This window comes from Saimiri boliviensis, chromosome 17, assembly GCF_048565385.1.
Source record: "Saimiri boliviensis isolate mSaiBol1 chromosome 17, mSaiBol1.pri, whole genome shotgun sequence".
Lineage (NCBI taxonomy): Eukaryota > Metazoa > Chordata > Mammalia > Primates > Cebidae > Saimiri > Saimiri boliviensis.
In genome coordinates, this window is record NC_133465.1 from 46,376,627 (window position 1) to 46,519,587 (window position 142,961).

At 40.8% G+C, this 142,961-nt stretch overlaps 6 protein-coding genes, 1 long non-coding RNA gene and 1 pseudogene across 9 annotated transcripts in view; 2 read left to right on the plus strand and 6 right to left on the minus strand.

The window, feature by feature from the left end:
• The window catches only part of KRT26 (keratin 26), a 5,958-nt gene extending 2,238 nt beyond the window's left edge, over positions 1–3,720 (minus strand). Inside the window, exons 1-6 of the mRNA XM_003942809.3 lie at positions 3,192–3,720; positions 2,671–2,753; positions 1,763–1,919; positions 1,470–1,631; positions 1,263–1,388; positions 403–620 (exon numbers count right to left, since the gene is read on the minus strand). Coding sequence (XP_003942858.1) covers positions 403–620; positions 1,263–1,388; positions 1,470–1,631; positions 1,763–1,919; positions 2,671–2,753; positions 3,192–3,632 — 1,187 coding nt within the window. The 5' untranslated portion in view covers positions 3,633–3,720. The remainder of the gene's footprint in view (positions 1–402; positions 621–1,262; positions 1,389–1,469; positions 1,632–1,762; positions 1,920–2,670; positions 2,754–3,191) is intronic.
• Positions 3,721–8,839: 5,119 nt separating this feature from the next.
• KRT27 (keratin 27) lies at positions 8,840–14,613 on the minus strand. The gene is made up of 8 exons (XM_003942807.4): positions 14,121–14,613; positions 13,247–13,329; positions 12,702–12,858; positions 12,102–12,263; positions 11,890–12,015; positions 9,909–10,126; positions 9,280–9,329; positions 8,840–9,166 (listed from the first exon to the last, which is right to left on the minus strand). The coding sequence occupies exons 1-8, from the start codon at positions 14,562–14,564 to the stop codon at positions 9,030–9,032; spliced, it is 1,377 nt and encodes a 458-aa protein (XP_003942856.1). The 5' UTR covers positions 14,565–14,613; the 3' UTR covers positions 8,840–9,029.
• Positions 14,614–19,902: 5,289 nt separating this feature from the next.
• KRT28 (keratin 28) lies at positions 19,903–28,452 on the minus strand. The gene is made up of 8 exons (XM_003942808.4): positions 27,937–28,452; positions 27,409–27,491; positions 26,719–26,875; positions 24,736–24,897; positions 24,531–24,656; positions 21,500–21,717; positions 20,826–20,881; positions 19,903–20,228 (listed from the first exon to the last, which is right to left on the minus strand). Exons 1-8 carry the CDS (start codon positions 28,450–28,452, stop codon positions 20,086–20,088), a joined length of 1,461 nt encoding a protein of 486 aa, XP_003942857.1. The 3' UTR covers positions 19,903–20,085.
• Positions 28,453–42,853: 14,401 nt separating this feature from the next.
• Positions 42,854–47,291, minus strand: KRT10 (keratin 10). Of its 3 annotated transcripts, none has more exons than XM_039476502.2 (8): positions 46,656–47,291; positions 45,744–45,826; positions 45,227–45,383; positions 44,978–45,139; positions 44,763–44,888; positions 44,221–44,438; positions 43,520–43,860; positions 42,854–43,240 (listed from the first exon to the last, which is right to left on the minus strand). In XM_039476502.2, the coding sequence occupies exons 1-8, from the start codon at positions 47,247–47,249 to the stop codon at positions 43,134–43,136; spliced, it is 1,788 nt and encodes a 595-aa protein (XP_039332436.2). In that variant the 5' UTR covers positions 47,250–47,291; the 3' UTR covers positions 42,854–43,133. The 3 variants fall into 3 exon arrangements, with proteins under 3 accessions (XP_039332436.2, XP_074244808.1, XP_039332437.2); XM_074388707.1 differs by having other exon boundaries at positions 43,067–43,240; positions 43,573–43,860; XM_039476503.2 differs by having other exon boundaries at positions 43,067–43,240; positions 43,540–43,860; positions 46,656–47,290.
• On the plus strand, positions 43,821–70,576 carry LOC120366822 (uncharacterized protein KRT10-AS1-like; annotated as a pseudogene).
• A 15,645-nt stretch (positions 70,577–86,221) lies between these two features.
• Positions 86,222–91,994, minus strand: KRT12 (keratin 12). The gene is made up of 8 exons (XM_003942785.4): positions 91,403–91,994; positions 90,938–91,020; positions 89,799–89,955; positions 88,351–88,512; positions 88,133–88,258; positions 87,769–87,989; positions 87,110–87,180; positions 86,222–86,319 (listed from the first exon to the last, which is right to left on the minus strand). The coding sequence occupies exons 1-8, from the start codon at positions 91,970–91,972 to the stop codon at positions 86,222–86,224; spliced, it is 1,488 nt and encodes a 495-aa protein (XP_003942834.2). The 5' UTR covers positions 91,973–91,994.
• Positions 91,995–101,578: 9,584 nt separating this feature from the next.
• KRT20 (keratin 20) lies at positions 101,579–111,436 on the minus strand. Its single transcript, XM_003942797.3, has 8 exons — positions 110,991–111,436; positions 108,435–108,517; positions 106,528–106,684; positions 106,031–106,192; positions 105,730–105,855; positions 104,071–104,291; positions 103,322–103,359; positions 101,579–102,407 (listed from the first exon to the last, which is right to left on the minus strand). The coding sequence occupies exons 1-8, from the start codon at positions 111,396–111,398 to the stop codon at positions 102,310–102,312; spliced, it is 1,293 nt and encodes a 430-aa protein (XP_003942846.1). The 5' UTR covers positions 111,399–111,436; the 3' UTR covers positions 101,579–102,309.
• A 21,400-nt stretch (positions 111,437–132,836) lies between these two features.
• Positions 132,837–142,961, plus strand: part of LOC120366851 (uncharacterized) — a 24,214-nt gene continuing 14,089 nt past the window's right edge. The window contains exon 1 of the long non-coding RNA XR_012514667.1: positions 132,837–142,961. This exon is cut by the window's right edge and continues 266 nt beyond it. This is a non-coding gene — a long non-coding RNA (uncharacterized LOC120366851).

A 142,961-nucleotide genomic window follows, 5' to 3' on the forward strand; every position in this document is an offset into this window, starting at 1 on the left:
AACTATGGAACCTCTCCAGTTAATTCTTCCTGTATCTTCATTGCTTATCTTTAATACGAGGTACATGTGGGGTAACTAGTGATGTGATAATAAAAGAGAGTGAGTTATTTATAAGAAATGTGCTTACACACTAAATCACAGAAAACAATTTTCTTTTTGAATTGGAGTACTGGAATTGTTAAATATTCTATACTTAAATGTCCTTTATATTATCATACATATAAATATTTTACATACATGTTTTAACTTCACTTGGCTGCAATAATATACATTCCTGACGTTAAATATCTATGATGTCTAGAGTGGGAAATTCTAGGATGCAATATTGGTATACCTATACAGTGAGAAAACCTAGTTGATGCGAGTTTGTTTTTTTTTTTTTTTCACAAGTTAAATATTTACCTTTCTTCTCCATCTAGTAAGTTGCAATAAATTTCAATTTCTTTTTCTAAAAATATTTTTACATCAAGAAGCTGTTCATACTCCAGCTTCTGGCCCTCTGTTTCTGTTCGAATCTGTTGCAGCTGTTCCTCCATTGCCCCGATCTGATCCTGAATTTGCTGGAGTTGATTGCAGTAATTTCCTTCAGTCTCAGCCAATGAGCATTCATAGGAATATTTCTGAAAGAAAAACGAAGTGAGGCTTGAACGTGTGAAAGAGAAATGGCATGGTCATATTTTATATTATTTTATTGATTTTTTTTTTAAGATAGTGTCTTGCTCTGTCACCCAGGCTGGGGTGCAGTGGCACAATCTCAGCTCACTGCAACCTCCTGTCCTAGGTTCAAGTGATTCTCCTGCCTCAGCCTCCTGAGTAGGTGGGATTACAGGTGTGTGCCACCATACCCAGATAATTGTTGTATTTTTAGTAGAGATGAGGTTTCACCATGTTGGCTAGGCTGGTCTTGAACTCCTGACCTCAAGTGATCCACCTGCCTCGGCCTCCCAAAGTGCTGGGATTACAGGTGTGAGCCACCACGCTTGGGTGGCATGGTCATATTTTAAAAATTCTCAAGGTAGAAAGAAATATTCATATAAAGTCTGAATATTTTCAATTGAAAATCAACATTTGCAAGATTAAAAAAAAATTGTATATTGCAAAAAGGCAGTGAGTTTAGGGACAGAATTCTTGATACTTAATACATTTTATACTTTCAGTCATATGTAAATAGTTATATGTACTTGGTGTTATATTATTTTTCTATCTGTATTGACTTATACATATTCACACACATATTCAATTCAATGGCAATTCCTACGTACCATAGCCATGAGGGACTGAAGTTCTATTTCCAGGGTTTGCAGATTGCGTTTCAATTCGGTCAGCTCATTTCTGGCTGCTGTGGCTGCTCCCTCATGATCAGAAATCTGTTGTTGCAGCGTTGCACTCTGAAGTGTAATTGTCGAAAGGATTAGTGACCAGCCTGATGGTCTACTGAGCAGGCCCCTCGTAATTTGGCATAGACCTACCCTCTCGTTGAACCAGGCTTCCGCGTCTTTGCGGTTCTGCTCAGCCAAGTCCTCATACTCAGCCCTCATGTTGTTCAACAGGACAGTTAGGTCCACTCCCGGGGCTGCATTCATCTCCACATTCACATTCCCCCCAGCTGTACATTGCAGGACTGTCATTTCCTAGAAAAAGGGATCAGTATTAATTCTCAGTAGAGGATTTTGACTGATATTCATGCCCTGCTATGAAACGAACAGTGGACTTGAAGAAGGAAATCAGATGCCATATGAGGCCAATCTGCAGGCTTCCTTACCTCCTCGTGATTTTTTTTGAGGTAAGTCAGTTCCTCACTGAGGGTCTCACACTGTATCTCCAGGTCGGTTGTACAAAGGGTCAGCTCATCCAACACTCTGCGAAGACCATTGGTGTCGGCTTCAACGCTGTGGTGCAAAGCCAGCTCATTTTCATACCTGAAAGATAGTAAGGCACCTGAGAGTTGTAATCGTAGGCAGGTGCAAAGCACAACTTTTAAAGACATTTCATATGCTGAAAGATATGATGTTGTGTACATACTTCTGAAGCTTCTTGCAATGACAAACTTCTAAAATGGCTTGAGATACCTAGCAATTCATGAATTGTATTTTGGAAATGTTATTTCTTCAGAGTTGATTTTTGTCATCCAATGGGCTTAATAATTAAATAAGATATTGCTAGATTTTAGATTTTAAAAAATGTGTAATAGCTCTTTTTTTTTTTTTTTTTTTTTTTTTAGAGACAGTCTCACTCTGTCACCCAGGCTAAAGTGCTATGGCCCCATCTCAGCTCACTGCAACCTCAGCCTTCCAGGTTCAAGTGATTCTGGTGTCTCACCCTCCAGAGTAGCTGGGATCACAGGAGTGTGCCACCATGCCTGACTATTCTTGTGTGTGTGTATTTGTAGTAGAGATGGGGTTTTGCCATGTTGGCCAGGCTGGTCTCAAACTACTGACCTCAAGTGATCTGCTTGCCTCGGCCTCCCAAGGCGCTGGGATTACAGGCATGAGCTACTGCATTCAACCATGATAGCTCTTTTTATAGGGGTGTATTTAATTCAATTTCTTCATTGATCTATATATATGTTTATAAAAACATTTTGGTTTTCAAAGCAAAAGATATGCTGTTTAATCCAACTGTAATATTTTAACTTTTATTAATATAATTAATCAATTCGTTTTCACCTACTTCAGCCTGAAGTCATCAGCGGTAAGTCTGGCATTGTCATTTTGTAGAACAATGCTGGTGTTGCAGGTGGTCGCAGAAATAATCTAAATAGGAAAGATTGTGCAAAATATTAAGTACCAAAATTCAAAGGAGACCCCAGACTTCAGTGTGATTTTATGTCTTCTTAACCTGTCAAACATCTGTTTTAGTATCTTTTTTTCTATGTTAAAGAAATCTGGATTTTTTTCAGATAATAAACATTCACAGCTTAAGGGCCACGTGGATAGTTTTATTACTTTTGATCAAATGGTGTGAGCTAAATATATGGAAAATGAAGTGAATATATCATTTTGAAATGATTTCTTTTTCATTCTTTAATTCTACAAGTTTTTATTGCCAGGCACTGCCCTTAGTACTGGAAATACAGAGTGAACAAATCCTACATCACATAAAAATTTGTTAAGCACATTTTATATGTTCTCTTCTTTAAATCATGCACACCCAAAGTCTGTAGCAAAAGCATGCAAATCCCTATTTCTTACCTGCCTTTCAAGATCTTCGATGACTGAGAAGTATCTGCTATGGTCATGATCATGTCTCCGGGAAGAGCCAGGCTCACATTTCTGGTACCAACCGTTGATCTTCTGCTCCAGGTCTGCATTGGCCTCCTCCAGGGCACGCACGTGGTCCAGGTAGGATGCAAGGCGGTCGTTGAGATTCTGCATGGTCACCTTTTCATTCCCAGAGAGGAGGCTGTGCTCAATGCCAAGAAAACCAGCACAGGCACCACTTCCTAACCCTCCACCACTATTGCAGAAGCTTCCTGCAGAAGAAATGCCCCCAAGAGTACAAGAAAAGCTGCTCCCTGCTCCCGACCCAACACACGCATTCCCAGCCACAAAGCCAGTTCCTCCACCAGACAGCCTAGCAGACCCAGTTCGTGAGCAGATCCGCCTGGATCCACCAGAAAGTCGAAAAGACATCGCGACAGCACAGCCGAGCAACCCCTTCCCAGAGACAGGAGCAAAGCCAGAGTACAGCTTCCACACTCGTTAGCTCCCTTGGCCTTTTATAGGATTCACTGGGTCATGTCAGTCTTGACTACGCCAGTTTGTAATAAAATTTACCTGCATCCTAATTGTTGTTTTTCACGATTGGGTGACTTTTAACAGTGTCCAGTCTGTAGGTGGAAAGGTTGCCCAAGGATATTTTTTTATATATGAAAACGATGCCAGGTGAAGTAAAACTAAATCACAGCCTCGAAGGCCAAAATTAAATATGAGTAAACGTGCATCTTTTTGACCACTGGAATATTAATAGAATCTAGATTCTCCCCCTACCACATATAACAAAGAATTAATAATTCCAATGAGAAGCCGGGAGCGGTGGCTCACGCCTGTAATCCTAGCACTTTGGAGGCCGAGGTGGATGGATCACCTGAGGTCAGGAGTTCAAGACCAGCCTGGCCATCATGGTGAAACCCCATCTTTTTTTCTTTTTTTTTTCTTTTTTTTGAGACCGAGTTTCGCTCTTTTTACCCAGGCTGGAGTGCAATGGTGCGATCTCGGCTCACCGCAACCTCCGCCTCCTGGGTTCAGGCAATTCTCCTGTCTCAGCTTCCTGAGTAGCTGGGATTACAGGCACGCGCCACCATGCCCAGCTAATTTTTTGTATTTTTAGTAGAGACGGGGTTTCACCATGTTGACCAGGATGGTCTCGATCTCTTGACCTCGTGATCCACCCGCCTCGGCCTCCCAAAGTGCTGGGATTACAAGCTGGAGCAACCGCGCCCGGCCAGAAACCCCATCTTTAAAAAAAAAAAAAAAATTCCAATGAGAGAATGTCTCCCACTTTCATCCTGTTAATGCTTATAGAGTATTTCTAATATTTTCACTTCATCGAGTGCTTCCTTTCTTCCTTTCTTTATTTCTTTCCTTTTTTAAAGAGATGTGGTCTCACTATATTTTTCAGGCTGGTCTCGAACTCTTGGCCTCCAGTGATCTTCAGCCTCCTCACCCAGCTCAGCCTCCTGTAGCCACATTACAGGTGTAAACCACTGCACTGCGTGTGTGTTTTCCCTCTTATTGAAACCAGAGAATTTCAGCATCTATTGATCTTTTGGTAGTGGGAGATTTTAAAAGAAATCTATCATTTCTTTAATTGAAAACTGAAATAATAGAAATCCTGCAGTCCTGCGTATTATTAATTTCACTATAATTCATGAATATTCGATGGTGATGGAGAATTACTTTGATTGAGATTTCTTGGTTTGGTCCAGGAGCAGAACATCCGTTCAACTGACAGTCTCCAAATTGTTCACTTCCCTATCCCCAAATAGTGTTTACTGCCTTTTAGTATAAATTTATATATTTAAGACATTAGGAATTACTTTGAGAAGAGAGCATCATATTGATTAGCAGGGAGTAAAATACATAAAGGAGGGAGGTGTTTTCAGCATTACCTAGAAAACCAGTACTTACGGTACCCTAGATTGAAGACAAGTTGTCACAAAGAAGTTGACTCTTTATTCTCTTGCCTTGATTCCCTTGGGAAGTTATCCAGGCTTGGATCATTTCCCTACTGGGCAAATGAAAATAGTAGCATCAAACAGTCTCATATGAATGTTGAGCGGTTCCAATCATGAATGACTTATAAGACAGTCTGAAAGGCACAAACATTTTAAAATGCTAATTATTTAAATTATTATAATAAAGTGGACATGTCAGACAGGGTCAGGTCTCTATCACTTATAATGGTACAAATTGATTGGTTAACTAATTATGGGTTTAGTTTAGAAACAGTAATTTTTTTTGGAATGATGTTTTTTAATGTTGTGGATAGTGAATACTTTGAAAACACCCAACATTATTGTCACTAAAATGTATGGAATATTTAGTGGACTGCATGGATTTTTCAAATAAAAAATATTTAAAAATAAAGAATAAATACAAAACTATAATGGGACCATCAGTTTATGTTCAGAACAGTTCATGATAAGGTAGATACAATTCCTATTTAGAGACTTTTTACTGATTTTTGTTGTGACCTGGTCAAATTTTTAATCTTTTGCTCATTTTTCCCCCAGGAATAAAAGAAGAAAAACAGAGAATATTGTCAGTTTAATAGTTTTTAAAACTTGAGTTCCTGAGGTGAGTTATTATGAGATTTCAAAGTATTATTAACATAATCTATTTATCTCTAGAGACTTTACAAATACAAATTATCTTTTGTGAAATAAGTTAAGCACATATTATTAGGACCATTTGGAGATGAGTCGTCTCTGAAGCTAAGTGGCCATAGAGATCACAAAGCATTTCTATATCAAAGCAGGACTGGAATGTACGATGCTTACTCAACTCCTTCTTGAAACATTGTCATCTATTTACTCATGTGGGCAGGTCTCTTGAATTTTTTAAATCACAGATTTGCTCTAAAGCTTTTTTTAAAAAACTTAGGTATGCTCTAGTTCTTTCTCTTTCTGGAAGTGGAGGATAGATTTTTTTTTTTTTTTTTTTTTTTTTTTTTTGAGGCAGAATTTTGCTCTTGTTGCCCAGACTAGAGTGCAGTGGTACAATCTTGGTTCACTGCAACCTCCAACTTCTGGTTTCAAGCGATTCTCCTGCCTTAGCCTTCTGGAGTAGCTAGGATTACAGGTGCCCGCCACCACACCTGGCTAATTTTTTTTTTTTTTTTTTTTCGTATTTTCAGTAGAGACGGTTTCACCATATTGGCCAGGCTGGTCTTGAACTCCTGACCTCGTAATCTGCCTGCCTCAGGTTCCCGAAGTGTTAGGATTACAGGTGTGAGCCACCACACCCGGCCCAAAATGGATGATAAATTTCACAAATTCTCTGGGCCACTTCAGTCTTTACATTTTTTCCCTGCAATGATTTTATTCATGGCAAGAAACTGGTATTTGGATGTATATAATTGATCATTTCTTGGTAATCTACTAGGTAGTAGAACATTACATGATGTGCATACATATTTTAGGCATTCAAAATGAATTAAGCTTCATGGAGTGTTGCTGTCTCCTTATTTCAGGATAAAGTTTTTCATTACATTATCTTATTCTAATGATTGTATGCTAATTTCCCCCATACATGTATTGTTCAGTTTCAAGTATGCTGTTGTTTAAAATTCACATTCTATATTTCTGTTAAATAACCATTTTTTCTTGAACTCGAATGAGGTTTGTTTTGTTACTAGATTTCTAGTTTTTTGTTTTGTTTTGTTTTTGTTTTTGTTTCTGAGAATCAGATTCTGGTATACTAAGTCCTTCCACAAAATGGCTTCCCTGGTTTGGTTTGGGAAGGAGGTGCTGATGTCTCTGGTAATCTTAGGTCGATTGGAGTGAGCTTGCATGTAGTTTCTTTATCCCTTCTCTTGTTAGAAGGAAGGTGGAGTCATAAGGTTCTCACTAGCATGGTATTATTTCATGGCAAAGCACACAGACTCTGAGTCATTCTGTGTGGGTTACACATTTCAGCACTTTCAGTTATTAGCTGTGTGATCTTGGGCAAATTACTCAACCAGTCTCTGCCTCAATTTCCTTATCTGTAAAACGAGGATGATAACAGTACCTATCTCATATGGTTGTTGTGAGGCTTAAATCATGCTTAGAACAGAGTCTAGCACCTAGTAAGTGCTGGTTATCAATTATTGGCTCTCCTGGCAGTCATGTTTAAAGGTCTTGAATATTGGCCTGGTTTTAGCAGAAATAATTTATTCCCTGAGTTACGGTGAGTTAGTGGTCAGACATCTCAAATACTATGAAATCTGAGCTAAGTGTTCAAAAATTTATAAAAGACAAACTTTAAAGACCTTTTAGTATTAGCATTTACTCTTAGCATTGTACATTCTATGGATTTGGAAAATGTATAATGACACGTATCCATTCTTATGGTATTATCCAGAGTATTTTCACAGCCTTAAGAAACCTCTGCATTCTGCCTATGCATCCCTGCCCTCTAATTCCTGGCAGCCACTGGCCTTTTTACTACCTCCATAGTTTTGCCTTGTACAGAATGCCCTGGAGTTGGAGTCATACAGTATGTAACCTTCTCAGATTGTCTTCTTTCACTTAGTAATATACATTTAAGGTTCCTCTGTGTCTTTTCATGGCCTAATAGCTCATAGCTTTTTAGCACTAAATAATATTCTGTCATCTGGATGTACCACACTTTATTTATCCATTCACCTACTCAAGGACATCTGGGTTGCTTCCAAGTTTTGGCAATTATGAATAAATCTGTGCACGAAAACCTCTGTGTAAATGTAAGCTTTCAACTCTTATGTGGTAGGTTGTTTCCTTCTCCTAATTTTGATATGAGGATGTATGATGAGACGACTAGTTAATTAAAAAGTTAGGTGAGAGGGTGTCTGCCTTACATTCACCTAGGTATTATTACATGCATGTGGGAAAGAGATGGGGAAAGACAGTTTGAAAGTGATTGTGCTTCAACTGTATTGAACCTGTTCTGCAGAGTTCAGTAATAGGGTACTGGTTTCAGAGAAAAACGGGCTGTTTCTGTTATGGGATTGGTGTAGGGGCGTCAAGTCTCTCACCCACAAATAAACCTCTGGAGGGTTTTCTGCTGAGTTTAACCTCCTCCCACTCCCAGGCTTGAAATTGATTCATTAATGGTAAGTGCTGAAATCAGTGCACTGAAAGTTACCTTTGACTTAGGAGCCACATGGCTCTGCAGTCTTGGATGGCAAAAACGACCTAGAGAACTTGTGAATCCCTACTCTTAGGATGGAGTGCTCAAGATTGTGAATTGGACACCCGCTGGAACTCTCCACTTAGCCCTGTCCTCACAGCTCTCTTTTCCCCTTGCTACCTTCAAATATCACCATTTATAACCTTTCCTTTATTTTTAAGGATGTTTCTGATTCTTCAGTTTCTTATTTCGACTTCTATGAGCATATTGACCTTAGGGACTGGATCTTATTAACTGTTTTATCCTCATTACCTGGCCCACAGCGTGTGCTCAGTAAGTGCTTTTTGTACTGAGACAAGGGAGACAAAATTTTACGGAGAAGTGAACAAGACTCCAACTGGTTTACATGTTAAACTTACTCCCAACTTGTGACGACCATTGAATTAAACAGAAGAAATTAAAGACAAATTTCAGCTCCCATTGGAGGGTATATTTAAGATGCAAGGATTGACCAGGACCAGGGAAGATGACTTGCAACAGGAAGAACCTTTATTGAAACACCACCATAGAGAAAAATTCCAAGAAATGGTCCTACTCTAAAAATAACTTTTCCTAATTCATTGAAAGAAAAGCAGAAAAATAAGGGAGATCTTCTTTAGGAAACTAGTTTCATTTTGGTATTTTAACTTGGGGGCATTCTTTCTCAGAGGCTGGAGTTCAGGAAGGCACCCTCTGATCATTCTTGTTGACTTTGGTGGATTTCTCTTCCACAGTGTGAACTCTGGATGAGAGAACTTTGCCACGAGGATCTATTTCTTCCACAACTGTTTTGACAATGGTGGTTTTAGGTGAATCTAAAATGCCACATATAAACTGTTAGAATTTATCAAATTCATAAATAGGAAATACCTCATCATTTGAAACACATACGAATACACACTGAAGGCCTGACACAGCTTTTGCTTACCTTTTGTCTGATTTCCTGGGCCTCTGTAGCCTTTTGATTTAGAACAGGAACTGTAAAAGTATAGAGCGCTTATATTAATTATTTCATTCTGTTTTACTGAGGAAACTGAAAAACAATGATTTAAGGTGGGAATTCACTGAATTCTGAAATAACACTAAAAGAGTTTTTATCTACACATGGTCTAGATCATAGATATTTTGTACTTGATTTCAAATAATCTCTAGTAACCTTAAAAATAAATTGTTTTCTCGGCCAGGCGCGGTGGCTCAAGCCTGTAATCCCAGCACTTTGGGAGGCCGAGGCGGGTGGATCACGAGGTCGAGAGATCGAGACCGTCCTGGTCAACATAGTGAAACCCCGTCTCTACTAAAAATACTAAAAAAAAATTAGCTGGGCATGGTGGCGCGTGCCTGTAATCCCACCCACTCAGGAGGCTGAGGCAGGAGAATTGCCTGAGCCCAGGAGGCGGAGGTTGTGGTGAGCCGAGATTGCGCCATTGCACTCCAGCCTGGGTAACAAGAGCGAAACTCCGTCTCAAAAAACAAAACAAAACAAAAAACAAAAATAAATAAATAAATAAATAAATAAATAAATAAATAAATTGTTTTCTCAATGGCAGCAATACTGACCCATCTTCTCCATCTATCAGCAGGCAGTAGGTCTCAATTTCTTTTTCCAGGTGGACCTTCACATCGAGGAGCTGCTCATACTCGAGCTTCTGGCCCTCGGTCTCGGTTCTGACCTGGTGCAGCTGCTCCTCCAGGGCCCCGATCTGAGCCTGGATCTGCGCCAGCTGCGCGCAGTAGTTACTCTCGGTCTCTGTCAAGGAGCACTCCAGGGAGTGTTTCTGTAGTTTGGTAACACACGGTTTAATAGAAAAGGTCACAGTATTTTAGAATAAGCCAAAGCATTTAAGAGGTAATTAAGACAATTATCCTTACATTATGCAAATAATTATACTTACCCCAAAGATTCCGTTTATTCAATATTAATCATTGCTTTTACTAAATGTCATCCTACTTTTCTATTTGAGAATGACACAGCTGGTGCTGAATGTTCCTCAGATGCCCAGGTGTGCTAAAAAAGATGCAATTGTCTCTTCATAGGGCACAGACTAAAAGATCCCTCCCCTGCACCAGTATAGCCTGTGCTTGCAGAGTTCGGCACAATTTGCTACTTTCTCCACGACTGGAAGTCCACCTACATTTTGCCACCCATTTCTATTCGTGTGACAGTCTTGTCATATGAGGACGGCAGCTCTTCTATTAAAAAGTCATCCTGCAGTGAACTGCATAAACTTTCCATGCGTAGAATAAACCACAGAAAAGAATGACCTTCGTAGGCTTTAAATGCAGTAGCTCAATTGATTGGCCTGTGAATCTGAATGGGATTACGGAGCTACACAGAGGGCACTCCCACCGCGATTTTACACGGAATGAAGATGAGAGCGTCTTATCCTTTCATCAGCAAGTATTTTTTATATAAAGCCTTGATTTTACACACATTCATAGCCTCATCTATGGATAAACTCTGGTGGTTTACTAGCCATAGAGGGAAAAGTATAGATCTGGTAGTGAGAAAATTTGGAGAGAACTTCCGGTTCCTTCCTATCCAACTGTGGGACTGTGGGAATTGCTCGACTTCTTCGAATCTCAGATTCCTCTTTTGGAAATAATGACATGAGTTATAATGTCTGCCTGCCTGTGCCCTGGGGTGGTTGTAGACTCACATGTGGGCGGAAGTGCTGGGCAAACCCTTAATGAAAGCAGTTAGGATTATCATTACACGTTTAGCTTTACAGTCAGCCTTCATGCCTCTACCTTGCCTCTTGTTTATGCTATTTACAAAGGAACTTGTAAGTGCTCTTAATTAAGTGGCCAAAGGGAATGCTAGATGAAGCTAGGAGTGGTGCAAATGTATTTTTGCTCTCTTTAAGCAGTAGGATTTTTTTCTTTTTCAAAAAATGGACACATAAGAATTGTACGTATTTATGGGGTTCATAATTCTATTTCAAAACACGAAATGTGTGATGATAGAATCAGGTCAATTAGCATATCCGTGGCCCCAAACACTTACCTTTTTTTCTTGTGTTGGGAACATTCAAAACTCTCTTTTTGAACTATTTGAAAATATAGAATAAATTATTCTTAACCGTAGTCATTCCACAGTGCTATGGAACACTTGAACGGATTATTCCTATTCTGCTGTAATTTTGTATCCTTTAACCAACCTCTTCCTATTCCCCATCCCCTTCCCAGTCTCCAGTAACCATTATCCCACTCTCTCCTTCTATGAGACCAACTTTTTAAGTTTCCACATATGAGTGGTTTTAGATATTTTGATTTAGGATAGAAGATTCAAAGTCAAAACTACTTTCTTTTTCCAATATCTCTATTGTATTTACTAATTTCTAATGTTTCATCATTATTAGCATCTAGGTATACCTTGTAGGCAAAGAGGATTGTCATGTGTGAAATGCAAATATGTCTTGGGTCAAGCACTATAATTCATGGCTAAAAACTAAAATATGTAATATTATGTTGGAAGAAAATACTCTCGGATTTTTTTTCTCAAGTTCTAAGCAAATCTGTTGCCTAACTTTTCGCTTACCGTTGCTAAGAGGGACTGAAGTTCAATCTCCAGGGTTTGAAGAGTGCGTTTCATCTCGGTAAGTTCACTCCGGGCTGAGCTGGTGGCGCCAGCGTCGTCGGAGATCTGCTGCTGCAGCGAGGCGCTCTGGAACAGGAGAGGCCGTGTTCGGGCGCCGCGGTGGGCTGCGTCCGTGCGCGGAGCCCCCGGAGCGCACCTAAGGGTGGTTTTACCTTCTCGTTGAACCAGGCCTCCGCGTCCCTGCGGTTCTGCTCTGCGAGGGCCTCGTACTCGGCTCGCATGTTGTTCAGCAGAACCGTGAGGTCCACCCCGGGGGCCGCGTTCATCTCCACGTTCACGTTGCCTCCAGCCGCGCACTGCAGAGCTTTCATCTCCTGAAAGATATTTGTTTAATGGAATTAGGATCTGAATATTTTATTTGTTTCATTTTTTGAGTTAGGGTGTCACTCTGATGCCTAGTATGGAATGCAGTGGTGCGATTACGGCTCACTGCAGCTTCGAACTCCTGGCCTCGAGCGATCCTCCAGTCTGGGTCTCCCACAGCGTTGGGATTATAGGTGTGAGCCTCCGCGTCTGGCCTGAATATTTTTAAAGGAGCCAGGTGGACAAGATTTACAGGATTAGAAACTTTTTGGGAGGTTTGTTTCTTTTAAGCAGGATGAATAGAAGCACCTCAAACAATCTAAGCCATATGGAGAAACTGACAGGTTCCTTCTTGACTGTTAATTTAAGATATTATATTTATCATCTGAAATTAATTTTAAAATTTGGGAGAGAGGCGACTGTGAGAGCCAGCCGGGTAGAGCCTCTACCTCTGCATGATTCTTCTTGAGGTAAGCCAGCTCCTCACTGAGAGTTTCCAGCTGGATCTCCAGGTCTGTTCTGCACAAGGTCAGCTCATCCAGGACTCTGCGCAAACCGTTGATATCCGCCTCAACACTCTGATGAAGCGCCAGCTCATTTTCAAACCTTAGAAAAGTATTCGAAAGTTTCATCACTAGTTATCAGGCACAGCATCACTTTTTGGATCATCATACAACTCAGACTAAGCTTTGAGGTAAAACTACTAAATAATACTTAAAACTTCAGTCAGGTCACTCATCATGCAATAACTACATTTCTTTGAAGCAAGAGAATGGGAATAGCCAAAATTCTTTCTCATATGACTTTGACATTCATTCGTGTTAGCCCACAAATTTCCCAAGTAAAATAGGTTGCTCAGCTAGTGACTCCTAATACGCATTTCATTTAAAACAAATACATGAATAAACAAGAACAAAGAATGAGCCAACCTCAAATAACTCAGAAAAAAATGCTTAGACAACTTTTTTTCCTGTTTATCTTCAGCTCTGCTTACTTGAGTCTGAAGTCATCAGCTGTGAGTCTTGCATTATCATTTTGCAGGACAACATGGGCGTTACTTGTAGTTGCAGAAATTATCTGACAAATAGAGAGTTAAGATTGAGGAAATATTTAAGATACATTTCAAAGTTCCTTGAAATAAAATTACATATGAAATTATAGTAATATTTCTGGCATCTGTTTCTCATAATCAGACGAGTCTTTTGAAGATGGGAAATTTAAGTATGGTCTCTCTCTCTCTCTCTCTTTCTTTCTCTCTCTCTGAAATGGAATCTTGCTCTGTTTCACAGGCTGTAGTGTATGGCACAATCTCGGCCACTGCAACCTCTACCTCCCAGGTTCAAGTGATTCTCCTGCCTCAGCCTCCCAAGTAGCTGGGATTATAAGTACATGCCACCACACCTGGCTAATTTTTGTAGTTTTAGGAGAGGCGGGGTTTTACTATGTTGGCCAGGATGGTCTTGAACTCTTAACCTCAAGTGATCCGCCGGCCTTGGCCTCCCAAAGTGCTGGGATTACAGGCATGAGCCACTGTGCCCGGCCAAGTATGGTCTCTTTTATTCCCCACCCCAATCATAAAAAAAGCTCTTTCTATGAGAAAGCCTATAAATATATAGCTAGAGACATTGGGCAGTTTTTGATATTTTAATATTACCAAAATCACAGACACATACCCAATACCACATGATGGGCATGCCATGTTCAAATATTAGAATTTATTGGAAATTATTTTTAATATTGAAAATGAACTCCTAAAATTTAGAAGCTGAGGGCAAAGCCCTGCTATTGTGACAACTTATACATTTATGCATCTGTGAGTGGCTAAATACCCTCGGGAGTGCTAAGACTCACGCCACAGTGTTTCTTACCTGGTTCTTAAGGTCGTCAATAATTGGGAAGTATCTGCTGTAATCATGATCAAGGCCGCGGCAAGAACCAGGTCCAAATTTCTCATACCACCCCTTGATCTTCTGCTCCAAGTCGGCATTGGCCTCCTCTAGGGCTCGAACATTCTCCAGGTAGGAGGCCAAGCGGTCGTTGAGGTTCTGCATGGTCACCTTCTCATTGCCAGAGAGGAGGCCATGCTCATTCCCTGTGAAGCCAGCACAGGAAACACTTCCCCCTCCCAGACCTCCACCATAGCCTCCTACAGATGAGCTGCCCCCAAAAGCACAAGAGAAGCCACTTCCAAAGGCTGGCATACCACAGGTGTTTCCGGCCCCAAAGCCTGCTCCCCCACTAGAGAGCCTCACAGAGCCAGCGCCCCCACAAGAGCCAAGCCTTCTGGATGTGGAAGAAAAGCGCACAGACATGGTGTCCAGGCTGGAGCGTTTGTTTCTGCCGTGATGTTCTGATGGTGAATCTCCTACTCGAGTATCTTGGTTTGCCTTTATATACACATGATTACGGTGTTCCTTGATGAGCTTTGCTCACAGCAAAATGGTGTTTGCCAGCTCATTGTGAATTACCCATAATGGGGTGTTTTTTAATGAATGGCTTTACTATACTTTGTCCATTTCTGTAGGTGGATAGTTATCATGGGGTTATTTGTTATCTCTGGAGTTGGACAGGGTGGAGTATTATCAGAATTATTATAGTGATGCATTTCAAATTTAGTATGAGTAACCTTCCTGTCTTCCAGGCCTCAGGAATGTACAATACCTATAAGAATAAAAAAGTATGATAGACAGATTTCTCTTTCCCTTGCCCAAATCAGCATTGTATTTTCTTTGGCAATGAAGTATCACAGTCATAATTTTCTATCAGATGTATTGAAAATAATTTCAAGACTGTGTGTCCATGGTACCAGAAGGAGAAGCGGAGGTCCTCAAGGAGAACTGAGGCATTAAAAGGAATCTTCTTTGGAGACAGAAAGTGTTCCTTTGATCCTTATCCTTCCTGAATTTCCATTTCATCTGTACTGGTTTTCCATCTAAGTTCTGTTGCTAACCAGGTTAAGTAAAGGAATTGGTTACCTCCTTGGGCCTCAGTTTCCACATCTGTAAAGTGAAGGGTCTAGGCTGTGGCCTCTGTATTCCCTTTCTATCTCTGGATTGCTCGTATTTCTGTACTCCTGCTCGCTGTCCATTTCCATAGCCCTTTTCTCATGCCATGGTTTTTCATGAGTAAAGCAGAGCAATACTTCCTCTGCTTTTCACCTTCTACTTATTCCTGAATTGCGGTCCCACCATTTTACCAAAAGTAACGTCTCAGACATCACTGCACATCTCTAATCATCATTTCTTTTATTTATTCTCCTATACCCTCTTGGTTATGTTCAGTACTGACTACCTCAGTCTGATCCGTCTGATCGAGTTTGCGACAGTTGCTTCGTGAGAATTTTTCTATATCACGTGCTGCTCCCCCTTTCCCTTCTTCTTATAGCTTCTGTGCCCTACATTTGTCATTTCTTACAGTTTTGTGCTTGTTATTCATGATTCTTTTTTTTTTTTTTTTTAGACAGGGTCTCACTTTATCACCCCAGGATGGAATGCAGTGGTGTGATCATGGCTCACTTCAGCCTCAACCTCCTAGGCTTAAGTGATCCTCCCACTTCAGCCTACCAAGTATCTGGTAATACAGGCACACGCCATCATGCCCTTCTAATTTGTGTGTATGTGTGGGTTTTTTTTGTAGAGATGGGGTTTGCCATGTTGTCTGGGCTGGTCTTGAATGCCTGGGCTTGAGAGATTCTCCTACCTCGGCCTCCCAAAGTGCTGGGATTACAGGCGTGAGCCACCGCGCCCGGCCCCACCTCACCATGTCAATGTAGGTTTTTCCTCACCGCCTTGTGCATTCTTTTTTACTACTTTCCTCTTTCCCATCTCTTTGCCTTTGCTCATGTTGTTCTTTCCACCTGGTTTGCTTTTTCAGACTAAAATTTAACAAATCATTTGAGATTGTGTATTTGCCGAGAATAATTGACATCCCTTTCAAGTACCTAGATTGAAAAGGAAGTTGGCAAAAATGTAAATTGTTATGACTTAACAAATGAGTTTGCAGAAAAAAAAAAAGCCAGAAAGATTTGTCAATCAATTGAATACATTATTGAAGTATTATGGTTTATTGTGTTACATAAAAATAGGACACCAAAACATTATTTATTTGCCATTTATAGTTTATGTTGTTATATATGTGTCCTATTACCTCATTACCTGTTATAAATAATAAGATGTTTTTAAAAGAAAAAGATCTATGTTTTAGTATTTCTTTATTTTTTGAGACAGAGTCTTGCTCTGTTGCCCAGGCTGGAGTGCAGTCGTGTGATCTCTGCTCACCGCAACCTCCGCCTCCTGGGTTCAAGTGATTCTCCTGACTCAGCCTCCCAAGTAGCTGGGACTACAGGTGGCGCCATCACACCTGGCTAACTCTTGTATTTGTAGTAGAGATGGGATTTCACCATGTTGGCCAGGCTGGTCTCAAACTCCTGACATCAGACCGCCCAGCTTGGTCTCCAAAAGTGTTGGCGTTATGAATGTGAGCCAATGCGCTGGGCTTATTTCTAACTGAACTTTTTTTCTTACTGTTCAACAAGAGATCTCACATTTTCAGTTCGCACTGGGCTTTGTGAATTATGTAGCCATCCCGGATTGTTGGGTCTCTCTGAGGAAGCTGAAGAATCTTAGAGCAAAGACCTCTAGACACAAATGTTTGAGTGTTCTCCACAAAAGGGAAGCTCACCATACAACCACTCTGGAAGGAACTACAGACACTTATACACAAAGCTTCCACATGTTTAAGGCCTTACTTGTTCAAAATGAACAGAATTTAAAATATCACCATATTTTAAATTAATTTAAATTATAAATTAATTTCGATATTTTAAATTAACTTAAAATATCACCATACATTGAGAAACACTCAAACAAGAAAGACAGAGACTCAAACAAACAAAAAATAATACTCAGGGGAAACAGAGGTAATAAAGAACCTTGAAGAAAACTTTAAAAAAAGAAACTACCTATAATTATTACTTTCAGAAGTAGCAAAAATACTGTATATTTAAAACATGGATAAAATATCATTCAAATTGAACAGGATGCACATAGAAGTCGTCTTTTTTATTTATTTATCTTTTTTTGAGACGGAGTTTCGCTCTTGTTACCCAGGCTGGAGTGCAATGGCGCGATCTCGGCTCACCGCAACCTCCGCCTCCTGGGTTCAGGCAATTCTCCTGCCTCAGCCTCCTGAGGAGCTGGGATTACAGGCACGTGCCACCATGCCCAGCTAATTTTTTGTATTTTTAGTAGAGACGGGGTTTCACCATGTTGACCAGGATGGTCTCAATCCCTTGACCTCGTGATCCACCCGCCTCGGCCTCCCAAAGTGCTGGGATTACAGGCTTGAGCCACCGCACCCGGCTAGAAGGCCTCTTAGAATTAAAAACAAACTCCCAAAATAAAACTTCAATAGATGAGTTGGAAAATAAATTTCTAAAAAGCTCCCCAAAGTTTGAACAAAAAGATAAAAAGATAAATATGTGAGCCTTGAAAGAGCCAATCTCTCTTTCTCATTTTTTTTTTTTTTTTTTTTTTTTTTTTTTTGATATTGAGTCTCACTGTGTCACCCAGGCTGGAGTGCAGTGGCACGATCTCAGCTCACTGACTGCAACCTCTGCCTCCTGGGTTCAAGCGATTCTCCTGTCTCAACCTCCCAAGTAGCTGGGATTGTAGCCATGCGCTACCACGTCTGGCTAATTTTTTTTATTTTTAGTAGAGACAAGGTTTCACCACATTGGCTAGGCTGGTCTCAAATGCCTGACCTCAAGGCGGTGCCTGTAATCCCAGTTTCTTTTTAAAAAGTTTTCTTCAAGGTTCTTTATTACCTCTGTTTCCCCTGAGGCAGGAGAATCTCTTGAACCGGGGAGGCAGAGTTTGCAGTAAGCTGTGATCACACCACTACACTCCAGCCTGGTTGACAGAGTAAAACTCCGTCTCCTAAAAAAAAAAAATGAACCCCAAATGATATTCAACCTTTTATTCTAATCCTTTCCTAAGGTTTATCTCCTCATTTCTAAGTTTTTTTCTAATTGTGACTTACGTAGAGAACCAAAACTTTCTACTTTAACAACCACAAGTAAAGGTGGAATAAAAATCTTTTCAGACATGAAAGGTATCAAAACATTGATCTCCTTTGCACATTTTGTTGGGAAGCCACTAGAGAGAAAAACATGAAAAAGAAAACACAGGATCCTGGAAATGGAGTTCCAATGTGAGTGCACCGAGTGAATTTTCCCACACGACAGCTGGGTAGCAGGCTTAAAAAACAGAAGCCGGTCCGGCGTCGTGGCTCACGTCTGTCATCCCAGCACTTTGGGAGGCCAAGGTGGGTGGATCATGAGGTCAAGAGATCAAGACCACCCTGGCCAACAGGGTGAAATCCTGTCTCTACTAAAAATACAAAAATCAGATAGGCTTGGTGGCCCTTGCCTGTAATGCCAGCTACTCAGGAGGCTGAGGCAGGGGAATTGCTTGAACTTGGGAGGCGGAGGTTGCAGTGAGCTGAGATTGCGCCACTGCACTCCAGCCTGGGTGACAGAGCGAGATTCCATTTTCCTGATTGTTGAACAAGGAACCCCATGTTTTCATTTGGCACTGGGTCCTGCAAATTACGTAGCTGGCCCTGTATATTGTACATTTGGAAATTATTTCCCTGTGAATTTCTAGTATTTGCTTCATTTGACGGCTCTTGGCTGAAGATTTTGTAAATACCCCACTCTTCACTACCTTTTTGAATCCCATGTGACTGGAGGGTAGTGAGATAGAATTCCTTCTCTCACTGAAGCTTTTCCCTGGAATCGGGCCATATATCAGAGAAATAAAGGAGCTGCTTTCCTTTTAAGCAATTTAATATTTGTTGGGAATTCCTACTGTACATTTTGATCCAGAAAGATAGAAATAATCATAAACACAAGAATCATGATGTTCAACCTCATGAGGTTTCAAGTTGAAGAACAGGTGTTGGTGAGTTAAATTTGGCTGGCCACGTGTTTTTGTACAGACAGTGAGCTAGGAATGGTTTTACATTTTTAAATGGTTGAAGACATTTAAAAGAAGAATAATATTCCATGACAGGTAAACGTATTTACAATTCAAATTTCAGCCTTCATAAATAAAGTTTTATTAGAACACAATCAAGTTCACTTTTTCATCTATTGTCTATGGCCAAGGTTTCTAGTTGAAATAGAGACCTTATGGCCTGCCATGCCTAAAATATTTGCTCTCTGTGTCTTCACGGCAAAAACTCCTGACTCCTGTTCTAGGAAATGTGTCCCTAACACAAGCCATATCGCTGTGGATTTTTCCGGAGATTATCTCTGTTAGACGAGGAGTGGTATCCTGGGTAATGTGGATAGAAGAGTTTGAGAGAGGCTCTTGGTAAAATACCAGGAATGCGTCATCTAGTGGTGAGACTTCTCAGTCACAGGAGAATTTCTGAATTTTTCTATTATTTGTCCATGTATATATGGTGTGATTTAAAGATTATGCCTGGTGAATGTTTAATATTCAAATGCCATTTGGTGGTATTGACTAGTACTTAAATCAACAATGAAAGGCAGTTAAAACATATTCCACAAATGTTTCCCTATGAATTAAACATAGAAAAAAATCACAAGTAATTATTTATTAGTCATCACTGAATGGAAATGGATGCATATCAACTTTTTTGTTTATTTGAAACCAACACCCAACATCCTGTAAAACTAAGAAAACAGATATTTTTGCTAAGTAACTTATCTTTAAAAGTAAAAAGTGTTTATATTCTCCCTGATATTTAGAATAATGCAGTTGTACAAGATCCCTTCCCAAATTATTCTTTTCTCTAAAACGACAGCTAGAAAGGAACCCTTTTTTCTGTCTTGCCATTGGTAATCTTAGATGTCTTTTCTTCAATGGAGTGAATCCTTGATGAAAGAACTTTACCACGCTGATCTATCTCTTCAACCACTGTCTTTACCAGTGTAGTTTTGGATAAATCTAGAAACAAAACATATGAATATATATATTCAACCAAAAAGGTTACATGACAATTCTATGGCTAGTTCAATATAATATATTATGCATATTTTTGGTTGAGGGAGTAAGTATATATTTGTAATAATAGTTTGGGATAGTTTTAGCCACTTAAAGTAATATTTCCTCTCCAGAACATTTTACCTAAAATTACTTAAATATTAACTATTGTCATAGTGTATGACTGTCATTAATGTAAAAGTATTACTCCGATAGAACTAGAGGGTCAGAGTGCTGGCTCACACCCATCATCTCAGAACTTTGGTAGGTCAAGGTGGGCAGATCACCTGAGGTCAGGAGTTTGAGACCAGCCTGGCCAACAAGGTGAAACTCCGTCTCTATTAAAAATACAAAAACTAGCCAGGTGTGGTCGTGGGTGCCTGTAATCCCAGTTACTTGGGAGGCTGAAGCAGGAGAATCACTTGAACCCAGGAGGTAGAGTTTGCCGTTAGCTGAGATTGTGCCATTGCACTGCAGCCTGGGGAACAGAGTGAGACTCTGTCTAAAACAAAAAAAAAAAAAAAAAAGAAAGAAAGAAGAAATGGAACTAGATTTTACTACCTTTAGGTAAATTCCCAGAGCTTCCTGATCCAAAGCCCTTTGATTTGGAGCAAGAACTGTAAAAGAAATATGGTTTATTCTTTTATATGCTTACTATCACTTAAGAAACATTCATTGACTCAATGAACTCAAGTGAACTTTGTATGCCAAAAACCGGTCTTACTTTTCTATAGAGGAAACTCTTAAGATTTTTACTTGCAGGAGCCGGAAGTAATTAAATGTTATCTAAAGAGAGAATATACATAAATCTTGTTTCCATTTGATTTTTCACACCCAAGAATTTAAAACCGAAGGACATGCATCCATACATATGGATCCCAGTAGTTTGTACAGAGCACATTGATTTCAGGGCAGCAGTGATATTAGGTACGCACTGAAAGAAGGATAAAGCCTGCTTGTGGGAGGTGGAGAGAATCTTGAAATCCACAGTGATTAACATGGACAATGGATAGGAATGGCTGCAGGAACGGTTCGAGTCATCTAAGGCAGAGGAGAACACTGTGATGTACCAGATTTGGAAGAGATGACTCTCTTCCAAAAAAGGCAAGAGACGGACCTGCTTTTCTGCAGTGGGATTGAAAAAGAAAAGGCTTGGAAGTATGGAAGGCTAATGGGAAGCCTACATTTGTAGCTTAAAAGAGGCAAAAACTGGATTTTCAAATGGTTTTACTTACTTTCCATCTCCATCTATCAGGCGGCAGTAGGTCTCAATTTCTTTTTCCAGGTGGACCTTCACATCGAGGAGATGCTCGTACTCGAGCTTCTGGCCCTCGGTCTCGGTTCTGACCTGGTGCAGCTGCTCCTCCAGGGCCCCGATCTGAGCCTGAATTTGTGCCAGCTGCGCACAGTAGTTACTCTCGGTCTCTGTCAAGGAGCACTCCAGGGAGTGTTTCTGAGGACATCAAGCCATGGCAAGGGATGAAAACACTCTGAGGACCAGTAGAACAGTGTTTCTCAGTAACCAGCAGTATTGCTCCCAGTATTGTCCCAGGCAACTGTGGACATTTGTGAGGCTTGTCGCAATCAAATGTGAAAGACAGGAGGCTGGCATTTATGAAGTGAGGGCCAGGCATGATGAACGTGGGATCCTGACATGGGATAAATGGCCCTTTTCCCACAAGACTTTTGATGATTCACTGGACGTTGGTGATATTTAGGTTATATTTCTATTAAAAGCAAATGATACATTAAAGAACCCTATTAAAGGTAGCAGAATAAAAAATCGATATGGGAAAACTTATATTTTGAAATTATATATTTATGTCTGGGTTACCTGTTGTTTTAGCCTTACTCTGCTACGGTCCCTGCCAGTGTTCCAAGGCCTTTTATGCCACTGCTTTTTTTTTTTTTTTCCAAATCCATCCTTGATTTTCTGGCTTCTATCAAAGATCTTTTATTAAGGTACCTGAGATTGAATGAGTGCCTTAACAGATGTGCGATTTCAAGACAAGAGCTATATCTCATAACACAATACAGGTCATTATTTCGACACTCCTCTTACGAATATCATACTTCCTCTCTTCTACTTCCACAGTGTGTAATTTGTCTTGGCACCTGATCCCTGCTTTAATTAAGGTAATTTTCCTCTTTCCCTTATTATAGATAAATATGTCTGGGCAATTATTACTTCTTTTGATATTAGTTATTATCCAAGTGTCCACCCCAACTTCCACTCTTTCATTTTCCTTTTCTTATGTGGAGGAACTTCTGTTCTTATGTGGTTGAAAATGAGAGATTTATTACGAGAAGATGCAAGGCTCTGTCTCTTTCATTACATTTTCTAGGGTAGTTGGGCCCAAGTATTTACCTAGTAAATAATTTTATCTTACTTTTCTTTTTATTGCATTTATGGCATTATACTTTAAAAAATAATTTTGTATATTTCTAAATATATTACCTAGTAACTTCATTCTAGCATTGCAAAGAGGGAGTTATACAATGTTTGTCATAACAGGCAGCCATTGGGTCCAATGGGGCTGAGAAGCTAAGACTGACTTAGCGCTACTGATTTAGGCAAACAGGTGTGTTACATGGAGGGTGCCGGGCTGTCCAGGAGCACCTAAGTAGAAGGAGATCAAGATGGTAATGGGGAGAGTAAGGCAACAGGTAGCAAGACGCCAGCGAGGTGTGTGCGTGGCAGCTCAAAACTTTAATTTCCCTGGTAATGTGTCCTCCTAGGGTATTCCCTTTTATGACTGCTAATACACTCATAAGTCAGAGGGGACAGCATCTCTGCTTCACAGCCTTCCATTGTGAGGGCTGGCTTGTCCGAGAGGGAGGAGAACAGGATGGACTTGGAAGTTTGTACATGACAGGAAGCAAACACGTGAATGTGTATGTATTTAGACAATTCTCAACTTACAAATGACTTGTGTTCTAACTCTAAGAGTTGGAGCTTAGAATTCATTATAAGACAACAGGGTCTCAGGCATGTAAGTTAGGTTCTATGCTCCTAGTATTCTATAATTCAGTTATGTTCTGTGTTAAGCGGGCTTTTTTCGTGTGTGTGGATTATCCTATGAGTCCAAATTATAGTACCACTGGCTGCACAGACTCTAACTACTTTATAACATTCTTGTTTCTATGTGAAAATGCTCACAATGCTGGTCTGGGGACTCGAAAATGTACTTCCATCAATGTAGCTCAGAAACAGAGGGAGGATTCACTCATATAGCTCCTGCAGCAGGAAGAGAGTCCTCGGGGCTCTAGTTCAGGTAAGAAGGGGAATGGGGAAGAGAGGAGGGTTCCAGGAGCCCGCAGTGGCGGGGTGATGGGGTCTTGAGTACCCACTAGCAGCCATGATGAGGGAGAGGAGAAGAGGGCTATGCTGGTTAAGTTGGGGTCAGTCAGTGTAAAAATGTCTTCCATCTAAATCCAACATAGGGAGAAAGCACACACATTTAGAGGGCAGCAAAATCAAAAGAATCTCCCTATTGCTTTGAATCGTCTATTCCTTCTTGGCTCACTGCACTCACTTGGATAATAGCTGCTCTCTTCTTTGTGTTACAATCTGGTGTCCTCTTTGTAATTCTCAAAGTCAAGCCTTTGGGCAGTGCAGCTCACACTCTAGAAGGGAAGTCATTTTTAGCCCTGGGTTGACTCCATGCTGATTTTTTAAGTAAGCCAGGAGCTGGTGGTATGTGCCCAAGTGGCTGAAGGCCTGGCTCCTAGGTGTGCCCTCTGGGACTCGACCTCCACCCTGGACTCTGGTGATGAAGAGCCTGACAGTGCCCATGTGGCATTCAGGTGTGGTGTGTACCCTCGCTTTCTCTGCCTGCTGAAACCACATGTGACTTCTAATATGTCTTCATCAGTATTTGGAGATGCTGGTGTCATGCTAGCTCCCCGCCCTGTGTGACACTAGCCCCACACCCCTGATCAGAGACCTGTGGCTAATTTTCAGGTGGAGCGTTACTGCTGCTGTTTGCTCTGCGGGCCTGAGCTGAATGACCATAAGAAAGGACTTATGTGAAACGTCAATTTTTATGAAATGAGCACTGAGCAGCAGCCAGGAAGGAAACCCCCCGTGATGTCAAGGAGGAAGAAAAAACTCTCTTTTGAGTGTCTACCGGTCTGTTTTTCCTACTCTCCCCCACTCTCTCTGCTAAGTATTTGCCGGCAAAGGTATAATAGGAAAAAAGGGGAAGGGCTTCTCGGAGACTTTCTAGAATCACAGGAGCCAGGCTGACCTTCACTGTCACCTACCGTGGCCAGCTGGGACTGCAGCTGGATCTCCAGGGTCTGCAGGGTGCGCCTCATCTCGGTCAGCTGGCTCCGGGCAGAGGTGGCTGCGCCTGCGTCGTGGGAGATCTGCTGCTGCAGCGAGGCGCTCTGCAGGGCCGGGCAAAAGGGTCACTCGGAGTCCTCACCCGCCCCGGAGGCGTGGGCAGTGGGACGGGGCTCACCTCACCTTCTCGTTGAACCAGGCCTCCGCGTCCCTGCGGTTCTGCTCTGCGAGGGCCTCGTACTCCGCCCGCATGTTGTTCAGCAGAACCGTGAGGTCCACCCCGGGGGCTGCGTTCATCTCCACGTTCACGTTGCCTCCAGCCGCGCACTGCAGAGCTTTCATCTCCTGGAGGGAAGCACCAGTGTGGCTTTAAGGCATTGCAGATTCTCACTGAGTCTGAGAAGTTTGCAAAGGTGTTACTTTATGTCTCAGTTTGTGGTTGGGTGTAAAATTTATGGCACACAGTTTTTCAATGGACATATTCTGTCTGTATTTATACCAATCATCTATGTAATTAGTGACCTGTTGGCCGGGCGCGGTGGCTCACTCCTGTAATCCCAGCACTTTGGGAGGCTGAGACGGGCGGATCATGTGAGGCCAAGAGTTCAAGACCAGCCTGGCCAACGTGGTGAAAAACTGTCTCTGCTAAAAATACAAAAATTAGGAATGGTGGTGTATGCCTATAATCCCAGCTACTCCAGAGGCTAAGGCAGGAGAATTGCTTGAATCCCGGAGGTGGAATTTGCAGTGAGCCCAGATCGGGCCACTGCAGTCCAGCCTGGGAGACAGAGCAAGGCTCTTGTCTAAAAAAAGAAAAAAAAAAAAAAAAATTAGGGACCTGTTGATTCAAATCACCACAACCAACAAAAACAGTCATAGCACTCCAAGAGAAGTTATTTATTCTTTAAAATGAGAAAGGGATTTAAAGACCAGAGAGTTACTCAACATATAGTTATTGACTAAATATCAGATTGATGGGAATGGAACAGTGAAAAAAATCCTGAAACTTTGGGGTTTTGTATAAGATTCCATGGCAAGAAAACCTCTTGTTGCTATAACAGTTTGAAAATAAAATTGCTGGAAGTTATCCTAAGGTATCATGGTCACAGAGGATATGGTAACTATGGTACTCTTCGGTGATGTTGAGATGTGACTGGCTTTTTAAAACAAAAGTTTTTTTTTTTTTTTTTTTTCATTCTGATTCCCGAGTAGTAATGAGAGACTTTTCCTGTCTACCCTCAGTGCAAGCAAAAGGTACCCTCTTTCAGGTGGTGTGTCATTGCAGAGGACAATGCATCCTGCTGTGATCCCTACCCTACTCCAAATGCCCTCCGCAGGCTTGGCTGCAGTGGCTGCCATTTCTTCTCTTCCTTCCCTGGGACTTTCTTTTCTTGCTGTCACTCTCTACAATGCCTGGTGTACCTTTCACTCTCCTGCTGACACTTGCTGGTAGTCTGACTTCCAGTGCTCTGCTCTGGGACTCTTCCCTCTCCTTGTTTCTTTTTCATTTTTTTTTTTTTTTTCCTTTCTAGTTTCCCTTCTCTTTCCCTTTCCCATAATTTTCTCACTTGGAACAAGGGAGATGTGGTGTTTCAGCCTTTTCAAGTGACTAATGGGACACTCCTGTCATAGCCATTTTCTGAAAATTTGTCGTCCATTGCTTTGGAGACTTTTGCAGTTACTTCAGGAACAATCTTTTATTGATTTATTAATTTTCAGTGGATCGAAGCTTCTTGATATTATATGTGAAACAATGAGTTTATTATTGTACAGGGTTCAACATTAAGGCAAACCCACACTCATTCAGTGGAGAAAAACACTGATACCTCTTCCTGTTTTGAGAGGTCTTTTGTTAGAAGAGAGGCCCCTATGAACTAAAGAAATAATGTAGTGGAAAGTAAGATGGTTGTATAGATACGAAAGCAATGTATTCTTTTTAAATGGATAGAATATTGTATCAGCCTAAAAAAATAAAAGGGTACAGATCAAATTGTTAATATTTATTATCTTGGGGGATGGGAGCATAAGGGCAGAGTGGGAAAAATGAAATTGTCTTTCTATCTCTTGGCATGAATAAATTACAGTGAATAGGAACTACTATTGAACTCCACCCAGTATTTAAAATTTCCAGAATTGTGACTGGACTGTAAGTAAAGCCTCTCCTACCTCTTCATGGTTCTTCTTGAGATACGTCATCTCCTCACTCAGGGACTCATACTGCAGCTCCTGGTCAGTCTTGCAGAGTGTCAGCTCATCCAGGACTCGCCGTAATCCATTGATGTCGGCTTCTACATTTTGGTGAAATGTGAGCTCATTTTCATACCTTGGGGGGCATTTAAGTGAATTTCAGTGCCAGTAAGACTACCTCAAGAAACAGAAACATTCAATCCCAATCGATTTAAACTTAAAATCAGAAATTGAATTAGGGCTCTAAATAGTGTAAAAATATACAAAGAAAGCCCTCTTCCATTACCCCCACCTAATTCTGTACAGGATAATCAGCAGTTATTTAATCACACAAATTCCAGTGACATGACCTAATTAAATAAAAATACACCATTTTGAAATGTTATTTTAATTAAAAGTTTTCCTTAGTTTACTAATGATTTACTGAGCATCTGCTTTGTGGGTGGCAGTATTCTAGGCAGGCAGAGAAATACATCGATATTTTGTCCTGGGGTTATAATAAGTGTGTTAAAGTTGTGAGTGTGGTTGATTGTTATAATATAAATTCTTTGCTTCCTTTAATCTTTTAGGTGATAGTTCATTCTACTTGGGATGAAATTGAAATTTTATTTAACAAATTAAATAGATGGAAAATTTTTTTCTAGAGCCTGATTATTTTTTGCCACTTACTTGAGCCTGAAATCATCAGCAGCCAGTCTGGCATTATCAATCTGCAGAATGACGTTAGCATTAGCAGTAGTGGAGGAGATAATCTAGAATAAACCAAAACAGAGAACGCAACAAATAAGCGTGCTTTTATGTAAGTCATTATTTTAGGAAATGAAAAATGTTACTCAGGTTTTTGAATAAAATCTCACTTCCTTTTGTGATAATCAAAATGTTTAAAATTTAACTTTTAAAAATTAAATCATGGTTTTATTTATTCTCATACACTCACCTAACTTTAGAACTACAATACTTTTTTATTCATAGGTCTATGGATGTACTTCAGCATAAACAATGGAACTAATAACACTCTAACTATGTTAAAATTCATGAAGGGCCCATTTTTGGATAATAGGAAGAATTATTTATCTAAATAAATAAATAAATACAAATTACAGATAACAGCCATGAAACATTTCTTATTGTATGGTTTTTGCTAGGTATTTCTTAGTTTTAAATACTTGGAATAGTTCCAAATCTGTAATTTCTCACCTTATTCTTAAGATCCTCAATTGTAAGGTGATATCTGCTATAGTCATGATCAAGTCCACGGCAAGATCCAGGTCCATATTTTTCGTACCAGCCCTTGATTTTTCTCTCTAATTCAGCATTTGCCTCCTCCAGAGCTCGCACGTTATCCAGGTAGGATGCCAAGCGGTCATTAAGGTTTTGCATGGTCACCTTCTCATTTCCAGAGAGGAGTCCCCCTTCACTTCCAGCAAAGCCAACACAAGCAGCATTTCCAAAGGCACCACCAGCATGGCTCCCACCAGGAACACTGCCCAAGCCTCCTCCCAAGGCACAGGAAAATTCACTTCCAGTGACAGAGCTACTACATGCACTGCTGCCTGCAAAGCCTGTACCTCCGTTGGGTGGTCTGACAGAGCCAGCTCCAGACCTTAAGCAAACATGTCGGGATCCATTAGAAAATCGGAGAGGCATGGTGTTTTGAGAAATGTTCACCTTGTCTATGTGTAACTGCAACGTCCCAGGGGAACAGAATATCATGCACTGGTGACTTCCTTGGGCTTTTATATACAATTACTGGAGCATTCCTATTTGAGTTATATATGCCAAAAGAAAAATGGCATCCTTTAGATTAGCATAAAATTATGTGTAATTGGGTGATTTAAAAAATAATTAATGTCTAACATCCCTTGTTATTGCTTTGGGCTATTTGTTATCTTAAACATAATAGGGTTTGTTCTATATTAAGTTTACTAATGTCACTTCTACTTTTGAGTGAGTAATCCTTTACTTTCATCTAGACTCTAGGTATGTACCATCATTATCTGGCGCCAGGTATTATCACATTTTTAATAAAGTTAAGTAAGATTATTATAGAGGTCTGTGAGATACAGTAGGGTCTCAATTACCACTGAGGGATGTAAAGTACTGCTAACTACAGAAACAGATATTTTATCCCACCAGAACAGAAAAAAAAAATGTGTTGTTTAGAAAACATAGGCTAGTGATGTCTCTGTTCTTACCATGACTGCAACATCTATTTATGATCTTGGACAATGACACAAATATTGACCCATTATTTTATTTAAAATAGCATGGTTATTATGTCTGGTGCTCTATGCTAAGTGCTAAAATGAAAGACATAGTGCTAACTAAATGCAGAAATGAAAAAAGTATAATTGCAGTCTTTAAGAAATCTATTGTCAGGTCCAGACAGGGGCTGGATTATGATGAGCTTTCTGTGCTAGTTTAAAGAGTTTGTAATTAATCCTAAGTAAAAAAGCAGAGGGCAACATAATTAGGTTGAAATGAAATGAGGTGGTCAACTACAAGGTTGGAGCAATGGTCCAGGTGAGAAGGATGAAGGCAGCGGGGATGCGGTGGTTTTGAGAGCCTATGGTAATATGATGAGTTTGGGGAGTAAGGAATAAGGGAGAATTGGGGATAACTCTTTTTTTTTTTTTGAGGCGGAGTTTCGCTCTTGTTACCCAGGCTGGAGTGCAATGGCGCGATCTCGGCTCACCGTAACCTCCGCCTCCTGGGTTCAGGCAATTCTCCTGCCTCAGCCTCCTGAGTAGCTGGGATTACAGGCACACGCCACCATGCCCAACTAATTTTTTTGTATTTTTAGTAGAGACGGGGTTTCACCATGTTGACCAGGATGGTCTCGATCTCTTGACCTCGTGATCCACCCGCCTCGGCCTCCCAAAGTGCTGGGATTACAGGCTTGAGCCACCACACCCAGCGTGGATAACTCTTATGTAATTAATTTTGGATTCTGGGAACTCCTAATATTCACTGAGATGGGGAATATAGGAGGAGAAAGACAATGAGTTTAATTTTGGACCAACTGGATTTGAGGGGTTGCTAGAATGTTCCAGATGACGGTGACTGATGAAAAAAATGACTGTTTAGAATATGTACACTGAATGGGAAAAACTCTTGACTAGCAATAAGCAAAGGAAAATTGGAGGGTCCAGCTCTCATTTGTTCAACCGAGTATTTGGAAGTAATCCTGGTGCAGGAATAGAAAGGATGATGATCAGACTGACGTGGGTTTTGGGATTTGAAGACAGGTCCGGAAGAAAGAAACAGTGGCAGAGAATTTTCTGGTGTTCTTGAGAAAAAGGTTGAGACGATTGACTGTATGATCATATAGGAAGAAGAAAGTAAAACCAGAGGGACAGATGGACCGAGGAAAAAGCCAGAGAGTGAGCCATTGGGTATCTTTATGAGGTCATGAAGCAGGCGGAGTGTGAGGAGGAGATTGGTAAAGGTGAAGGATGACAGGCTAAAGTAGGATAGTGGAAACCAGAATTTAGAATTTTAAAGTAGGCCTAACTTCAGGTGTCGCCAAAGTCCAGAAAATAGCCATGGGACTGGACCCAACAGTCACTGGAACAAGAAGTCAGAAGTGGATTGGACTTGAAGGGCAAGGGAGTAGGAGGTCAGGAACTATCCATCTCTGAGGTTAAATGGGCCATCTAGAAAGGCATGAAGTTTCTCATGATGGCAGGAGATGGGAAGGAAGTGGACTGTGAGCCAGTGTCAAGGTTTTTGGATGATGAGGGAGAGGGGAGTGTGTGGTGAGGGGCCACTGGATGGCATTAGCCTCAAAAGAGGAGTCTTAGCGTAAGAATTAAGTGGCACAAAACTAGATGTGGCCCTGGGGATCTAGAGAACACAGATTCTGCCTTGAAGCCCTTATGTGAGGTGTGTGGCAGTGAGAGAAGAAGGGGAGAGAGAGGGGAAGAAGGTGGATGGAGAGGAGGTGAGAGGAAAAGATGTGGGAGAAAATGAGAGGAAGGGGAGAGAGATGGGAACAGAGATCGAGGATGAAGGAAACGTTTCTGATAGAAAAAGTCATTAGGACAATTCAGCAGAAAGTGGTTAATGCTATTAAAAATCATTTCAACCGAACTCTTGCAGAGAGGTCTGCAGAAAAGAGGTGTTCATGTAGTTGTCAAAATGTGGATAAAAAGAGTTTCCACTTCATAAGCTTGTTGAGAAGCGAACTGAGATCATGCTTAGCACAGTGCCTGGCAAATGGAAAACTGTCGGTGAATGGCGGCCATTATTATTACTGTTGTCGTGATTGTTTTTAACTGGGTGTGTGAGTGTGGAAGGCCAGGACATCAGGCTGGAAGGGAAGGAGAGGTGCGCAAGGAGAAGCCTCCTTTCTCTTGAGGCCATGGCTGTGGAGGGTGGGGGTGAAGAGAGTTGGGAGGGCAGGAAAAAGGAGAGACAAGATGCAGGAGGCACTTGGTTGTATGTGACTGGTTTCCAGTCCACTTGATTGGACTTGACTGGGTTCGGGGGGGTGATGACAAGTATAAAGTTGTTTTGCCACCAGGATAGTCAGAGGGAATCTCCTGGAACCGCCTTGGCCGAAGCAGTCTGGATGGAGCCTGGTCAGCTGGCGTGGAGGGCAGCTCATGCATGGCCTCTAAAATGCATTTTCTGGACAAAGTTGTAGGATATTCTTAGTGTTGCAGAGTTTCCACTTCGTAAGCTTGTTGAGAAGCTAAATGAGATCATGCTTGCATACTTGAAAATTGCTAAGAGAGTAGATTTTAAGTGTTCTCACCACCAAAAATGATTAAGATATGGGGTAATGCATGTGTTAATTACTTTGAGCCATTCCACCATGTACACATATTTCTTTTTGCCTTTTCTTAATCAAAATAAAGCTCTTTTATTGTTTTGTTTTCTTTAAAAATGTACGCATATTTTAAAACATCATGTTGTGCAACATCAATATATACAATTTTAATTTGTTAATGTAAAAAACAAATGAAAACAGCAAAAAGAAAAAATAACAGACGGTTTCTTTAAAAAGCATATGCTTAAATAAGTGGATTCTCCTTTTCAGCCAGCGTCTGTCATTGGGACCCTGGCGATGCCACGTTGCCGGCCACACTCGGCCTCTCCTTCCACCAGGGGGCAGGGCTCGTCTTCAAATGGATCTCGCCGCGCTGATGCGAGCGGGGCGGGAACCTCCTTTCTTTAGCCGGGTCCCTGCTGTCCTCAGGTGGAAAAGATTAAACCTCTGAAAACAAGCAGCCTCACCATTTAGCTTTATGAAGTTACAGAGTGTGATGAGTACAAAGACATGATGGCCTTACATTGCTATGGTGCTTTGTAGCTCCCAAGGGGATTTCTTGTATGATTTCTTTTTTTTTTTTTTGAAACAGAGTCTCACTTCATCACCAGGCGGCGCCAGGCTGGAGTGCAATGGAGTGACCTCGGCTCACTGCAACCTCTGCCTCCCGGGTTCAGGCAATTCTCCCGCCTCAGCCTCCCGAGTACCTGGGTCTACAGGCGTGCACCACCACCCCCAGCTAATTTTTTTGTATTTTTAGTAGAGACAGGGTTTCACCATGTTGGCCAGGATGGTCTCGATCTCTTGACCTCATGATCCACCCGCCTCGACCTCCCAAAGTGCTGGGATTACAGGCGTGAGCCACCGCACCCGGCCCATATGATCTCTTTTGAACCTTAAAATGAAGCTGAGAATTAGGAAGAGAGAGGTGTCCTTTCCCTGTTTTAAAGATAAGGAAACAGGAACCATTCAAGGATACGCAGTGTAAAACTGAATGGAGAAGGCCCAGAATGTGCCTTGTGTCTCAGTGCGGTGGTCCTTTCACACATGATTATCTTAAGGTCAGGTAGAGAAATGAAAACCAAACAATGCAAAATCTGTCTCTAGGAAAAGTATAACCATATCTCTTACGAATTCTTTGCAGACTTTTGAGTTAATAGCAAAATAAAATGTTGACTACAGGCATGCTCTCAAGTTTCATTCATTCATTCATTCATTTTTGCAGTCGAGAAATATTTAATGAGCACCTGTTTTTAAAAACCTTTATTTTAGGTTCAGGGGTACATGTGCAGGTTTGTTACATAGGTAAGCTCATGTTACAGGGGTTTGCTGTACAGATTACTTCATCGCCCAAGTACTAAGCCTAGTATCTAATACTTTTTTTTTTGATCCAGTGAACACCTACTATGTGCCAAGCATTGCATTAGTGGCAGGTGGTACTAAGGGGAAGAAAATATATGCCTTCTCAACTCTCATGGAACTTACTGTTTACCGGGGAGTTGGGCCTTGAGCAAATAAGCATAAAATTATAAATTGTGATAAAAATTAGGGAAGGAAGCAACATGGGACTATTAGGAGAGGACCTAATTTAGATTACGGCAATCCTTTTGAAGAAATGACATTAAGCAGATACCTGAAGAGAGAAAGACATTGACAGGCAAGGGGGTGTGTGAAGAGACATTCTGGGAAAGGAAGAAAATATAAGTAAATTTTTTTATTTTAGCTTGAGAAGGGAAGAGTGTGGTGCCTTCAAGGAACTGGAAGAAAACCAGTATTGCTGGTGGTGAGTATGCAGGGAGAGAGGACTGCAGAGAGCTGCCCATGAAGAGATTTATTGGCCCAGGCTAGGGATTTTGAATTTGAATCCAAGCATAAAGGGAAGCCATTAAGAAGTTTAAGCAGAGGAGTGATGGAGAGGGGATGGGAGAGGAGCAAGTGTGGGTGTGGGGGAGCCATTACAAAGCCAGTTGCAGTCATTCAGATGAGCCAGCGTAGTTAAAATAGAAGTGGATGCAATTGAGGTAATTTCGGAGAAGATCTCCATTACACCTGGTAATAAGTAGCTGTGATAAGGATGGGGAGGACAGGAAGAGAGAAGAATCAAAGGTGATTCCTGAGGTAGGCAAAATAATGACCATGCTAAAGATGTTCACGTCCTAAACCCCAGAACCTGTGAATACATTACCTTCTATGGCAAAAGAAACTTTACAGATGTGATTCAGTCAAGGATCTTGAGATGGGGAGATTATCCTGGATTGTCTGGGTGGGTCCCATATAATCAAAAGGGTCCTTAGAAGGAGGAAGGAGCGTCAGAGTCAGAAAAGGCAATGGGATGATGGAAGCAGAGACAGAGATTGGAAGATGCTATGCTGCTGGCTCTGAAGATGAAGGATGGGACCATGAACCAAGCATGCAGGTGGCTTCTAGAAGCTAGAAAAGGCAAGGAAATGGATTTTCTCCACCTGGTGAGTGATAATGCCAGCATTTGCAACTGTGATTGTTTCCACTGTATTGTGCTGTCTTCTGGGATTATGTCACCAATAACCAATACCCTACTACTGATGTTGATCAGAAATAAAGATTCTGGGCTCAAGCCCTAAGTCTCAGCACTTTGGGAGGCCAAGGTGGTTGGATCACTTGAGGTCAGGAGTTCGAGACTAGCCAAGGAAAAACCAAATAACTCCATTAAAAAGTAGGCAAAGAACATGAATGGATACGTCTCAAAAGAAGACACACACGTAGCCAAGAAACATGTGAAAAAAATCCTCAACATCACTAATAATTAGAGAAATGTAAATCAAAACCACAGTGAGATACCATCTCACACCAACCAAATGGCTATTATTAAAAGATGCTGGCAAGCCTGCAGAGAAAAGGGAAGACTTCTATACTGTCGGTGGAATGTAAATTAGTTCAGTCACCATGGAAATCAGTTTGGAGATTTCCCAGAGAACTTAAAACTATCATTAGACCCAGCAATCCTTTTACTGGGTATATACCCAAAGGAAAATAAATCGTTCTATCAAAAAGACACATGCATGTTTATTGTACCTCTATTCACAACAGCAAAGACATGGAACCAATCCAGGTGCCCATCAGTGGTTGACTGGATAAAGAAAATGTGGTATATATATATATATATATACCATGGAATACTACACAGCCATAAAAAAGAACAAAATCATGTTCTTTGCAGCAACATGGATGCAGCTGGAGGCCAATATTCTAAGTAAATTAACACAGGAACAGAAAACCAAATACTGCATGTTATCACTTAAAAGTGGGAGGTAAACATTGTGTATCCATAGACATAAGGATGGGAACAATAAACACTGGAGAATACTGGGGGAGGGGGTGAAAAGAAAGTCGGGGAAGTGTTGAAAGCTCCCTGTTGGGTACTATGCTCACTACCTGGGTGACAGGATCATTCTTTCCCCAAATCTCAGCATCATGCTGTATATACCCTGTAACAAACCTGCACATGTACCCTCGAATCCAAAATAAAAGTTGAAATTATTAAAAAAAACCCCAAAGAGCAAAAATTTAAAATTGTAGAGTTTATCGGTTTTAAAATTGTATAATTTGTGTGTTTTGTGTGTTGCCTAAGACATCTTAGAAATTTTTGCCTAATTAGCTGTCACTCACATTTTTTCCCATTTTAATTTTGAAGAAGTATTATAGTTTTAGCCCTTACACTTAATTCTATAACCCATTTTTAGTTAATCCTTTTATATGATTTGAAGTCGGGGTTACGTTTCATTAACTTTTTAAAAATTCGTATGACTGTCCAATTGTTCCAACATCCGTTATTGAAAAGACTTCACTTTTCTATCGAATTGCCTTGGAACATCTGTTGGAAGTCAGTTGAGAAAGTGTATGGATTTATTTCTGGACTTTATATTCAATTCCACACTAATACCAAATTTATATCAGACTGTATTGATTGGCTTTAGAGTAACTCTTGAAATCAGGTAGTACGCGTATTCAAATTTCGCTCTTTATGTTTTCCAAATTGTTCTGGTTCTGCTAGCTCCTTTCTTTTCCACATAAATTTTAGAATCTAACTTTACAATCTAGCTTGTCAATTTCTATGAAGAAGCCTGCTGGGATTTTGACTGAAATTCCTTCGATTCTTCAGAGCAACTTGGGAAGAATTAACATTTCAACAGTGTCTATCAAAACATGAATATAGTGTATCTATTTATGTTGGTTTTCTTTGATTTCTTTCATCAGTGTTTTACAGTTTTTAGCATACAAGTCTTGCACATATTTTTTCAGATTTATTCCTATGTATCATGCTTGCAGGTACTATTGTTAATGGTATTGCTTTTTAAATTTATTTTCAATTATTCATTGCTGATATATAGAAATTCAGGTGATTTCTTGCTAAATTTGATTGTTGGTTCATAGCTTTCTTTTCAAAAAGTCTAGGATGGAAGGAGATGAGAAACCATTTTTTTTTTTTAAACTCTCTCATCTCATAGAGGTCACCCACTATATGGATCAAAGGCTAAGTATGAGAAATAGAGAACTCTTAGACATCCTCATGGGCAGTGATGCAACCACACTCTTTAGATTAGCATATGTAGTAGTCTCTGTCGTCTACATTTACCAATGATAAAATGAGCCTCAGGGATTGCTATCATTTGAATGTTTGTCCTCTTCAAAGGTCATGTTGAAATTTAATTGCCATTATGATGGTATGCCATTGTGATGGTATGGGAGGTGGGATCTTTAAGAGGTCTTTCAGTCACAAGGGATTTGCCCTTATGAATGCACTAATGCCATTATTGCAGGAGGATATTCACCCCCTCTTGCTCTTTTTCTCACTCTCTCATCCCCTCTCTCTCTCTTTTTCTTACTCTTTCTCTCTTTGTTCTTCTACTATTTGATGCCTTCTGCCATGTTACAACACAGCAAGAAAGCACTTGTCAGATGCCAGCACATATTGATATTGGACTTCCCAGCCTCTAGAACTGGGAGCCAGTACATTTCTGTTCACTACAAATTATTTAGTCTTAGGGAGTCTGTTACAGCAGCAAAAAAATGGGCTCAGATGATAGTTCTTAAGAACAGGTATTAAAAAGAAAAATGAAGAGTTGAGGGCCATACTAAAATAAACACTTTCATGCTCATACTGTCCTAGTCAGTTAAAATTGTTGTGAAAATAACAAAACATCCATTATTTCTCATCTGAGTTTCAAAAACTATCTTGTGACATTCCTGTGGGACAGGTCTTGCTGTCTTATGCATTTTTGCCTAAGACTGCAAGACCTGCTTAGGGGGAGTCAGATGAAAGTCTACATCCATTTATTCATCTATTAGATAAAGAACTAAACTCTTCATCTATGTCAAGTGGCATTTTTGTTATGCTCATCTACTTCATTTCTTAGACAATTAGCAAACTGGGGGTTGGGAGTTAGCTGCTTAAAGTTTTCATGGCACTCTTGGGAATACTGTTCAGAAATCCCAGCCTACCAGAGGCTCATTTCGTTTCCATTCTATGAGATAAAACAAATTAAGGGGAAAAAAACCACTGACGCAACATTTGGCACTTAGCTGAAAAATATTTACTTTCACTTTCAGTAGAAAAGGCATTTAAATTCCACCCAGAAAAGGAAAGGAAACCCGGAAAGAAACTCAGCTGAGTAGAATAACACAATGGGAGCTTCAGCTGGGTGTGCAGAAAGGGTGGGTATTTGACTGTATTAATCCATTCTTGGCATTGCTTTAAAGAAATACCCGAGAGTGGGTAATTTATAAAGAAAAGAGGTTTAATTGGCTCAAGGTTCTGCAGGCTGTGCAGGAAGCATAGCAGCTTCTGCTCCTGGAGAGGCCTCGGCAAGCTTCCGATCATGGTGAAAGGTGAAGGAGAAGCAGGTGTATCTTACATGACTGGAGCAGGAGTGAGAGAGAGAGGATGGAGGTGCTCCACACTTTTAAACAACCAGATCTTGTGAGAATTCTATCCCAAGAACAGCACCAAAGGGGGAAATGTGCCCCCATGATCCAATCACTTCCCACCAGGCCCCATCTCCAACACTGAGGATTACGACTTGACATGATATTTGGGTGGGGATACAGATCCAAACCCTATCATTGACCTAGAAACCTAGAACTTGCAGCATTTTAAAATCTTTTTATTATAAATAATTAGTTCATTGAGAAATATATTTAATCAACATTATAGTCTTAATTATTCCAGAAACAGAAGCAATAAAATCCATTCACCACTTTGGATTTGGGCTTAGTCTCAAAAGTCTAAATCCTCCGAAGATCAGGTATTGGTAGTATTTTGTTTTCCTGCTATTAGTTCTACCTTCTTCCCTCTCTCCTTCCAACATATGGAGAACTTACTACCCTGAAAACACCCTGATTTCAGACTTCTAACTATCAGAACTGTGAGACTCTGCTAAGAAGATGAAAAGACAAACCATAGACTGGTAGAATAGTTTGCAAACTACATATCTGACGAAGACCTTACATATAGGAAAAACTCTTAAAAATTCAACTGTGAATTACAAATGAGCAATCTAATGGTCAAAATACATGAACAGAACCAAAGAGGAGATAATGATGGCAAATAGCCACATGAAAAGCTATTCAACATCATTTTCCATTAGGGAAATGCAAATGAAAACTTTGGCGAGGCCGAGTGGGGTGGCTCACGCCAGTAATCCCAGCACTTTGGGATGCCAAGGCAGGTGGATCACAGGGTAAAGAGATTGAGACCATCCTGGTCAACATGGTGAAACCCCGTCTCTACTAAAAGTACAAAAATTAGCTGGCTGTGGTGGCGCGTGCCTATAGTCCCAGTTATTAGGGAGGCTGAGGCAGGAGAATTGCTTGAACCGGGAGGTGGAGGTTGCAGTGAGCCAAGATCTCACCACTGCACTGTAGCCTGGTGCCTGGCAGCAGAGCAAGACTCTGTCTCAAAAAACAAAACAAAGCAAAGCAAAGCAAAACAAAACAAAACTTCGGTGAGCTATAACTGCATACCTATTAGAAAAATATGGATAATGCCAAATGCTGGTGAGGATGCAGAAAAACTTTCTCTCTCACTTACTGCTGGTGGCTATATAAAGTGGTACAGCTTCTCTGGACAACAGTTTGGCGGTTTCTTATAAAACTAAACATGCACCTACCATACGACCTAGCAATTGTGTGCTCGGACATTTATCCTAGAGAAATGAAAACGTATGTTTACACCAAAATGTGTACACAGATGTTCACTCTCAAAGGGTTACAGATTGTGTGATTACACTTACATAGCATTCTCTAAATGGTAAAATTATAGAGACGGAGATTAGTAGTTGCCAGGGGCCAGGAACTGGGAAGGGAGTGTAGAGGCATCAATGTGGATACAAAAAGGTAGCATGAAGGAATTCTTTTGTGGTTATGGAGCGGTTCTATATCTTGACTTTGGTGGTGGTTACAAAAATTGTACCCTATACATGGGGTACAATTATATAGATAAACACACACAAATGCAGATTAGGAAAAATAAAAAGTGCGTAAGCTCTGTAAACAGTGATGTGCCAATGCCAATTTTTAAATTTTAGATATTGTATCCTAACCTACAGAAGATGTCATTTGGGGAAGATGAATCAAGAGTACACTGGACTCTACTGTTTTTGCAACTTCCAATGAGTCTATAATTATTTCAGAATAAAAAAATGTGATTACACACTTTTTTCTGCTTTTCTTTTACTACTTACATGGGTGTTTAAAACATTCATTTGGATTATTTCTAGTATGCTTGTTATGGGTTTAATAGTTTACCATTTACTGCGTAAACCTTACTTTCTTATTGTTTTAGATTCTTCCTTTATCATATACTAATGTCCACTTACATAAGATCATTTCCTAGACTCTTAGTTCCAGTCATGAATTAACTTAAACTGTGCTTCGGTTTCTTCATCTGTAAAATGGAGATAATAATAGTATGTATGTAATAGATTCATTCCTTCAAAAAATATATGTTTTGATACCTAACCTGTGTTAGTCGCTGTTCCAGTGCCTCAGGATACATGAGTGGACAAAGTAGACGAACATCAAGACTTGTCTTTCTGGAATGTACCACCTAGCAGGGGAAAACAATGACTAATAATAAATACATTGTACAGTCAGTTGGAAACAGTGCTGTAAAAAAGAAAAAGTGGAGCAGACAGGGGAGATGGGAGATAGGGGGGATAAAACTTTAAGCAGAGAATCGGGGTGAGTCTCAACGACAAGGTGACAGTTGTGCCAAGGCTTGAAAGAGGGAAGGAAGACCATCTTGTTAAAGAAGATTCTAGCCCAGGGAACATCAAAAGAGAAATGGAGAAATAGTGAAGAACGTTGAGCAAATATAATTAGACTTAGAATTCGATCTAATATAATTAGACTTACATTTTAAAAGGATAACTATGGTTCTGTGTTGAAAATAAACTGTAGTGTAGTAGCTAAGCTTAAATTAGTTCATATACATATTACATGTACTTAGTATACCTATCTACCTTATCTATCTATCATCTATCTATCCAGCCACCCACCCACCCACTTACCTATCTACCTACCTATGTATCCATCTATCATTAATTTACCCAGAACAATGCCTGGTGTGATTTAAAGGCTATTATCATCAATATTTTTATCGGTAAGCTTAGTTGAACCATAACTATCTCATATAAGGTAATTATCCTTATTGTATAGACAAGTAAACAGACTCAGGGAGGTTGAAGTAACTTGTCCAAAAGTTACATAATTTGTAAATGCCAGTGCCATGATAGGAAGTCCAGGGATCACTGTGTTTGAGATGCATGCTCATAACCACGAATAAGCTCGTTCCCTAATTCCCATTCTCAAGATGCAATATAGATCAGAAATATTAGATGGACCCTATTTAATTAATCTTAAGCTACTTCCCTGATAAAGGTGACCTTAACAAAGCTATTTTTTCACTCCCAAGCAAAATATCAAGCCATCATGGGCACAAAGGTTAGGGTGCAAAACTTTAAGGCCTTTAGCATCATGACAGAACACCTTTGGAGAAACAAGCTTTTGCTGTGTAGTGATTTATTATTTCACATGGGTGCCAAATTGGCTCTGCCAATCTGATGGACACTATCCTGCTTAAATAGCAGGATTATATAATGACTTTAAGATCTGTAAGAATGTGTATATTGTTTGTTGATTATTAGCTACACGCAAGTCTATTTAGTAAACATAGTTCCCTGCTTCAATAATTTTTAAAATTAATTCTATTTTTTTAAACTGTAAATACCAATGCCCATATTAAAGTCAAGTTGCTTGTTTAGACAGATTATTTTATTAAACCATAGTGTTGGGCACTGTGGCAAATGTCTGTTTTACTCCCAGCTACTCAAAGATAGAGGTGGGAGGATTGCTTGAGCCCAGGAGTTCAAGACCAGCATGGGCAACATAGTGAGACTTTGTCTCATTAAAACAAAACTAAAAGCAAAAAACAAAACATAAAGATTCAAGTCCAGTCAAGAAAGCAGCTGTTTATCAGAGATAAAATAGTTACTTTATCAGAGAGAATGTAAATAATTGTTTACGGAGGTATTGAAAGTTTGAAATGGTCAGAAGACAGGACCATTGATGTATGCAGACTTTTCAGGAATGAAGGTTTGGGTCACCACTCAACCAGTTAAGATTGTGGCTTGTGGGAGGAGAGCAGAATGGGTAAAAAAGACAAACTTGGCTGGACGTCGTGGCTCATGCCTGTAATCCCAGCATTTTGGGAGGCTGAGGCGGGTGGATCACGAGGTCAAGAGATTGAGACCATCCTGGACAACGTGGTGAAACCCCGTCTCATATCAAAAATACAAAAATTAGCTGGGCATGGTGGCACACGTCTGTAGTCCCAGCTACTAGGGAGGCTGAGGCAGGAGAACCTGGAAGCCAGAGGTTGCAGTGAACCTAGATTGTGCCACTGCAGTCCAGCCTGGTGACAGAGTGAGACTCCGTCTCAAAACAAAAAACAAAAAACGAGACAAATGAGGTAGCAAGCACAGCTATCACACAGTAAAATGTGTATTTGTCTCTTATCAGTGGTATTGAATATGAAAAATCTATTTCTTCAGAATAAGGAGAATAGCAATCTCAGATTATAAGATTATAAATACAATGGGTCCCAGGGATTTGATTAACCTTATAATACGTATTTTAAAAGATGGTGTTTCTGAACGGCAGGCAGTATAGCACTATTTACACAGTCGGAGCTCAGAGTCTTTACACAGCAAGGTAAGGGCTTGACAATATTTCAGGATTTTACATAATATGGCATGTTGGGACTTCAACAGTGGACCTTAGAAGATTGGCCCCCAAGAAGAATGGCTGGTACAAATACCCACATATAGAGGCGTGTGAACTAAAAGAGCCTCTGGGCTGTGCTAACATTTGGTGCTGGGTAGGTTATGAAGCCTTAACTGCAGAGAGATCCATCCCATTGAAACGAGGCTCTTGTCATCAATTTGGGGTGCAGAGGGAGGCATCTACACAGTGGAGTGCCAACCAAATGGCATGGGGATCAAGGCTCAGATCCGGAGCCCAATCAAGGATATGGAGGAAAGCCGCTACTTCGTGGACATAAATATAAATAATCCAAGAACTCACCAGAGGACACAAGGTAGTCTTAGGGACATGCCAGCTCATTCCCTCATAGGATCCCCAGTAGAGTGCTAAGTAATGTTAGTTTGGTCCTTATTGGTTGAGGATGTGATTGGGCTGACTGTGAAAGTATTAGGTCTTCAGTCCTGATCACTTGGTACAGTTGGGGAAGGCAGAGACTGGTGTCTTTTTGGTTACACTGGCATCAGTACATCCTGATAGTGTTTCTCATGTTCATCTGATACACATCAAATAATTTTGCTGGGATTGATATGATTTTACTTGGCTGTTAGAACATACCTCTTAAGCTATATAGCAATTGGGAAGAAGTAATACAGTGACTGGAAGAAAATAAGAACAGGCAAATGTGAGAAGTCAGGTAATCAGAAAACATAACATTTCTGATTATTGTTGTTTTGGCGGTTTTACTTGGTATTTCAGAATTTCCAGGACTGAAATAATTTAAAGCCAGAGAGCTGGGAGCCTTCCACATACTGTGTATCTTAAAGAGTAATATTGTGGCTTTACAGAGTTTTTTACTCAGTGAATTTACTGACAGTGGTCTGAACACACCCATAGATTAAAAAACTTACTCAGAAAAATCATGACAATAATTCTGTCTTCCGAATTTCTGGATACAACAACCTTCAAATGCTATGGCTTGCTAATCTTTAATTTTAAATAATATTTTGTACTGAAGTAAAGATAAAGTCTGACAAATTTGGATAGTTTGCATCAGTAAGAAAGTTTATTGAAATTCAAATTCCTTAGTAAATGAGAACAGAAAGTTTTTTTTTTTTTTTTTTTTTTCATTACAGAACACTTTTTGGTAAAGTAAAAAGAAAAAATACAGAAACCACAAAACACCTTGTAGACACCTTATTTTCCAGGAGTGAACCTGTTTTCAAAAACCATTAAGACAGAAGTATTTTCTTGGAGACTTTGTTTTCCATGCATCTGCATATAATGGTCTGTGTGAAGGGAGATTCCTTCCTCTTGATGCAGCTTAATAGTAGTGTTTCTTGGTTTCTGATTCAACCATGGATGAAAGGACTCTACCGTCAGGTGCCACCTCTTCAATAATTGTCTTGATTAATCTTGTTTTGTTAGTATCTGTGTGAATGATGAAAAAAAAAATTAAACAGTCTGTAGGGGTCCTTAGTAATTAACAAGCAAATATTGTAAAAAGAAGGAAATTTCAACTTTACATTAAGTCCAAAAAATGTTTAAGGTACGACATTTTGATTATGCCATTTTTCAAGGTTGGTGTTAAGAGTAGTTTGTGAACAAATGCAAACGGAACCGTCTCTAATATTTTTAATTTTTTAAAACAGCTCTAGAACTTAAAGCGCAAGAAAACCATCACAGGAAGTTAAAACTAATTCTGATTACCCCAGCTAGTTTCTGCTGACCTTGGTCCCTTAGATGAGGACTCGCCCACCGACCCGGAAGAGGATGACTTGTGTCCTCCGCTGGAGCTTCCGCCGCCGAAGCCACCGCCGGAACCGCCGCCGGAACTGCCGCCGAAGCCGCCGCCGGAACCGCCGCCGGAACTGCCGCCGAAGCCGCCGCCGGCACCGCCGCCGAAGCCGCCGCCGGCACCGCCGCCGGAACTGCCGCCGAAGCCGCCGCCGGAGCTGCTGCCCCCGTAATCGCCGCCGGAGCTGCCGCCCCTGTAACCGCCGCCGGAGCTGCCGCCGCCGTAGCCGCCGCCGCGTCCGCCGCCTCCGGAACTAAAACGGGGTGAGGTCACAGTCGGTTATCTCTAACGTTGGAAAACGGTGGGTAGCGTTCCAGTTTGTCGTTAATTTAGAAAATAAGCAAAACATGTCTTGAGAAAATAAAACCCTGCCAGGTAAACGTTTTACAACCCTGCCAGGTATATCTTTTAAAACCCATCCTTTGAAAACAGAACTCTTAAGAATCATTTTGGGCCAAATTCATGAGAAAGTGAGATTACGGTTGGCTACGCCTTTCACTGTCCCCTCTTCCCTTCCTCTCATTCTCTGGCATCTTCTTGGGGTTTAGAAAAGCCTTGCTATCTGGAATATTGATTAAGTGAAACTGGGATAACTTTTCATTTTAAAATTTACCTTCCCTCTCCTTCTAGCAGGCTGCGGTAGGTTTGGATTTCATTCTCCAGTCGGATCTTAATATCCAGGAGTTGTTGATATTCACTGTTCTGGCACTCGGTTTCAGCTCGAATCTGTTGCAGCTGTTCTTCCAGAGCGGAGATCTGGGCCTGAATCTGTGATAGCTGCACGCAGTAGCGACCTTCTGTTTCTGCCAAGGAGGCTTCCAGGGATTGTTTCTGAAAGGGATTTGTGTGTGTGTGTGGCTTAGCGACGTCCTGGCCATATATGAGAATAGTGACGCTTATTTAATTATTTAATAAGGCGTTATATAGAAGACTTAAGAAAATGAACAGGATTTGTTTTATGTTTAACGGCACCATTTCGGTTTCAGCACTTTTAGAAGCAATGCGAGTCGTACTTTTCCTCCACTAACATAGAGCTTCAGCTTGTTTTCTCTTTCTTACCCCCAGCTCTGCATTTTTCGCTTGCATTGCATATTCTTAGGTGAGCGTGAAACTTTGTATGATAAAGGTGAAGTCATTTCATGAGCGTTAACATACCAGGGCCAGTTGGGACTGTAGTTCTATCTCCAGACCTTGTACAGTACGTCTCAATTCAGTAATCTCAGTTTTATGGCTGGACATCTGTTCAATGTTACTATCAATTTCTGTAGTCAGTTCCTTGCTCTAGAGTATTAAAAACAGGGAAAGAGATGAGAAAATTCTGAAATGATAAAAACCTCCATGAGTTTTCCTGTAAAGGAAGATTAATGTACCTTTTCATTGAACCAGGCTTCAGCATCTTTGCGGTTTTGTTCAGCGAGTTGTTCATACTGGCTTCTCATGTTATTCAGAAGTTGAGTCAGATCGACACCTGGGGCAGCATTCATTTCCACATTCACATCACCAGTGGACACATTTCGAAGGTCTTTCATTTCCTGTTTGAGGAACGGAAAGATTTAATGGCGACACGGTGACCATAATGAACTCTCTTTTGTCTAGGACAGGTATAACTTTTGTGTTACCTCCTCGTGGTTCTTCTTCAGATAGGCCAGCTCTTCAGTCAGGCTCTCAATCTGCATCTCCAGGTCAGCCTTGGTCAGGGTCAGCTCATCCAGCACCCTACGCAGGCCATTGATGTCGGCCTCCACGCTCTGGCGCAGGGCTACCTCGTTCTCATACCTGAAACAAGCATGATATCAATACTGGATATAACCTATATGGGGAGATGTATCTGTGCAGAGACTATTTAAAAAGCAAATACATAGTTAATCTCCTGTCATGGCAATACTTATCATGTACTAGTTCACTTAGGAGTAATAATGGTTTAATGGAAAAAAGCTTAGCAGTTACTTGAAAATGCATTGTCTTCCTTGCCAAAAAGGTAATACTGACATGGAAAATTTCTCAGATAACTCCAATACTATTTAACATTGGGTGAATTCAGGAAAATGTAAACACTATTGTGGACATCCCAAGTCATTGTTAAAGACAACGGATGTATTCGTTGTGATGGTATTATACAGTGATCACTTAACTTACTTCAGCCTGAAGTCATCAGCTGCCAGCCTGGCATTGTCGATCTGAAGCAGGATATTGGCATTATCAGTTGTTAGGTTGAGGATCTGGAGGGAGAGGCACAGTTACGTAAGAAGAAGTCAGATGCAGATGCGGCTTTTATAGTGGCATAGGTGTCTCTGCGGTTTTAGGTTGTTCTCTTACAAAATCTTGGGGATTTAAAAAATTTTAAATATAAAATATTGCAGGCTTACCCTTATACCTAACTTCGAATTATTTCTTCTCTTGAAATTTCTTCACTCTTGTATTTCTGTATGTGAATTATCCCTTTCTGGAAACTGGAATTATATAGCTGTATTCCTGCAAGTGTGCCCTCCTCTTTTAGACTATGTGATTTCCATGTATTTCAGCCACGCTTTGATTGACTCACACCTGTGTTTGTTTAACTCACTATAAATATAAATAAATATACTCTGAACTGGTACACAATAGGTACAATTCAGAAATTCCTTAGAGTTAAGCAGTATCCCATTTTCATACTGGAAAATTCATGTTTCTTGTCATGTTGGTACTGAATATGGCTTGTTATCAGTCTGAATAACATTTTGTTCTGATTCATTTCATGATTTATTTTTCATTTTCTGCATTTGTAAGTGATCTAGCATATTTTAACTGTGGACTCACTGTATGCTCGTTAAAACCTGAAAAGTTCTCGGTAACCTGCCATTCACTAAGACAAGCAGCATACGTGCTGGATGAAGAGTACCATGACCATACTTTCACAGATCTTTATCTTTGATGAGACTGTGTTATTTTTGAAGTAAGGAAGTAACTTAGGTAAACATAGTGAACAGCCACATTGTGCTTAATATAAGATTCATCTGTCTGGATTACATGGATAAGATATTTGAAGCTGGATTTAAAAATATCTCTTACCTGATTTTTAAGGTCATCGATCGTTTTGTAGTATTTGCTGTAGTCACGAGGCTCCCCTTGGCGTGAGTTGCCATGCTTTTCATACCATTCCTTGATTTTGCCTTCGAGCTCATAGTTTGATTCTTCCAGAGCCCGAACTTTGTCCAAGTAGGAAGCCAGGCGGTCATTCAGATTCTGCATGGTTACTTTTTCATTTCCAGAGAGAAGGCCACCATCTCCTCCAAATCCACCACCAAAGCCTCCTCCAAAGCCTCCTCCAAAGCCACCTCCACCAAAGCTGCCCCCACTGAAGCTGCCACCTCCAAAACTGCCTCCTCCATAACCCCCCCCGAAGCTACTTGCATAGCCTCCACCAAAGCTACTTCCACCAAAACCTCCTGACATTCCATAGCCACTTGATGAGCCCCCCAGGCAGCCTCCAGAGCTCATACGGCTAAAAGAGCCACCACTGAACCCCCCTGAGCTAAATCCTCCACCAAGGGAGCCTTTGCTGCTCGAAATTCTGAAGGATGATCCTCCTCCTCCTCCTCCTCCTCCTCTTCCTCCCTGGATATGGGAAGAGTAGTGCTTGCTTGAGCTGGATCGAAAAGACATGGTGATGCTGTTTAGCCAAGGGAGTGCCTGCTACCAAGGACAGTGACAGCCTTTATATCTTGAGGGGTGTGTTACACATGTGTTAGAGTTTGCTTACTTGCATGGTTTTCTTTTTGCCAACCTAGCATCTTTGGCTTATGATTGCATAAATTATCTTCAGTAATAACCAATCCCAGTATGTACAGTTTTGAATTTGCCCTAAGAATAAACAGGAGGTTTGCTATGTTGAAATTGAAAATGGGTGGAGATCAGATGAGCATGTTTTATTATGCTTTTTACCTGTTGAACATTGAGCAACTGTTAAGATCCATTTTTCTCAGCACTGATTCAGGTTGCATAGAATGTTTGCAAAGCTTGGAAAAAAGAAGAGTTTTGGCTACAAAATTATAGTTAAAATAAGATTTTTCAAATTCATGTTTTGAACAGTTTCAATTGGAACAACAAATATCATAAAGTCTGCCAGGATCATGCGATAAAATAAGGATCTATCCCAGCACTTTGGGAGGCCGAGGCGGGTGGATCATGAGGTCAAGAGATCGAGACCATCCTGGCCAGCATGGTGAAACCCCGTCTCTACTAAAAAATATAAAAATTAGCTGGGCTTGGTGGCGCGTGCCTGTAGTCCCAGCTACTCGGGAGGCTGAGGCAGGAGAATTGCTTGAACCCGGGTAGCAGAGGTTGCAGCAAGCCGAGATTGTGCCACTGCACTCCAGCCTGGCATCTGGCGACAAAGCAACACTGTGTCTACCAAAAAAAAAAAAAAAAAAAAAGGATCTGGTCGACAACTGTAGAGCGTGAAAAAGAAAAAAATTCTAAAAATTTAACTAGCCTCAATAGTTGTCACACATAAAACATTAAAGCCATAAAACCACTATTTAGGAGATTGTGTTTTTAGGGGATCTTATAATTTATTTGGCAAATGAGAGTATATTGATATTTTGCCTAAGAAAGTGGAAATAATGATTATAGAATTTTTAAATTAACGATGGCATTATTTTTAACATTAAAAAAATCCGAAATCATGAAGTTATCCTGGATTATTTTGCACTTTTAAACTCAAAGTTTCTATGAAGACCATAATGCAGAAAATCTGCATAATTTTCTTAGCACAGAATCTGAAGAACTAACTTGTAGTACTTTATACTAAATTCTGATAGAGTGAAAGAGGAGAATTTGGATATGTTAGTTTTGCAAGTAAAAATTTGCTTGCAAAAATGTAAATCTGTATCAGAGAATGATACTTGCACCAAAAATTATGAGCTAGACTGTGCACCTGTGTTCCCAAGCTAGGTTCAGTTTCTCAATAAAAACAACACATTTTCTTGAATACACTGTGTATAGAATTTGGTATAGCAGTTTGTCTAGTGAAGTAAATTGGGATTTGGTGCATTGTATAAGATTATGTCTACCCGTAGGCGATGGCATTGCTGTTGTTTGGATGTATATATGTATGCATACATGTTTTACAATTATGTAGTGCTATTTGTGATACTGTGATTTTAAAATTTCTAGAACCAGCTGTTGAGATAGGAATGGTGGTTATTACAGAGGTGATGATTTTTCCTGAAGACATATGACAGGTGGTTGAACTGCAATTAGAAGCTTGGTCTTTTAACTCCTTGCTTCTTTCCTACTGTACCAATGCGTACATATATCATCTGTTCTGGTGGATTTGGTTTAATGGAACTGAATGACTCTAATTCTTACCATAAACTTCTCTAAATGGAGAAAAAACAAAACAAAAAGGACTTGGAATCATGAAAATATTGAAAGGCTAATGATCGGCACACACTCTTCTTTTAGTAATTGTTTTTCAAATTAAATTTATACCTGCACATTTTAGTTTATGAAAACCACATAAATGGTTTTTGCAGGAAAGGGGAATGTGGTTGGGAGCATTAATCAAATGTTAATTGTTAAGGTGGAGGTTACTATCCAGCAAATCCCAACTCTTCCAACTTGTTAGCACATGCAAGTGGGGCAGTAGTTAAAAGAAAAAATGAAACTCAACCATGGAAATTGATTCTTGATGAAGATAACATACAGTTAAATAAGGCTATGATAAGTGAGGATAGAAAAAGAGATTCCAATAACTTCAGAGAGGATGTTGAAACCTTGATATTAATGAAAGCTTTTTGCAAAGAAACATTTTAATTAAATTTTGATTGATTTTACCTATACTTAGCACAAGTTTTAGATCTTAATATTACCAATTTTGCTTTATTATTAGCCTATAATTCCTCCAGTGGAAAATTTAAAAATCTGAATCCCCTTTCAGTTAGTTAACAAGTGGTATGAAGAGTTCTCTGTTACAATCATACTAAACCAAAGAAAATGTGAAAGGAAATCTTTGCATAAAAGTACAGGAGAACAAATACATGTATGGAGGGCCTTCTAATACTGTAACATTTAATTTAAGCTACCTTTACTATTATTACCAAAGATTACTTATTAACTTGTATACTGTAGAAATTGATTTGTCTTTATTCATGCTGTCATTTGTTGAAATCAGCCTTTGGCATGAGGTAAAATTAAGAGGTGTCACATAATAATTCTACAGCTAAATTAGATGTACATTTATGATTCCAGTCTTGGCACCGTTTACACTTGATTGCTGTAATCCACTGCAACTGTAATTTTATTGTGCTCGATTTTTGTTGTGTCTCTATGTGCATTGGTAGGTAGTTAAAAGATAAAAAAATGAATGAGATACAGCTCCTGTCCTTAAAGATCTTGCCAGTAGTTACAATCTAATTGAGGAGACATAACATGTACCATCAGCTTAAGTGCTATGTGCTATGTAAATGAAAATGATGGTGGGGCTTGGATGCGTGGGGATGAGGAGTTAACATTTATTCAACATCTGCTATGATCTGGAGGGTTTTCTTTAATCCTCCCCCAGATTCTCTAAGATAGGTATTATTTAATAGCTGAAAAACCTAAGTCTTTAAAAGTTTTAGGAATTTGCCAGAGTATATATGTATATATTTATCTATCAGCAGTATCTTTGTGCTGACATATAGCCTGGTTTTGAATCAAGAGATACAGTTACAAAGGTGCTAGTTTTCCTGACACTAGACTGGCACTCTTAAGACTAATGAGCAAGGAGTCATGTTGGAATGGGGCCACCTGACAAAGGTTCATGGTGGAGTTGAAATTTAAGCTGAGTCTTTTAAGGATGGGTAGGATTTCTCATGTGTGCAGTAGCATAGAGTATACTGTTGTGGGAAGTCAGGACTGTGAAAATGCCAAGCGGGTGGAGATACTGAGTGACCAGTTTGGCTGGAGTAGGTCATCTATATATATTAATTTATTCATGCCTTCAGCAGGTTTTATTGAACACCTGCAATATGGGTTGGGGAATGCATAGGTGACCAAGATATAGTTCCTGCCCTTCAAGGAGTTTACAGTCTACTTGGAGAGGCAAACAAACATACCCACAAATCAGAGATTCTAATATACGGTAATCTGGGCTACAGTTGAGCAATGTTCAGGGTTCCGAGGGATTGCAGAGAGGGCTTCTAACAGTCTGGTGAGTGAGTGAGAAAGAGAGAGAGAATGTGTGTGTGTGTGTGTGTGTGTGTGTATGTGGTGTGAGTGCACAATGAGAGAATAGTGAAGTAAAGTTTGGGATTGAAGATGAGTTTGGTTTAAGACGTGAATTTGAGGTAATACCAGGATATTCATGAAACATTCTTTTTTTTTTTTTTTTATTGCACTTTAGGTTCTGGCGTACATGTGCAGAACATGCAGGATTGTTGCATAGGTACATACATGGCAATGTGGTTTACTGCCTCCATCCCTGTCACCTATATCTGGCATTTCTTTAAGCAATTATGGGACTGCAGTTAAGGAGAGGGTTCAGAATAGCAGACTTTCTGAACTCTCTCAGAAAGGGGGTAGTTAGGATCCCTAAGGGAAGGAATTTAGAGAGAAATATACAGAAGGTCTAATTTTGAACTTTTGGAGTCACTTTAGGGCCTGAGAAGAAGTAGAGCTAGAGAATAATCCTGAGAAGAAGGACATCTAGGACCAGGGAACAGGGGAAAGAGGATGGTTGAAGCCAAGGGAGAAGAGAACACGGGTGAGGTGATCACCTGAGAGGCCAATGAAAAGGTGAATTGAGGAAAGCAATTTGGAACCATTGGCATCCTTCCAGAGGACAGTCTTAATTGAGTAGACCTGAGGTAATTCATGAGGTATACGCAATATTGGAATTGATGACTTTGCTCGTGGTATTTTTTTTTCATGTTGTCCAGTTTATCAATTTCTTCTTTAATAGCATCTGAACTTTGAGTCGTGGTATAGGAGCTGTTTGCATGGGGTTAGTTTGGCTGGAGCTCTGGAAGCGTGTTGTGGATTCAGATTTGTTGCCAGCCTGACTTGTCTCACTGTTGGGATTGGGATCCTTTTTATTATTTTGCTTCAAGTAAAGTCCTCTTTGAAAGTTTCTAGCTGAAGATTCTATTTGCAAGTTTCTCTTTCTGACTGAGCAATTGAGATATACGTAATTTAAGTAGCTGCAGAAGGACAAATCTGGTAATGCAGGTTATATCTCAAGATGGCAAGGTTGATCTAAATATTTAGATTTTTCTATTATTTATCACATGAAGTTTGAGAGTCAGGCATTTTCTTTTTGACTGGTATGTGACTGTGCAAATTGCTTAATATGCTTTTGTGGTTACTACCTGTAGAGTCGAAGCAAAGTAGAAAATTGTATCATTATTTGATAGATTTGGTACCCTCTTCTCAGATAGCTGAGTAATTAGAGCTAATGTATCAACTGATAAAGTTTGTGTCTTCTCATTCGCTAACTTCTAAAATTCAGGCATCTTAAACCTACAGACACTCCTGTATCACGTGATTTTTCTGAAACTACTGTGATGGAAACCACAAAAATATGGAAACTACTTGAAGGCTTTTGAGGGTAGTGTAGCAGAGTAAGTGGGTGGGTCCTGGGGTCAGACTGCTGGGGTTACAATCCAGGCTCCACCACTTACTGTGAGGTTTCATCTCAATTTCCTCCTCTCTAAAGTAGGGATTATAATTTTTCTTACACTATGGAGTTGTAGTAGGAGTCAAATGAGTTAATAAATATAAAGCATTTAGAACAATGATTTGCATGCATAGAATATAATGAATATACTTTTGTTGTTATTACTGTTTTATGATCTCTGTTTCTCATAGGCTAACCCACTGTCCAACCCACAGGATGCTTTCAGAATAGGAAGGAATGAAAGGATAGGGTGAGAAGTTAGAAAATGGCTCCTGAGGAGGAGAAAGTGGCTGGAAGGGAAAGTGGGGTAGGGAAAAGGTGTTCAGTTTGATAACTTCGTCACATGTTTTTCTTTGAGTGACATATCAAACTTTAAACTTCTCACTTTATCTCCTACATCCACCAAGGCACTAATTTTGTCACCTTTTCTTTGTCATGGCTGAGGCATTTGTAGCCCCACTGCAACTGCCCTAATCTAGGCTTTCACCTTCTCACGAAGATGACTTCACAGTTTCTGAAGTGGTTTTCTTGACTCAGCACTGTCAGTTAAGAGATCTGTTCACTGTGGCAAGACTGATGTTCTTGAAACAGTATTGTCATCACTTCATCCACATACTCAGACCTCTTGTGGATGGATTAAGTCTTTTCCGTAACCTTGTCCTACTCTGTCTGTCCAACCTCATGCTGCCTCTGGTGAGTCAAGGTGGGGAGTGGAAGGAGTGCTGCATTCTGTTCATAAAGTAATTATGTGGCCCTGGGCAAGACACTCAGCTTTCTGTGTCTCAGTTTACTACCCTGTAAAATGTGGATAGTAATATTAAATATTAAAATATGGATAATGATAATAATCCATGATTCAGTGAAAAAATGTGTATTAGCATCTCCTTTAAAAATCCTTTAATTACTTAATCTGTTAAGCAGGTCTTTCTTCTCACTCTTGGGTAAGATACTCTGCTTTGTTCCATTTTAAGGCCCGTGTTTGTTGCTCTTGGCTTAGAATGCCTGTCTTCTACTTGACTGCTTATTCAAGTTATTCGACCTCAACTCCAGACTCTGACTTAAATGCCATCTCCTTCACGAGACTTCTTACCATTAGTCTGTGGTTCATGGCTGTCCCTTTCTTCTCATTTCCTATGTTGAACAACCTGTGTTTTGTAACTTGTTATAATATTCTGGGCTCCTTATTAGTGTTCCCAGTGCGATATGACATTTAAGCTCCTTTAGAGAAGGGAGTGTGCCTGTGCTCTTGCTGCACCCAGTGCTCATTGTTCTCTGAATGTTTTCATATTGCCTCAGTGCCTTTCCCCACTTTCTTTGCCTTTGTTTTTCCCTCTAAACTCTTGGCCTGTATGTTTTGGCAATAGTGCAAGTTAAAAATTTAAAGGCTGGTTAAAGGCAACTAATTTAATTTTGCTTTAAAGGAAATAATGATACCTTTTGATATAAGAATGTGTAAGAATGATAAGAAAGCCAAGATTCTGCATAGGAATTTTTAAATCTCTTAAAGTATATAAATATGTAGTCCTTAGAATGGAAATATACTATATACGTATATATATTAAGAAAACATTTTGGCCCTCACTCTTTCCTCTTCATTAAAGATCACCTTTTTTTTTTTTTTTGTCTTGGATCTATTGAGATTATCTTGATAATAGTAACCTGCTAAAATATATCTGTGGTTTTATTCTAAAATTGGAATTTTTTTCATGCATCACATCAAATTAAGCAGCTTCTGCATAGCAAAGAATCAACAAAGTAAAGAGACAACTCACAGAATGAGAGAAAATATTTGCAAATTATCCGTCTGACAAAGGATTAATAACCAGAATATCTAAGGAGCTCAGACAACTCAATAGGAAAAAAAAAATCTAATAATCTGATTTTAAAATGGGCAAAAGATCTGACTAGATATTCAGATCTCAAAAGAAGACATACAGGCTAGGCATGGTGGCTCACACCTCTAATCCCAGCACTTTGGGAGGCTGGGGCAGGAGGACTACTCGAGTCCAGGAATTCAAGACCAAGCTGGGTAACATAGGGAGACCCCATCTCTACAAAAAATAAAAATAAATTAGCTGGGTGTGATGGCATGTGTCTGTAATTCCAGCTACTTGGGAGGCTGCGGTGAGCCATGCTCATGCCACTGTACTCCAACCTGGGTAACAGAGTGATCTCAAAAAAAAAAAAAAAACAAAAAAAAAACAAAAAAAGCAAAAACAAAAAAACATGTAATGGCAAACAGGTATATTAAAATGGGGGTCAACATCATATATCATCAGAGAAATGACTCAAATTCTCATTGCAATTGAATATAATAATTATTAGAGTCACAATAATTTGTTGTACATCTTACCCCAGTTAAAGTGGCTTTTGTCTAAAAGAAAGGCAATAATGGAGCTGGTGAGGATGTGGAGAAAAGGGAACCCCCTCGTACACTGTGGTTGGGAATGTAAATTAGCTTAGCTACTATGAGAACAGTATGAAGGTTCCTCAAAAAGCTAAAAGTAGAACCACTGTATGATCCAGCAGTCCCACTGCTAGATATATACCCCAAAGCATGGAAATCAATATATCAGTGAGATATCTGCACCTCCTGTTTTTTTGCAATACTATTCACAATAGCCAAGATTTGGAAGCAACCTAAGTATCCATCAATAGATGGACTGATAAAGAAAATATGGTACATATACACAATGGAGTACTATTCAGCCATAAAAAAGAGTGAGATCCTGTTATTTGCAACACCTTGGCTGGACTTGGAGGACATTATGTTAAATGCAATAAGCCAGGCACAGAAAGATAAACTTCTCATGTTCTCATTCACTTGTGGGAGCTAAAAATGAAAACAATTGAATTCATAGATGATAAAGAGTAGAAAAATGGTTACCAGAGGCTGGGAATGGTAGTGTGGGGTGAGGGGGCAGGGAAGTGGGGATGGTTAAGGGGTACAAAAATATAATTAGATAGAACAAATACAATCTAGTATTTGATAGCACAACAGGGTGATTATGGTCACCATTATTTATTGTACACTTAATATTATTGGAATGTTTGTAATACAAAGAAATGATAAATGCTTGCCTGGGTATTATTATGCATTGTTGCTTGTATTGAAATATCTCATGTTCCCCCTGAATAATACAGTTAGTATGGATCCATAAAAAATTAAAAATTTTGAATTTTTTTTTATTAGGAGAATTGACAATTCTAGTTGGTTTTCTGGCCAGCTAGCCTATGAGTATGTTGTAATTTAAGGATTAAATATAACATGATTTAGCTTTTAAATTTCATTAGTATGTCCTAGATTTCAGGCAAATAACTTCATTCTGTAGAGACAGTTGCTCACTATGAGTTGGCTGCATTAGGAGGATAATTAATTAATAGAACATAAAATAGAAACATAATATTCCTTTTAGTTTTCATAAAAAATAGTGAATCTGAAAGTACCAAACAAACAAATTTAAAATACTGAAACTGAACATTGTCCAAAATTCAGTGGCTGTTTTCTCCCCCTTATAAATCTAAGAAAATTCCTTTAGGTCCAGTTGTGGTGTTTTAGCCAATTGATCATTTCAAGAATGATTGGATATGAGAGTAAATAACGTTATTATTGGGTATAGCTTCTTAATTTTTACTTAGAGAGTCTGGACAGATCTAAATGGAGTAGAGAAAGTTTTAGACTAGAAATGGTACATACAGAGGCAATATTTACAGCGAAAGCAGTAATCCCCCACTCTAGTGATTTTAAGTGAGTATATGTAATGTGCTTAAATTTAAGGGCAAAAGTCTCAGAGAGTCAAATTAATTTCCTAATTTTAAAGGTTTTTAAAAAATACTTGACCTTACAGCTACTCAAGAGGGTGAAGGGGGAGGATCACCTGAGCGGGAAAGGTCAAGGCTGCATTGAGCTGCGATTGCACCAGTGCACGCCAGCCTGAGTGACAGAGTGAGACCCTGTTTCCCACAAATCCCCCTAAAAGAAAAGAAAGTAGTTAAAATTTAGCATGCCCGAAACTATTCAATAAAGGGACTTTGGTGGGATTTGAACACAGACCCATCTTCAGAGCTTTTAAAAAACATAATGAGTAACTATTTTTTCTTTTTTAAGCATACTGTTTTTGACTTAAGCAATGAATAACTTCTAAAACTCTTTTGAAACGACCTAAGATTGCGTTTTCCACTTATGACTTAGGAAATTAACAAGAACGTAAGGGATTTTAGTTTCTTTTTCAGATGAGACAAGCCTTCCTTATCATTGCTTTTGTGATGAAAAATAGACTGCTTTGAAAAGAAAAAGAACTAATGAGGCAAGATGTCCTGCCCTGGAGGAGATCAGACTTGTAGGCACTGTCTGTTCCCAGGCTAGACTCTGCCCTAACTTCTTGAGGGTCCCTCTGGCTTAGGTTTATGGAGGTTCCTAACTCTTTGGCAGACTAGTTACTAAAATAGCAAATCACAGCAATTAGCTACTGTGCATAATTGAAGCATTAATCCTTTTATAATGGTGGCTTTTTCAGATGGAGCTAACACCCATTATGGAGATTAACCACTTTTCATCAGGGTTTTAACTCTTAAGTCTTGAGGACTACAATGGTGAATACAAGGTGTGTATCTGAATTAATTCAGTTGTAAACTATGACATGGAGGGGTTCTGTTGCTTTGAAAGTTTCCAACTTGTATACATTCAAAAGCTATTACACTTTTTGGTGTCTCTCCAGATATTTTCCATATTGACAATTTTGGTTGAAATGTAGAGCTAGAATTTTCTAGTCTAAAGCTTGGATATAAATGAGTGCATATTTACAGAGCTATCAGATGTTACATTATTTTTGTTTCTTGGCATCTGGAATATAAATACTAAATTTGGTCTAGTTAGAATTTCCTGCCTCCCTCCGTCCCCTGCTTGCTTCCTTCTCAAAACTCTCGAAGGATGAAGACCCCACAAGCTATATTGGGGTAACTGTATTCTCACAGTAGTTACTTTCAGTTTCTGTCAAACAAGATTAAAAAGACAAGTATCGCATGTTCTCATTCATATGTGGGAGCTCAAACATCGATCTCATTGAGATAAGAGTGTATTTTAATGGTTACCAGAGAGGCTAGGAGGATAGCAGGGAGGTGGAGGATAAAGAACGGGAGATAGTGAGTGGTTGGTTGATGGGTACAAAATTACAATTAGAAGGAGTAAGATCTAGTGTTCAGTAGTACAGTAGAGTGACTACAGTTAACAGTAATTCTCTGTATATTTTAAATAACTAGAGGAGTGCAATTAGAATGTTCCTAACACAATGAAATAAGTGTTTGAGGTGATGGATAGATATCTCCGTTATCCTAATTTGATCATTACACATCATATGCTTGTATCAAAATATCACATGGACCTCGTGTATATGTATAACTATCATGTATCCATAAAATTTCCAAAAAAATTAAAAGAGAAAATGAAAACAAAAGTAAAAAGATGATTCATCAAATATTGCAATGTAGAAAAATAGTGCAAAATAGCATAAACTAGTACCACATAGAACTTTATTTGTAATTTTAAAGAAACCATCGTAAGTATATGTAATCTTGGTATTGTGTCTTTCCCTCTTACCCTACTATTTCTCTATCGTTTAAAATTAAAGAGTTGCTTTTAAATTTTACAGGGCAAACTGTGGAGACACAAAATGTTTTGAGGTATCTGTGACCAGGCACGCATGCCACAGGTGAATATACCACTGGACTTCAAAGCAACGCATTGTAACTTTTTTGGTGTGTGAATATACCATTGGACTTCAAAGCAACACTTTGTAACTTTTTTTTTTTTTCATTTTACAACAGATTCATTTTATTTTCATCACCATGGGGCATACCCTGTTGTTGAGTTCTCTGGGTCACACCTCTGGAGATTTCTAAGATGTATCCAAGTCTCTGGGCTTGCCCTGAAATTACTGGCTGCTCAGGGAGATAGTTGAGATGGTTGCTTCCCGATACTTTGTTGCTCCAGCTGCAGCTCCTTCTGATGGAGTTCCTCCTTAGCTGGTTGACCTGTTCTCTTCCTCAGGTGTTTTTAAAGCCTTAGATTTTTGTGGAGCGTTTTTCTTCCTGGCTCTCCCTTGGGTTGCTTTTCTTTTCTTCACCACCTTGGGATTCTTCTTCGCCACCTTGGGACTCTTCTTCGTGGTATTGGACGTCGTTTCAGAGGAGGACTCTTCTTCCTTGTCCCCTTGGTGTTGGTTAGTGATTGCTCTTCCACTGCTGGACCGGAGGCTCTCAGTTTTCTGTTCATCTTCAGCAAGTCAGTGTCTCTGAAGGGGCTCACGTTGCAGCATCTTACCAGAGGCCACTGGGCCTGGAGTTCCAGTTCCAGTGTCTGGAGAGTCCAGCTCAGCTCAGCAATCTCTGAGCTGGCACTCGTCAGCAGAAGCCGATGCCTGCCCATCGGTTCTCTACTCAGGTGTTAGAGTGGAAGAAAAATAAATACAAATACTTACAGTAGTTTTCATGAGCTCTGCTTAATATTGGGGTTTTTTTTTTTTTTTTTTTTTTGGTGGTGATAGGTTTACCTTTCATTAAACCAGGCCTTAGCCTTTCTGTGGCTTTGTTCTGGCAAAGCCTCATATTACCCTCTGTCTGGTTCAGCAGGACAGTCAAGGTCTACACCTAAGGCTGTTTGTTTTCTACATTTACCTCAACATAAGATACCTTATTATTGTCCTCCTTCATCTCCTGATCCAAAGTAAAATAAAATGCCACAGGTTACCTGATCTTGCATCTGGAAGATGATTATTTAAAGAAATTAAACATTTAAAACTGAAAATGTAGTTTAGAAATATTTTTTAATGTTTTAAAAAAATTATAGGAGACAATAGTGTTACTAGATTTAATACAATACAGAATGCCAATTAAATTTGAATTTCAAATAAACATTGACTACTTAATTTTGGTATAACTATTCCATGCAATATTTGGGACATATTTGTTATATTACTTCATTGTTTATCTGAAATTATAATTTAAATGGAGAGTCCTGTATTTTATCTGGCAACCCTATTATAAAAATATTCAGGGTAAATATAAAGAAATAATATTTAAAATTTTTAATTTTAAATAATACTAAAAATATTTTAATGCAAGTAATTTATTTGATTTTCACTGTCACCCTGAGGGGTACGTTTTGCCTTACAGTCTGTGTTACTTTACCTGTGTTTTATGAAAGGAATTGTCTCTTATAATGATAGCCACCACCACCACATCTTTACAAGTATTGACATACTGAAACTTTACATTCATTTTGTGTAGTTCCCACCTCTTCATGATTGTTTCTGAGGTAATTCACCTTCTCCATCTCCATTTGCAAGTCTAGGTTAGTCTTGTTCAAAGTCAACTCATCCAAGACACTTCGTGGCCCCTTGCTATCAGCCTCAACACACTGATAAAGGACAGCTTTACTTTGGTATCTGAACAGTGCCCTCTTAGAAGAATCAATACAGCTTAGACGGAGGTCTCCTCATCCAGTGGTAACAGAACATCTCATATACTGGAGCTTATAGAGCACAGCACTGGGGTGTAAAGACATGGGTTCAGTTTGCACCTCTGCCATGTTCAGCTGTCATTTTTGGCAAATTACTTCTCTGAACCTTAGTTTTCTCATCATAAAAATGGGAATATTACAGGGTTTTTTTTTTTTTTTTGAGACCAAGTCTCACTCTTTCACCCAGCTAGAGTACAGTGGCATGATCTTGGCTCACTGTAATCTCTGCCTCCCAGGTTCAAGTGTTCCTCCTACTTCAGCCTCCTGAGTAGCTAGGATTACAAGTGTGCCCCCACCATGCCTGGCTAATTTTTGTATTTTTAATAGAGATGGGGTTTTACCATGTTGGTCAGGCTGGTCTCGAACTCCTGACCCCGAGTGATCCACCTGCCTCGGCTTCCCAAAGTGTTGAGATTACAGGCGTGAGCCACCGCGCCCAGCTAAAATGGGAATACTGTGAGAATTAAGCGAGTTAATGTACAAAAGTACTTAGCACAGCCTCAATGTTCAGTAAATGGTAGGAATAACTTTATTACCATTATGAAAGAGTGAAAATCTCTCCCCTGCTCTTTGACAAGGAAAGGAAGCAAGTTCCTTTGCAAGTACAGGGGAATGCACCTTTGTTTTACAAGGGCTATGTCTCCCTAGTTAAAAAAAAAAAATTCAAGTACAGTAAGGGGCACCTCCTGCATTTCTATAAAAACCAAGTCTCTCACCTATGGATTGGAGAGTCATACACCATACATGAGATTTTAAATTGCTAGCCTGGGAGTTTTCAGATTGCCAGCCTATGGCCACTATTGTAATTTAAACATAAGAGATTATTTTATGTTGAGGTGTTTAATATGAAATAATGATACTGTAAATTTTATAGTAACTGATTGTTTAAAGTGAATCGGGGTGTGTGTGTGTGTGTGTGTGTGTGTGTGTGTGTGTGTGTATCAGTTCTTTTCATGGTTTCTGACTTACTTGAGCTTGAAGTCATCCACAGCCTGGAATTGTGGATCTAATGCAGAATGTTGGCATTTTCCAAAGTAGCATTTGTTACCTTCAAGGGAGGAAGAGGAACCATATAATTCAACAAAATATGTTGGTTGCCATTAGGTCCAGATTATTTACTCCATGGATTTCAATAATTAAAAATTTGTCAATCATAATTATATTTGTGTTAGGGATGGTGGCTCATGCCTGTAGTCCCAGCACTTTTGAGTAGCTGAGGATGGAGGATCACTTGAGTCCAGGAGTTCGAGATCAGCCTAAACAACATAGTGAGACCCCATTTCTACAGAAAATAAATTAGCTGGGAATGATGGCCTATATCTGTAGTTCCAGCTACTTGGGAGGCTGACGTGGGAGGATTGCTCAAGCTGGGGAGGGTGAGGCTGCAGTGAACTGTGATTGTGCCATTATAGTTGAGCCAGGGCAACAGAGTGAGACCCTCTGTAAAAAAAATTGTTTGTATAAATATAAATTAGATGAACAGTAAATTTAAATTTTTCTGGGACCATTACAGAACTTTTCAGCTAAATATATTTTTTAGAGCTTCTGAAATACAGAAGGATAAACGTTTCTCTTTCAAATGAATGTCGAACCATTTCATGTTAATTTTTATGCTTGTTAGACATTTTTCTCAACATTAGATGCGTCGATCAGATACAATTTATGCTTGCCAGGAGAAAGGGTTGTATTTTCTACATTTGAGACAACTTACCTGAGTTTTAAGGTACTTGATAGTGTTGTAATATTTGCTATAGTGTCAAGGTTGACCATCAATTCCTCCCCCCCCCCCCAAATTCTCATGCCATCTTATTAAGTGTAAGTTCAGCACTGGTATTTTCCAGGTAATGTAACTTGTCAAGGTAATAGGCATGGCATTTGTTTAAATTCTGTGTGGTTTTCCTCTCATTACTTGAAAGAAGGCCACCACCATCAGAGCCACCAGAATTTCACAGGCCCGTCTTTGGTCCAGCACTCATGCTGCTCCACCCTGTGCCAGGACCCAGCCTACCCTTAACACCATAAAAGCCACCAGATAACCGCTACCACAGCCCTCTGCGCTGTCTTCAGCCCCCTACAATGACATTAACTTCTCCCTGAGGCTTAACAGACCCACAGCCACCGTCAGTGCCACTGTGCTGCCACAGCCCAGAGGAACAAGCCGTTGTGTGGAGGTGTGGCAGAGATTGACGGTTAAAGTTTAGCCCCAAAGTCAGTGCACTATGGGGGCCATTGTAAAGCCTCTCTCTCTGTCATCTATCTGTCTGTCTGTCTGTCTGTCTATCTTATCTATCTATCTATCTATCTATCTATCTATCGTTACATAATCTTTAATGAACAATTTTTTTGAAGTATAGGTTTCTTTGGTTAACAATCTTCTCACCTCTTAGTGATTGATGAGCCATATTTGCTCAAGTGCTATTTCATCAGGTTGTTAGGGACAGATAAGAAAACTGTGAGCAGGAAAAACAGAGAAGACCACCATTTCATGACTGTCTTTCGAATTACGATGAGTGACTATTTTTTGAAACACTGCAGGCATTCCTCTTAACGGAGATCCTTTCTTTCATTCTGACCCTATAGTCTAAACATTCCCATGCTCTTGCTCAGTTTGCATCTATTTTCCCATGAAACCTTCCAAGCTTACCTCAGGGCCCTTTCCAAGGAGTCTGACTAGTGCATAGTGCTGTAGAGTTAAATCGATCTTTGAGTCCTAGCTTCTTGTTTCTCAGCTTGGACAAAGTTACTTATCTTCTCTGAATCTCAGTTTTTTCATCTGTACAGATTACGAAAGAATTTGGAGTATTAGTGAGAAACAAGTAATAGCGTCTGGCACATACTAGGCTCTCAATGAATGCCTGTTCTTTCCCTTCTTCTCTCCCTGGTCCCCACTCTAGCCCAAAGCAGTCTCTAAAACTCATAACCCTAATTATATCACACAGTCATTCAAGAAATATTTATTGAATGCCCAGTATGTACCAGGAAGTCTTATGGGACTATTACGAGCCCTGGTTTTATTCAGTTGTCATACACGTGTCTTGATCAAGGTCCCTCCTACACTCAGTGTCTGAGCACTGATTCTAGATATCCGTACATACCCTAAACTGGACAGAGTTGCCTTTGTACAAAATTAAGAAGTTGGCAAAGTTTTCCATTTGTGTCTATACCTTCTTCCCTTTTTCTTCTCTAGGTTGAAATCTCAGTCTGCACTTCATCTGAAGCCATGGGCTTTCCTGTGCTTTAACTCAGTTTTTCTGTCTAGGGAAAAGACATGATATTGTTCATTTACATTGTAGAAACATAGTAATATTTGCTGTATGCATTCAGGAACCTAGACATTTGAATTCTGAGCTTTTCCTTTAATTATGAAATGAAAGATTATTCCTTGTGATAGAAATTTCAGTTCTTGGTGAGGAGGAGAGAATTTGTTTTGGGCAGAAATCTGCTGAAATTGCACTTTGCCCACTTAAAAGACCGGCCTTAAGCAAAAGTGTGATTTTGTCTTTTTAGAATACATGTGGGGGAGTAGACTGAAAAGAAGGTGCATGATTCTCTCTTTTACCCCTCCTTACTCTGTACACAGATGTCTTCCAGCTCCTGTGCCCACGTCTGAGTTCTGTTCTTGGAGTTCCTTCTGAATTTCTGAAAGTTGCCTCTTCAGACTTCCTTATGTGAATTATTCCTCTTATTTCCCAGTCTCTCCTAAGAATCCAAAATGTCTGCGAGTGGAAGCTCTGTGCCAGCTCATTCCCTTTGCTATGATCTCCATCTCCTACACTGCACCCTGTCCCCACAGCAAAGAGATTGTTCTGTCTTCTCTGCGTCAGCCTCCTATGGCCCTAAAGACCCATGATTTTGTTACACTTAGGTGCACAGTATGGAGAGGAGGACAGTTATGCATGATTAAGGAATCATTCTCTCCCCTAAGAGAATGAGGGGAGAAGAGCATGGAGAGATAGTGGAGTCTCAGCTTTCATCAGGGTTTCAAGAGGAGACACTGATTATTGGGAAGTTAGATTCAGAACAGTTTTCTTTTTAGTATTGGTGTGTGTATTTCTATAGCAGGAAGAAGAGAATTAAACTTGGCATGTATCAGGAAAAATCTGTCAACAAGAACATGAATACAGGTACTTGAGAACTAATAAAATGAGAAAAGAGAAACTAGATATTGTAAACCTGTAGTTAATTCAACATACATGTATTGAGTGCTGACCCTATAAAGCTGTTTGCCTTTCCATATTCTCTTTCCACCTTTCTCCATTCTGCTCTCTGCACCAGGAAGATAATCTTGCCCTCTGGCTTTCATTATGTTTGCCCAGTGGGGACCCCAGCGGAGGGAGGGAGGAGAATGAGTTTGGGGGATTTATTCCCCCTGCCACCTCTGCAGCTTGGTTGGATTCTTTTATTGAACACCACAGCTTTTGTCGAGATGGCCCTTTCTGTGACTTTACCTTTCTAGTTACTTTTCTTTGTTCTTTAGGCATGGGGGTGACACTAGCTACCCCTGATGGTTTTCCTGCACCAAATCCACACCTTTATCAATAGTTCTTTTCTTAAATTTGCCTCGACTTATCCTAATTTGAATGTGCCAGTTGTTTCCTGCATGGCCCCTACTGTATGATAGGTCTTGTATTGAGTCTTTACTCTCAAGGAGGTTAATAGGAAAATGAATAATTGCAACACCATGAAATAAGGGTTAATACTTGCTTATCAAAGTGTAGAATCCAGACCACACATTATTCACATTTCTTTCTTAAGACTTAGCATAGTGCCAGGTATAGAGCAGGTGCCTACCAATGTGGAAAGGTAGAGGTGTGTGTACCGGGTGGGGACGAATGAAGGATGGAGTTGAGAAACTTCCAGGAAGGCCCAGGTGGCTTCATAGTTTAATTACGTTGGTTAGAAACAGACTGTTGGCACCAAACAAGAAGAGAATTTACTAGAAGGATATCATTGGCTTCTAGAATCAATGGAAGGTAGGATATAAGAATTGGAGGGCAAGGAGAAGCTGGGGTGCTTTGGAGGGCTAGTTTACACAAACCACAGCAAGTCACACAATTGATATGATCTCCAGTGTGTGTTCCCACACATTGGTCTCCTGCTCAAATTTCAGTGTCCCGATTGGCTAAGTCTAAGTGGTGGGAGGGGCTGCTATCTCCTCATACTGCACACACTAGGACTGCACACCCCCTTTCAGGGGCTTCTCCTGAAGGGACAGCAGCTACTTTCTGCTTCATATGGTTTTTATTACTTAGTCGAGATGCTAACATGTTCATGACCTTGGGCAAATGGTTTAACACAGATAGATGTATATCTTAATAGTTTAGATGAAAAGAACTGACTTCTGAGACAAGTCTTGATCATCTTTTTTTCTTTCATGATCAAGTAATGTTAATTTTATGCCCTACATATTGCATCTTTTGCTGATACCAAATCTTTAATGGTTTAAAATGTGGGTCTAGGCCAGGTGCAGTGGCTCACACCTATAATCCCAGCACTTTAGGAGGCTGAGGCAGGTGTATCACTTGAGGTCAGGAGTTCAAGACCAGCTTGGCCAACATGGTGAAACCCCATCTCTACTAAAAATACAAAAAATTAGCTGGGTGTGGTGGCGGACACCTGTAATCCCAGCCACTTGGGTGGCTGAGGCAAGAGAATTGCTTGAACCCTGGAGATGGAGGTTGCAGTGAGATGAGATTGCACCATTGCACTCCAGCCTGGGTGACCAAGCAAGGCTCTGTCTCAAAAAAAAAAAAAAAAAAAAGATGGATCTATAGAATCTTTACATTTTAGAGCTGGAAAGGATCATGGAGATAATTTCCAATGCCTCATTCTAAAGAAGAGTAAAATTTAAAAATGGTGGATGTGACTTGTCTAAGACCACTTCTTAACCAAGGAATGGAATTTTTTGTTTCTGTTTGATGTAGTCCTTGTGATTGTGTTGGTGTTTAGGCTGTGTCAGAAGTAGAGTGAGGCCAGTAGACTACGACCCTCAAGTCGGCATGGCAGTTGCCTTTTGGCCTTTTGGTCAGACATGTTGATGCCCTCAGAAGAGATTCGCCCCCGAAGGTCCCTCCTTTCTTTATCCCTTCTGGGAAAGGATATGGAGCTTTCTATCATAGGAAAAGGAAAGCTGGCTGGAAAAGGACATCGCCTTCTTTCTGTAACCACATTACTCTGTATGTGCCTTTATTATTCTAATTATCACATTTACCTTCGGGAAGTTTCACAAATCATGTGCAACATAACACTCCCACCCAGAGATTCAGAAATCATTCCCTCCTTTGCCAAGCACCACTGCAAATAAATTGTTACTATTGGGAATATTTTGTGTCCTTGAGCTGCTTTAGGAAAAAAAACATATTGAGAACCACTGATAAGTAACTCCATATTGCAATCTTCAGATTGCTTTTGAGTAGGGGAGAGACTCAAGAAAAGCATTGCTGCAGGAAGATTAGCCTGTTGGAAGCATTCTGATTGGTTTGGGAGAGACTGGGAGGAAGAGAACCAGTTAGGAGAACGTTAGTGTCTAGATATGCCATCACGGACACAGAAAGAGCCAATTGAAAGAGTGATAATTATTATTTGATTATTGATTGGTTATTGAGGTGGTCAAGACCAAGAAAGTGGCAGAATAGGAAAGCCAGGAGAAAGAGTGGTTTACAAGTGCAGATATAGAATTGGAAATGATGGTTGTACATTCTCATGGTCAGCCTTTTGCTTCCATTTCTTTAACATGTGTTGGCACAGGCTTCACAGGGCAGACAACACTCCTAGATGTATATTGTTAGCTGTTTAGAAACTTTCTTCCAATCCTCTCAGAAAACCTGTTCACTGCTGCAGGTAAGGTAGGAGGAAAGAGAATATCTCAGGTGGGATCGGGTTAATAAGCTAGGAGGATATCTAGTTCTCTGTGGCAGCCTTATCTGTTGGAATTACAGAAACCAGCTCACCTCTCTTCTCCTTGTCTCCTCATTAGATGAAAGGAAAGATTATGGGGGCAGTGGGTGGGAAGAGTAGTTGTTACAGGGGTTAACAGAGTTAAGTAACAGTGATGATGAGCTCTTCCCCTGAAGAGCCAAGGCTGTGTGCCAAGGTGGGGCTGCTTGTGCTCAGTGTGAGAGAGGGTGTTTCCCCTGTCTCTGGGGGAGGAGTAGAAGAACCAGTACCTGCTGGGGTTTCCATCCCTGCATCTGGATCTTTGTTTTGCTGCCCTCGCCCTCTCTGCCACACCACTCTTCCTCCCGCCGCCAGCTATCCTGTGTTCTGAAGTTGCTGCCTGGTACCCCAAAGCCATATGCCAGTTTCGTTTGTCCTCCTTTGACTTGCTCCATTTCTCTGTTTTCTCCACTTTCCCTACTGAGGCTTCTCAGCCTGCCGTGGGAATAGGTATTAGGAAGATAACCATCTGGTGAGTCTAATTCAGTCTAAGGTGTGACTTACTGACTGACTGCCAAAGGTGGGTAGGGTTGGAAAGGCATTCACTGAAGCTGTTTACATTTAAAAAAACAGAAGTGTCAGTGCAGTGGTAAGAATGGGAAGATAGTTATAGATATGGTGGCATTTGACTTGGCTGTTTGCAGGTTGATGATGGAGGGCCTCTGAGATGGCAGGAGGTTTCTAGTTTTGAACTTTGGGGAATGCTATTGACTGATATGTAAATGCAAAGGAGGAGAAGTGTTTGTAGGAAAGGTAACACATCTAAGTGGAATACTTAGATAACAATCCAAGTGGAATCTCAGGCACTGTGGTGGTACAGATTTGGAAGAAAAGATTTTTCTGTACTCTTCCAATTAATACAACTCGAGTGTAAAATTAGCTGTAGCAAGAAAGGCACCTTGTCTCTAGGCCTCTTTTCCTCACCTTCTGGAGGGAAGGGGCAGTACCTTGGCTCTGATTGTCCCATTTGTTTGTTTTGGTACAATTCACTGAATATGTATTACATGTCATATATTTTCCTGGGGTTCTGAGGATGCAAGGATAGGTAAGATGTGGTCCTTACCTTCAAGGAAGTCATATCTTTTGGGTCAAAGGGTAGCAGACAAGGCACAGATAATTACAAAATGGGATGAAGAGTTTGAAAATACAGATTTATCTAAAGTAGATGAAGCACCAAGAAAGAGAAATCAGTTTCTGGAGGACTTAATGAGATGTCTTTTGCATGATGTCTTAAAGAATGACTTAGAATTCATCGTATGGGGTAAATAAAAACATCTAGGCCGAGGGACCAGCACGTATAAAGGAGACATAAACACGCATGACATATTTGAAGAACTGTGAAAAGTTTGGTTTAGCTGGTACATCAAGTTTATGCGAGCAAGTGCCAAGAAATCAGACTGGAAAATAGGTTTGGACCACAAGAGAAAAGATCTTTAATGCCATTCTAAGGAATTTGGACTTGATCCCTTAGTCATGGAGTGGACCATTGAAAGCTGCTAAATAGGGGAGGAACATGACCTTAATTTTTAGAAAGACAACTTTGTTGACAGTGTACTAGATGGATTGGAGGGAAACTGGACGACGGGAGACGAGATGGGAGAATTTGCAAGAGTTTGGGGAGGGTAAGAAACAAAGAAAATTTCACAAAAGTGTCAGTGCAGTAGTAAGAATGGGAAGATAGTAATAGGTACAGTGCCATTTGACTTGGCTGTTTGCAGGTTGATGATGGAGGGCGTCTGAGATGACAAGAGGTTTCTAGTTTTGAACTTCAGGGAATGCTATTGACTGATACGTGAATGCAAGGCGGAAGCAGTGTTTGTAGGAAAGATAACAAATTTAGAGAAAGGAAGATTGAACCTGAGGTACCTATCAACATTCAGGCGGTTATTCCATACACAGCTGCAGTGTGGGTCTGAAATGAGGAGAGAAATTGTGGCTAGATTTGGAAGTTACTGGCAAAGAGAAACCATGAACTACATGAGATTTCCCAGGGAGAATGAGTAAAGATGGGGACGACGGATAAAACCTTGAGGAGCTGCAACATTTAATGATAATCAGAAGGGCTTGAGAGATAACACTGAAAGAGAAAAGGGAGATCCAGGAGAAGGAAGTTCAAGAAAGCCAGTGGAGACCAGGCACGATGGCTCACACCTGTAATTCCAGCACTTTGGGAAGGCAAGGTGGGCGGATCACGAGGTCAGGAGTTTGAGACCAGCCTGGCCAATATGGTGAAACCCTGTTTCTACTAAGAAAAAATTACAAAAAGTAGCCAGGCATGGTGGCACGCGCCTGTAGTCCCAGCTACTCAGGAGACTGAGGCAGGAGAATTGCTTGAACCTGGGAGGCGGAGGTTGCAGTGAGCCGAGATTGCGCCACTACACTCCAGCCTGGGCGACAGAGTGAGACTCTGTCTCAGAAAAAAAAAAAAAAAAAAAAAAAAAAGCCAGTGGAGAGGAGAATTTTGAGAAGATAGATGGGATGGCCAGCTGTGTTGAAGATGACAGGTATGAATAGAACTGCAAAGTTCCTTTGCAGTCTGGCTGTTTGTTCTGAAAAGATCCTAGAAATACTGTTGTCCTTTGAGAATAGTGAATAAATTCTCTCAAAGCTACCAGTTACAGTTAATACACATTCTCAGTCTTTATAGTTTAAGGACCATATAATATGACCAATTTTGCAATTAAAAGAAATATTGAAATTGAAATAATTTAGGAGAGCGCTGAAGGCCAAAATTTATTTATATTGAGGTGGCAGTTGAAGCCTTTAGAATAACTGGATTTTATAAGAGGGAGAGCAGAAGATTAAAGATGAATGGTGAGGAAACCCTCAAAGTTAGACTTAGCACTGAGGGAAAGTACCCAGTGAAGGAAGTGAATAGGAGTGATCTGGAAGTCCGGAAAAAAACTCAGGCAACCAAGCATGGATCGTAGCATGCTGTGATTCACCTGGTAGGGTTTCCAGAGGAGGTTCTTCCAGGTCTTGAGTTTCAGATTCTGCATAGAGACCAGGGAGAATGAGGACTAGAAATAAACGTCTATGATAGTGTCGCAAGATCCTTGGAGATACGGGTGCAAGAATTTTCCGGACAATGTGGGGGCACAGAAACCAGACTGTCTGCCATTAGGGAAGGGAGAAGGTGGAGATGGAATGAAGCCGTCTATGTCTTGCACTGCTGCAGCACACACCGCGAGCATAAAAGAAAAAAGAATGGTGTGGAGCTAAGCGAGGGTGGCGCAAAGACAAAATGGTTGGGTGCAGAACTTACTGGGAAACAAAAGCAAGTAGAACCTTGTAGCTCTTTAGAGGCATTTCACAAATGTTTCCTCTGATAAAGAAAGAAAAAAAGAGGGCTGGGTGCAGTGGCTCACACCTGTAATCCCAGCCCTTTGGGAGGCTGAGGTGGGCGGATCACCTGAGGCTGGAAGTTTGAGACCAGCTGGCCAACATGGAGAAACCCTGTCTCTACTGAAAATACAAAAAAATTAGCTGGGCAAACTGGGGCATGCCTGTAGTCCCAGCTACTCGGGAGGCTGAGACAGGAGAATCGCTTGAACCCAGTAGGCGGAGGTTGCAGAGAGCCAAGATCGCGCCACTGTACTCCAGCCTGGCTATAGAGTGAGACTCCATCTCATAAAAAATAATAGAAATAAAATAAAAAATATAAAATTAGCTGGGCGTGGTAGCGCTGGCCTGTGATCCCAGCTGCTCGGGAGGCTGAGGCAGGAGAATCTCTTGAATCTGGGAGGTGGAGGTTGTGGCAAGCCAAGTTCACGCCATTGCACACTCCACTCTGGACAACAAGAACAAGACTCTATCTCAAAAAAAAAAAAAAAAAAAAGAAAGAAAGAAAGAGAAAGAAAAAGTAAAAGGAAAAGAGAACACTCAGGGAACCAGTAAGCCAGATAGCACAGGTAGGTACCTGGAAGGAGAGAGAAATAAAAAATAAGAGCCACGGTTTAAGATCTCACATCAGTAACATAGAAAGCCATCTGTTGGACGAGCCATTTACACTTTATCATTGGGAACTTATCATAAAGAACAGGCATATGGTATCACTAGAAATGACTGAAAAAAGTCTACATTTTAGAAGTGCCATTGTGGTGAATGTGCAGGGAAGTGAGTGCTCAGGAAAATAGGCTTGGACACCTGGAAAGATATACTCCTCATTGCCGGTAAATTGACATTCTAATCTATGCATCAGCGTTGCGTGAATAGTCATTGTAAGTCTGTCATCAAGTGTCGGGTTACCTCTGGGCCTGGTGTCTAGTTTCTGGACCTGCAGGGCTATGAGGAACAGAATCTAGACTGTGGTATAAGTTTTTTCAAGTAATTCAAATTTATATCAAATGTATATTTAAGAAGCCCTTTTGATAATCAGCCTAGTCTCGTGGGCAACCTTTTGTTTGCTTCATTACGTATTCCTGTACCCTCCATGAGTGGCGTTAGGAAGACTATCATTAAGTATTACTTTCAACAGTTAGTTGGTAAAGTAATTTACTCACTGTATTCACTCAAGAGCTGATGATTAAAAATAGAAAAAACAGTTTTAGGAAATGTGAAGCTTAGAGAGTACAAACACAAGTCATTCTTGCTGCCACTCTCCTGCCCGTACTCATGTCAGACATTACTAATTGATTACACATCTTCCTGCTGAACCTACACTGGCTGCAGAATTATTCTTAATAAAAGTAATCCAGGAAACCCACAACCAATTGCCTGAATTGACCCATGTGAACAAAAACTCTGCCCTTTCTAGTTTAAATGAATTGCAAGGAATTCTGGTCATCAAAATTACAGAATTCAGCTGGAAATAACCTAAAAGATGATTTATCTTTGACTTTAATGTCGTGGGGGAAGCTAATATGCTCTTTGGCGAAAAGTCTCTGGAAACTCTGACAGAAATAATGCCAGACTGGATAAATAGACAAATTATCAGGATAGAATTGTCTAGACCACTACGTAATGCATTCACTGTGATGACTTCAACCAGACAGAATTTGCAAAGGACATTAGAGGTCATTACCAGGCTTCACCTTTCTAGCATTGCCTATTACAGGGTGTATGGTAAATTACCTAATCTCTTTTAATCTTCATGTGAGAAGTAATATCCAATTCGTAAATTTGAGTCTACCAATTTAGATAACACATACAAAGTGTCTTCTCATAGTGGGTACTCACAGATGTCTGTCCTTTCTTGCTTCTCTTGTTAAATATTAAACACCAAACAGAACCCCTTATCAGATGTCTCCAGTCTCTACTGGAATATTTAATAGTGACAAGAAACTCATTGTCTCACAAAGCACTCTACCTTTTTTTCCTTTTCCTTTTCCTTTCTTTCTTTTTTCTTTCTTTTTTTTTTTTTTTTTTTTTTTTTTTTTGCGATAGAATCTCCCTCTGTCGCCAGGGTGGAGTGCATTGGCTCAATCTCAGCTCACTGCAAACTTCATCTCCCAGGTTCAAGCGATTCTGCCTTAGCCTCCCAAGTAGTTGAGACTACAGGCATGCACCACCATGCCTGGCTAATTTTTTGTATTTTGTAGAGACGGGGTTTCACCATGTTGGCCAGGATCATCTTGATCTAACCTTGTGATCCACCTGCCTTGGCCTCCCAAAGTGCTGGGAATACAGGTGTGAGCCACTGCGCCTGGCCACCACTCCATCTACCTTTTAAGTGCTCTAATTATTAAAAAAATTTTACCTTTCTGTTTAACTGAAATCTGCCACACAGAATATCGCTTTGCTGATGGGGAATCTTTTAGGTATTTGACAAGATTACTCTACCTTTCCACGTCTTTTATTTTCCAGGTTATGGATCATCAAGTTCATTCAAATGTTCCTTAGATGACATGTTTTTCACTTCCATTATCATGTAAGTTGCCTTTACTTGGATCACTTCTAAATCCATAGGATTAACCTGACCCCTTTTTCTGTTTCTAGTATTAGCTCAAGGAATATTTTTTCAGGAACGCCTGCTAACTGTGTTTTATACCATTGCATTTGATCAGCAGCACGATGCTAATTCCAAAGATATAACACAGAATTTGTTGTTTTCATATTTAAATTTACAGAAATTATTTAAATTTAATTATCAGCAACATATAACCCCCTACCCCCACGCCTTGGTTTCGGGGTTTGGTTTCAGGGTGGCTCAGGTGTCTTGAACACATTTGTAATGGAAACTTGATAAACTCCCTTTTGGGGTTCACCCTCTTTTCATGGGCGTGGGGCCAAAGTTTGTCACTTAGATTAGCTGGCTGGCTTGCAAGCTATAATTATCTTACTCCTCCAATTAAAATCACATTTCTGTATTGCCACATGTAGTTATTGCAAAATCTAGCAATACGCCTTGGATTTTTATTTCCCTTTAAGCTGACTCTCCCTGACAATTCATAGTTTTTCTTCCGGCTTGTTCAACTCTTAGGTGTTGCTGTTATCCCACTGCCGAGCAGGACACAGTCCCCAGTGAGGAGTGATCGGTGGGCACATTACAATAGTGTTGGTTTTGTTTCCCAGTGTCTCATTTGCTATATTAGAATGATTAAAACACGTTATTATATTATTATTCCAGATTTGATTAATAGAACGTTGGGTGACTCATATAGTAGAGCTGTACCTATGTGACAGCATAATTGGATCCAAAATGAAAAATTCAATCCACATAGGCTTTTCTTTTAAGCTGTACCAAATGATAGGCTTAATTGATAGTTTTCATTGGATTTTAGCCAATCCATTTACCTGAATTTTTCGATCATGTGTTAACAATGTGTAAACCTAATGTGATGTTTCTAAACATCATTTCAACCTACATCTATTTGGCACGCTTACATTCTGCCAGATGCTGCGTTAAGTACTGGGGACTTATTTCTGGATGGACAATAGTACAAGGCCCAGCCTTTGAGGAGGAATGAGATACACAAATTTGTCTTCTAAAAAGGAAGCGCAGACTACCTGGGTCAAGGAACTTAGGGTTCTTAGCTGATGAGATGAGTACTTCGTCTTATGGGAAGGCACTCCAGAGGGCATGCTCTTTGGTCCATTCTTGCCGATCCTCTCCCATTTAATACCATATATTGAAATTCTATGTACTCCTCAAGGCTCTGCTCAGATGCCTTTCTGCTGTAAGAGTGGTCCTCATACCTTAGCCCCTTTATATTCTCTCCTTCCAAACTTCTATGGCAGGTCACTTTATACCTGAAGCAAGGTAAGGTTATTTTCATACCTGACTAGTCTGCTTGCATTTGCTTCCATAGTGCCCAGTCTATATTAGTTTGATTGAGAGAAAAGTGTATTGTGTTTATTTTTAATTTTTATTCCTAACCGCTAGAACACCAAGAAGAGAGAAAAGTATTTTTTTTTTTTAGACTGAACACCTCTGTTAGGGAAACAAGTTCTATTTTGATCTAGACTGCCAAGAGTATTACTTTTTCTGACTCAGTATTTTCATGCAAAGCCATTATTCCATCAGTCATTTTAAGAGAAGTCAGTTTTATACCTATAGTTAGATGATTGCCTACATACAAAGCACCCTTTAATGATGAATTAGAGGATTCCAAGGTTGCCTTTGTAAGTGAATATCTACAGATACTTTCTTTTCTTATAAATACTACATGGAAATCAAGTTACTCTATGTTTTGAAAACAACTTCTAGTATTCTTTGGATGTATGGGAAAAAGTCCTCAGGTTAATTTCCTTAAGGAAAAGAATCATAAATTCAAAGACTCATTGTTGAAACTGAAGATCACTTTCTACTGAGTCACCAGATACTGAGCAATGATTTATATCAATATTGCCTTGTGAAATTGTCAAGTTAATTTATATCCATTTGCCTTGTGAAATTGTCAAGTTAAAGATTGTACATATTAGATAAGAAAATTTTATGTCCCTGTAGAGTGACAGGTATCTTGAGGTTTTTCTGGAAACATTAATTGAATTCAACAAATATCTCAGTAAAATGCAAACAACTTTTTGATGGATTTTTTTTAGTCCCAAACAGCTAGCCTAATTCCTTTATTAAGATTTAAGGGGAAGAAAGTAAGTGGAATTACATTTCATGTGATGCAAGCATATTTGAAACACAGTCACCAAAACAAATAGATTCAAATGGAATCTCTGCAAGGCATCCTCTGCCTCCTTTGTGGTGGCCACTGCTCAGCTGCTGTGCCTTGATAAGGTAGAGTTTGTTCGTTGAGTCTTTCCAAAGCTAAGTGTTGGAAAATTTGGAGTTAAGAAATCAATAGATAAAAATCCGATGAGTATTTCAAGAAAATAATAGAAGAAATATATTGCCACCATTCAGTGTTTGTGCAATAAATGTTTATTGAGTGCTTTCGATGGTACCTAGAGAGTAACACAGGTGGCCCAGTGCAGTGGCTTATGCCTGTAATCCCAGCACATTGGGCGACTGAGGCAGACAGATCACTTGATCTCAGGAGAGTAATACAGGCGTTATTCTGGCTTTTATTGAATGAATCGTCTAGCATTTGTACATGTTTCTTACTTTTTCCTTTCCTTTTTTTTTTTTTTTTTTTGAGACAGAGTTTTTTTGCTCTCGTTGCCCAGGCTGGAGTGCAATGGCACAAACTCGACTCATTGCAACCTCCGCCTTCCCATTTCAAGTGATTCTTCTGCCTCAGCCTCCTGAGTACCTGGGATTACAGTTGCCCCCCACCACACCCGGCTACTTTTTTTTTTGTATTTTAGTAGAGACGGGGTTTCCCCTTGTTGGCCGGGCTGGTCTAGATCTTCTGACCTCATGACCCACCCACCTCAGCCTCCCAAAGTGCTGGGTTTACAGGCATGAGCCACTGTGTCCAGCTGCATTTGTACATATTCTGTGCACGTATAGTCAACAGGTATCGATTGTCTCATATTCAGTAGTTTATATGTACTGCTTTATGCACTGTACTAGACGGATGCCAGGGCTACAGTGGAGGGCAAAACAGACATGGCCCCTGCCCTTAGGGAGAGTACAGTGGTAGAGCCAGACATTATTTCAATATTCACACAAATAAATGAAGAATTGCAAATTGTGCTAAGAGCTGTGAAGGATAACTACAGTATTCTATGAGAGGGTAGAATAGGCGAACCTGATTTGGTTAATGAGGGGGCATTTGAATTAGGACCTGACTGGTGACTAGGAGTTAGCCTGGCCAAAATGGGGGAGGAGGCTCATTCTAGGTTAAGAGGGATAGTCTGTCAGAAGCTGCCAGAGTGGGAGGGAGCATCACCTTAGAATTACTTGACTGTAATAATGCTGTCACTCAGTGTATGTATATCAAAATTTCATATACTGTACACCTTAAATATATCAAAAATAAACAAGGCCAGTAGGTTTGGTGAAGATAGAGAGAGAGGAGGCACACAATTTGAGAGGGGGAAGAAGGGGCCAGGCCACACCTTGCTGAGTTTTGGCCTTCATTTCAAGGACAATAGGAAGCCTTTGAAGGGTTTTAAGCAATGGAGTAACTAGATCAGCCTTTTTCAAATGATCCCCCCAGCTGTGGTGGAGAGAGTGGAAGGGAGGTGGGTGCAGGTGGAAGCTGTGTGGTCAGTTGGGTGAGAGATATGAGTAGTAGCTTGGACGAGGAAGCAAAATGCCAGATATGGCCAGGATATGCTTAGGTACCTGTTGAATGAATGAATAAATACATCTAGGGATTCAGGATCATGGAGCTTGACCTAGTTAAAAAGCTACAATTGAAGGCTTTTAGACCAACATTGATAGAAGAATCATTTTTCTTGTATTGTTTGGTTAAAGTTTAATTTGACTAAAATGTAAAAGTCAGTTAAAATAATGCTTTCTTGGCCAGGTGTGGGGGCTCACACCTGTAATCCCAGCACTTTGGGGGGCCTAGGTGGGTGGATCACGAGGTCAGGAGATAGACACCATCCTGGCCAACATGGTGAAACCCCGTCTCTACTAAGAAAAAAAAAAAAAAAATAGCTGGGCATGGTGGTGCGTGCTTGTAGTGCCAGCTACTCAGGAGGCTGAGGCAGGAGAATAGCTTGAACCCAGGAGGCGAAAGTTGCAGTGAACCAAGATCATGACACTATACTCCAGCCTGGTGACAAAGTGAGACTCGATCTCAAAATAATATAATAATAATAATAATAATGCTTATTTGGTGACTTTTTTTTCTGACAAAATGAAACAAGTTAAATGACCCATAATGATCCTAAATAGATTTTTAGTTCACAGATAATTATCATAAAGATATAAGATATTTGGATATATGTGTATAGCAAGTGTTTTATGATACCTATTATCCATCTTGGGAATGTAGTTTTATATGATTAAGTTTTCAGAGTGTCAATGCTTTGGAAAGTGCAGTTAAAATGCCTCCCTCTGGACAAATTGACAAATAATTGTGTAACCTGCTACTTCAGCTTTGTGTCTTTGGTGTTTTAATATTATATTGTCCTTTAACTCCTCAGAAATTATCTCCTCTGTCATGCAACTGTTCCCTGTGTACCCTGCAGGTGACAGATAATCATGATAATGATGACTAAAACTTTCATCAGGTTCTCCTCCCTACTGAGACCTTCCTTGCCCTTGAGCAGTTCTCATCTAACCGTTGGCCAGCATTCAGTTCTAGCTCCTTCAGCTCTGCAAGCTGTAAAAACACCTTCCAGACTCACGGAGGGAAACTGAGTGAAATTCTCCTAACTTCACATCCCCAGCAGCACTTTTTCTTACCCCCCAGCCTCTGAGTAATGACTTCACTGAGAAATGGACTTCACTGTTTTGCTTTCCTGTAACACCACTGCGGGATTCTGATTAACCCGGATCGAATTCTGCGGTTTTTGTTCAGGATTCTCTCTCTTTACTGGATGCTGATGATATATATTTGTATTTTTTTAATGATAAAGATTTATGTTATTATTTATCAGCCTACTCAGTCACATATTAGATAAGGTAGTCACATAGTAGATAAGCTAGGGAACATTAAAATTATCATCCACAATCATAAGACTGTTTAAAATGGGTATCCAGTGAAAACACCATAAAGCACCTTGGTGCTTTTATCCCATGTAAAAATGTAACATACAATGTAAAAACTATATGCAACTTTATCATGTATTTGCCTTTCGCTCATAAAAACTGAGGTTATTTTCAATAGACTGTAGAGACTTACATATAGTTGGTGCTAAGTAAATGTTTGTTGAAGGAATTGAAGCCCTCCTCACGGAAATGAGAATTCTGGACAGAAATGTAGTTACAATTAAGCTTTAATCAAGCTGCACTTTGACCATTCCTTGTAACCTAAAAATCACGTAACCTTAGATGCTGACCATTTGCATCCCCATTGTTCCTGTGGAAAGGATTTCTAATGTTAGAATCATGAGGCTTTTGTTTAAGAATTGCTTAGGCAGATCCTGAATAACAGTGGAACTGCTAACCCCGACCAATTTAAAGACTCCCACAGACAAACCAGATGAGCATGAGAGTACAGTTTCTTCCTCTCCCCGTCCGGGGACTTCACCCCATACTCTTCAACTAATCAGCAATCTCTGCGCTTTGGCTCGCTCCAAAACTCTTAAAAACCCTAGCCCCAGAGTCCCCGGGAAGACAAATTTGAGAGGTTTCCCCTTTTCTCCTTGTTTGGCAGACGTACCACTAAACCTCTGTCGCTGTTGCAACCTGGTGCCTCTGGGTATTGACTTGCTGTGAACATCCAGGCAATGAACCTATTGTAGTTACAGAATGAATACACAAATAAATGCATATGTGATGCCCCACTGGTAGACCTCAATATGCCAACCGAATGCTGTTAAAAAAATAAAAATGACACTTCAGCATGTCAAAAAAGCTATACTTGTTGCTCTGTTTGAAATGTGAAATTGCAGCCTGCGTGATTTCTTTAAAATCCCATGTTGTTTGCGAATGAATGAAGCATTTCAAAATGAGTACACTTAGCAGAAACTTGGTAGTGTATATATAACTTCAGGAGATCAGTAAGTGTAAGTCAGTAACTAAAATGACCATATTCTGGCCAACCAAGGTCCTAATGACCTGCGTTTACGGTGTTTTAAGGATTTCAAAATGCCAGGCTAATGTGATGATATGTGATCTTATTGTTGTCTTTTCGTACAGGGTGAGTCATCTCAAGTTAAGTAACTTGTTCTAGTAAGATGATGACTCACTGAGAAAGCCTGACATACCATCTAAATAGCTTTGATTAGATCCCACTGCTGCCTGTGGACTGTTTTGTCAGGGTGGTTTATTCAGAGGTCTGCTTCTAAATTGTGTACTTGTTCCAAGATTTTGAAGAAAAAGTTGCATTTCATTAAGAATATATACATAGTGAAACAAAAATGACATCTTTTAGCAACTAAAATTTGCAATGGATTTAATTCTAAAGAAGAGTGGTATGCAGAATTTTTTTTTTCCTGGAAAGCTTGATGCTCGTGTTTTTACAGTCTACGAAGTTAAAATATCTATTCTGAATTTTGCAAACAATTTATTGCATGTGTGTAAAGCATTGCATTTATTTATAATTCTGATATATTATGCTAATTTAAGAAATAAACCCTAAAATTGTCAATGACAATTCCCAAGAGTGGTAAGGTTTTCTAAAATTTATTTTATATATTCTGTATTTAGTTGTAGAATCCTCCCCTTCAATTTGAGCAGCGACATTACTATTAGCAGTTTACACAGGTACTATGGCACCTGTCATCAGGCATCTGACATTTGACTAGAATGGCAGGAGTCTGAGGTGGGAGAATCACTTGAGCCCAGGAGTTTGAGGCTGCAGTGAGCTATTATCACACCACTGCACTCTAGCCTGGGTGACAAAGAGCGACCCCCGTCTCTAAAAGAGCAAATCTTATACTTCCAAAGTGCTTTATGACTTGTTAAGTTCCTTCACAGACATTGGCTTATTTGATGCTCACAATTTGTGTTAGAGGGAAGATAAATATTATCCTCCCCTCCCCATATGTTGGGTGAGAAAAGTGCACATTTTCTTTTCGAAACTGGAATAGTTTAGGATTGTGCATGAAGGGAAGAAAAAGAATAAATTTGTCTAGGGGAAATATGTAAACCAGTTAATTTCTTTAGTTGTAGAGAGGCTTTTTTTTTTCTTTGCACAATAATAGCAGGGAATATTTAGTGCTTACTACATGCCAAGTGTGAATTGATCCACAGAATTCTCCTAATTATGGTGTGAAGTAGATATTTATTTTGCCTTGATTTTAGGGAGCAGAGAACTAAAGAACAGAGGGGCAAATAAAACCATTAGAAAGTGGCAGACCTGGGACCCAAACTCAGGCCTCTGAATACTGAGTACCAGCTCAGCAGGAGAGACCCCCACCCAGGTCGTGTTGAAGGAAACGGAGGGCGGACACCCAGATAGAACAGCAAAGTGGGTCTATCAGAGGGGCCAGCAGCCTTCCCAGCTGAGAGCCTCAGGGGCTGACAGCATTCAGGGCTAAAGGCCCCGAGCAAATTCTGATCCATGTACTTATTCTCTCTGAACAGGTGATTAATATTAATAAACAGGTGTTCTGTGTTTTCTGATAACACAAACATCTACCGAGTAGGCAGCTGCTACCGGCTTACCACTGATTACAAACAAGCTAAAAGGTGTTCTCCACGAGGGAGCCACGGGGGCAGGGTCAGATACCTCAAAGAATTGTTTCAACCGGTGTATGATAGTGATACATTGTTCTGCCGTTTTGGAATGCCCCAAGTAGTTTTCTATTTATGGGTGGGCGGGGGAGGTGGCAGCAGCTAGGTTTTCCTTGTCATTGTTCTTCCTAGCAAACAATATGTTCTGTCATACACTCAGCATTCACCAGTATTCATAAACTTAATATTTCTCATCTGAATTGTACTTTTAACCTCTGTGCTCAGTGGTGTAGTGGTGTACTGGTGTAAAACAGTTTTCTGGGAAACATATTTTTAAAAGCCCAAGTTCCATTGCGTAAATATTCCCATAGTGGTCAGTTTCAAGCTGCCAGCTTGGAAAATTCCTGAATATTTACTGATCAGTGGTTAAGAGCCAGCTCACCCTAGTACAGCACTGATGATCCTACATGGCTTCTCTGTGCCTTTGGACAGTATCATCGGAAGAAAGACTATTCAATTATTATTTTAAAATTGACTTTATTGAGTTAAGATGTACTTATAATGAAATATATTCATCTGAAATGTACAGTTTGAAGAGGCTTGCCAAATGGACCCATCACCACAATCAAGATACAGCACACTTCCATCAGTCCCAAAGGCTCTCGGGTGCCCCTTCCAGGGTAACCAGTTAATCCCCATTCCTCCACACCTTTCAGCTCAGGTGGCCACTGAGTTTATTTCTGTCACTATAGATGAGATTTTATCTTTCTGAAAGTTTCATATAAATGGAATCATATAGTATGTATTCTTTTGTGTCTGATTTCTTTAGCTTAGCACAATCTTGGATTCAGTTCCAAGATTTAAGAAACATTTACTATCCCATAAAAAAATCATTTACTCAGCTATATGAATAAAAATTCATTTTCATTTGATATTTGAGAATATTTTTAAAACCTGAGTAGTTATTGATTGGTTGGTTTTCTTCACTCTAAATAATTACTAACTTTCTTTTTTACTTTATGCCTTATCGAACTGCCTCCTTACTGGTGAACTTTTTGGAAACTAATTATTAGTTAAATAAGGCAATTTTAATTTATTAAGTTGATCATTTTAAAGGGTTTGCTTTTTTCTTGTTTTAAAAGATAAGCCTTCTTGTATCAACACATCTCAAGTGACTTGAACATGCAGGGTTAGTTTACTTATTTTTTATTCATTTTGTTTTATTTTTCGAGACAGAGTCTTGCTATGTTGCCGAGGCTGGAGTCCAATTGCACAATCTCGGCTCACAGCAACCTCCGCCTCCCGGGTTCAAGTGATTCTCCTGCCTCAGCCTCCCAAGTAGCTGGGACTACAGGCACGTGCCACCACGCTCGGCTAAGTTTTGTATTTTTAGTAGAGACAGGGTTTCACCATGTTGGCCAGGCTGGTCTCAAACTCCTGACCTCAAGTGATCCACCCGCTTTGGCTTCCAAAAGTGCTGGGATTATAGGTGTGAGCCACCGCGCCCGGCAAGGGTTATTTTAAGGTTCATTTCCTGAGACTCCAGAAGATGGCACTCTTACAAAGCCTAAAGAAATAAAGCTTTGGCACCCTACGGCTGTTTTTCTAGGCGGTTCCTTCCTGCTGTGACCCATTTGCAAAGCCATTTGTTTGGGAGAATAAAATTTACTTATTTTTTCTGATCATCAGAGTCATATATGCTGTTTGTCAAACATTTTAATGAAGGAATTCTTCAAACCCCTTGCTAATCCCCAACAGATAACTACTGTAACAGTTCATAATATACACAATATTTTCCAGACCTTCCATTAGCTTATACACACAACATATGCATATAAAAGTAAAAATTTAAATTTGTTAAATTTTAGATTTTAGGATAATCATAAACAATATTTTTGTCTTTTGCTATAGCATTCTTTATTCAGGTTTTTTTCTTAGCAGTTCTTTAAAGACGGACCTTCCACTTCTGCAATTCATTATTTGCTGAGTCGGAAGGGACATCTCACATCTGTGTTGAATTAGGGCTTGTGGCCTAGTGCGTGAGGGCTAGACTCTCAGAAGGATGTTGGTATGGTCTGAAAGTTTTTGTCCCCCTAAATTTGTATGTTGAGACCTAATCACCAGTGCCTGGGTATTAGGAGGTAGGGCCTTTGAGAGTGGATTAGGTCATGAGGGTGGAGCCCTGGCAAAGGGGATTATTGTCCTTATAAATGAGGCCCCAGGGAGTTGCTTTGCCCCTTCTGCCATGTGAGGATATGTCGAGAAGAAGCTGTGTATGATCCAGAAAGTGGGCCCTTATCAGACACTGAAGCTGCCTCCAGAACTATGAGAATGTTTCTCTCTTTCTCTCTCTCTGAGATTTTTTCTTTTTGGAGACGGAGTCTCTCTGTTGCCCAGGCTGGAGTGCAGTGGCGAGAGCTTGACTCACTGCAACCTCTGCCTCCCAGGTTCAAGCGATTCGCCTGCCTCAGCCTCCCTAGCAGCTGGGACTACAGGTGTGCACCACCATGCCACTTAATTTTTGTATTTTTCATAGAGACAGGGTTTCATCATGGTGGCGAGGCTGGTCTTGAACTCCTGATTATTAGTTAAATAAGACAATTTCAGTTTATTAAGTGGCTCATTTTAAAAGGTTTGCTTTTTTTCTTTCTTGTTTTAAAAGATAAACCTTCCAGTATCAACACATCTCAAGTGACTTGCACACGCAGGATTAGTTTATTTATTTATTTATTATTTTATGTTTTGAGACAGAGTCTCGCTCTGTTGCCAGGCTGGAGTGCAGTGGCGCAATCTCACCTCACTGCAACCTCTGCCTCCTGGGTTCAAGAGATTCTCCTGCCTCATCCTCCTGAGTAGCTGGGACTACGGGTTATAGCCTCCCCGAGTGCTGCGATCTGCCAGCCTTGGCCTCCCAAAGTGCTGGGATTACAGGTGTCAGTCACTGCGCCCAGCCAGTGACTCATTTTTAAGCCACCCAGTCCGAGGTATTTTGTTCTAGCAGCCTGAAGGAACTGATAGATGCTGTGCTGGTTGCATTTCTTGTGAGAATAGGCAACGTGAACTTACATAATTAGAAATGTAATGCTTCCTTTGCCAAGTGAAGACTTACAGGATATTTTGGCTGAGATAGTATCAGAAAAGGACTGTTATTTGGGTCTTGCTGGCTGTGCCATGAAATCCTAGCCATTGGAGCTTCAGTGGGGAATTTTGTGAAATCACGATTTTTTTTTTTCCGGATAGTGTTCGTCCCCATGATATAACCTTGCCAGTAGCTGACATCCCTCAGAGAGTACAATCCAGGAAGCCATGGAAGAACCTGTCTTTGGAGGTCGTATACCATCACTTCTTTAATAAATCTGCTCCTTGTTCATTGTGGGAGGGGATTACACGAGGGAATGAAGACCAGGAGGCAGGGATCACTGGAGCCATCCTGGAGGCTGCCACGGAAGTCACCAATGTGTAGATGGTATTAAAACCATGGGATTAGATTGGGGAGGAGAGGCTGGGGAGTGATTTGATGAGTTACCTGGAGCGGGGAGTGTAGAGAGAAGACAAGAGGATTGAGCCAACATTCAGTCACAGAGAGAAGTCTGAGGAAAAGCTGCTTATTTAGTGATGCCTCTGGGAGCTTTGTGGAAAATAATTTCCAAGAGAAGGGAATGCTGAGAAACTACGGTACTAGCTAATAAATGACCCCTGCATTTATACTTGTGCAAAAATCCTTTCTCCTTTGGGTCTCACACCATTCTGATGTAAGGAAAACAGATGTTATTTAAAACAGTAACTATTTGCAGGCACTTTTGGGCACTGGGGAAGTAAAATCCTTTATTTATTACTTGGGGACTGTGGCGCTTGTTCAGAGACCTTGATCATCCTTTGAGTCTGAAAGGTAAAGTCACCCTGGAATGTGTGCTGGAAGGTGAGGGCTAAACCAAGAGAGCTGAGTGTATAATAAAGTGAGATAAGTGGAGGATCTGAAACCTTTAAAGAATCTTTTTTTCTTTTCTTTTTTTTGAGACAAGGTCTTACTCTATTGCCCAGGCTGGAGTGCAGTGGCATGCTAACAGCTCACTGCATTCTCGACCTCCCTAGGCTCAGGTAATCTTCCCACCTCACCCTCTCAAGTAGCTGGGACTACAGGTGTGCACCCCTACACCTGGCTAATTTTTTTTTTTTTTTTGAGACAGGGTTTTACCATGTTGTCCAGGCTGGTCTTGAACTCCTGGGCCCAAGCAGTCTGCCTATGTCGGCCTCCCAAAGTGTTGAGATTACAGACGTGAGCTATTGCATCTGGCCATATAAATAATATTAAAAGGAAAAACTGCATACTGAAGCAAATCAGCTTAAGTTGGATGACTAGTCATTGGCTCTTGGACTCAGCTCTGGAATTCCTCCAGTCTAGCACAACCCTCCCTCTCCCTTCTGCTCCTTTGACACGCCTTGCTCACCACATCTCCTTGTTTCTTCATCCCATTTTGGTTCCATACAGTAAATAACAGTAAGACACAAATGTTGAGTACTTTCTAGATGCCAGTACATTGCGGGTTCCTAGTGCTTTAGGTACACTACCTCATTTCATCTTCACAAAACCCATGCCATGAAGCAGGTGCAGCCATCGCTGACATTTCCACTTTAAAAAACTGAGGAACATGTTGCTTGTTATTAAGTAGCAGAGCCAGAAATTGATCCCAGTGTGATGTTAGAGCCCAGGCTTTTAATCATTAAATTTTGCCCATTTTCCTTTTAGAGTTTTGAATTTGGCAACCCATGTTGAGCCACCATCTATTCAGTCTTAGACTTTGGCTGCCTTTTTCCCTAATGCAGAACATGATTTCTGTTATTGACTTGCAAGTCTAACCTGCCCCAATAATGACCCCACCCTGGACCTCACTGCTGCCTGATAGGGGAAGGGAGAGCAGAGCAACGTTTGTACATACACTCTGTCTTTTCACATGTATTTGCCCTGTTCCCTTTCTCCCTTGTCTGCCTGGATGATTTCTATATGTAGCATTTTATTGCCCTTCCTGGAAAATTGTTCATTTCTCCCTCCATGTGTCCTTTGAACTTCAATTCAACCAATCTCACTGTAAACCATTCCTGGTAGATGTTTATCTCTGTCCTCAACCCTGAGCTCCTCAAGGCAAAGACCAGATCTTGTTCATCAGTGAGCCTCTAAACTGGCACACTGTCAGGGCCCAGCGTTTCTTGACCGCCTGGAAAATGGTGCTAGAACATGAATAGGACAATTCTCAACTGCTGTAGTAGACAATTTAATTTTGCTACAGCCTTAATGGGCTTACATAAAAAGGAAGGAAGTTCTAAAAGGATCTTCTTTTAACTTAATCCTCAAACCCTGACATCCTCATTCCAGTTTTTAGATACGTTATTATTATTATTAGTGTTTGTAGAGATGGGGTCTCTCTGTGTTATCCAGGCTGGTCCTGAACGCCTGGCCTCAAGCAATCATCCTGCCTCTCAGCATCCCAAAGTGCTGGGATTATAGGTTCGAGTCATCATTCCGAGCCTCGATTTTATTATTAGTATTTTGAAAACTTCTCTCTATGCCCTTGACATTACTGTTGGAATCAAGAAGGCATACATTTCACATTATTACCATTCATCTTTTATTACAATTAACTCTACTAAAACAATACTACTTGATTAAAGCTCTATGATTAAAAAACATTGCAGGTTACCAGAAGAAAGTTCATTAAAAGACTACTCCATGTCCAGAAAGATATAAGGTAATTTTGATTTGTTACAGGGATCAACATGATCAAAATGACTTGTGACTGGATATTGGTTCAGATGGGCAAAAAGGACTCAGTGTGATTAGGGAATCAAAAGAAAATGAAACCGACAAAATATTGCACTAATACAGAAAGGAATAATTTCTATTTACAAATTTCTTCTTCCTAAGGAGCCAATCATGGGGCAGATCTTGTGACATTTTACATTAGTTCTTCAATTTCCTGAACTTGAGATGAGACCACCTCACCATTCACCATCTCCTGCACAACTGTCTTGATTTTTCTGGTTTTGGTTGGGTCTAAAGATAAAAATGGAATAAGGGGGCAAAAGTTAGTGTTTCAAAGATTATTCCAACATTGGTTGTTTAATACAGGCTTCTAAATTAAGCATCAGTTGATACAGTCCATCTAATTAAACTTTCAAAAGTACCTTTTACTTCTTAAAAATGTGTTTTATTCAATGAACATGAAATTTATTCAGTGTTGCCTTGTATACACATGAAAACATTAAAAAAGAGAACATTTCAAAGGTGGTTATGGTGATCATAATGCCTTGTAGCAGGGTAGGCTTTTTCCCTCCTGGGATTGCCAATTCTTTATTTTGCAATTTTAATTTTAATTCTAATTTTCTTAGAGACAGGGTCTTGCTCTGTTGCTCCGGTCAGAGTGCGGTGGCATGATCATAGCTCACTATAACCTCTAACTCCTGGGCTCAAGTGGTCCTCCTGCCTCAGCCTCCAGAGTAGCTGAGATCATAGGCATGCACCACCACACCAGCTATTTGTTTTCCTAATTTTTTGTTTCCCTGTTGTCAGATGGGTCATGAACTCCTGGCCTCAAGTGATCCTCCCACCTCAGTTTCCCAGAGCTATGAGTTTACAGGCATGAGCCATGTGTCCAGGCCCCCAAAAGTTTTAATACAGTACAGACTACTCATTTTGTGCAGGAATGCATAAATATTTTTCCTTGGCTCAGCATATAAATATACTTAAAATGAACAATAATGCAGTGTTCAATGAGATCTTACAGGTTTTGCACTAATAAATGTGATTCTGACTTATTCTAGGTGATTCTAGGGTTTCCGCATACCTTTAGAGGAATCAATGGACTGTGCTTGTGATTTGGAGTCTGTCACAAATAAACTTTCATCCAAACCATCACTGTAAGAAAAAGGAGATGACATCAAAAAGTGAAGCAACCTGGCTTTTAACAGAAGACCTGGTCTCAGAAATTAACTTAGTTAACTTAATTCTTTTAACTTAATCCACAAACCCTGACATCTTCATCCCAGTTTTTATCTACATTATTATTATTAATGTTTCTTAGAGACGGGGGTCCCTCTATGTTGTTCAGACTGGTCTTGAACTCCCAATTTGTAGGCCTGGGTTCTTCCAGTTAGTCCAGGCTCTGGTCACTTTTGGAAAGCTTGTTAGAGTAGGCGGTTCAGATGGCTATTATGTGTCCTTCTTATCATCCGGTCTTTGATATCGGAAATTGAGTGAGTGGCTTTGTAGCACAAGGAGTGCTCATTTACAATCTGCTTCTGACCTGGTGCCTTTGTTCACTGCAGCATTTTTTGAATTGTCAAGCAAGATAATGGGTGAAAACACTTTGCAAAGTAAAACCCAGATATATCTTTACTAGACTTTTGTTTGTTTTTCTGTCAACTAAAACCCCATTCCTTCTATTTCTGCTGTCCACGCTTGGTCAGCCCCTGAAGGTGTTTGCAGCCTCTGTCGTCTGCTCACCCTTGGGCCTCCCCGTCCAGCAGGCGGCGGTAGGTCTCAATCTCCAGCTCCAGGCGGGCCTTGACGTTGAGCAGCCGCTGGTGGTCCACGTTCTGGCGCTCTGCGTCCGCGCGCACCTGCAGCAGCTGCGCCTCCAGGTTGCTGATGAGTTGCTGCACCTGGGACAGCTGCGCGCAGTAATCGCCCTCGGCTTCGGCCAACGAGTCCTCCAGGGATTTCTTCTGCACGTGGGAGGGAAACGGTAGAGACAGAACGATGGAGGGGACCGAAAAGAGGAGGGCAGCCAACGGGCTAATGTAATTTGGACGCAGCATTTTCTTTGGAAGTCCAAAGGATGCTGCATCTTTTTTGCGCACGAGCCTACCATGGCGAGCTGGGACTGCAGCTCGATCTCCAGGTTCTGAACGGCGCGACGCAGGTCGGTGACCTCGCTCTTGCTGGACTGAAGCTGCTCGGTGTTGGTGCTGATCTCCTTCCTGAGCTCCCCGCTCTGCAACAGTAAAGACAGCCAGGGGACTCGAGAGTCACGCTCCCTCGCAGGCCTTCCTGTGAATGTATCAAAGGCTTTGTTGTTTGTGTTACCTTTTCAATGAACCAGGCTTCAGCGTCCTTCCGATTCTGCTCAGCGATGGTTTCATACTGCGCCCGCATATCGTTGAGGAGCCTAGTGAGGTCCACTCCGGGGGCAGCGTCCATTTCCACGCTGACCTCGCCTGGGCCGCCCACTCGGAAGCTTTGGAGCTCCTGGAGACAGCATGTGAGAGAGAGGGGCATAGGGGCCCCTTGTGACTTCGTGGGCCCTGGATACTTTTGTCCTCCTGCGCCTCTTCACACACACACACACACACACACACACACACACACACTCTCTCTCTCTCTCTCTCTCTCCCTCCCTCTCTCTTAAAAATTCTATTTTATGACTGTTGGTATAAGGGCAAATATATTAACACAATATATTAAAACTTTTTGAACCTAAAAATTTCTATTTTTCTTCTGATTTTACAAGAACTTAAGACATGTTGCTGGATCCCTGAAATTACCACAGACCCTGGGAGCTGTGCCTGCTATGTCTAATGGATAAGTTGGCCCTGCTGTTTGAGGGGCCGTAGCCTTTACATGAAAGGAGGCCTGATGGGTACTTACTGGGGTTTTCCCCTACAGCTGCCAAACAGGGCTGCAGACAGTACCCAGGCTTGCACACTGTGCCACAATCACTGAAAATCTAGTAGAAACTTCCTATTGCCAGCATTGCTTCCTTCCCCAGCCTCCAGTACGCACTTTGAGACATCAGAGTTCTCTGTCTGTGCATTATGCTAAGTATAACCAATTTCTCCAACATATATCACATTATATATTATTGGTAGACTTTTGTTCTTTAACTTTTAAAATACTCAGTTTTTTCTTTAAGGACTTTTTTTTTTTTTTTTTTTTTGAGACAGAGTCTTGCTCTGTCATCAGGCTGAAGTGCAGTGGCACGATCTTGGCTCACTGCAGCCTCCACCTCCCAGGTTCAAGTGATTCTCCTGCCTCAGGCTCCCAAGTAGCTGGGATTACAGGTGCCTGCCATCATGCCCAACTAATTTTCGTATTTTTAGTAGAGATGGGGGTTTCACCATGTTGGCCAGGCTGGTCTCGATCTCCTGAGCTTGTGATCTGCCTGCCTCAGCCTCCCAAAGTGCTGGGATTACAGGCATGAACCACTGCACCTGGCCTACTCAGTTTTTTTTTTTTTTTTTTTTTTTTTTAAATCACGGAATTAGTACAGTTAGCATTCCTGTTGTCATTGCCTTATGATGAAATTGACAAAATCAGGAAGCGCCTCTAATTTGTTAAGCCTTAATAGGAACCACCATCACCACCACCACCACCACACACACATCACACAGAAATCCAAACAAATGGCCATTTTAACAGGGAAACAATGTGTTCTCCGTACTTGTCCCGACTCCAGATTTCTAAATTTGAAATTATAATTTTTGAGTCTGGGAGAAAAAAAAAGCAGCTGAGTGAGGCTGCCCTGTCTGCCTCACCTCCTCGTGGTTCTTCTTCATGTAGGCCAGCTCCTCATTCAGGCTCTCGACCTGCATCTCCAGATCCGTCCTGGTCATGGTCAGCTCGTCCAGCACCCTGCGCAGGCCGTTGATATCGGCTTCTACACCCTGGCGCAGGGCCAGTTCGTTCTCATACCTGAAAACCAAGTGCACAACAGTCTAGGGAATCAACAAAACCATTTGAACAAAGCCACTGATCTTCAGGTCAATTTCTTGCTTAAATCTGTGCAACTACTTAATAATGGCAGCACTGTAGTGTATGATGCGGTTTTTGCCTTTGTGTTTTTCCTTTCTTTTTTTTCCCCCCACTATTGTTTACAGTTCAGTTGGAGAGGAGAAGAAAAGTGAAAAATCAGTGAGGCAGTACTTTTCTACCAGCTATGAATCCCAATAGCACAGCATCCCAGGGAATAATTTTCCCTCTAGCTGGCTGCCGTGGCTATAAACAGCAGCAGCCCCTCTCTAAGTGGAATTTCTAAAAGCATTGAAAATAAGTTGCTCTTTTTGCTTAACATTCATGATTTAACTGAAAACACTGATACTTCTTTAGTGGCTTTTACCAAGATTTTACAGGTTCAGGACCATGGCCATTGCAACTTCCTCTGTGTGTGTGTGTGTGTGTGTGTGTGTGTGTGGAAATTTCGTGAAGCAAAAAGGAAATTAGTACTTCTTCCTTGTGTCTGGGAGAGTTGAGCATGGAAAAGGAGGAAGAATATAAAAATTAGTACATGGGTAATCTTTCCATTGCATATGTCTTTAGGAAAACGCTGGTTTCATTGAACCCCTTGGCGAAAAATTAACAACTCATTTTGATACATGGAAAATTGAGGTTTAAGACACTGGCAGAATTATGGTGTTAGTCAGGAGTCAGTAGCACACTACAAATATGGTGATCCATAGCCCTGGGTTTAAGCAACTTATAATTTAAGGACATTTAATCTGAATTCCATTAGATTCTGATTACTTTTTAGAATGCCCTATGTGAATTTACCAAAACACTAAATATATGGAGCATGTGAACTTCAGAAGATTGAAAATATTTTATATCAGTGAAGGTAGGACAGGAGGGCAGAAGCCATGGTGGGACATGCCCGCCATCCTCCGTTTATTCCACTCACTTCATCCTGAAGTCCTCGGCGGCCAGTCTCGCATTGTCGATCTGCAAGAGGAGCTGGGCGTTTCCAATGCTGGCTGAAATGATCTGGCAGAAGAAAGGGACACACGCAAGATGAAGCCCTAAAAAACTAGCATTATACAAATATGTTTTTGACGCAAAGGTAAAAATGGTGATGCTACATGCTTTTTATGTAGAGCTTAAGAGAGTTTCATTTCTTTAAGACAATGTCTGTATAAAGTAATATTAAGAATTAAAGAAATATAGATTTCCTACAGAAAGATAAAGGAAATACAATCACTTCTTGGTAAATGATGAAATGGAATGAAACAACCTGGGGTGAGAAAATTGCTGCAAGTATAGCCATATTGGAAAATATCAAAGTTGTAGGTGATTATCATTGTAAGATATGGTAATGGTAAAAAGGAAAATGAAATTCCCAAAGCCTCTCTGAAAGACATCATCTTACCTTATTCCTGAGATCTTCAATCAGTGGATAATACTTGCTGTAATCGTTCTGTGAAGAATCTCCAGCCCCAGTTCCTCGTGTTTCATACCATTCTCGAATTTTGTTCTCTAGCTCAGTATTAGCCTCTTCTAGAGCTCGAACCTTATCCAGGTAGGAAGCTAATCTATCATTAAGATTTTGCATAGTTTCCTTTTCTGATCCAGAAAGAAGGCCTCCATCATTGCCAGAGAGAATACCTAGAGAGCCACCTCCTGGGCTCCCTGCAAATCCCAACCCCAGCCCTCCAAAGCCACCTCCACCCAGGGCTCTCCCATAACCAGCACCCAGTCCTCCTGCCATGGAACTTGCAGAGCCAACCCCAAAGCCAGAACTAGAACCAAACATGGAAGCAGCAGAAAAGCCTCCCCCAGAGCTGGCTCCAAAGCCAAAGGCGCTTCCCCCGTAGCCGCTGCTAACACTGGAAGCAGACATGCCCCTGGGTCTGCCTGCTATCACACTCTGCGAGGAGAGCCGCCGGGGTAGTCCGGGGGTGCGCACTGAGAGAGACATGCTGCTGTTGGAGAGATCCATAGCCTGGGGAAGGTGGCCACAAGTGTGCCAGTAAGCCAGAAAGCTAACCTTTTATAGGCTGTGAGATGGGTATCGCAGTTGAAAAGTTCACTTTCTCCACTCAAAATTGGGGGCCTCCCCCCAGGTTTTTGGCCAGCTCAACAAGTGGATGATTTATGTATAATGAAAATTCATTGATATAGAAATAATTGAATAATCATTTTCATTAAATATTTGTGATATGAAAAAGAAAGCTGGGTGGAGTAGAGTTTGCTTGTCATAAGGAATTTTTCTCCTCCACGTTAGTCTGTTGCCTGTATTCCCGGGACTGCCTGGCATCTTGTACACAGTAGGAAGACAATGAATGATTGCTGAATGGATACATTAAATACTTCCTCCTAAATCTTAAGCATTTTTAAGTTCTTCCTTCATCTTTTCTATTTGTGTCCTTTGGAAAATCCAATGTAAACCATTTGGTTCCTTTGGAAAAACCAATCCAATGTGAAATCCAGTCCTGATCAAACATACCTTATAGTGGAATACAGCTTCAGAAGCAGCTGTGAAATGCACTGGTGAAAGGTGGAGAATGAATGCATTTTCCAGATCGATACTGGAATTTGCATTTTCAAGGGTCTTAAAACCTTGCCATTAGGATGTTGCATATTTCTTTTCCCTCTGATTCTTCAACTCTGAAAAGTACTATTTTTGAGTAGAGTATTATAGTTGTTTCAGCAGTTTTGCCTTGTCTGATTGCTCACTGCTCTACACTCAGCACTTACTATGTTTATTCCTTCAACAGATATTACCCATAATGGGTGCTCAATAAATGTGTTGACTAGTTGAATTGATTGTGTAAACACTTCAGGTTTTATTGCTGTTATCAAAAAGGAGAAAGTAGAAACACAGTTTAAATTAAGTAATGATTAAAACCCCAAGTTTAAGAAGCTAGCAAATCATTTCAGTTGACTGCTATGATGTAAAAGGATAAAGGTTACAATATAGAATAAACTAACAGATTATATTTTAAACTTTGTTGTGAAAACTTGGCAAAGCACGCTTCAAGGAATTGTATCCAGTGTCTTTAGTTTTTAAGACATAAAATTCTCGTACTTTCTTGTTTGATATACTATTTACCTTTGAAAATGATATGGCTTATACATTGGACGTGAAAACAATAATGTTCTTATGGGAAATGCATTAACTTGAAAGGAGCCTACTTTCAGAGAGAGTTGCAGATACCTGGAAACAAAGTAGTACAATTCCAGGGTGGTGGAATTCCCTCAGGAATTTAAATTGTGAGCATTTTGATTGGATAAGAAGGAATAAGCATTTTTCTTTTATACATTTTCTTTGCGATGATGACCCAAGTCTCTACGTGTCTCATTGCAAAATAGTTCTATAGTTTTTAGAAATATAGCTTCCTATGTATTTATTGCAGGAAATTTGGAAGATGCAGAAAACATAAAGAAGATGTATGTATATACGAGTATTTTATATACATTTTTGAATGTAATTGGTTCGATATAAGATTTTACAATCTGCTTTTCTCTTAAGTTTATATAATTAACTATCACTTGAACTTTAATAATTGGGTCTAGAATATGGATTGTAGATTCTTGGAAATTCTTTGTTGAAATCAGATTTCTAAATTCAGTTTGCTCTGTATTTGATATTTCTGGGTGTAAATAACAGTTTCTTTGCAAAGATGTTTATACTGAATTTTATTAATAAGGTACACACTGTGTTTACTATAGACATATATGTATTTTGACTAGAATGGATTTATTGAAATAAAATACACTAAAATCATTATAAAGACACAGTTCCTACCTCTTGGGAAATACAGGCTTCAGTTCTTCAAAAGGGACCTCTGTTTTCTTATAGATGGCCACTGAAACTCCTTTTCAATTTGGTATATTTTGATTCTGTGTTTTATTTTACTCAAAAGAAAACTTTATAAAATATCACAAGTATTCTAGATTTTTAAAATAAAATTGAATTCTTATTTGATTTAATAATACATGCCTTTCATAAAAAGGAAGATTTTTATTTTCATTTATTTATTTGTTTACTGGATATTAAAAAAAAATAACTTCAACTTTTATTTTAGATTCAGGAAATACATGTATAGGTTTGTTATGTGTGTATATTTCATGATGCTGAGGTTTGGGGTACCCTTGATCTCATCACCTAGGCAGTAAGCATAATACCAAATAGTTTTTGAATACCTGTGGGTATCCAATAATTTGGCTGAGAAATTAATCTTTACCAGATAGATTCAATCTCCACTTTAAAATGTATAGAGAGCCTTCTAAAACAACCATAATAATTAGCTGTAATAATTAAGGTTTTCCATAAGCGTATGCAGCACTTTTTGTTTCTCTTACTAAAACAATAACCTGATTTTTTTTTTTGACATTTCAATAGCAGAGATAATATGTGAAGTAAGCCTCTAACCATTACACAACTTGAATTATGTCAAAATGATGTGGTCTTTTTGAAAATCAAATCAACTATTTCAACCAAGCCAACATGAAAGTATTCAAGTACTGGGTCTGCCGTTACCTCCGTCTACAATGTCTAGTCTGTGTGCCTGGTGTCTTGGAAAAAGTCAGCATTCAGCATATGCTGACTGATTTCTGTCTTGATAAATCAAGCTGCTGGGTCATTAATGTGTGTTAAGTATGAGGAAATTTTTCCAAAATTAAAAAAAGTATCAATATAAAGGCAAGTTACAAAGTATAATAATGTGTTAGTAGATTCACAATGTGGATGCATTCAGCTGTTACTCTCGTTCTAATGTATACATGTATGCACACACATACCCAGAAACATGCACTGAGATGTCTTTGCTTGGTGCCAGTGCGCGGGTGCTCCCTGCAGAGGGATCTTCTGCAGCCCCTGCTGCTCCACCTTCCCTGGGGCCCTTTCTCCTGAGAATGCTTATTTCTCTGGCCTTTATCTCCTTGGAGTTAGTCTCACAATGGCTAGCACTTGTTTTCCCTTGTAGAGTACAGACTGACTTCCCAGGAATTCCAGATCGGTAGCCTAGATTCCTTGTTGTTTACTGCTGCCTCCTGTCCACCTGCATATCCAGATATTATCTTCCTGGTTCCAGCCACTCTGAAGCTGAGGTTCTTCCATTGTGAAGAGTCCTCAGCCAGAACTAGCAGTGCTCACTGGTAATTAGGGGACAGATGTCAAGGGGTTACACCTGAAGCCCATGGCAAACCTCCGTAAGGAATACCTGGGATCAATTCTGGCAAATGGAAGGACTATTTTGACTTTTTGTAAAAAAAAAAAAAAAAAATCACTTTCCGAGGGGCACAAATGATGAACCCATGGTGAAATCCAATTACAACTTCCTTTTATATTATTACATAAAGGACAAATGTGAAGGGACATATTTCTCCCCAACCTAGACACATCACAAAGAGCAAGCAAGTGGGATTTCTAAATAAAGGGGTTTTAAGCAAGAAATCTGCAGAAATCACACATTTGCTATAGATGTGGAAAGAGTGTAGCAACCTAAGGCATTCTCAGCTTGAGAGAAGCCATGATCCATTTTGTTTAATTTCTTGAGAGAATGAAAATCTGTTCAGTGGAAATGCCAGTGATTTTAGCCCCATATGGAGATTTTTACCAAGGATTCCTTAAATCTATATTGTAAGCATTTTGACTGAGCTTGTCTTTGTTTGAATTATCAGTTATTATGTACTTAACTACTTTTTGGACACTGGGCCAGGTGAATTACAGACATTATGTTTTAACCTTCATGGTAACCACTTAAGGTGGCACTGTTTTTATTTGTTTGTTTGTTTGTTTGAGACAGGGTCTTGCTCTGTTGCCCTCGCTCAGGCTGGAGTGCAGTGGTGTGATCAGAGCTCTCTGAAACCTTGATTCCTGAGCTCAAGCAATCCTCCTGCCTCAGCCTCCCGAGTAGCTAGGACTACAGGTGTGCACCACCACACTGGCTAATTTTTTTTTTAATTTTACATTTTTTGTAGAGATGGGGTCTTGTTATATTGCTCAAACTGGTCTTGCACTTCAGGCTTCAAGTGATCCTTCTGCCTTGGCCTCCCAAAGCGCTGGGAATATAGGCATGAGCCACCTCAAGCCACCCTGCTTGAGGTGATACTTTTGTCCCATTTTACACATGTGCAATCTGAGCATCTGGGTAAGTGATTTATTGAAGCGCATGCAGCTGGGAGGTGGCAGAGATAGAACTCGGACCTGCAGTACCTTCTATAGATACCACAACCCTGCTGCTGGCAGTGACAATAAAAAGGACACAGGTACTCTGACATCCCCTAGCTATGATACCCGACACCATGCTTCTGCCCTGCACATCAACCAGGAGGTGCTCTTTTTTTTTTTTTTTTTTAATCTTTCTCCTTGAATTTTTCAGTGTATGGGCTGAGACCTAGAGAATGACTTTTCATGGCTTATAAAAAACAACATAGGCTGGGCGAGGTGGCTCATGCCTGTAATTTCAGGACTTTGGGAGTCTGATGTGAGTGGATCACCAGGTCAGGAGTTCAAGACCAGCCTGGCCAACATGGTGAAACCCTGTCTCTACTAAAAATACAAAAACTAACTAGGCTTGGTGTTGGGTGCCTGTAGTCCCAGCTACTCGGGAGGCTGAGGCAGGAGAATTGCTTGAAACTGGAAGTGATAAAATACAAAAATTAGCTGAGATTGTAGTAAGCTGAGATTGCATCATTGCACTCCAGCCTGGGCCACAGTAGTGAAACTCCATCTCAAGAAAAAAAAAAAAAGAAAGAAAAAAAAAGAAAGAAAAGAAGCAACATGACACATGAAATTCTGTAAATATGCAGGCAAATATGGTTTTCATTTTAGCTTTGACCTGTAGCCACATCTCCAGAGAGCTTATAAAACACAAGTTAGACTTGCACTCTCCACACAAGAACTTGACATTATGGTTGTTAACTGTTATTCAGTCACATATCCCCCAAGACAGAGAGATTTCATTTTACTGCCATAGAAATGAAAACAGAAGCACAGGAAATGTGCCAAATTCAAAATTGTACCTCAGTGATTTGATCACATAATATGGAATATGATGAAGTTGCATTTTTGAACTTGGAATTGATTTTGTGCTGAAACATACATTTTCCAACTCTAATGCCTATGGTAAAATTTGAATACTCTTGCTCAGTCTCTAAAAATTACATTTACATATTATTTGTTTATGTTTTTATACATATTACATATTATCCTAGACTAAGCTTCTTAGGTAGGTACTACGTCTAATTTATTTTTCATCCTGAGTCTTAGCCTAGTGTTTGGCTAAACTTTATCACTGCATCCCTAGAATTATTTCATTTGAAAGAACTTAAATCTTAATGTGCTTGAATGTGTCATTTAAAATTTATTTCATTTGAAAATGACTGTGCCCTAATTTACTGGTATGCTTTGACCAAGATTTATTCTGAATTCAGTTATGAAGGAGGAGCAACTTCAGAAGTTGAAAAGAGAAATATTTCTTCTTCAGTGCCTTTTTTTTTTTTTGGAAGTAGGAGGCTAAGTTAAATAATCAAGACTGCTTTAGAGGTTTTAGAAGTGAAAATAATTTTTTCTGACAGCCACATTAATGTATAACCCAGTGGGGATATAAAAAATGGAAGAAGCAATCATGGGCTTGTTGGCAAAGTGATTACATAAGTTGAGGCACAGAGGAAAATGATTACAGCCAGGGCAAACTGTTCAAAAGAATTATATCACTGGGTGCGGTGGCTCGCGCTTGTAATCCCAACACTTTGGGAGGCTGAGGTGGGCAGATCATGAGTTCAGAAGATCGAGACCATCCTGGCTAACACGGTGAAACCCCATCTCTACTAAAAATACAAAAAGTCAGCCGGGCGCAGTGGCACACACCTGTAGTCCCAGCCACTCGGACAGCTCAGGCAGGAGAATCACTTGAACCCAGGAGGCGGAGGTTTCAGTGAGCCAAGATCACACCGCTGCACTCCAGCCTGGGCCACAGAGCAAGACTCCATTAAAAAAAAAAAAAAAAAAAAAAAAGAATTATATCTTCTATTTTTGTAGAGGATAGGAAATGTTCAAAATAGAGAAATTATGTTTGTGGTTTCTACAAATCTTTAGATTTTTATTAAGTAAATCATACACTCATCTTTTCATGTCAGGTTGGTTCGTGTCCTGGTCTTTGCAGGGTTTTCTCCTTGAGTTTTTTCCCTTAAGATAGATGTGTCATTTTCTGCAACCCACTGATCACTCAGTCTGTAACATCTTTCACTTTGGATAGCACTGTAAAATCCTATGAGTGACTGAAAGAATTTGAATTCCTTACATTTTATGTACTGTGCTTTTGAGATGAGGGTTAAACAAGGACCCTAAGAGGCGTAAGTGAGGTTGACTTCTGGGCTCCAGAGATCAATGGTTCTTGAGAGCAGTAGAGAATTTTGAAAGTGGTAGGAAACAGGAAGATGATAAAATAATACCCTGATGAGAGGAATCTTGGAAATGAGCCTCGGGGAGAGAAAACAGAGATGTTTGAAGGAGAATTCAAAAATAAAAATCACTACTAATGCTTTAAGTTGGAATTGTTTCTTGGGGGTCTAATCAGTTACCTGAGGCTGATCTTGATGCATATGGGTGAGAACAGAGCATCTGAGGGGGCTGTTGGCCATGTTTTTATTTTGTGTCACTTTATGTCATTCTTCTTTTTAGATGATTCAGAACTCTGGATACAAATAATCCCTAGAGCTCGGAAAAAATAGTCATTTCCATCCTAACCTCACCTCACCACTAGGGGCTCTCTCTGAGTTTGGTAGCTTCACTTCTGCACTGACGATTTCATATAAAATGAAAAAATACATTGGTGATAATTCTAATGTGAGATAAAGACTCCTCTGGATCTGTATACCTGTCAGAAATAGGATTATGCCATTCTGGTTCTTAGCTCATGTAAGAAACATAGATAGATACAAAGACTAATGCATCCCTTTCACACAGTAACTGCTGGCAGAACTGGAGGTAGAACTCCACCGTCTGGTCCACATGTATGAAGCTCTCACCCACTTCTTTTAAAGATTGCTTAGAAGAAACTAGACATAGACCAAAGAAAAGAGAGGAAAAAAAATCTTCTTTTTCTGACCTAAAATAACGATTCTACCTCTTTTAACAGGTAGTTAAAAGAAGACCATCCTAAATTAAGAATAACAATGTTACCTCTTTTAACACAATGTCATTATTGTCATAAGACAGTGGTCTTTATAAGAGAACAGTTCTGAACCCATCTGCTTATTAATCGGTTTCTTATTAATCAGATTAATAAGAATTCAGATTTCTTATTAATCAGATTCACAGTCTGGTATTTGCATGTGAAAGTTTCAGACCATTCTGGAATGTGACTCAGTAGGTGAAAAAGAATTCACTTTAAAAAATTCTTAACATCTTTAAATGCAATTTAATAGGTGGCATGACTTGGAATAAAATTAAGGGGTGGGGGGGGGAAAGAGTATGTCTGATGATTCCTGAAGGATCTAGAAATAGAAATTCGATTTGGCCCAGCAATCCCATTACTGGGTATATACCCAAAGGATTATAAATTGTTCTATTATGAAGACACATGCACATGTATGTTCATTGTGGCACTGTTTACAATAGCAAAGACCTGGAACCAACCCAACTGCCCACTGATGATAGACTGCACAAGGAAAGTGTGGCACATACACACCGTGGAATACCATGCAGCCATAAAAAACGATGAGTTCGTGTCTTTTGTAGGTACATAGATGAATCTGGAAACCATCAGTCTCAGCAAACTAACACAAGAACAGAAAATCAAACACTGCATGTTCTCACTCATAGGCAGGTGTTGAACAATAACACATGGACACAGGGAGGGGAACATCACACACTGGGGTCTGTTGGGAGGCTAGGAGAGGGGCAGCGGGGGATGGGGAGGTTGGGGAGGGAGGACATGGGGAGAAATGCCGGATATAGGTGACAGGGGGATGGAGGCAGCAAACCACCTTACCGTGTATGTACCTATGCAGCAATAATGCATGATCTGCACCCGTACCCCAGAACCTAAAGTACAAAAAAAACAAAAAACAAAAAACAAAAAGAGTGAAACCTCTTCACTTTGGAAAGGAAGGCAATGAAAATAGGTGAAAATACCTTTACTGACAAAAGTTGTGCTGAATCAAGTCGTATGTGAGGTTAGCCAGCAAAGCTGGACATTTGCCACAATTGGCTGTTGTGTCTGGCTGATGAAAATGACAATGAGAAAACAACAAAATAACTGAGGATAGGCAGGTGCAATGTGAAATTGTCGTTTTCACAATACTGTGAATCATGTATTGCTTTGTTACATAATTAGTTGCTTAAGAAGGTGTCATGGTTTTAGACAAACGGCCCAGAGTTTTGGTCTCGCTCTACTACTTGGTAACTGCATGACTTTGGGAAAGTGTTTACCTCATGTCTTCATATTAGTCCTTAATTATCCTCGTCTGTAAAATGGGGATAATATAATAAGGTTGAACCATTATATATGTTCTATAATGGCATATAAAATTGCTATTTCTGAAAGTCAGAAATCATCATATATTAAAAATGCTTTTAAAAAATTCTTTATTTTCTCCATTCAGAGTAATGAATCAAGTGTCTGCTGTGTGTTAGACATTATATTAAATCTTAGGAATTCAAAGTGGTACCACCTGCATCCTCAAAACTTCCCAACTCTTAAAAAAAAGAAGTTATCATCTATTGGCAGGTTCACATGATTCAAGCTAATAGCTTTTACCTCATAGGATTATTGTGAGAATTAAATAAAAAATACATGAAATGTTTGCCACAGGGGCTCATAGTAAGTGCTCGATAAGTGGTGGATATTCTTATAATTGAATGAATCACCTAATTATTTTCTATATTATAAACTCAATCCCACTTATTTATAACTTCTATATCAAATTTTAAGTTCAATCTATTTACTAGAATACAACAATTTAGTGCACATTGATTTTCCCTATAAACATCCATATGCAATGATTGCTTACTAAAACGAGAAAAGGGTGGGGATACAATATGTGGTTTGTTTTTGGATTTGGCTTCTTTCACTTAGCATTTTTTTGAGGTTCATCTGTGTTATAGCATGTATCGGTACTCCATTCCTTTTTATTGACAAATAATATTCTATTGTGTGGATATATTACATTTTGTTTATCCATTTATCAGTTGATGGAAACTTGACCTGTTTTCGCTTTGGGGCTCTTATGAATAGTGCTGTTATAAACATTTGTGTATAAAAGAATACACTGTGTGATTCCATTCATATGAAATGTCCAGAGTAGGCAAATTCATAGAGAGAGGAAGTAGATTAGTGGTTGTTAGGGGCTGGGAGGAAGGGAAATGGGGGTAACTACTAATAGCTACAAGATTTCCTTTTGGGGTGATGAAATGTTCAAAATTAGACAGTGGTGATGGTTGCAAAACATTGTAAGCATACTAAATACCACTGAGTTGTACATATTGTAAGGGTGAATTTCAGGGTGTGTGAATTATATCTCATTGCAGCTGTTCTTAAAAAAAAATGGAAGATATTTCATTAAAAATGTATGTTCACCACATAAACAGAGCACCTGATAGTATATGTAGTTTATTATCAAAAGGAGACACATTTTGCCTTGAGAAGGGTTTCAGTAATGTTTTTAATCTATTTCCATTTTAAGTACAGTGTACTTCACTCTTATTCTGCTTAGCATTTGTGATTGAATTTGACTCTCAAATTATTCAAAGAACTGTGTTGAGTTTTGAAAGGCAGTAGAAACAATGGGGAAAGCAGATATAGCTCGCAGGTTGAAGAGTTGTACTGGTGCTGAAAATTCAGTGAGATTAACCAAGAAATTGGCTCAGTAAGAAACCAGGGCCTACCAAAGGGGGTTTTACAATTCAGAAACAGGGAAAAATTAGAGTTTTATTTGCAATTTACAAAGTTTAGTATAATTTGCAAAATTGTGCTAAACTTTTTGAGGTTTAGTATAATTGAAATGTGCTTCAATTTTCAGGAACATTACCTACAAATTGATATTAGGTGGTCTGCAGCTTGTGATTGATGTGGTCCATGATAAAGATGGCAGTAAAGATGTTTTAAATATTCTGCTGCTCATTAGATTTCGTTTTTGCAGACAATTTGCAGCTCCTCTGAGTAAAACATTTATATTCAATTACAGAGTTTGATAAATAGGATTTCCCCCCATCCCACCCTTTTGAATCACTGCAGAGTATTAATAGTGCTTTCTTCCAGGAAGCAAAGATAAGATTATAGCCAAATTTCTTTCAAAACCTCAGCAGCATCTTCTTTTGGTAGCTGTTTAGATATTTTCTTCCACTTCTCTGACTTCAGATGACACAACCTTGCCATCCACTACTTCTTCCACGACTGTCTTAATCTTCCTGGTTTTCTTTATATCTGAATTTATAGTAAACATTAAATGTTAACTCAGGCACATGACTTTGCTGATTTATAATATCCAACTTTAAATTATTATTCTTTTTACTTATTTCCTTCTTTTAGAAAAATGTTAAACCCATCCTCTTTATCAAATAATCTTATCCATTTTATACATAGATGTAGAAAATGTGCTTCTCCCCAAATTAAAAAATATCCTACTCTTCCCACCCCTAAGCAGAAATAAATGATCTTGAATTTAAGAGGAATTCAAATTTTGTCTTATTTTTCCTTTTCAGGATCTCAGGATGTCTCAAGATAGCAATAGCACAGGCCAAGAAAATCACCCCCTTCTGAAGAATGTGCTCAAGTTCCCACATGGAGGGTTTCTTGATGCCATGTACAAGAATTTTAGAATCCTGGTGTCATATCTGCTCTCTTGAGAATTGGCCTCTGCTATAGTTTGGATGTGTTCCCTAGAGTTCATGTGTAGAAAACTTGATCCCCAGTGTAACAGTGTTGGGAGGTGGGGCCTAGTAAGAGGTGATTAGATAATGAAGACTCTGTCCTTGCGGATGGATTAATGTGGTTTCCATGGGAATGGGTTAGTTATTGTGAGAGTGGGCTTGTTATAAAAGCAAGGCCAGCTTCCTCTTGCTCTCTGGCTCTCACACACACTTTTTTATGCTTCTGCTTTCTGCCGTGGGATGGCACAGCAAGAAGGCCTTCACCAGATGATGGCACCTTGATACTGGGCTTTCTGGCCTCCAGAACTGTGAGCCAAGTAACCTTCTACTGTGTGTAAGTTATCCAGTCCCAGGTATTCTGTTACAGCAACAGAAAACAGACTAAAACAGCCTTACTTTACTTTTTATCAGTGGCAGGTAGTCAACAGCAGCTGAGTGTCATAGAAAATGTGCAAATTTAGAACTTACCTTTCTCTTCCTGAGTGCTTAACTGATACTCCATAGTTCTGTTTTTTTTTTTTAAATTGGAAAGAAGAAAAAATAAACAGAAAAAAAGCGTTATTGCTATTCTGAAAATGGAATGCACTTCTTTCATATTTCAAAGTAAAATCCAAGTGAATGTGTTTTAATGCTTTCATATTTATTTACCTTTTACATTGCTTGTCATTGCACACTTGAGTGTTTTACACTTGAAAAATACATACCTTTAAAACTGACCAGTTTATTATAGGCTAAGGAATTCCTCTAATTAAAATAACAAAAATACAATGGAAGTTCAAATTTTGTGTTCTCTTGCTGATATTCTTAGGTATGGTATCTGAAGACAGTCGCTGCTGCCACATTGATGATTCCCAAAGTGACTCCCATAGACCTCAGCAGCTTATGGTCTAATTCACGAGCTCTCAATTTGAATTTCCAAAAAGTTATTGTGCTTTCAATTGTATATTAATGATATAAATTAGTATCAGCATAACCTGTGTCATATAGAGAATTATCTTCTAACTCAGTCCTGCCACATGATTTCAAAGCTGTATTTGATAGTTTGGGCGTGTGTGTAGTTTTTGGTATATTTTTGTTTTGTTGTTGTTGGTGAGATGTGTGAGTATAATTGCTTCTGTCCTGGGGATTGCATTGGTGCTGGGTAATGAGTGACAGAGACATCAAAATAGGCGTGCATACAGACATTGACACCTATTTCTTGATTCTAAGAGTCTTACTTTACATCTTCTCCTTCCAGAAGGCGGCGGTAGGTAGCAATTTCCTGCTCAAGCCGAGTCTTTATGTCAAGAAGGATATGGTATTCGTTGTTCTGGTGTTCTGTGTCACTCCGAATCTGCATCAGTTGGGCTTCCAGGGAGCTCAGCAGCGACTGGAGGTTGGCTAACTGGATGCCGTAACGGGCTTTGGTCTCCTCTAGGGTATGCTCCAAAGACTCTTTCTATGAACACAAGAAAAATAGGGCATTTTTTATCTGAGGACTTGATTCAAGAGATGGATCAATTTTCATTTCTTTTCAGAAGGGTTTCTGCATCTCGTCACTGTGGGCATGGTGTGTATTTCTAGCTCCATCTCCCACTCTTCCCAACTAGGCAACCTCAGCCAGCCAGCTAGGATCATTAGCTCTTGGGGTTTTTCTTTGCTTGTAGCTTTGTACCCACTGTTCTCTCAGTGCGGGACGTTGTAAATTGTTCTCAATATTTGCTTTCCCCACCATGTGAAGATGTTTTACCTCTCATTCCTTCATCAGACTTGGCCATGTGATCTGTGGCATTTCTCAATTGCAGGATTAGACTCCTTTAATCCAGTGACACCTGGCTGGGTCATGTGACTTTGGCTAATAAAATGCAGGTGAAACTGACAAATGCCTTTTCTTTTTTTTTTTTTTTTTTGAGACAGAGTCTTGCTCTGTCGCCCAGGCTGGAGTGCAGTGGTATGATCTCGGCTCACTGCAATCTCCACCTCCGGGGTTCAAGCGATTCTCCTGCCTCACCCTCCCAAGTAGCTGGGACTACAGGCGCATGCCACTATGCCCAGCTAATTTTTGTGTCTTTAGTAGAGACAGGATTTCACCATATTGACCAGGCTGGTCTCAAACTCCTGACCTCAAGTTATCCTCCTGCCTTGGCCACCCAAAGGACAAATGCCTTTTCTAAGGAGAAGCTTTAAGAGCTATCAAGTGGCCCAACCATTACTCTTTTCTTTCTGCCAGGATACTGGCATGTCCTAGGTAGGGTCTACCCCTTTAGCTTTACCCCTGGAGAGGAAATGTCACAATGGATGTAGTATTGTGGCTGTAGGCCACTGTGATTTGAGGGATTCTGGTTATCAAAACAATTTGTCATGGGCTGGCTGATTTACTTGGCCTGGAATATCTCTAGTCTGTTCTCCAGCTTAAAATTTTATCTTAACTTTTAAGATCTGGTATAATGGACACATAGAGAGGAATAGCAGACACGGGGGCCTAACGGTGGAGAATGGGAGGAGACAGAGAATCGGGAAAAATAACCAATGGGTATTAGGCTTAATACCTGAGTGATGTAATAACCTGTACAACAAACTCCCATGACACAAGTTTAACTATATAGTAAACCTGCGCACGCACCCCTGAACTTAAAAAGTACACAAAAAGAACTGGTTTAAATGCCACTTTCCCTGTGAAATCTTCCAGATTGGCTCTTTCCTCTGCATTCATGCAGTACATTGCATTTTCCTTGATTTTTCTCTGTCCTTTAATTATAATTAGTTATTCGGCCTGTTTCCCTGCTGGCTCTGCAAGGGGAAGGGTTATTTCTAATGGATCTTTGCATTTCTAGAGTTCCTAACAGAGAACCTGGGTCAGCACATACTGGATTGAGAAAGAGAAGTTAGATGTTTACCATGCTGAGATAGGACTGGAGTTCTATCTCTAGGCTCTGGAAGGTGCGTCTCAGCTCTGTTAGTTGAACCTCAGTTTCTTTTAATTCTTCAGTGTTCACTGTGACCTGTTGCTGCAGAGCTGCAGTCTAAAGGGCCAAGAGTGAAAAAAAAAAAATAGCAGAGGGATGAAAATAAGAATGGAAAGACAGAAAGAGAAAGTAAGAATGAACAAATGAAAAATAAAATGAGTTCTCTCTTTCGGGAGGAAAGCTTCTACACATTTGCTCACACTTTACTGTTAGCTGTCTCTTGCACTGTTACCTGTCTCTCAAACTGTTCTTTGGCCTCTTGAAGGCTCTTCTGGGCCATGTCTTCATACTTCTGCCTCATTTCATTCATGATGGCACCAAGGTTCTGACCTGGAGCAGCATCAACCTCCACGTTGACAGTGTTGCCCAGATGCCTGTGTAGGCCATCGACTTCCTGTGAAAGTGAAAATCCTGGTTGATTTTAGTCTGAAAAACACTTTCAGATAAGGCTGGGCAGAAAAGACAGAGGAAATCTCCTGTCCTCTTTCATTGTGAATGAGTGAAAAAGAAAGAAAATAATAAATTGTGGTCCAGGTACTGCTCTAAGTCATTTAACCGATAACAACATTATGAAAAGAAGTTAGGGCTTATATCACTATCGTCATTGTCAACATCGCTGTCACTACCACCACTAGCTCTCCCTCCTCCTGTTTCCCTTCCCCCTCCTATTATTGTTATGATATAGGATCATTCCATCGTCTCCAATACGACTTCTGAATATTTTCTCACCTCCTGATGCTCTTTTTTGAGGAGGGCTAGGTCTCTATTCAGATCTTCAATTTGAACCTCCAAATCTGTTTTCTGTAGGGTTAGATCATCAAAGACCTTACTCAGGCCTTGGAGATCGGCTTCCACTGTTAGGCGTATTCCCCTTTCAGTCTCAAACCTGTGAATTAATCAGTATACAGACATAACTCATCCTTCTAAAGCCATTATAAGAGAGAGAATCTAATATAATGAGATAGATTTTTTATGTGGCTTATGAGGAGATTAATTTCAATATTTTATAACATCCTTCTTTATACATTCATGAATTGTACAGAAGAACCTAGGAGTCAGACAATTTGCTCAAGAATATAATCTGTGATTTGGAGTGAATGGTAAAAAGGCAATCTGAAATAATTTTGAACATTTCTAAATTCTAGAATACATTTTATAAGAAATTAAATTGTGTTAATTATTGTGTTGGCAAAGGGTTCTTAATATGGATATTAAATAATGGTTAGATTTACTTAATAATGTACATGATCAATTTATTTTTATTACTTTGTAAACAGAGGCTTCCAAAATGAATTATCTCTAACACTTCTCTAGAATCTTACATAAACACACATTCTCTCTCTCTCTCTCTCTCTCTGTGTGTGTGTGTGTGTGTGTGTGTGTGTGTGTAGATGTATGTATATTTGAGACAGGGTCCCACTCTGTCACCCAGGCTGGAGTACAATGGTGCAATCATGGCTCACTGCAGCCCTGACCTCCCGGGCTAAAGCAATCCTCTCACCTCAGCCTCCCAGGTAGCTGGGATCACAGGCAAATGACACCATGCTAAACTATTTTTTTTGGTATTTTTGTGTAGAGACAGGGTTTCATCACGTTGCCCAAACTGTTCTCAAACTCCAGGACTCAAGAGAGTCACCTGCCTCAACCTCTCAAAGTGCTGGGATTATAGGCATTAGCCACCATGCCCTACCCAATTTTCTAAAATATCCAACTTTAAAAAATGACAATGCAATGGAACACTCAGTGCTAGGTAAAATTGGAACTAATGTACCTTTACTGCTTTCATCTTTGCGTTTGATTTCCTATTTCCTCCTTGTTAATCCCTTGGAGCATTAAAAGGCTAACGTTCTAACCACAAAGGGCTTTTTGGGTTAATGCATTATACAAATTCAGGATGAAGAGGCCCTAGTGTGGAAGCTGTTTTCAAGGAACAGCTCTGGCCACACGTGGTGTGATGATTATGAAGAAAGTGAACTTTTTTTTTGAGACAAGGTCTCACTCTGTTGCCCAGGCTGGAGTGCGATGGCACCATCTCAGCTCACTGCAACCTCCGCCTCCCAGATTCAAGCAATTCTCCTGCCTCAGCCTCCCGAGTAGCTGGGATTACAAACATGTGCCACCACACCCAGCTAATTATTGTAGATTGGTCCTGGTTCTTTGGTTGGCCAGACCATAGTGTCACCTCTGGAATGTGGGTCATACACTTGCAGACACTTGAATGAACATGGAGAATTACTTGGCGAATCACCAAGCATAGACTAAAGACTCTCTTTGGACAATAGAAAGGCACTTAGGCAGAAGGAGAATTGTAAATTGCTTTGTTATTACTCCAAAGGGCAGAGTTAGGTATAGTGGGTTAAAGGACAGATGCCAAATTACTAAAAAAAATTTTAGCAACTAGTAATAACCAAGGAGAATAGTAGCTACTGGAGATGTTCAGTAACATGCTGGGGGATCAAGAGAGAGAGAAGTCCAAACCTGAGTGCTGCACTAGCTTCTAACATGTAGCTTCTAACCTCCTTGAGGCGCCAAGATTCTGGAAACATTGCACAGTGGTTCCTTTACCAATAATGATATGGAAAGACTACTAAAGGAATTCTTGTTCATAAATGTTTGCCATGTATTAGTGAACCTACTTCAGTCTGAAGTCCTCAGCAGCCAGTTTAGCATTATCAATTTGCAGGATACACCGAGCGTTTTTCAGTTGAGCATCCTTAATCTGGAAAATACATGAGAAAGAATGACATTTTCTTTTCTTTTTTTCTTTTTCTTTTTCTTTTTCTTTTCTTTTTTTTTTTTTGTTATGGAGTCTCACTCTGTAGTCCAGGCTGGAGTGCAATGGCGCAATCTCGGCTCACTGCAACCTCCACCTCCTGGGTTCAAGCAATTCTCCTGCCTCAGCCTCCCTAGTAGCTGGGATTAGAGGTGTCTGCCACCATGCCCGGCTAATTTTTGCATTTTTAGTAGAGACGGGGCTGTCTCTATTAAAGACAGGCTTGTCTCAAACTCCTCACCTCAGGTGATCTGCCCACCTTGGCCTCCCAAAGTGCTGAGATTACAGGCCACCACGCCTGGCCAAGAATGACATTTTCAGATGGATAGGAGTTTACAAAGATTGAGTTTATCCTCAGCTACAGTGACTATTATGTCAAAAATGATATTCATTTTGAGTATTTCTACATGAAAATAGAAAAATCATGACATGGGTATTTAACATTATAATAGAGTCATAAAATGCAACTCTAGACCCCAGGGTTTGGTTTGCTTTCTTGTGATTCTATGGAAAGAGAATTTAACTCACCTTGAATCATCAGAACTTATTGAGTGCCTTGCCTTTGATGTTTCTGCTTAGAACATTTATGTTAGGCCCTCTTGCCCGGTGAACTCCCATTCCGCCCTCATGTCTCAGGTTCAACAACATTGCTTCAAAGGAGCCTTCACAGATGCTCCCAAATGCTGCACAAATGCTCTCTTCACGGATGATCTGCCTGTGCTCCCATTATCCCTCTGTATGCGGGTTCCCTCTGTGTGCGGGTTGCTTCTGTCCATCTCTGTTTCATCATGAATCATGTTGTGTCCACCACAATATTCTCCAATGCCCAGCATGGTACCCAGCACCTAGTTAGTGTTCATTCAGTATTGGCCAAAAGCAAGAACACTTGATAGGCTGGCCACAGTAGCTCACATCTGTAATCTCAGCACTTTGGGAGGCTGAGGCGCGTGTATCACAAGGTCAAGAGATTGAGACCAGCCTGACCAATATGGTGAAACTCCATCTCTACTAAGACTACAAAAATCAGCTGGGTGTGGTGGTGCATGCCTGTAGGTCCAGCTACTCAGGAGACTGAGGCAGGAGGATCGCTGGAACCCGGGAGGCGGAGATTGCGGTGAGCACAGATAGCACCACTGCACTCCAGCCTCGGCAACAGAGCGAGATTCCGTCTCAGAAAAAAAAAAAAGAAAAAACACTTGTCATATAATGGATGCATATGGATAAAAAATGTAGGTGCAGAAGATGTTACAATGACTTTTTCTCTTTCAATGGATCCAGTTTTGGGGAGGGCTGCCTTCCTATGACTGGGACTGTCCAGCTCAATGGGATGGGTGGCCTGTGCCTGTGTATTTGAGATGAGCCAAAGTAGAGTCAGAAACACAAGACAGGTGTGGTTCGAACGTTTTTAGTGAGAGCCTGAGAAGGATGAACTTTACTCCGTAAGGGAAATTTAAATACCATTGCTACACATGCCCATAGTTTCTAAAATTCCAAAGCAACTCCCCGTAGAGTCTGAATCAAATTGCACTGATGTTTAGTACAACTCCAGAAAAAGAGACTTGCTGGTAGGTAAGTGAGCTTTGCTGTAAAGGAGTATGAATCTTAACATAGAAATGAAAATTAACATTTTTTTGGATTAGATAAGAACTTTCATTTGAAGCAAGGGCTCTGTGTCATATCTGAAATCTTCAATTAGGAGCAAAGTCTTCTGCTTTTATTCCATGCAAGTGATAAAATACAGAGCTCCACCCTTTTTTGATGACATAGGATGAGGCTGTGATATGATTGCAATAAATATAAATTGGGGCAATAGAACATTTTATTACTGTAGAAGTAATTTCTGAACTGCTTGATGATGATGATCATGTTATTAAACAGGGCATTTAAAAACCCAGGCATCATTAAGACAATATTCCTGCGTTGCTGTTTCTACCCTGGGTCACTTTGTTATTTAAATCTACAGTACAGTATTCTAATAGTCTTATTATAACATTTTCTTAAATAAAAGTAGAAAAGTCTCTGAATTGACTGGGGTTTCAAAACTTGATGAGGACTCGGTGAAAAACTAAGAGAGATTTATCACATAATTAATTTTTAGCTCTTTTCAGAAAGACTGTTCACTATACATTTAGCCCTGATGTGGTGAGTTGTGACAAGGATACAGACTATAAGCCTGGAGGATAAAAATGTTCATATTTTGTATGTAATTATATTTAACATTAAAAATAGTAGGATTTAAAGTCATCCTGCTATACAGTTAGGTACTCCAGCGCTAAAGGGAGATGAGAGAATTTTTATAGATGTAACATTGTAGCCTAATTTGCTTTACAATGTCCATTTGAACCAACCTAACATAGATAGCCTCTTGGTTTATCTTGCAACTAAACACAGATTAGGAAACACAGGTGCCGTCTCTCACCTGATTTCGCAGCTCTTCAATCTGTCTGTAATATGCACTGTAGTCGCGACCACCACTCGGGGCGTTGGTTTCGTACCACTGCTTGATCTGCACTTCAAGTTCGGAGTTGGACTGCTCCAGGGCCCGCACCTTGTCTAGGTAGCTCGCTAGACGGTCATTTAGGTTCTGCATGGTCGTTTTCTCATTGCCAACAAACAGGTCCCCGCTGCCAATGAGATCGCTCCCAGAGCTCACCATGTTTCTGGAGGTGGTGGAGATGCGGGTGCCCCGGCCTCCAGCACCCCCGTAAACGCTGGGTGCCATCCCGAGGCGCTGCATGCTGACGGCAGAGCCCTGCAAGGAGGAGCTCAGGCTTCTGTGGAAGCTTCTGCGGCTGACATCCTTTGGCGTTACCGGGAGGGAGTACATAGCTTCAGGCTGGCTGGGGCAGCGTCTGTCTCATGGAGGGTGCTGAGCTAGCCTTTTATGAAGTCCACAGGCAAAAGACTCCTCCTCTGCTGACATGTGACTAGGATTGGCACCACCGTCCACTTGGCCTTGCTTCCACACCTCCACCCTTTGTATAGCAATATGTTACTGTGTTTAATTCAATTCCAGAAAATACCACTAGAGGCATTTCTTGGAGGCTTTTCTCAGGGGAGACTTTTTCCCCCCTTTTTTTAAAAAAATTAAACAGTGGTAACAAAAGGAAGCAGGAAAACAGGAAGATAGATGTATTCTTTTAGCCCCTGCACCTGCCTTGGCAGGTTTCCTTGATCCTAACCTATGCATAAAGAATAGTTACAATCCTCATGTATAATTTAGGTATCTAAAAAGACAGATGTGCCTACATAACTGAAAGTCACACTGGCGATGAAGGACAATGGTTTATTTGTACTGAGGAGGTGCTCTTCAGAACCTGTGTTTCGTGCTTTACTTGTGTTTGGCTTTTAAGTTTATTCTGGTTTGGACATCTTATTTTATAAGACTGTTAAAATACTTTGTACAAACACAAAACCTCGAATACCTAAACCAGGAATGAAACCATTATACATTTGGAGATGTAGTTTGGGGATGTGAATTAAATGAGTTTTAGGAGAGTAGTGGACTAGATGATTTGGGAGGTTATTTTCTTTTTATTTTTAATCTTCTATGACTAAGTAATGCATTTTAGGTTTCCCGTCACTGCCTGGCTTCAAGTCCTGTTACCAAGACACTTAGAATAAATCACACACTGCTTTGCGTCTGGCATGATACAAGGACGGGTCTCCTCCTTAGAATAAGGCCAGCTTAACACCCACCATGAGATAGACTCTACCCAGTCCATCCTGAAGCTACTTACAAGTGCTCCTTCTAGAATCCCTAGTGGATTTCAGTTGCAGAAGCTTCAGCGGAAGCCTGAACTTCCTTGCATGTCTCCACAATCACAGCACAGGTGGCTGTATGTACAGGAAGTGGGGCAGGCGGGGGCCTTGGGACGACACTCAAGCTTCCAGGGTTGGGCTGGAGGCAGTTGCTTGCATGTGGACCTCCAGACACATGGGCATGATCTCACCAGTGGGAATCTGATTGTAAGCACCCAATAAATGCCCGATTCACTTGCTCCGCTTCATTCAAACCCCCTGGCTGAGAATTCACACCTCTCATGAAGCATTTAAATCACTTCCTTAATCAAGTTAATTAGAAGGGTTGAAAAAAATCACTAAAAACTAATTGTCATCCTGGTACTTTAATGGAATTGAGATTCGTGTATGATTAAAGCAAGCAAGTAAAACACACACACACAATTTGTAATTTACTTGTTTTGTTTTAGTGGCTTATTTGTTGTTGCTGTTGTTTGGAAAACCAGTCACTTAAATTTGTTTTTGAGTTTTTAGATACCAGTGGCTTTTTTTTACTTTAAAGATTTCTTTTATACACAACTTTCTTCCAAAATAAGGTCAGATCATACTATTTCTCTCTTATAAACAGTATACTTCAAAAGAGTACATTGTGTTTGATTTTATCTGAGTTATATCACGGAAATAAAAATTGAGATAAAACGGAATCTACTTTATGTATTTTATGGTATATGTGTGGACAGCTCTTATATTTTTATCCATTTGTGTATTCATCAGCCAATACTGAGCGCCCACCACCAATGACAGGACTGGTGGCAAGCAGACCTTGCTAACTTATTAGAGTTATAAATTACTTTGTTAATAGCTGTCACAGCTAAAATATGTGGTAAAGAAGAACTTTTTATAAACACATGAACTATGTTCTTTATGCATATATTCAAAAAATGAATTGTTTTTGGTGTTGATTAATGGGGTAGGAGGAGGTTGTTTGAACTCAGTGGAAAATTATGGTATTTAAATTACACAAGTTTTACAGAAAGTTGGTCTTAGATAGCAGTTTCATATGCTAACACATGATCAAGATGTGTAGAAGCATTACTAAATCAATCTTTTTTTTTTTTTTTTTTAATATTGAGTCTCACTTTGTCACCCCAGCTGGAGGCTGGAGTGCAGTGGTGCGATCTCGGCTCACTGCAACCTCCACCTCCCAGGTTCAAGCAATTCACCTGCCTCAGCATCCCAAATAGCTGGGATTACAGGTGCACCACACCCAATTTTTTGTATTTCTTTTTAGTAGAGACAGGGTTTCACTATGTTGGCCAGACTGATCTCAAACTCCTGACCTCAGGCAATCCGACTGCCTCGGCCTCCCAAAGTGTTGGGATTACAGGCGTGAGCCACCGCACCCGGCCGATAGCTAGCTTTAGAATTAGAAAAGAACACAAATGTAGTTGTTAAACATGATGATTTTTGTTCTCTTTTTAGCACAATTCTTCCTTATGGCTGGACCTAGTTATGTTTATATCAGAGAGTTAATAATCTCATTTTTAATTATTTTCACTTTTATTTTTATTTTGAGACAGGGTCTTACTGTGTTACCAAGGCTGGCATGCAGTGATACAATCACAGCTCACTGCAGCCTTGACTTCCCAGGCTCAACTGATCCTCCTGCTTCAGCCTCCCAAGTAGCTGGGACTACAGGCATGCATACCATGCCTAGCTAATTTGTCTCTCTCTCTCTCTCTCTCTCTCTCTCTCTCTGTCTCTCTCTTTTTGGTAGAAACAAGGTCTCACTATATTGCCCAGGATGGACTCAAACTCCTGGGCTCAAGTGATCCCCTCTCCCACCCTCCTAAAATGTTGGGATTACAGGTGTGAGCCCCTGTGCCCAGGCAATTTTTTCTTTTTGAGAAATAACTTTGTCTATGTCTTATTCCACATATTTTTGGATAGTTTTGATAAGTTTTTGAGGTTTTAAACTAAAATATGATACAATAGAGTTATTATATAGTCATATATGTGCATTATTTAGTCATCCAATCTACTAATTTATTGGAGTAGAAAAATTTCTACTGGAAAGCCTCCCACCTATTTATATAAGGGCAGGAGAATTTGCTGGCTTCTCTGTCACTGAATTTTGTACTTTGGTAGATTATTCGATCTTACAATGTGAGCACAGGAAATCAAGTGAGTTTTTCACAGTAATTCATTTTTCTGGGTTATATCTCGAGGACTGAATAAAGATCCTATTGACCCTTGTTCATACACAGTCATAAATTTAGAGCCCCTGATATTCCAGGCTCTTGGATGACTGCATTTGTAAATAAATACTTATTAAATCCCAATTTCCTTATAGCTAGTAGGAGGTATATTTTGACCTCTGAGACACTCTACTGAGAGCGTTAATGATTAATACTATGTATGGCCAGTAGTTGGGAAAGCCATTATAAGTACTACGATTTTCAGAAGACTTTCAACTTTTTCTTTTTTCTATCATGAGTAAGCTATTGCAGTTGCATATGGTAGGCAAAGAACCTGCAGTCTCTGGAGCTGTGTCTAGTTCAGACAGGGAGAAGGAGGGCAGACGTACAGATCAAGAAAATTCGGCCACGAGTTATTTGTTGAAGCAAGGAGATGGGTACAAGGAGGTTCATATATAGTGGACTTAAATCACTGTATTCTGCACAGTTAATCCGGCATGTTTAGTTTTTTGTTGGTACTTATTTGGTAATTCTCAGCTGTGTTTTGATGAGTTGAGTGGATTTATTTATTGTCTCATAGTGGCTTTAGAATGATTGGATGAAGAATATAAGTATAAATTGTTTTAGAAAAAAAAATAAACTTGAAAATTAGAGCAAGTACCAAGCAGATCTGAAATACAAACCAGAATAAATAAATAATGCCATTAAAATGACAAGTGGATGGGTCTAAGAACAGATTAAGCCAGGATTATTCCAAAAATGTAGCTTTGAGGAAATTTTCCGGAATGCAGCTAAGTGATGAAGGAGGAAGTCAAGAGGCATGACGGCTGGAGTTAGAAGGTTTAAATATGTCCCATCAGAGTACCAGAAGACAGGAGAGAATAAGAAAACATTCAACAAAATAAAAAGTGAGAATTTTCTAGAATCGTTTTGAAAAAAAGAAACCCCAAGTTTTCAGATTAAGGAGACCTAATGAATTCCAGGCAAAAGGAATAAAAATAAATCACAACGACACACATTGAGGCAGAAAACCAGATAATAAAATACTAGAAGCAGATACAAAGAAATCACCAACAAAAGAACGGTGGCTAGACTGAAGGCTGACTCCTCAAAAGCAGCAATGGACACTGGAAATGGAATAGAATCTTTTAAGGTGTTGGGAGGAAATAACTGCCATTCCAGAATTTTCTGACTCAGTAACATTATCTTTGAAGGATGGTAAAAAAAAGCATTGTCAAGATTAGTAAAACTGAACTTGCCATCAGTTTTCACGAAGAGCTCTACGTTTTCACTAAGAGCAATCTGAAAGAATGTATTTTAAGCAGAAGGAAGATGATTCCAGATGAACGTTCTGAGATGCAAAAAAGAATGAGAATAATGAACAAAGAAAGTGCTAAGCATGTGACCAAATGTAAATGTAAAGACAAATATTGGCTATAAAACAATATATCTATTGAGAAGAAAAAACAATATGGAATTAAAGCAGAGGAGGGCTGGAAGGGGATGAATGAAGTTAAATTGTTCTAAAGCACGTGGCTGTTTAGGAAAACAGCAAATATACAGATTAACTTTAGACATTGACCGGTTAAGAATACATAACTATATTTTCCACACATGGACACATGGCAGGGAACAACACGCACTGGGCACCTGTGGTTAAGGGGAAAGCTTCTGGAAGAATAGTTAATGGACACTGGGCTTAATACCTGAGTGATGGGATTATCTGTGCAGTAAACCACCATGGCACACATTTACCTGTGGATTAAACCTGCATATCCTGCACATGTTCCCCTGAACTTAAAATAAAAGTCAAAGAAAAAGAACAACTGCATGCTCTATTTTCTAATTTTATGGTTTTACCTTTCACATAATGGCTCCTGCATTGATCTGAAAATAAACCAGTGAATTAGCACAAAGAGCTCAGAAACAGATCGTTGTATGTGGAAACTCAGTTTTGTACTGCTTTGGCATTACAAATCAATGTGAAAAGAAACAGAGTAACCCATATTTAACAAATAGAAATTGTATTTCTGTCTAAGGCAAAACTTACATAAAATACACAAAAATGAATTCCAGGTTCATTAAAGATATAAATGTGAAAAGTTAAAAAAACTATACAACATTTAGAAGAAAACAGAATAATACCTCCAGAAATTAGAGTAAAGGAGTATTTTGAAACAAGACACAAAAAGTGAAAACTATGAAGTACGAAATTGATACTGATTTAGCAATTCATATTTATTAAAATATACCATAATTATAATGGAAAAAGCCTCAAACAGGGAGCAGATATTTAGAAATCATGTAATTGACAAGCAATCAGTTTCCAGAATATGGAAAGAAGCCCTACAAATCAATAAGAAAAAATAACATCCCAGTGAGAAACTGGACAAAATATGAATAGATTTGCAGAAAAGAAGAGAGCCGAATGGCCCATTCCATATCTGCCAATTGGAAAAAGTTAAAAAGTTGGATAATAGCAAGTATGGCTGAGGGGAATTCTCATCTGTTGATGTTAGGTGTATAAATAGGTACAATCACCTTGTAAAATAGTTTGACATTATCTTAGAAGGTTAAGCATTCATGTAGCCATCACTCAGCAAACCATTCCTAGGTATACATTTCAGAGAAACTCTTGTAAATATTGACCAGTAGAGATGTGCAAGAATATTCACAGAAGCATTGTTCATATTAATAACACACACAGGTACTAACATACACACATACAAGAAACAGAAAACTGGAAACAGCTCCAATGTTAATAGTAGAATGAATAAATGCATTGATATATGTAATTACAGTGGGATACTATGCAACAGTTAAAAATGGATAAATTAGCCGGGCATGGTGGCTCCCACCTGTAATCCCAGCACTTTGGGAGGCTGAGGCAGGTACATCAATTGAGGCTGGGAGTTCGAGACCAGCTGGCAAACATAGTGAAACCCTGTCTCTACTAAAATTACAAAAATTAGCCGGGCATTTTGGTGGGTGCCTGTGATCCCAGCTATTTGGGAAGCTGAGGCAGAAGGGTCGCTTGAACCCAGGAGGTGGAGGTTGCAGTGAGCTGAGATTGCACCATGGCAGTCCAGCCTGGGTGACAGAGCCAGACTCTCTCTCTCTCTCTAAAAAAAAAAAAAAAAAAAAAAAAAAAAAAAAAGATAAATTACACTATTGACATGGATAAATATTAAAAAGCACAATTTTGAAAAAAACAAACGAGACAACAGAATCCAGATTTTACTGATATATAGTACAAAACAGACAAAACTAAATAATATATGCTTAAGAGATATACATATAGATAATGTATATTGCAAACGATGGTCACAGGTTCCTCCTGTCTCTGGATGCACACTGCTTTGCAAGTCCTTGCAGGGTTTGAGGGGCATCTAGACCATTTCCATTTTATGAAGTTCCTGGTATATTAAACAACTTAAAAAAATAGAGTAACCAAAATTATGATATTTAAAGTGTTTATATTTCCTTTACGTTACCACTTTCAACACAAAATCTCATAATACAATAAACCTGTACCAATCACAAGATTTATTTTTAAAATGCCAACTTATTTTAGACTACTATAGGCTACATGGTCCATGTGGAGGCACAGTTTTAACTGGCGAGGTAGATATCTCAATCCTGATTCTCCTGCATCGACTTCCCAAAATGTTGGGATTACAAGTGTGAGCCACTGCGCCCGGCCAAGATGGATATCTTCTTTTTATCCTGGAGGTGACGTCTGAAACCAGATAGGGCTGCATTTGGATTTAACGTCCTAAATCTCTGACTGGGAAACCACAGACTCAATGGTCCTCTTCACACACTGCAACTGGCTCCGTGTCCGGATTATTTTATCCGCATCTGGTGTTACGCCAGGGACAAGTGACGACTTATTTTACACCAGCTTGACTAAGAGAGAGTCCAAATGAATTCCTCCCAAAACAGGAATAATTTGTCACCAAGGCAAATTCTAGTTTCTACCCTTAGAATCATAGTAAAGAAGTTATTGACAATTTAGAAATAACATTAGCACGTGTTTCTAGCCATCAATAGTTCATCAGTGTTGAGGTCCAGTCTCAAACAGCTGCCGAAAAATGCAAATCTGATTACCTCACTTCTGTGAAAAACTGACAACAGTATGTAGTCAAGTCCAATATACAGCTCTCCAAGATTATCCAACATACAGCTCTCCAAGATCTAGCCCCTGCGTACCTTTCTAGACCCCTTGGTGACCCCTCCATTCCTCAGATGCCACACTCCAGTAACCCACACCACCGATTCCTCCATTGCATGCTTTTATTTGCTCCGTCTACTCTGTCCCCTTCTCTCCCGGGTGTCACCTCTTCCAGGAAGCCATCCCTGTGCTCTCCGATTCCTTCCCTCCAAGATGACCGTTTGTCCTGGTTCGCCCGGGACACAGAGGCTTTCTGCGATGTGACAGTCAGTCCCAGGAGAGCTGGTCACCCCGTTCATCTCTCCCGTGCACGTGTCTCTCTTGGGCACAGTACGTGCGTACACGTTGGCCCTGATTCCTTCGTGGAATGAGTGGGTGTGGGACATGGGGAATAGGATGAGATGAGAATGACTCCGCCAAGGTTCTGACTTGGGTGACTGGGTGGTGATGGCGGTACCTCATGCCAATGGGGACGCTGGGACAGGGCTGGGAGATGGTTTGGGAGGGGTCGTTGCAAAGGGGCACATGGTGTGTTCATTTGTGGACATGCCAAGTTTGGGTCACTTGTGTCAGATGTAGGTGGAGGAGACATGGATGAAGAGGAAGACTGTTGAGTATCCTGATTTGGAGACTAGGCCGGGGTGCATAAGAAGGTATTAATAAGATATCCAGGAAAGATTTTCTCCAGTCTTGTTGATTTTTTTTTTTTTTGGAGATGGAGTCTTGCTCTGTCACCCAGGCTGGAGTGCAATGGCGTGATCTTGCCTCACTACAACCTCTGCCTCCTGGGTTCAAGCAATTCTCCTGCCTCACCTTCCTGAGTAGCTAGGATTACAGGTGCCCACCACCAGGCCCGGCTAATTTTTGTATTTTTTAGTAGAGACAGGGTTTCTCTATGTTGGTCAGTCTTGAACTCTTTTTTTTTTTTTTTTTTTGAGACGGAGTTTCGCTCTTGTTACCCAGGCTGGAGTGCAATGGCGTGATCTCGGCTCACCGGAACCTCCGCCTCCTGGGTTCAGGCAATTCTCCTGCCTCAGCCTCCTGAGTAGCTGGGATTACAGGCACGTGCCACCATGCCCAGCTAATGTTTTTGTATTTTTAGTAGAGACGGGGTTTCACCATGTTGACCAGGATGGTCTCGATCTCTTGACCTCGTGATCCACCCGCCTCGGCCTCCCAAAGTGCTTGAACTCTTGACTTCAGGTGATCGATCCACCTTGGCCTCCCAAAGTGCTGGGATTCCAGGCATGAGGCACCACACCTGGCCCCAGTCTTGTTGATTCTTACATTTATCCCTCATATACAAATTACCACCATGATTCTATTCAACTCAGTCTTCCAAAACTCCAGAGTCAAATCTACACAGACCGACCACAGGAAACGGCGTCTCCCGGGAGAGGCTGTCACCTTGCATAGCCCTTGCTGCTGCCCGCAGGTTTCTTCTCTCTAAACTGCTGCATTGTCACATCATTGAGCATTTCGTTCACTGCGACAACCGGAAACTGTGGACTTTATGGTGCTCTAGAAAATATTGCCTGGCTATAGGCTAGAATATCGTTAGCTTACTAAATGGTAATAAGCAATTAGCATTGAATTCTTTTAGAGTATATATTAAGGGAGAAATCCTCAGTGATTTAGCTTTATGATATGCTTCGATGTTACTTGAACAACCCAAATTTATTATTTTTGAAAACAAGTAAGCAAGTGACAAATTACTCACTGTGTGTTTTTATTTTTCATGATTGCTTCTCAATACAAATAACCATATAAGCTGTCATACCTGGAAGAGCCCTTGAAAACCATGCAGGCCATTCTCATCTTACAAATGACAAAGCCAAGGCATACCCAGGTTAATGACTTGCCTACAGCCACAGTGCACATATAGAAAGTTGAGATTAAGTTACATAATATTTGCTCTGCAAATTGATTTCTAGTACTTTTGTGTGACCCAGGTAAACTGTCTTGCCAGCAACACCCTGATGTATAAACAAAACTCTCATCAATGACATTACTGCTTAAAAGGTGAATATAAGGTCTATATTCAACGCATTCTTGTTTCTACTTGGGGCTAGAGACCTACTCTTTCAATATGGTCCTTCCCTTGCTACTAATCGCACAAAATTGAAATAAGTGCTCTAGGATACGGCAGTGATCATTGGCCCCAGAAGGCTCTAGAGCAGGCATGATGTCTGTGGATGCATCAGACTAGATGAAGAGATGTATTATTAATTAGTTTTTCAGAACGCAAACAGCAGATGTGTTCACATTTCAGCTCGGTGGGATATTTCATTACTTTTTAATGTGCACACACTTAAAAAGGGAAAGCAAACCATACAAAGCATCAGATTGATTAAAAGAGAAGTTCCATATTGAAAATTTTTTGCAGGGTACTAGATGGAGCTCGAATGAGAGAGGGATGGAAAGAGAGAGAGAGAGAGAGAACGCTTTTTCCAACACCTAATGTTGCAACGAAGAGTTGTATTAATAAACAGGTTTTAGGAAAACTGCAAAGATCAACATCTTCTGGGCTGGGCATGGTGGCTCATGCCTGTAATCCCAGCACTTTGTGAGGTTGAGGTGAGTGGATTGCTTGAGCGCAGAAGTTCAAAACCAGCCTGGGAAACAGGTTGAAACCCCATCTCTACAAAAACAAAATTTAGCTAGGCACGGTGGTGTATGCCTGTAGTCCCAGCTACTCAGGAGGCTGAGGTGAGAGGATCCCTTGAGACTGGGAAATTGAGGCTGCACTGAGCTGTGATCATGCCAGCACACTCCAGAACAGAGAAAGACACTGTCTACAAACAAACACCAACCAACCAACCAACGTCAACGTCTTATGAGTCAGGCAGTCGGCAAAAGATGAAGTTTTGACAATTGGTTTTTAAAGACAGACACGTATCTGGGCAAATTAATCAAACTATTTATGATTTGTCGAGTGCCTCCTGGATGGTCAGACACTGCTCTGGAGGAGCTTGTGTTCTGGCAGAGGAAATGCTAACAAAGGCATATACGAAAGGAGGAAGCAAGAGTCCCCAGAAAGTGCTGCTAAAAATCAGCACTGGAAATGAGGAAGTGAGGCTGAAAGCTGAAGAAGCCAGGGAAGGCTTCCTAGAGGGGTGGCTTTCAGAGCAAGATGTGCAACCTCTCTCTAGGATCTGGAGTCCTAGAGCAGGTGGGGAAGAGCAGGGCACTTACTCACCCCCAGACCTTTCCTGGAGATGTGATCTGGGCTTAGATGGGAAGCACCAGCACGTGGAAAGGCCCTGAGGCAGGAAAGGAGCAGAGGTGGGCAGGAAAGGAAATGGTGAGAAGGGAAGGGAAGAAAGGAGGCTAAAAATGTCCCATTCATTCCATCTCTTTGTGTCTTCACTCTGAAAGAGAACTCCGAATAAAGGCTCCTCCCATTTTAATGCAGGTGGATAAGGAAGATGAGGGAGTGGGGGGTGTGGGATCAGAACAGTGAGAAAACATCTCGCTCTGAAAGCCACCCCTCTAGGAAGCCTTCCCTGGTTTCTTTGGCTTTCAGCCTCACTTCCTCCTGATTTTTCGCAGCCCTTCCCGGGCTCCCTGGCTTCCTCCTTTCATACGGGCCCTTGCTAGGGTTTCCTCTGCCGGACCCCAGGGAACTCTGAAGATAAATAATTGCAGGCTGGGTGTGGTGGCTCATTAATCCTAGCACTTTGGGAGGCCAAGGTGGGAGGATTGCTTAAATCCAGGAGTTCAAGACCAACCCTGGCAACATAGTGAGACCCCTTCTCTACCAAAAACTAAAAGAAAAAAAAAATGAGCAGGGTGTGATGGCATGCACTGGTAGCTCCAGCTACTTAGGAGGCTGAAGTGGGAGGATTGCTTGGGCCTAGAAGGTCGAGGCTACAGTGAGTGGTGACTATGTCACTGAACTCCAGTCTGGGGAACAGAGCAAGACCCTGTGTCTAAGAAAACAACAAAAATAATTGCATGAGCCAGGTCCATCTGCAGGCTTGCAGGGTGTCAGAGGGTCAGGAGGAACAGCTCTGCTGGGAGGAGCCCCATTTAACCTGATTTAGAAAGGGGAAGGCAGAGAAGCGCCCGTGTTGAAACACAGATTCCCTAGTGATCACAGCGTTGTTAGACAGTACGCCTCTTTGTGGTTTGGGGTTTGATTCCTGTAATATGTTTCCTAGCCTTATAAATCCAGGGCTCTACACCTTTCTGGGGACTTACTAGGTGTCAGTGGAGATGCGGTTCATTAATTTTATTCTTTTTTAAGAATGAGTTGCTCCTATTTGGCTTTCACCATGCAATTCATATTTTTGAAGCCTCAGGTTCTACGAAGGCCTCCTTGTTTGACGTTTTCTACTTTTTTAAGCAATGAAAAGATAGAAAAGCCTGGAGCAATTTCTTACGTGTTTGACACATATGTTGAGGGATATTCAATAACCGCTGCCTAGGGCAAAATATAGCAGGTTTTTATGGCCAACTCTTACCTTGACAGAGTGGACAGGCTGGTAGCTACGTACACTTTTTCAAAACAAATGCATCTTTGTGAAATGAGTTGTCAGGAGGACTACAGGTTCTGGAGGCATGGAGTAATTAAGGAGCAATATGTTGGTACCAAGGAACTGACATTAATGTTGACACATGATGTTTCTAGGCAACTTGATCTATACCGATCATTCATTTTCTTCCCTACTACTGGACTCATTTTGTTCCTAAGTCGTCGGAGGCTTTATTCGAGATTTACCTGGTGGCTTTGTAAAAGCACATTATTTACTACAGTGTGTGTTGAGCCACTATTTATATTTATTGAGCATAGTAAGTATGGCATTCAACCAGAATTTGGATTCTGGTTTTTAATATCTAATTTAGATTCTTTCCCTTGATTACACTGACAGTGCCTTAGCATTGTTAAAACAGAAAAACTATACAGCAAATTTGACCCTAGATGCGATGATCAATCAGTTGAAGAGTAAAAATGGAAACCAGTTATCACTGGTCACAATCTTGTTTTAAAATGACTGCCTTGGGCCAGGCACGATGGCTCACACCTGTAATCCCAGCACTTTGGGGTGCCCAGGTGGGTGGATCACCTGAGTTCAGGAGTTCAAGACCAGCCTGACCAACATGGTGAAACCCCATTTTTACTGAAAATACAAAAAATTGTCCAGGCATGATGGTGGGTGCCTGAAACCCCAGCTACTCAGGAGGCTGAAGCAGGAGAATCACTTGAACTCAGGAGGTGGAGGTTGCAGTGAGCCGAGATCGCACCACTGCACCAGCATGAGCAACAAGAGTAAAATTCTGTCTCAAAAAAAAAAAAAGAAAAAAAAAAGACTACTGCTTTGTTATAATGATTATGATCATTTTGTTTCTTAGTATTCCAGAAATTTTATCCAACCAACACTTTCGATGTAGAAATATGAATGTAATCTCTTTCAGTAGAACGACAAGATAGATGTTAAAGATTATGTTTTCTACAGTTTTATCAACACGTACTTAGTTGCATAACGTCATCAGACCGATAAGTAGCATAATGTCATCAGACTGATCTGGTTCGACTTTTATGTAAGAGCTGTGAGTTGTTTTTCAGTTCCATGGACCCTCCAGGTTGGAGGTCACAGAACCTGAGCATGCCCAGATGAACCAAGCATGCAGGAACGTAAGTGCTTGGAGCAAGGAGTGGGGACTGAATTAAGAAGTGGACACCCCGTGGCAGGATGCAGTCAGATCATGCCTTCCAGCATCACCTCATTGCAAGATCAGATCATCCTCATTACCCTATGGCTATAAAACCTGACCTAGCCTCCAGCTCAGGGAGACACGTTGGAGCACTTCCTCTGTCTCCTTGTCGGTCCACTCACAATAAACCTTTCTTGCTGCCAAAACCCAGTGCTTTGGTGCTTGACTTTCCAAAGTCAAATGGACCTACTTTGGTTTTGTGACAGTCGTTTGTGTGTTATTTTAAAGTTTTGGTGTTTCAAAAGTGTACTGAGATATTAATATACAGAGGTAATAGTGCCCAAAGTAAAACTGTCATCATAAAACCTTTTTTGGGGTGAAACAGCTCTTTTTTTTTTTTTTTTTTTTTTTGAGACAGACTCTTGCTCTGTCATCTAGGCTGGAGTGCAATGGCGTGATCTTGACTCACTGCAACCTCTGCCTCCCAGGTTCAAGCGATTCTCGTGCCTCAGCCTCCTGAGTAGCTGGAATCACAGGTTCGCACCACCATGCCCTGCTAATTTTTCTATTTTTAGTGGAGGCGGGGTTTCACTATATTAGCCAGGCTGGTCTTGAACTCCTAACCTCAAGTGATCCACCTGCCTTGGCCTCCCAAAGTGCTAGAATTACAGGCGTGAGCCACCACACCCAGCCTGGAACAGCTCTTTTAATGAGAAAGAATAAAGTCAATTAGAAGAAAAAAAAAAGCCTTTAAACCTGAGCCTGATTCAAAAATTTTAAATCTGTCTTTTAAAGACCATTCCAAAACTTATTCTTTTATCATAAAACAATTCATTGGTAATTTATTTTGAATTATTCTTCCATATTTCTCCTTGTAAGTGTATTTGCCCAATGTGTTACTCTGACATACCCTGTGTTAATAACTGAACTGTTATTAACTATTGATCTATACCAAGAATTCATTTTGTTTTCTACTGCAGGTCTCATTTCATCCCTACATCATTTGAGGCTTTATTAAAGACATACCTGGTGGCTTTTTAAAAGCACACTTTTGACTACGATGTGGATCTAGTCACAGTTTATGTGTGTGTATGTATGTGTAGGTAATATCACATACATGCAGTATATGTATATATGTGCTCACAACATTCTGATATAAAGGATGTGTCAGATTTACAGATTTACATGTTCCTTGATTTAGAGAAAAAATGCGGATGACTTACTTTTTTCTATTTTTTTAATGTATTGACAAATATTATATATTTCTCATTTAACAATAGACCAAGGAAAAAATATTAAAGAATGCCTCTATCTTGGTGTGCATATTCACGTGCTATTCAAAACCATCCCACTTCGCCCTTCCCTCTTTGCCGTACTGATGATTCTGAGCCCTCTGCTAATGTTATAGATACCCAGCATTGAAGACAAAGACTTGGAAATCTGGACTTGAATCCTATCTCTGTCGGGCAAGATTCTTAACCTCTTGGAAACTCACTTTCCTCATATGGAAAGTGGAAGACAGTCATGATGCCCAGCATGGTGGCATTGTGAGGATTAAGAGAAATGCCATAGCTGAAGTGCAGGTATACAACACCTGGTATGTAGGAAGCACCCAGTGAGGTGTAGCTATTAGTAGCAGCTGTGATCGTGGTAGAAACACTGTAATTGTGAACTTGGTGATGGTAGCAGGAAAAGAGCCACTAACGTTCACCCTTCAATATGTACTGACTAGTAGCGTTGTGCGGATGCTCATTGAGCCCATGCAGACAGTACCAGGTAAGCCGAGGGACGACCTGGAAGAAAATATTATTGAGAAAACACATGATTACTTTGAAATATTTACAGTGACCCAGAAGTGTCATTGAGAGGAGCCATGAATGATTTACAGAGAGGAGCCACATCTCCGATATTACAGATTACTTAGATAATAGACTCAGTGCTGGGTATTGAGGATAGAAAGATGCATAAAACGAGCTCCTATCCTCTAGTCTTTGCCACGCCTGTGTGTGAGTGTGTGTGTGTGTGTGTCTGTGTATCTGTACTGGGGTGGTGAAAGCCGAAGAAGGAAACTTGATGTGATGAGACCATCAGAGATGAACTCATCTCCCTGGGTGATGTCCAGGGCTGGTTCCATGCTCTTGCCCTAAAGTATTCATAAAGAAATGACGATGGATCAGTCAAGCTCCACCTGACCTCCTAGAACAGTGCTGTCCAACAGCGAGCCACATATGTAGTATTAAATTTCCTACTAGCCAAATGAAAAAAGGAGAAACAGGTGACATACATTTTAATAATACCCTTTGTTTAACCCAATAGCTCTAAAACATAGAATCAATATACAATTCTTAATGGGATATTTATTTTCTTTTTCGAATTACATCTTTGAAAAGTGATGCGCATTTTACACTCAGAGCACATATCTATTTAGGCAAGCCACGTTTCAAGGGCTCTATAGGTACCTGTGGTTAGTGTCTACCTTAAGGGACAGGGTAGTTCTAGAGCTCTTCTCCTCCAAGTGTGGTGCTTGGCCTCACAGCCTCACCGCGTAGGTATGCCCTACGTCCCTTCCACCCCTCCTAAATCAGAATTTGCATTTTAACAAGTTACGTGGTGAGCCCTCAGAGTTTGAGAGGGGCTGTCTGATGACTTCAAAATCTCATCTGAGGAGACGCCACACCCTCCCTTCTAGTCATATCTGTGCAGTACATTTCCTTATCATAAATTAGGTAAACCATCTTATCGTAATCGGACCAAAGGTAGAGTTCAATTTAGCCCTTGTTGGAACCAGTGGGATCTCGCTGGGTTTTTCTTAGTCAGAAGATTGAGCTGTTTGGCAGAACATAAAGGAAAGACAGAAAGAAGAAAGATGAGACGGGAACAAGTGTTTATTCAACCACAGAACAAAGGACATCACCATTCTCCTCGGAGCTCTTGTTTTGAAAGAGAGAAAGGAGGGAAGAAGGGAAGAGAGTGACAGTTTCCAAATTCACGGGGTTTGCGTTATGGTCCGGTTCTCCCCCCAGGCTTGGCCTCATGAGCACATGGGCTTGGAAGGGCCTGGCACTTGGGTTAATGCTCTGCTGTTGGAATTCTTAACAATTGGATTCTGCATGTCTGTTTTATACTGGACCCTCCAAATCATGTAGCTTCTCCTGCCTCCCCTAAATGTCCACTTACTATCCACCTGCAGGTGTAAGAGAGTCACATTGGATTAGGTAGGTCTTAGGAGGCATTTTCTTTTTATGTGTGTGTATATATGTGTGGGTATCTACAATATATATACAGCATATGTATACGGGTGTTCACAACATTCTGATATAAAGGCTGTGTCCTGGATTAGGTAGGTTTTGGGAGGCATTTTCTCTTTCAATTCCACATTACCACAGTCTCTTTATAGCCTAAGAAATGAAAGAGAGATAATCGAGGCCTTTTGGAGAATTGAGTTCAATCATGCATTAGATAATGGTGTTCTAAGGCAGGATGTCAATGGGAGGCTAAATGCTGTAACTATGTAACAAAACCCCAGCACAGGACAAAGAGTAGGTTTCTCAATCAACAAGGATAAACAGCCCCACCCTCCCAACCCTCTCTCCAGGCTTACTATTATCTGCAGTGTTTGAACAGAGCTCAGGTATCTTAGGGCAGGGACAGTGAGTCAGCTGGGCCCATTCAGGCTGGAAGTTTTATGTGGGTGAAAGTTAAAAATGTTAACTTGTTTCTATTTTGTCAAAATTTTAAACAAAGAATAAAAGTATATTCTCAAGTTGACTCATGAGGGAAAAAACAAGTATTTGAGAAGTTTTAGAGCTCAGACCTGAATCAAATGCCTTAAAAACGACTCAAAGCTTTGAGACGTAAGAAAGTCACTTCCTTTTAATACTTAATAGACTTGGTATAATTTGTAACACCTGCAACTCAGCGTTTGGATGGAGGGTCAGCCACATTGGCATCACCTGGGGGCTGATTAGAACCGCAGACCTTGGGCCACCCCCCTTGGGCCACCCCCACCCCCACCCCCACCTCCACCCCCACTGCCACCACTGACGTGCTAAATAAGGATTAGTATTTTATCAAGATCTCCAGGTGATCTGCGTCCTAATTAGAGTTTGAGAAGGGCTGTTACACCGTAGTCAGCAGCTACTTATCTTGGTGGTGGTGGGAAGCCAGGAGGGAAATCTAACCCCTTCACAGGTGCATCAGCTTAGTACCTAAGACTGCTTGAAGCGTTATGGGAAAGTCACGGTTATCAAAGTGTGGGCTTCAGACTGGCAGCCTCAGTAGCACCCAGGGGCTTGTGGCAGTGCAAATTCCCAGACTCCACCTCTGATTCTCTGGATCCGAAACTCTGGGAGTGGGACCCAACAATCCGTGGCTCCATCTTAGCCAGTCTCCCGATGATTCGGATGCAGGGCAAAGTTGGAGAGCCACTGCTGTGAAGTACCAGAGGTCGAAGAGCAGAAGAGATGGTTGTACATTTTAGTTTGGAACGCTTTGTCTCGTCAGGCGGAGCCCCGCGTTGAATCCCATGTTTCATAAGGCAGGAATTCTAACTTGGAAAGAAGTCGTGACGCTCTGACTGACTCGAAATTAATTTCTATTTCTGAAGGAGGTTTGGACATGGAAGGGGATGGCAAGAAGCGAAATGGTTGAACAAATAGAGTATGAAATGAGCTGGGATTTATTAGCCCAGGGAAGTGAAGAGTGAAGGAAGGAGCAATCAAGCCACCTGTTATCTCTGGAAATGGTGAAGTGACTCACCCTAGGGCTCGCCAGGAACAGGAAGACGTCGTTTCTCTCTTGCCTCCGAGTGGCAAGGAGGGGCCATGTGTCCTTCTTTCGGAGCTGCTTGAAAATCGAATTCAATGGATGGGATGCCGGGACAGACATTGTGGCTCAGAAATCATCAAGAAACAGTCCATGATGCCAAGGAGGCGGCAGCCTAGTTGGAGATGGTAACTAACCGGGAATTATGTATGAAAGTGTTCACCTAAAGATTTGTGGATATAGAGGAAGGATCCCCACGTAAAGCTGGGTGAGAGGGAGTCATTGAAGTTTCCTGAAGGTGTTCAGGTGCCAGTGCAGAGTTCAAGGGAGAGTCCTAGCCGGAAAAGCACAGGGAAAGTGCAGTGATGAGTAACTGGCGGATAAGTCACAGCCCATAAATCTGACAATTCATCCATTCATTCCACAAATATTTATTCAGCCAGGAAGGCTGGCGAGGGCTGGGGAAGGTGCCCTGGTGTGTAGAGAGATATGAATGGGTCTCCCTGTGAGAGTAATATTTGAATGACAGCAGGAAGGAAAGAGCCATTTGCCAGGACAGGTGGAAAGGTCTACAGCAGTTGAGGTGGGAGCGTGGGTGGGGCAGTGGGGGCACGGGGGTGCTGGAAAGGATCTCAGCAATTCAGAGGTGAATGGGGAGGGGTGCGGACAGCGTCATCCGGCAAGGACTCTGGCTTTTACTCTGTGATAGGGGAAGCCACTGAACTTTGGCCATGGATCAATTCCCTGCATCTTTAAAAAGAGACGCATAGACCACACCTTCGACCACCCCTCATAAATACTGACTTCATATTAACAGAATAGATAACACACCGCTTTTTCAAATATATCTTTTTTTTATTTTAATCACTGAGAGGGACAAGTAGTATCAGTGGCAACACACACACACACACACACACACACACACACGGAAGAAATGGAAATAAGAGCTAAAGAGCAAACTAGTAATGATTCGGAGTGAGACCCCTAATGCCTCCCGGATGGGGGCAAGAAGCTCAGGATTCTGGTAGCCCAGGCAGTCTGAGTAACTGGCACTGCCTTCTCTTCACGCATCCACCTGTACTTCCACCCACCCCTTGATCCTTAGGAATTCTGAGAGCCTGATATCACCCAGGTACAAAGTGAAGAAGTCTGTTGTCCCCTGGAAGGTAAACAGTGAGAGGCATGTGGAGGAGGATTCTCAGTCTGGGAGAAGCTAGCTGAGGGTTTGCCACAGATGCGAGCAGGAACACCTGGCTGAAGTGGGAGCTAGGCAGAGGCTGGAAGAGACAGCAGTGTGCCGCCGCCTATGCCATCTGGCAGACATGGTGCTCTCATCACACGAGGTGGTCATTTGGCTCCGAAGTAGCTTTCACATTCCATTGAAAAACGCCTTTCAATCCGTTACCGTACTCCGTGACTGCCAAACGGTTTTCGGATAACTAATTCAGCGCGCACATTGATCCAGGGCAGGTGCACGGTATGACGGCGAAACAGCCAGACAGCTTCCATCAGGGACCTCTGGTTCCTTGGGTTTAGCTGGCTCCATTCCCTTAGCTCTTGACCAACCTTGATAAAATACAAGTTCTGAAGCTTGAAGCTTGAGGACTGGACCTTTGCTGACAAACGTGTGTTGAAGAGTGAGCGCGGGAGGTGCAGTGGGTGTAGGGGCTCACCTGGAAATCCTCCGCTGCTCCTGGGCGCTGTACCGGTGTGCCACCTGGAGCCACAGAAGAAAGCACACACAGGAGATCCAGCGGCATGTCCCATGAGACGCTGCATCTGAATATAGGCCAGGATATTTAGAACGTCAATAAAGAGCTGTAAAGGGGTGTCAGGGATACAGCATCTGACATAGAAAGCCTCTAACGTAGAAAGCATGCTGTCTGTGGTGATTAAGTGGCTGCATGGATGAACAGAAGTCCAACTGTTCTGTTTGAAAGAGGAAAACATTTCTTTGTGTTTTTAATCCTTCTTGTTTTTATACTGTCTACTACCAAGGAACATATATTCTGCCATGTTCCTTAATTAAAGTAAGAAGTTTGATTGCATGTTTCTGTGGGTAAAATGATCATAACAAGAATCGTTCATGTCAGCTTTGTTCTGGGAAGGAACACAGGGTATGGGATCAGGAGACGTGGGGTAACTCTGTTACCATGACCTTTAAGGACATCGTATCATTGGAGAGAAAATGGAACGTTTTGGGTTCTAAAGTCTTAAAAGACTCCATGATGTTTAAAAAGGCAGGAGAATTGCTTGAACCCGGGAGGCAGAGGTTGCAGTGAGCCGAGATCGCACCACTGCACTCCAGCCTGGCGCCTTGGCAGCAGAGCAAGCCTCTGTCTCAAAAAAAAAAAAAAAAAAGGTGTTTATTTAGCTCTCGCGTCCTCTGCTGGAAGATTGGGTTTCTTCTTTGCTCTTGTAATGGACGGATATGATGTGTGGCTGTAGTGTTCCCTCCCTCCCTCCCTCCCTCCTTCCCTCCCTCCCTCCTTCCCTCCCTTCCTCTGCTCCTCCCTCTCTCCCTCCCTGCTTTCCTCCCTCCCTGTCTCTGTCTCATTTTCCTTTCCACTGCTTTCCTTCTGTTCCTTTCTTTCCGTTCCCAGTTTAATGTTGAATTCTATTAGATTCAAAAGACACCTTTTAGCCAGTGGTCCCCCTTCTTAAACGGCATGTTGGAATCTCCTGGGAGCCGTAATGCTGTAGGCTGAGGCTATAAATCGGGGTTTTATGAATCATAAAGTGCGCTGTGTGCGTATCCTGAAGGATGGAATTGGGTCACAGTATTTTCGAGTCTGAAAAATCAGAAGCTTCCGTTCTTTGTGTTTTTACCCTAGGGCCCGTTGCCTCAGGTCCTCGTGGGCATTTTGAGAAATAGATAAATGTTTTTGATTAACTCAGGGTATGGGCACTCATACTTTCTCCCTGCTTTATCCTTCAAGTCAGTCTACTTAGAATTAGCTTTCAAAGTTCTGCCTAATTTTAAAAAGACAATTGTGGGACTGAGTTGCTGTCCTACCGTTTGCCTTTGTTATTTGACTTCAGACTCTTCCTATAACTCACGTGTATGTGTGTGTTTTTTATTCTCATAACCGACACTTCTCGGAAAAATGGGCCAACAGAAGGGCTTATTATTTCGGCCACTGTGCTCATGAAACCCAGGTTCACATTGATTTTATTGCAAAACTTAGATGCATGCACAAGTCCACACATTAATTTGCTTAGTATTCTTACCTTTTAAAATGTTTTTTGCTTCTCAGACCCTTGTGATTTCAAGTCCCAAGTCCCTGACCTCTTGACGCTCGGTTTTTGACACAGTCTGCAGCCATCCCAGCCTCAGGCCTCGCCCTCCACTGGTCCGTGCAGTCATCCCCACGCAGCCCCACAGCGACAGTCAGTAGGGCCTTTCCTCCAGCTATTGGCAAACATTCCTGTTCTTAGAGTCTCAGAGAGTGAGGCAATGACAGGATTCATGATTTTAAAATTTCCCCTTTCCTTAAGCTTCTTTATTGGGACATTGGCGTTAAAAAGGAAAAAAAAAAGGTTTAATTTTTTTTTTTTTTTGATGGAGTTTCTCTCTTGTTGCCCAAGCTAGAGTGCAATGGTGCGATCTCGGCTCATAGCAACCTCCACCTCCTGGTGTTCAAGCGATTCTCCTGCCTCAGCCTCCCGAGTAGCTGGGATTACAGGTGCCCACCATCATGCCCAGCTTTTTTTTTTTTTTTTTTTTTTTTTTTTTGTATTTTTAGCAGAGACCGGGTTTCATCATGTTGGTCAGGCTGGTCTCAAACTCCTGACCTCAGGTAATTCACCCACCTCAGCCTCCCAAAGTGCTGGGATTACAGGTGTGAGCCACCGTGCCCGGCCAAAAAATACATATCACACGGAGCAGGGTTGCCTAAATGACAAAAAGATACTTTAAACCCCAGCCTCTGTCTTCATCGTCAGAGGAATTCAGAGGAGGCTTGGGAAAATCGTGAGGTCAGAGGGCTGTGTCCTGAATCCCTAGCCTACAATTCCCGTGTCCATCAGTCAAGGAGGGCGGCCCTCGTCACAGCTGCAGGCTCTCCTGCATATCTTTGTCAATTGTTGACAAACTAATTCTATTCAGGTTGTCTTTTGTAAGGATCAGCTGAGTAGGATCCTGGCAATTTCAGATGATTCAGACTCTTTTGAACAAGACCCTTGGCTAGGATCTATTTCAAACGAGGAAGAAAGTTCTTTTTTCATTGCTAAAGGAATTGTGTTTAATGAAGTACAGCAGGCTGTAGTTTAAAACGTTTTTTAAAATGGGGTTAGGAGGTTTACGGGAGATGAATGGAAAACCTGGTGATCTCTTGTTTTAGCAGTGGCTCTTTGCTACTGTACACGTAACACAGACTACTTAAATTTCAAGATTCTACCATCCCTTGGGTATGAACTGACAATGTTTGATATTCCTTGATTCCTCCACCAGACTGTGTGGATATTGATCTTTGTCCAACCCAAGCCTTGAATCACTAGAGAGGATGAGTTCGGGTTAATGTTGCCCTGTAGCCAGCAGGGGGTGCTCGTGCACTTCCAATCCCGAAAGGCTACAGCAACCTCTTCCAGGCTCCAGGTAAAACTGGTTTGTGAGTCACCATTACTATCCTTTCTCTGTTCAAATTGCCATTTTGCCAAGAACAGCTTTACTTCTTAGCGAGCAACCATTGATCAATTATCTTGAAAAACATTTGGGAAGCTATAAAATTTTAGAAATGAAAAGCAAAATATATCTTCTGTTTTTTAACTTCTTCCATAAACATGAGTCACCTGGGGGGAAAAGTAGACACTTTTCAATCTTTTCAATGATTGCACTAGTTCTAAACCATCCAGGTGTTTTTGAGATGACCCACAGTCATCTTTAATAGCACGTGAAGGGGTCAAGGTCCGCTCAACTTTCGATTTAATAGCCTGCTCCCTTCAACTGGCAGAGATACTCTTAGAGATAGGCCTGACTGTTCTGCTGTAATTTCAACTCATTTTCTCCTGTGTTAATATCTATAGCATGGGATGGAAATGTTCTTTTCTGTAGAGGCCAGGTCATAAATATTTAGGCTGTGTGGGCCAGAGAGACTGTTGCAACTACTCCACTTGGCTGTGATTATGCAAGAGCAGCTGTAGACAATATGCAAACGAACGTTCATGACTGTGTCCTAATAAAACTTTATTTATAGTTTGACCACGCCCTGTCTTCTGACAGCCCTCCAAAACCGTCAACACCTCCCATATATCTGTTATTTCATGTTGGTTATAAACTCAAGCTCTTTTCCGATGAAGAGGAAAATAATCGAATCTGAAAGTCCCTCTGGTTCAACTCCTTTCCCAATGCCTGGTTCCCCCTTATGACACTCTTGACAAGCATCCTTGCCCACGGCTCGGAACTCTCATGCTTTCTGTCTTCCCTGCAACACAAGCAGTGGCCCTGAAGAGCAGACAGGATGATACAAATGCCGGAATTTTTTAAAGGAGATAGCACAGCAATTTAGAGATGAAGGCTGCTGGAATGGTGAAGTTTTAATCTTTTCATTCGTCGCAGGGTTTAATCCACATCTGGAAAGAATGATGCCACAGTATAAAACTGACAGGCACTGACTGGCCTGAAATATCCCAGGAAAATGTGGTTTATTAAGATTTCTCTAGGAGTTGATCCAAGAACATTTTTCTCTCTGCCTTTTGATCTGTTGAAAGATCCACAGGATACTTGGATACCTGAAAGACATAAATGCCAGCACGGAAATACACTCTGACAAGTGGCCTTGTGAAGGGAGCCAGCTCTTAGAGAAGGAGTAATTGTAAGGGTGGGAACTGAAACTTTTTTTGGTCTGCTACCCGACCTTCTGAAACCCTTCTTTCCTTTTTGCTTTTTCTGCGAACAGATTGTTTCTTCCAGCTTGGAGTGAGTTTAGGGAGACTGAGAAAACACGGTTGCTCCTGCAGTGTGAGTCTCTCTTTACCTGACCTAAACTTCCTCTTCCCCTCTCCATTATTTTTTATTTATTTATTTATTTGTTTTTTTTTTTTTTTTTTGAGACGGAGTTTCACTCTTGCTACCCAGGCTGGAGTGCAATGGCGCGATCTCGGCTCACCGCAACCTCCGCCTCCTGGGTTCAGGCAATTCTCCTGCCTCAGCCTCCTGAGTAGCTGGGATTACAGGCAGGCGCCACCATGCCCAGCTAGTTTTTTGTATTTTTTTTAGTAGAGACGGGGTTTCACCATGTTGACCAGCATGGTCTCGATCTCTCGACCTCGTGATCCACCCGCCTCAGCCTCCCAAAGTGCAGGGATGACAGGCGTGAGCCACCGCACCCCGCTCCCCTCTCCATTTTTGAGAGTGAGAGGTTACCTGCTCCTCTTCCTCCTCTAGAAGAAACATTTAGCTGGGGCTGACATGGAGGCCAGGACACGAGAAATGACCAAGAGGAGAAGCCCTGGAGGCAGAAGACGAGGTCTTTGTCCCTTTTACAGTGCGATAGTTTTATGTAAATATCAGAGGTTCCCAAACAAAACGGAGGACAGGAAGCAAATATCTGAGAGGCCCCCAAACCTCTATCTATTGTGGGACCCAAATGAGCACATGAATCCCTTCTGGATATCCTTGGGATCCTTTAAGAGTAGGAGAGGCCGGGCGCAGTGGCTCACATCTGTAATCCCAGCACTTCAGGAGGCCGAGGCGAGTGGATCACGAGGTCAAGAGAGGGAGACCATCCTGGCCAACATGGTGAAACCTCGTCTCTACTAAAACACAAAAGTTTGATGGGCGTGGTGGCATGCACCTGTAGTCCCTGCTACTTGGGAGGCTGAGGCAGGAGAATCGCTTGAACCTGGGAAGCAGAGGTTGCAGTGAGCTAAGATCGCACCACTGTACTCCAGCCTGGCAACAGAGCGAGACTCGATCTCAAAAAAGAAAAAAAAAGAGTAGCAGAGGCCACTTAAAAAGTTTTATTATAAAGGATTATTGGGTTGGCTATGAATTCTCCTCCTCACTCACATCTGATGGGGAAAAATGGGGAGGATCAGACACCACAAAGATACTGGAAGAAGATCAAAGCCTTGATCTCCCAGCCCCAGACTTTATCCACCACGATCCCCACCTGCAGGTGTCTGGGGGTTCCTCTTGCCCAGCCTGCTCAGTCTCTGAACCCCTAGGACGGGTCTCTGGCTTGCTCAGAGGTGCAAGCTCCCAGCTCCCCTTTGCCAGTTGCTTGAAGACTCAGGTGTACCTCTCCGGAGGATGTAGTTTTAACCTTTGTCTGCTGTGGGCAGGTGCTTGTCACAAGGGGACTCATTTCTTCCTTCTGCTTCATGCTATGAGAAGGGGACTGACTCTAGATATCTGCTGTGCTAAGACAGCCACAGTGTGATCTGAGACAGAGCCTGGTTTTGGTCACTCTGATCTCTGGCTGCCTGAGGGACAGTGCGAGTAGGTGGAAAAGAGAAGATTTGCATGCTATCATCTCCTCCCTCGGGCCCTGTTGACCTTTGGTGGATCCGCACTGCAGGTTGGGCAGAGGAGAGAGACAGATGATGGCTTGTCTCTCGTAGAAAGGCCTCTTCTGGAAACTTCCAAGCACCTAACATTGTAGGGGGTGAGCAGGAGATGGAGAGGGAAATGCAAAAAGCCGCATTCCCAGATCTCCCATGGGCTCAGCCTCCTATCCATAAGGGAACGATCGGAGATGCTCCCTGCTTCCCCAGGGCTGCCAACTACAAGCACGCAGCCTCCCCCAGCTCTCAGCGCTGTAGCCGGGCATCGTTGCAAATAGACTCTGGGGTGACCTATCCTTGTGTGGTGTGCGGAAGTTAGGCCTTTCTTTGGCGAACTAAAAACACATCAATTATCTATTCGCTGCTTTCCCCACACACTGGTAGTCGTGGATTTTCTTGGAATGCCCTTCTTTGGTCTGCCGGCTGATTATTATTTTCGGAGGACACTAATGACAGCCCAGGTGTGATGTCTACAAAGCCCTATGTTAAGGCGCTTGTGTAGCAAACCTGCCATTCAGGTAATGACGGCCGCCCTCTGGAAAAACAAGCTGAGGCCACACCGGGGAAGGCCCTGGGTGCTTGAGAAGGGTGTGAGGCCAGTCACAGGAGTCGACTTGGTGGAGTGGGGCGTAAGCGTTAGTTACTGGTGGCTTTATGAAGCTTTTGTTGAGTGTGGGAGGGTGGAAAGAGCTTTACTGAAGAGACACGTTTTCTTCTTGTTTCCCAGCTCAAATCAATTTCCTTATCATAATACAAGCAAAGATAATAATTATTAGGATCACTTACCATGATTACAGGTGACGAGAATTGCAGTTGGGCAAAGGGACTCTTTTGTATATTTAAATTTCCTTCTCTGAAGTTCTAGCTTCCTTATTTTGTCTTCCTGATAGTGACTCACACCACAGTAGGCGTGAAGCAGGTATTGAATGACCACTTCCTCATGGGTTCCTTATTCCATCTCCACTCATTCCAATACACATTTCTTGAAATCAGCCGGGCGTGGTGGCTCAAGCCTGTAACCCCAGCACTTTGGGAGGCGGAGGCGGGTGGATCATGAGGTCAAGAGATCGAGACCATCCTGGTCAACATGGTGAAACCCCGTCTCTACTAAAAATACTAAAAATTAGCTGGGCATGGTGGTGCGTGCCTGTAGTCCCAGCTACTCAGGAGGCTGAGGCAGGAGAATTGCCCGAACCCAGGAGGCGGAGGTTGCGGTGAGCCGAGATCGCGCCATTGCACTTGCACTCCAGCCTGGGCAACAAGAGCGAAACTCCGTCTCAAAAAAAAAAAAAAAAAAAGAAAACAGAGAGTAATGACATCCATAACACAAATGAAAGCAGCCTGTCCAAGATGATTGAATTTAGTATGGAGTAGGACACAATTGCTCAGAGTTGTTGTTGTTTTTTCTCTTAAAAGTTCAGCCAGGCTGGGTGCAGCGGCTCACGCCTGTAATCCTAGCACTTTGGGAGGCCAAGGTGGGTGGATCATGAGGTCAGGAGATCGAGACCAACCTGGTTAACAGTAAAATTCCCTCTCTACTAAAAATACAAAAATCAGCCAGGTGTGGTGCTGCACACCTGTAATCCTAGCTACTCTGGAGGCTGGGCCAGGAGAATCGCTTGAACCCAGGAGGTGGAAGTTGCAGTGAGCTGCGATGGCACCACTGCACTCCAGCCTGGGTGACAGAGCGAGACTCTGTCTCAAAACAGAACGAAATAACAACAACGACAAAAACTTCAGGCATCGTTCAGTTCATTGAAGAAAGAAACGGCCCTTGAAGAGAATTTAGAAAGATTTTTGTAAGTGAATACTCTCTTATACGTAAGTAGGGGTACACTTTTTAGTGTTAGTGTTGTGTCAGCTAACACAATAGACAGGCTTGGACACGTGTTTCCCGTCCTCTCCCATGAATCTGATTTGTGAACGTCTCATGTCAAATCCAGGAAAAATTTGGGGCAAAGGGATCGATCTTAATTTCCAGACCTCCTTCTGTCTTCTGTTCTTGGTGAGAATATAGGAAACATCTCCCTTCAAGGCCTGACTTGATGCTCTTGCAGGTTTAGCTTGTGTGGAGCCGGACTGTGCTAGTGGGATTCTGACCATGCTGCCTTCATCTTGTTCATGTAAACCGGTCCCAAGACTGGTTTATAGACACGACATTCACTGTGAGGAATGCATTGAATCGTCAATTCATCGAAATCACCCATAATCTTGCGGCTCGTGGGTCAGCAGCCTCAGCATCCTCTGGGAGCTTGTTAGATGTGCAAAATCGTGGGTCTCAACCCAGAACAATTAGATCAGAATCTGCATTTTAACAAGATCCCCACATGATAAGTATACACATTCAGATTTCAGAAGTACTGACATACAAGGCTTGGGACCGCGTGGTGACCTGAAACAACTGCTTCCTGGGGGGCTGGAGATGATACACGAACATTTTCAGAATGTTTTTTTTGTGATGAGACTCCGGATAAAATCTTTTCAGCTTATGACTGTTGATGATATTAGGTGTATTTGTGGCCTGTCCATTATTACCACCCTCTCTTCGTCTTGCCCTATCATATTCTGTGTGTGGGGAAAGATGACTTTGATAGAAACGAAGAGTGAGTGTGGAGTCTAACTAGACAGATATTGAAGGTTTGATGTCCTCCGGGTTCGGAACTTGCTAAGCTCTCAGGGAAGCAATCATCATCCCTGATGCTGATTGGTTTTAGGCTAAAATAAGTTAAGAGCACAACCTCTTTGTGGATAGGAGTGGGTGCCTGGAGGTTTGAGAAGTGAGAAGGTAGCTTTTGGTCATAAAAACCTGTTCTCTGGTCCTGAGTGCCTATTTCTGACTCATGGATCTTGTTCTAGTGTCAGGCAAATGATGTCAAACTACTTACTAATTGCCTCTGAAAAATATGAGTTCTGATTTTCAAATAGGAAAATCCAGATTTCTCATCCTTGGACTCTTACCTTAGATGAAAGCCATCAGCAAGGGCTCATTATAATGTGTTGCCTGTGTTCCGATTTCATGTAACTGTCTAGCAAGCATTGTTGACTCGTGTGGCACAAACACCAAATACACCGAGTACAAGTTCTGATTCCACCGTTTTATAGCTATATGACCACAGGCAAGTTAATGCAGTCCATTTGAGCCTCGGTTTCCCCAAACATAAAATATAGGTAATATGCCACAGGGCTGTGACAAATGTTAAATGAGATCCTGAATGTAAAGCTCAGTCATGGATAGTTGTTATTTAAAACACCCCTGGCATATGTGTACGTACGTCATAGGCATACATGCTATGTTGTGTAGGCACACCATGGAATTAGCACAAACTGACTTGTAGTTTTTATGAGATGACTCATAATTTTATTAGAGAAATTCTCATTTAAATTTCAAAGAGAAGTTTGGGTGAGTAGGACAATCCATGTACTGAAATAGTTATGCGCGCACACACACACACACACACACACACAAATTTTAAGGTAAAACTTCTGAGTATCACCAGGCCATCGTTGAGTATGTCAGAAACACTGTCTTTTCCTTTTTACATGATCTCACCTCAAGTATATTTTAGAAACTCTAATCCTCTTCAGAGAGATGTGACACGTAGATGTTGTAATAGAATAGATGAGATGGAAATGAATCACACACACTGGAATGAACGTAGGCATGCAGTAATTTGGAAAACCAATGTTGTTACCATACGGAAATAACCAACAAAATACTTCAGGTGATAGGTAAACACCAAAATCTTAAAAGTACTTACTGATTAAAGGCTGTATAAAAGCATAGCATTCAGAGTATTGTGAAGTATTGTATTGTGAAGAATCATGGCTAGAATAAATGAATTATACTCTTAATGACTTTTAAGTATTATGACTAGGAGCTACGAAATAATTATGATCACCTTCATTTGTAAATGACTTATAGTTTCTTAGTGAAGGAGAACATTGCTTACCTATGTTGAAAACAGATCACCTTTAGTGAAACTGTTGATCTGTGGGCATAACTATTTGTAGAGAAATTGTTCATGTCCCTGGAATGAGGAACTAAAACAGAGAGTCAAAAGGAATTGAAACTTGAAGATAAGAAAAAGAATTTACTTGGGCATCCTAGCATGTTAGAGTGAGGAGCAGGGGAAGCCCCCTCTCCAGGTTGGAGCTACCCTGCTGGTCCCACTTGGGAAGGAGCAGAGAGGAGAGCTGTGAATATCTTTCATGGGCAATGGCTTTACTCTCTACTGTCTTTGAAGAGGGTAGACCCTGGCTTTTCTCTTGAGAGTTTGGTGCTTCATCTACTCTTATTAGACCAGGACTTTCTTGGAGGTCCATGTGAGTGTTAAAATGACTAATATTCTGGTCAAAAGTTTGGTGGCATGTTAATCAACTCGTTTGCCTTAAATCAATTATTGTCACTGAACAAGTAACAGAGTCTTCCGTTTAAAATACTCTATTTGACTTGCCTATTGCTGCATGAAAAACAATCCCAAAACTTGCTGGCTTAAAACAACCGCCATTTTATTTGTTCACAATTATTTTTGTGGGCCAGAATTTTGGATTCAGAATAGTGAGGATGGCCTGTTCCTGTCTGTGATGTCTGGGAGCAGCTGCACTGTCTTGAATGGCTGGGAACTGGCTGGAAGGGCTTGACTCAGTCATATGCCTAAAGCCTCAGTTATGGCGGTTGCCTGGATTCCTCAGCTTTGCTTGGTGTGAGCTCTCCAAGAGGCTAGCTTGGACTTCGTCACGGTATGATGTCTCAGGGTAATCTAGCTTCTCACATGGTAGCTGGCTTCCTATAGGCCATTCCAAGAGGATAACTCCTAATGTGCAAGCATTTAGTAAGCCTCTGCTTGTGGCAAGCTTGCTGATGTTCCATGGGCCCAATCAAGTCTCATGACCAAACCCAGCATCCATGTGGGAGGCCATACAGAAAGGCGTGAATGCTGGAGGATCCACTGGGGCCACTGATATCTACAGCATACCCAGAAAATAACACCGTTATTTAAATGATACATTTAAATATCCATTGATAAATTTTTAAATTTACCATTATAAAAATGGTATTATTTATCCTTGGTCGTCTGGTGGCTAGAAAAAAAAGTGGCATTATTTACTATTAGTTTTCTGTTGTGAAAGACCAAATAGGTATATGTGAAACTATGGTACAAGTTGCTTCACGTCCATGAAAGCTATGGTTAGAAATAAGTTATTTTATCCCAAATAAATGGCATGCTCTATTATTTCACACAAAGTAAACTTTTAAAAATCTCTAAGCTAGGCCAAGTGTGATGGCTAACTTCTGTAATCCCAGCACTTTGGGAGGCCAAGGTGGGTGGATCGCTTGAGCCCAGGAGTTCAAGACCAGCCTGGGCAACATGGCAAAACCCTGGCTGTGCCAAAAATACAAAAATTAGCCAGGCATGGTGGTGTGTGCTTGTGGTCGCAGCTACTTGGGAGGCTGAGGTGGGAAGATGACTTGAGCCTGGAAGGTTGGGGCTGCAGTGAGCTGAGATCACGCCCCTGGCTTCTAGCCTGAGTGACAGAGTAAGGCCCTGTTTAAAAAAAAAAAAAAAAAAGGAAGTCTCTAAGCTAAATGTAGTCTGTGTTAAATGATCCACTTATGTCTATCTGTAAAGAAAAATCCGATCTTTTGTACCTACTTCTGGCTTACTTTTTTCTTGTAATTATTGACATTTTTATATATTGGTTCCAGCTTAGAGAGTGCATAAGTTATTTTGGCTTTTCAATAGTTCATCCATTTATAATTGTTATTTTTAATTTGCTATGAATTAAAAAATACAGTATGCTTTCTTCAATTCTGATGTTTTCACATGTCAAAGATACCGACGTCTCTCACCTCTCCAGGTGATGCTGTTGTGAGCTGAGTTTGAGAACCCCACGCTAAAGAAACTTCCTGGGATCTCTTTCTCTTCCCCACCTTTTGCTGCCAGAATTCGAGTCCTTACTCCCTGTTTGGCTGTATGACCCCTTCCCTCAACATGCGGTTGCTACATTCCTGTATAATGAATTTTTATATTTAGTTCCCAATTTGTACATCATCAGCAGGGTAAGTGTGTAAAAATAATGGTGAAGAAACGAGTCTATAAAGGCGTGCATTTTATTGGATTAAACAATAGTAGAGGGATCTACCTATCCACTCCACCATTTTATGACACTGTAGGCAAATATATTAACATAAATACTAAATTCCAAAGTAATATGTTATTCTTCTCCGGATTAGCTGCCTATTGTTTGGTTGGATTTTGGGTTATAGAATGATACTTGCTATTGAGTCAAAGCATTTCTGGAATGAAAACAGTAGAATTTATTGCCAGGCGAGTTTCCAAGCAAATAC

Excerpts from the sequence above, each read along its gene's own strand:
- KRT27 (XM_003942807.4), bottom strand. The coding sequence starts at position 14,564 with ATGTCTGTGCGCTTTTCTTCCACATCCAGAAGGCTTGGCTCTTGTGGG. Across the intron at positions 10,127-11,889 it reads TTCAGTCCCTCTTAGCAACG|AAACACTCCCTGGAGTGCTC; the intron begins GTAAGCGAAAAG and ends ACCAAACTACAG. Across the intron at positions 9,330-9,908 it reads CTGATAGATGGAGAAGATGG|TTCCTGTTCTAAATCAAAAG; the intron begins GTCAGTATTGCT and ends ATACTTTTACAG.
- KRT28 (XM_003942808.4), bottom strand. The coding sequence starts at position 28,452 with ATGATATTCTGTTCCCCTGGGACGTTGCAGTTACACATAGACAAGGTG. Across the intron at positions 21,718-24,530 it reads TGCAGTCCCAGCTGGCCACG|AAACACTCCCTGGAGTGCTC; the intron begins GTAGGTGACAGT and ends TGATGTCCTCAG. Across the intron at positions 20,229-20,825 it reads CTCTGGGAATTTACCTAAAG|ATTTATCCAAAACTACACTG; the intron begins GTAGTAAAATCT and ends TTTTGTTTCTAG.
- KRT10 (XM_039476502.2), bottom strand. The coding sequence starts at position 47,249 with ATGTCTTTTCGATCCAGCTCAAGCAAGCACTACTCTTCCCATATCCAG. Across the intron at positions 44,439-44,762 it reads TACAGTCCCAACTGGCCCTG|AAACAATCCCTGGAAGCCTC; the intron begins GTATGTTAACGC and ends AATCCCTTTCAG. Across the intron at positions 43,241-43,519 it reads GTCAGCAGAAACTAGCTGGG|ATACTAACAAAACAAGATTA; the intron begins GTAATCAGAATT and ends TCATTCACACAG.
- KRT12 (XM_003942785.4), bottom strand. The coding sequence starts at position 91,972 with ATGGATCTCTCCAACAGCAGCATGTCTCTCTCAGTGCGCACCCCCGGA. Across the intron at positions 91,021-91,402 it reads TTGAAGATCTCAGGAATAAG|ATCATTTCAGCCAGCATTGG; the intron begins GTAAGATGATGT and ends TTCTTCTGCCAG. Across the intron at positions 87,990-88,132 it reads TGCAGTCCCAGCTCGCCATG|AAGAAATCCCTGGAGGACTC; the intron begins GTAGGCTCGTGC and ends TCCCACGTGCAG.
- KRT20 (XM_003942797.3), bottom strand. The coding sequence starts at position 111,398 with ATGTACTCCCTCCCGGTAACGCCAAAGGATGTCAGCCGCAGAAGCTTC. Across the intron at positions 104,292-105,729 it reads TCCAGTCCTATCTCAGCATG|AAAGAGTCTTTGGAGCATAC; the intron begins GTAAACATCTAA and ends TTGTGTTCATAG. Across the intron at positions 103,360-104,070 it reads CTGGAAGGAGAAGATGTAAA|AACTATGGAGTATCAGTTAA; the intron begins GTAAGACTCTTA and ends AAAAAAAAACAG.